Source organism: Mixophyes fleayi, chromosome 3 (assembly GCF_038048845.1).
Source record: "Mixophyes fleayi isolate aMixFle1 chromosome 3, aMixFle1.hap1, whole genome shotgun sequence".
Lineage (NCBI taxonomy): Eukaryota > Metazoa > Chordata > Amphibia > Anura > Limnodynastidae > Mixophyes > Mixophyes fleayi.
Genome location: NC_134404.1, coordinates 210,562,506 through 210,700,213, shown reverse-complemented (window position 1 = coordinate 210,700,213; position 137,708 = coordinate 210,562,506). Strand labels below are relative to the sequence as shown.

General features: G+C 39.9%; 1 protein-coding gene and 1 pseudogene across 1 annotated transcript; both read right to left on the bottom strand.

The window, feature by feature from the left end:
- Positions 1 to 16,045: 16,045 nt before the first annotated feature.
- On the bottom strand, positions 16,046 to 120,157 carry TMEM200A (transmembrane protein 200A). The gene is made up of 2 exons (XM_075203061.1): positions 120,035 to 120,157; positions 16,046 to 19,086 (listed from the first exon to the last, which is right to left on the bottom strand). The coding sequence occupies exon 2, from the start codon at positions 19,068 to 19,070 to the stop codon at positions 17,610 to 17,612; it is 1,461 nt and encodes a 486-aa protein (XP_075059162.1). The 5' UTR covers positions 19,071 to 19,086; positions 120,035 to 120,157; the 3' UTR covers positions 16,046 to 17,609.
- Positions 70,899 to 71,478, bottom strand: LOC142142866 (fructose-bisphosphate aldolase C-like; annotated as a pseudogene).
- Positions 120,158 to 137,708: the final 17,551 nt, after the last annotated feature.

The window sequence follows — 137,708 nt, the reverse complement described above, 5'->3', positions numbered from 1 at the left end:
TCCCCGCTAGTCGCCGCCATCTTCACTCGGGCATTGATCAGGGTAGAGGGAGGGTGTGTTAGGTGGTCCTCTGTCCTGCTATATCTCGTGCTGTTCAGTTCTGTGCTGTGCTGTGCTGTGCTGTGCTGTGCTGTGCTCTGTGTTCTGCTCAGTCCAGTGGTGCTGTGTCCTGTGCTCTGTCCTTCTGAGTTCAGTGGTGCTGCTGGGTCCTGTGCTGTGTCCTGTTCAGTCCAGTGGTGCTGTGTCCTGTGCTCTGTCCTTCTGAGTTCAGTGGTGCTGCTGGGTCCTGTGCTGTGTCCTGTTCAGTCCAGTGGTGCTGTGTCCTGTGCTCTGTCCTTCTAAGGGCATTGTTATTTCCCCATTATTCCCAAATGATAAAAAATTTCAAAAAAAGTTATAAAAAAAATTACAAAAAAAGTAATTATAAAAAAAAAAATATCCCAAAACAATCCTGCAGTATAAGTCCATTGGTACTGCTATATTACAAAGTTCACTGATTCAGCAGTAAAAGTATAGTGGTACTGCTATATTACAAAGTTCACTGATTTTGCAGTATAAGTCCATTGGTACTGCTCTATTACAAAGTTCACTCATTCTGCAGTATAAGTCCATTGGTACTGCAAAATTACAAAGTTCACTCATTCTGCAGTATAAGTCCATTGGTACTGCAATATTACAAAGTTCACTCATTCTGCAGTATAAGTCCATTGGTACTGCAATATTACAAAGTTCACTCATTCTGCAGTATAAGTCCAGTGGTACTGCAATATTACAAAGTTCACTCATTCTGCAGTATAAGTCCATTGGTACTGCAATAATACAAAGTTCACTCATTCTGCAGTATAAGTCCAGTGGTAGCGCAATATTACAAAGTTCACTCATTCTGCAGTATAAGTCCAGTGGTACTGCAATATTACAAAGTTCACTGATTCTGCAGTATAAGTCCATTGGTACTGCAATATTACAAAGTTCACACATTCTGCAGTATAAGTCCATTGGTACTGCTATATTACAAAGTTCACTCATTCTGCAGTATAAGTCCATTGTTGTTACTGCCATATTACAAATTTCACTGATTCTGCAGTATAAGTCCAGTGGTACTGCTGTATAACTCCAGTCCAGTGGTACTCTCCTGTACCGCATATAATTTTTAAAGGCTTTGCCGAGTGTGTGTGGCTTCGGGGTACACTCTCTTGTGCTACATATAATGCAGAACAAAAATTTGGAGGATAAAGTAGGGAAAGATCAAGACCCACTTCCTCCTAATGCTGAAGCTGCTGCAACTAGTCATGACATAGACGATGAAATGCCATCAACGTCGTCTGGCAAGCCCGATGCCCAATCTCCTAGTACAGGGCATGTAAAATCCAAAAAGCCCAAGTTCAGTAAAAGTAGCAAAAAGAGAAACTTAAAATCATCTGAGGAGAAACGTAAAGTTGCCAATATGCCATTTACGACACGCAGTGGCAAGGAACGGATTAGGCCCCGGCCCGTGTTCATGACTAGTGGTTCAGCTTCACCCAAGGAACTAAGCCCTCCTCCCCCCCTACAAAAAATTTAAGAGAGTTATGCTGTCAGCAACAACACAGCAAACAACTCTGACTTCTAAAGAGAAATTATCACAAATCCCCAAGGCGAGTCCAAGGGTGTTGGTGGTTGCGAAGCCTGACCTTCCTATCACTGTACGGAAAGAGGTGGCTCCTTCCACCATTTGCAGCACGCCCTCTGCATATGCTGGAAGGATCACCCACAGTCCAGTTAAAGATTTGGCTAATGAAGGTGTGAATGTTGTACACCGGGAGGAGGATATTGATGTAGCTGGCGCTGAGGAGGATGTTGATGATTATGATGCAGACAGATACCAAATTGCCTTTCTCAATTTCTATTTATATTCTAGATTATATAACGGCTGAATAGTTTTCTATTTTACTCCTAGTGGAGAGGGGATCTGATGCAGACAGATACCAAACTGCCTTTGTCCATTTCTTTGTATATTTGAATTTCTAGTTCTACAGTCTATGCAGGCTGCTTTTTTTATATTCATCTACAAGTGTAGGGCGGGGGGGGGGGGGCATAGATAGCCACCAAAGTAACGTGGTCCATTTAATTTCACCTTCTAGCTCCACAGTCTGTGCAGCCTGCTTTTTTTTATCTTCAAAGTATTTACAAGCCTTGCAATCTAAATTAACAAGAGGTAGTGACGTACTAGAACTGCACCCTCTATATGCTGCAGAGGATGGAGGAGCATCAAAAGGCCATTCAAGCCTACACAGCCACCTACGACATAGGAAAAGAAGTGGGGATGCGCCTGAGTCAAGCGCACTGGAGAATAATTTCCGTGTTGTGCAAGGTTCTGCAGCCATTTGAACTTGCCCCACGAGAAGTCAGTTCCGACACTGCCAGCTTGAGTCAGTTGATTCCCCTGATCAGGCTTTTGCAGAAGCAGCTGGAGAAAGTGAGCGAGGAGCTGGTACACCATTGCGATTCCACCAAGCATGTAGCTCTTGTGGATGAAGCCCTTCGTACGCTTTGCCACGATCCGAGGGTGGTCAGTCTTTTAAAGTCAGAGCAATACATTCTGGCCACCGTTCTCGATCCTCGGTTTAAAGCGTATGTTGTGTCTCTGTTTCTGGCGGACACAAGTCTACAGCGGTGCAAAGACCTGCTGGTCAGGAGATTGTCCTCTGAAGAGGACCATGACATGCCACCAGCGACACCTTCTTCTTTTTTGGAACTGCACAAACAGTGATGAAAATGAACTGCCATTTCTATTGCTAAATTTATAAAAAAAAAAAATATAAAAAAATTATTAAAAAAAAATAATAAAAAATTTTCCAAAAATAATTTGAAAAAAATATTACAAAATTTTATAAAATCTAGCTTGTACTGCTATTTAAAAGTCTAACTACGATCATTTACTGTTGCTGTACCCAAAAATAATAGGTACTGCTATTAAAGTACAGTCCAGTGGTACTCTGCTGTGCCGCAGATAATTTGTAAAAGCTTTGCCGAGTGTGTGTAGTTATGTATCACAGGTTTTAAGAAGAGGCACAACACTGACAACCTGTTAGAGAAACTGAGGGAAATAATCTCTCTGTGGCTCACCCCACTTAGACTCTCCTGGGGATTTGAATAACTGCCATTTCTATTACTACCTTCTTTCTTTCTCTATTTAAAACAAAAAAAAACCTGTCATTTCTATTACTACATTAATTGTTTGTGCAGTCACAAAAAAGAGGAACTGCGCCCTTAACTGCTATGTTGGTTTTAGACGTCCATCCGGTGTCCGCCATCTGTGCACTGGAATTCAGACCAGTTGAGGGTTTTATTATTATATTGTGGCCCCGGTACCAAATTGGGTAACGGGGGCACTCCACTACGCAGTCCAGATACCTGTTTGGTGGAATTCAGAACAATTGAGGTTTTTTTTATTATATTGTGGCCCCGGTATCAAATTGGGTACCAGGGCCACTCCACTACGCAGTCCAGATACTTGTTTGGTGGAATTCAGAACAATTGTGTTTTTTTTATTATATTGTGGGGACCACTCCACTACGCAGTCCAGATACTTTTTTGGTGGAATTCAGACCAGTTGAGGTTTTTTTTATTATATTGTGGGGACCACTCCACTACGCAGTCCAGATACTTTTTTGGTGGAATTCAGACCAGTTGAGTTTTTTTTTATTATATTGTGGGGACCACTCCACTAAGCAGTCCAGATACTTTTTTGGTGGAATTCAGACCAGTTGAGGGATTTTTTATTATATTGTGAGGACCACTCCACTACACAGTCCTGATACTAGTTTGGTGGAATTCAGAACAATTGAGGTTTTTTTTTTATTATATTGTGGCCCCGTTGTCAAATTGAGTACCGACGCCAAACCACTACGCAGTCCAGATACTTGTTTGGTGGAATTCAGAACAATTGTGTTTTTTTTATTATATTGTGGGGACCACTCCACTACGCAGTCCAGATACTTTTTTGGTGGAATTCAGACCAGTTGAGGTTTTTTTTATTATATTGTGGGGACCACTCCACTACGCAGTCCAGATACTTTTTTGGTGGAATTCAGACCAGTTGAGGGATTTTTTATTATACTGTGGGGACCACTTCACTACGCAGACCAGATACTTTTTTGGTGGAATTGAGACCAGTTGAGGGTGATATATTGTGGCCCCGGTACCAAATTGGGTACCGGGAACACTCCACTATGCAGTCCAGAAAGCTACCTCGGTGAAACGTTTTGGACTAAAAACAATATTGTGAGGTGTTAAGGTGTTCAGAATAGACTGGAAATTAGTGGAAATGATTGTTATTGAATGTTATTGAGGTTAATAATAGCGTAGGAGTGAAAATAAGCCCAAAAACTTGATTTTGGAACTTTTTATGCTTTTTTGAAAATAAATCCGAATCCAAAACCTTAAATCCGAACCAAAACCTTTCGACAGGTGTTTTGCAAAACAAATCCGAACCCAAAACATCAAGCAAATCCGAACACAAAACACGAGACACCAAAAGTGGCCGGTGCACATCCCTAGTTTAATATGCATGTTTGTAAAGCATTGCATAAAAGGCTGTTTATTTACTATGAACAAAAAGTATGGGGTGCAACATTTTACATGAAACTAAAATGTTTTGACCAAAAGTGTAAAATGTTCACAGTTACACAAAAAATGAAACTAAATAAAAAACCTGGTAATGACTACTGATGAGACACGTTTTGGGGAAACTTTTCTCATCAGTAGTCAGTAGAAATACTAATGCAAGCTTTAATTTCATACTTGGAGCAATGTTACAACAAATGACCTCTCTGTAGTTAGATACTTACAGGTACTAATTCTAGACAAATGAGTGTCTTAATCAGGATATATATCATCCCGAAAGCAGGTATGGTACATTTGGCAGATTTGGGACCAAATAAGTTTACTGTGAAAAAAACCCTTTACTATTATAATGCAAACAAAATGAGATAGAAGATTAACAGTAATCTTCCTTCGCTGTGAAAGAATAGGTTTGCTGTAACAAAGATCTTGGCAGGCATAAGTACAAATTATATTACCTGTCCAGGAAATGCACAGTCCATCTCTTCAAAGAAAAAGATCTGCTAGAAAAGTTGGCATAAAAGTGAATTACGCAAATCTTCATAGTGAAAAGACAGCATATAATATGTGCTTACAGTGTAAAAAATGTGGGTATTGTAGAAATTGCATAATGTTATCTGCCTTGTGTGATCTGAGAGTTATTCAGTACAGAAGAGGAAATAGACATTTTTTACAGTGTGTGCTTGCAGTGTTATTTGGAAAATGCGTGAATTGCAATACCTTGGTAAACCACAATGTTATTATCCTTGTGTGACCCAAGATTTATTCAGTGCACAGTAAAGAAAATAGATATCTTCCACAGTGTGCTAGCATTGGAATTTTTGAAGATGCAGAACCTAAGCATTACAATTGTACTTAATTGTGTAACCTCCACTCCTGTTGCCCTACCAATGTCTGAATGTAATTGGAATCTTCTATGCGACAATGGTTTTTACAATTAGAAGTAAGAAATGCGAAAAAGCAAATATTATGTAAAACAAATGAATGAAGCACAATCAGCTGACAATCTGCAATTAGCCAATCAGACGCCAGCCAATGAGCAGCAGCTAGGCAATGCTACTGATCAGCACCATCATCAACATCAGTGCATATTTTGTATCGGATTTGAGCACCCACAGGATATACGCCTCCACAGGCATATATGAATCTGTTAAAGAAAATTAAAGTCTAGCGCTGTAACACTATGTTCAGGGTATAGTTATATAGGAAAATGACTACTAAAACGCAGCTCAAATAGAACCTGTGAGTTCTAAAATAGAGATAAAAAGAATATTACAATTGAATTAGTTACAATCTATGTAGGACATTACTGTTCTTTAGAATCAAGCGCTTTTGGATTATTATCAGTGCACTGATATGTATATTATGTTGTCATATTTTTAATGTTTTTAAATATTATGTTGCATAAATAAATGTGATGCAATTTCATTTGCGTGGATTCAATTACCAATTAAGGACATAGACTACTACCTCAGCGCTGATTAAGTTATTTTGATATATGAATCTGTGCTTAGGGGTAAATGTATTAAACTTTGATTTCTTCAAATCACCGATATTCTGCGACTTTAACAGCTACATTTAAAACCGCAATGTCTTTAAGGGCAAGTAATACTTGTGATCCACAGTTAATGACTATGGTAAAATAAGGTCAATCAATTTAATAGGACAGAATAATTATCAGGAACCAGGAGAGTTTCCACCTTCCTGTTCATCAGACCCAAAATTCAGAAAGTGAGATCCAGATAACATAGAGATACATTTATGTAAGCTTCCAGGAGGAAACAGTGTACAGTATATTGCAGAAGCCAGGCAAAATAATTCACACTTGTACTGTAGCTGATCATCCAGGAAGTCTCTCCAGAAACAATGTATTAGCTTCAGCTTACTAGCAGCATGCAAAATAGAAGCAGTGTTACACTGCAGAGTGTAATGATAATATGCCAGCTAACAAGCAGATGCAGGTGTTTCTGAATGTAGCGGGAAAATGCATATGAAATTATACCACACTTGCCAACCTTTCATTAATGCTCTCTGGGATGCGCCATTTTACCGCGGGGTAGGCCAAAATAACGCGATTCCCTGAGAATTGCGACATGAGGTTTCAAATTCTGCCCACTTCACTCAGAGCCGGATTTAGACCTCATAGGGCCCTAGGCAGGATACTGTTTTTGGGCCCCCTCCCTGAAACAATCCATAGCACTATATTTTTGCAGCCTACCATATACCCCTATAGTTACGTAGAAGTGAAAGCATGTGCCGCCGCATGCCTACCATATACCCTTATAGTTAAGTAGATATGAAAGCATGTGCTGCCGCCGCCAAAGGAGGTGAGGGCGTGGCTTGCATCTTTGGGGGCGTACCTAACATGTGAAAAGAGCAAGGCCACCCTGCTGCAGAAAAAGGCACCCCTAAATAATTACCAAGCAGTCCCGTTTTTTTAAGTAGTTGGGTCAAAACAACATAATAAATATTGAAGTCAGGGCAGAAATACTTACTTAAGTTGTTTGCAAAAATAATACGCATAAATCCAAGTATGTGCTCTTGTCACTTTTGCCCCTTCACAATATCACATGTGCTCTTTCACCATCACCTCTGTGCCCATCACCATCACCCCCTCTGTGCCAATCACCATCACCACCACTGTGCCAATCACCATCACCACCTCTGTGCCCATTACCATCTCTGTGCCCTTCACCATCACCACTTCTGTGCCAATCACCATCACCACCTCTGTGCCTCTTCACCATCACCACCTCTGTGCCCATCACCACCTCTGTGCCTCTTCACCATCACCACCTCTGTGCCCTTCACCATCACCACCTCTGTGCCCTTCACCATCACCACCTCTGTGCCAATCACCATCACCACCTCTGTGCCCATTACCACCTATGTGCCCTTCACCATCACCACTTCTGTGCCAATCACCATCACCACCTCTGTGCCTCTTCACCATCACCACCTCTGTGCCCATCACCACCTCTGTGCCTCTATACCATCATCACCTTTGTGCCCTTCACCATCACCACCTCTGTGCCCTTCACCATCACCACCTCTGTGCCAATCACCATCACCACCTCTGTGCCCTTCACCATCACCACCTCTGTGCCAATCACTATCACCAATTCTGTGCCCCTTCACCATCACCACCTCTGTGCCCTTCACCATCACCACCTCTGTGCCCATCACCACTTCTGTGCCAATCACCATCACCACTTCTGTGCCAATCACCATCTCTGTGCCCTTCACCATCACCACCTCTGTGCCCTTCACCATCACCACCTCTGTGCCCATCACCACCTCTGTGCCTCTTCACCATCACCACCTCTGTGCCCTTCACCATCACCACCTCTGTGCCCTTCACCATCACCACCTCTGTGCCAATCACCATCACCACCTCTGTGCCCTTTACCATCACCACCTCTGTGCCAATCACCATCAACAATTCTGTGCCCCTTCACCATCACCACCTCTGTGCCCTTCACCATCACCACCTCTGTGCCCATCACCACTTTTGTGCCAATCACCATCACCACTTCTGTGCCAATCACCATCTCTGTGCCCTTCACCATCACCACCTCTGTGCCCTTCACCATCACCACCTCTGTGCCCTTCACCATCACCACTTCTGTGCCAATCACCATCACCACTTCTGTGCCAATCACCACCTCTGTGCCCTTCACCACCTCTGTGCCCATCACCATCACCACTTCTGTGCCCCTTCACCATCACCACTTCTGTGCCCCTTCACCATCACCACTTCTGTCCCTTGTTTTAATTACCTTTCTATTGCGCGCTGCTCCTCCTCCGTCAGTCCAGATGTAAAAAAAAAAAAAGAAAGAAAGAGTCACGTGATCGCTCGTCGGGTTCCGGCAGCCTCTCCTCCTCTCTCTATCACTGAGACACTGAGAGGAGAAGAGGCTGCCGGGACCCGATTCACGGCACCCGACCCCCCTCCACCGATTCGTGGCACCCGACCACCCCCCTCCCCCGACTCGCGACATCTCCCCCCCCCGCACAGCATCTCCACCCCCGCACGAGTCCCCCCCAGCTGTGCCCCCCGAGATCCGCTAGGCCCTAGGCAGGTGCCTAGGTTGCCTAGCGGTAAATCCGGCCCTGACTTCACTTGGAATCTGGTTATCTACTATATGCACTGTTCGGAATTGCTTGAATCCCTAAATATATTTATTTTCCATTCAAATTGAACAGTAAAAGCTCTAAAAAAAAAAAGGATTAAGTTAGGAACATGTTTTCTGGACTGGACAATTACACGTAAATGTATTATTTTATGTTTTTTGTTCTATATTGGTTTTTATTTATATTTTATTTTTTGGATTGATTTACACATATGTTTTGAGAGTTGCTAGTTGGTACACCTAGGGGGGAAATCAATTGCGTTACTTTTGACAGTAACGCCCCCGGCGCACCATTACCATTAATACGGTAATTTTAATCTGGATTTCTGCTTGTGGCTCAGGGACATGGCCTCTGTTATGGAGTTTCTGTAGACATTTGCTGCTTCTAGATTGCTTCTGGTAATATGCATTATACAGATGAAGCAAGTTTTTCTAAGGAAAAATAAGGTGCTAAGTGCGCAGGGCATGCTTACTTTATTACATGCTCTGTCACATCTGATTGGTTCTTGACACCTTCTATGCCATCTGGGACAACTTGGGGTCTCTGTAAAATGACTGTGGTCTTGAAGTATAGAACCTTGCAAAATGCAAGGCACACAATGGCTTATTTATAACTGAATGTACATCAATTTGTTTTTACAGTGTACATTTCTCCTGTTTATGTTTAACTGACTCATTCTGAAAAAAGAATAATATATTATAATCAATACTCATAGTAATACTCACCTCCAAAAAGTTGTCAGGAAGAGTCCCTGTGCTATTCAGTAAAAGGCTGTTTTGTCAATGTGGCACTTATGGTTTTCGCATGACTGATTCCTTAGGAAATTCCATCACATGTTGACCAGACTGGAGTTGGTTTCACAATATGACTTGCTGTGATAATGTGGCCAACCTGGCCTGGTAAATCCAGGTTCTGCTAGCCTCACATGCAAGTGCACCTCACACTCATTGTACCCCTACTTTATTGGTAACCAGCCAGGATATTGCATTGGTTCTGAATTTTCAATTGGGGGATCGGGCACTATCCATCTTATTTATTTGGGTTTCTTTTTTTTACAGGGAATTAGAGTTTAGATATATTGACTTTATTGATACATGGTAATATTCCCCCAAGCAGCCAGTATTGGTACAGCATGCAAAACAGTGATGTTCATATTATATATCAAAAGTGTAACTTAGGAATAGCACAAAGCATTAAAATCATGATTTTTACCTCCGCACATAAGTTGCCTGCCCTTCCTTGCCTGTGTGCCACATTGATTTAGTGGCTGACTGTAAAATGTTCATAATATACAGAAAATGTTTGTTTTTGTAAAGAAAAAGAAAATACCAATCTGATATGTTTATTAGCTGTACAGTTGAAACAGTTCATTTATTTTTCAAAAATAGCAAATGTATTTAGAACACAAAACATACATAAATCCAAGTTTCAATTAATAAAACATTAGGCAAAGTTACTGTAATACAATAGATTTCCTTTCTATTAAATAACAATATGCCCTAATTGTAATAGGAAATACTGCGCATTAGATGACCATTGCTTTCTTCAATTAAATCGACAAATTATGTTCCCTTGTTATCTCTTAAATAAAGAGATTTTGTGTTTTGACGTTTCAACATTAATGGCAGGGAATAACATTGTTTTATTTTTTTCACCATTTAACAAATATACCACATTGCTATTGCAACAGCCTTTATCATTCCAATGACAGCTCATCGCTTTCCTGGGTGTTACAAAAGTATACCTGAGTTTAGTTTATCACCATTACATACCAACCAAAATGTATCTCTATGTATAGAAATATTGTTTGGATTTAGATAAAAATTAAATAAAGTATAATTTGACGTGCATCTATTGCACATTTCTCAGTCTAGTTGGCTTTTTTTCTGAATAATGCTAAAGAAGAATGGTCCTCCTGTCCACTTTATCTACATGAAGCAGAGTGCATGCTGGCAGTGGCCTTCCAATACTTTCTGATGCCCGGGTGGTCTTTGTGTTGCTGCCACCCACTTTCTTGTCACCACCCACTATCTATATTAAAGAGTAGATTTACTAAAACTTCTAAAAAGGAAAGTTGAGCCTCATAGCAACCAATCAGGTTCTATCATTAATCTTACACATTCTGGAAAATGCTGGACAGTTTTCATAATTATAAGCATATTACAGGTATATTATTTAGCTATCTAATACACATTCTTTAATATATGTTAATGACTAAAAGGAGCTTTACTTGATTTTTTAGTCTAAACTACGTTACCCTTTTTGTGAATAAGATGACATCTGTTAGGCTCCTATGCTGATGATGGCCATATTTGCAGTCATGCTCAGAAATAGTCTGGCAAGGAATGGACAACAATCAACACAAACATGTAAAACCCAGGGGGTGGCTGGGCCGGACAGTAGAATAGTATTTTGGGCTGCCTGGTGGTCCAGTGGTAATGCGATGGAGACAGCCTTTGCGGTCTGTGTAGGGGCTGTCACATCACGTAGTACTCACTACAGCCGCATCATTCATTCACAGAATATTGTACTACACCTTGTGACAGCCCCTGCACAGACCGCAAAGGCTATCTCCATCGCATTTCGGTACAGCTTCTGATCACTGTGTCATGTGACCGCAGTGGTCACACGGCACACAGTGTAGGCAGGCTGATGGAACCTCATTTTTTCCTGTTAATGGAGTCACATGTGTAGAAAAAGGTAAGAGGAAGAATTACTGTGTCGGGGGAGCTAGCGTGTGTGAAGTGGGGGCATGTGTGATTGACGCTGCAGGGCATAGGGGGACATGTGTAGCTAAAGGTGCTTGGGCAGAGGGGGACATGTGTGGCTAAAGGTGCTGGGGAAGTGGGGGAACATGTGTGACTAAAGGTGCTGGGAGCAGAGGGGGGCATTTGCGGCTAAAGGTGCTGGGGGCAGAGGGGGGGCATGTGTGACTTAAGGTGCTGGGAGCAGAGGGAGACATATGTGGCTAAAGGTGCTAGGGGCAGACCTGTGGCTAATGATGCTGCGGCAGACATGTGTGGCTAAAGGTGCTGGGCAAAGGGGGGATATGTGTGGCTAAAGTTGCTAGGCAGAGGTGGGGATGTGCGACTAAAGCATGTGGACAAAAGGGGGGCATGTGTGTCTAAAGCATTTCGGAATAAAGGGGGGGGCTAATTATAAAACATGGGTAATATATTGATTTAATGCCAGGGATTGTTGAAGTTTTCTAAATTTCATGTACCCATTTTATTTTTTACCAAATAGGGCCTCCAAGGATACAGAGCTAAAGTAACCAGCAGCCACAAGTGGTGACAGTGACAAGAACAGGTAGGAGAGAGCAGGACAGTCTGCCAACTGTCCTGAATCTGGTGAGACAGTCCCGAATTTGGGTGACTGTTTTGCTTGGGACAGTTGGGAGGTATGTCCCGCTTCACCGTGTACTGCTCGTGAAGGCAGAACTGTGTGCACCTAACAGTAGTGCACACAGTATTGCCTGTGTATTTGTCTAAAATGATAACCATGCTACATCATGAGGGGTTACCCTGTCTAAAGTGCCCAGGCCCCCCAGAGCCTTAATCCAGCTCTGGGCCTGGGCATAAATATATATATATATATATGGATTAAGCAACACAAATAGCCTCTTTGTATATAGATAAATATATATTGTACCAAAATCCACCCTTTAAGGATGGGCCGCTACTTATGGGCTAGTGCTGTGTGCTTGTCCCCTGGGCTAAAATCTGCCAGCCCTCCCCTGGTAATACCCACATAGTGAAGTTGTCCAACTAATCAATGAAGGGCAGGTCAAAACAGTCACATAATGCAAATGTTTGTTTGTGTCACTAGTATATGAAAAAGCAATTGCTCTCATTTTGCCTCATTTACAACATGCTAAGTGCCTCAGATTGCACAGTTAGATTTCCATCAGTGTGCAGGAGTTTGCTGAGTAAGATGGAAGGGAGTTTGTACTGTCTAGTAGCAAGAGTTGGATGGAGTGAGAATGTTCCTTGCTAAGTAACTTAATATTGCAAAGCACTGCAAATGTAATTCACTTTGTAATGCAAGATTATTGAATGAGTTGAAGGGTACATTGAAGGGGTAATCCTTGCTGTGTAGAAGGGCACCAAGCCATTTTCACCTTGCAAAAGTTATTTTAGCACCAGCTCAGAGCTGGTGAAGATCACATCTTGTCTTATACTTTATATGGAACATATTTTTACATACTCAGTAGGGAAATGCATTTCTAGGTACAACACTTATTAATGGAAAAATAAAAGCTTGAAACGCACATTGAAGCTAAATGCGCATGCACCAAGCAATATTTCACATACTTCTAATTTGTAGAGGTGTCTCTACTGCAAGTGGAGAGTAAGCATTCACCTTGAAGTGTGTTGGGTGGACAAAGGTGTTTTGCAGTGCGTATCCAGAGCACCTGGTCCAATGGTCAAACTGCAGGCTGTGCCCAGATGTGCACAACAGAAAACAATTTAAAATGTTTCTCCACCAGAAACATATATTTTCAGTTTGCCCTTCAAGAAATATAAAATGCAAACCTTTAGCTCACTTTGTCACCTTTTTCCTGCGTTTTGGCTCTATGCCTGAAGCAGTGATTTGACATATAGTCAGATAGTTGCTAGAAACAGGGTTGAACTGCAACTGTCATTATTGGACTCCTGATCAGAGTGCGCCTCCTCTTCTTGAAATCAGAAGTGCTCTTACAGGGCCAAAACATGAAAATCTGAAGTGAGCATAATGAAAATTTGCCCTAGCATTTAATGTATTTTATGGTCATGTTTTGAAGATTCAGCAAATGCCGAACCATGCTAAATCCTGCCCACTGGGAGACTTCTTATTATTGCCTAAAGATTTGGCAACTTTACAGTTACAATGATACTAGTACAGAAGTTTTTCTGCTTGTTTGTCAATCAAGTAGTGTGACGCAGGCTGTCAGTGTAAAACAGTCACTTAAAGACCATTTCTCAACACTTATTCTCTAAGCAGAGATCTTTTTGAGCCAAAAATGTAAACAACCCTTGCAGCGCTCCACAATCACTGCTGCAGATCAATCAGACTTAGGACTACACTGAAGTCAAAAAGGCACAGATGGAAAATTAGAATGATCTTTCTGCGCTGTGAAACCCCAAACAACACAATAAAATGATAAAATGAATAAATAAACAAATACTTATATTTAATCGTGTATCCAATTTTCTTCAACAGATAACGGAACAAAGTTGCTAATCAGCATGTAGTGATATCACCTTGAGAAAGATCCCATATAGAGGATCGAAACGCGTCGGTGGATTTGCTTATTTCTGTGTTTACTTAGACTTACTGGTATCCACGTCTCAGCAGGGACGTCTGTGATTGTTGAGCTCCGCGGTTTGTGCTCCACGCTGGCTTCCGTTTGCAGGTTGGATTCCGCTGGACTTAACATACTTTTCATCTAAGTGTCCAAGATCGTGGGATCAGAGTTCTATTCACTACATGCTGATTAGCAACTTTGTTCCGGTAGGAGTATTTGTTTTACAGTTATTAAAGAAACATTTTATCCTAAAGATGTCCGTCCTCCTTCTCTTCTGCTACATTGTTTGAGATGATTAAGAAATAGAAGGTTTTGAAGTGCCAATATTAAAGAATATCTGTTGTAAGTTATACCCCCTGCGGGAGATCTCCCACACCCCAGGAGGATTACAGACTGCATCTGATGGAATGTTCATTTTGAAAGCTTGCAATTTGAAACCACGATATATATATTTTTCATTGTATTTTTTATTTATTTTTTATTATTTAAATTAATTCTTGCATTTTATTTTATATGTGGTTGGATATCCAGATTGGCAATATTCCATCTGATATCATACAGGATAACACTATTGTTTGTTCTTCTCTTTTTACATATAAACCATCATTGGAGAGATCTTTTTGACATCACTCTCTAGAACAGTCCTCCAATGACTTGTCCACACATTGTACATAACCCTCATTGTGTCAATAATATGCACAATCTGATTGTCTCTAGCTGAGTATGTGTTCTTCAAAAGACTGGAGTAAGTTTTTCTTTTTTTACAGTTGGCTAATTTACATATATAAAGACACTATTTTGCATTTGATTATAACAAAACATAGTAAATGTCCAGTATTTTCTGCAGAATATGCTGCTTTCATTTTAAGGGAATATCCCATTTTTTCAATTCACTAAACCAGGGTTACTTGATTGCTAGATAAACTCTGGAGTAAAATAACAGAAAATATGCTATACGAAAATGTTTACACTGTGTATATATATGCACCTAATCTCCAAATGTAAAGCAACATTGTTGCTTTATTGGATTATTTTTTATTAACATTAATACTTAACTTAAGGCAATATATCTTAAAGATTGTTTAGTATATTATTCTATGGGACACGTATCAGCACTCGATTATTTTAAAATGTGCGGTAATAACAATGTATGGAGTGAATATTTTTACAAATAAACTGATATTTTGTTACTATGTCCTTCTGTTGTATGTTGAATTGAACATTCTTAGAACATTTTAATTTGCCTATAGCCTAAACACTGTATATAAAGAGTAGCAATAACACCAGCAGGTATAGTAACATAAAATATCATATACTGTAAATTTCCCATTTATCTGCATAATTTTGGAATACGGATTTCCTAACCACACACTACATGTAATAGTTAAAAAGTGAGAGTTTAGTGCTACACCGACTGCTTAGTCAATGATGAAAAAAAATGCCATTGCTTTTGTGTGGCTCTTTTTCTGTGCTGAAAATACATTAAAGTATAGTTAGTGTGTAGTCTCTAAGCCTGAATTTCTACAGTTGGTACAATTAACTATCAGCACGTGTGCCAAGGATTCCAACAATGACAGAATCTCCTATTTTAAAGCATTGGGATACTTGAAAACACAATAAAGCGATGTCGCGCAAAATGAGAAAGTAAACTATGGAAATGAAAACTACCTTCCTAGAACATAACAGAAAGGCACATACTGTATATTATTTTAAAAAGAGGATGTACCCTAATCTCCGTGATGTATCTTCACTTACATGGAGCCTAATAGACATACTACTGAAGTCATCCCACCTGCAAAAGCACCACAGTTTGAGCCCCTTCCCCTGTAAGTTGTGCATTCACATACTAGGTATTTTGCACAAGCTTCTATTTTACTAATAGAGTTTCTTAAAATATACTTTAAACAAAAAACCCTGTCAATACATGTATGTGCATGTTTATTTCTGAGTGCTGTTGATCGACCAGTTTTTTTGTGGATTATCAATTTAAATATGTAGATATATTGACCTTGTTAGCCATCAGAATATACAAAAAGTGCACTCTTTATTTTACACTATGGTTTTCCATATCTTAACTATGCTTCCCATGTGGCATATTGTACATTTACTTAAGGTTTCCAAGCCCAACATTAATTTAGAAAATCCACTGAACGATTCTCCTATTAGAAAAATTGAATATTGACCTGAACTAAATTAATCAATACATAAAAAAGTACAGTGTTACTTTGGTAAGATATTTGTCCATGAAGGTAGCAGATGAAAGCAATAGGATTCCATGGGAACTCTTCTTTGGCTTACACAAACCACATGAATGACTATATATTATTATTTATATCATCACAATATGTAATATCTATCAGTAGTAAAAAATATATACATCTTTCACCAATAAAAAGACTTTGAATGTATAAACAATAATAAACATTTTAAAAGATAGCTAAAGTAATAGTACCATCTATATGAAATAGGATTTGTCAATATTCACAAAAAATATATCAGTTAAGTGTTCCTTATCGTTACACAATTATTTAAACTACATGAGTTTAATTCAAAAGATAGAATGGATGTTTTTTTTAACTTGAATTCTTAGTAAATTGACACACAGGGTGACCTCTTTACATTAGTGGTCTAGAGTATGTACACACAGAGGGCCTGATTCAACTCCGAACACAACGTGCACATAAGTGACATTTGAAGAAAGACAACTGAACTTGTGAGTAGTCCCGACCATATTCAATTCAAAATGTATCTCAAGATACGTTTCCATTTGTATCTCGGTGTAAATACTCTCTGCCTATAAAGTATTTGCAGTACGTAGACACATGGAAGAGACTGCAGTATACGCACATGCCTATGTACAATAAAAGGTAACAGATCAGAACAGATAAAACCAAGTCTTGATCATGAAACAAAATAACTGTTATCAGGATAATCATTTTTAGAAATATATAAAAAAAAAATGTTTTTACATTAATTGAATAAATAAATAGGCTTTCAATCACATACAATGTGCTTTTATAGTCTATCTTACTTACATACAGGTGAATGTGCTAGCTAGTGGCACGCATAGTTATAAAATCAAAGACTAATTAGACATAAGTGACATTTGCGTTCAGACATGAATTGAATTCAGTTGCATTCATTAGCGTAAGGCCCAGTTCTGAGCATGCACAAAGCTATTTCACGCAAGATACTGTACACAAAAAAAGTACGTCCGAACATGAATCAGTCCCAGAGAGTGTAATTTTTTCCTAAAAGTGTCTTCTGCTCACAGCATTATGAACAGAATATAAATAGTGCTGATTATAGAAAATCTTATGCAGAGAGCAAGGTGCCCCAACTTTTACTACTCTATTAATAATACAGGAACAAAAGAGAGGGGCAACAGAGCACAGTGAAAATTAAACTACCTGTGTGTACGTAACCCTAAGTTAAAAAAAAATCCACTCAACTGTGGGGGAAGGGGGGGAATCAAACAATTTTAAATGCTATATTTTAAATCTATCAAAATAAAAAAAACGTATATATTTTTATGAATATTTCCAAATTATATTTTATACAGGAGTGAGAAGTATTTATCTAAATTTCAAAATCTTGTTTCTGATGTACCTCTCTTAAGATTATTACTCAAGAACTCGTCATTTTCAAAACTCAAGTTATTGTGTGATCTTGAGATCATAAGAAGTTTCTCCTTGTTGGTGTAGTCCTTTTTAGCTGGAGGGGCCTGGGGTACAATCAACCTGTCCATTGGGTCTTCCTTATTTTCAAGTTTCATATACCCCTTGCTGTTGCTGCGATCAAGTCTAGGCCAGCTTGGGTGCTTTCTTTGTTCTGCTTGAACTGTAAGTGTAGAATGACCTCTGTCTAAGTCTAAAGATTTGGAGTGTGATGATAAAATATGCAAAGATGTGTTGGATCCAAACTGTTTCCTGGCAGCTCCTGGGGATAAAAGCTTTCCATTATTAGGTGGCGGAACTGTAGAAGAGTTACTCCTGAGCGGTTCCATAATAGAACAACTGCGCGTCAAAGATGAATTGGCAGGCTTGTATGGTCTGTTTCCATCATCTGGTAATGGAACCACTAAAGAATCCATTGATACATTTCTTGGCTTGCCACTGCTGATATCTGAATCTTCAGTAATATTATCAATACCTGGTTCATCAATGACACAGTTGTTCAATTTTATTACAGGTAAGGTAAAGGCATTTATTGAAGATGATACTATAGACTTTGTTTCACATTTTTTGGTGCTGCTATTTCTATCCTCTCCCATCCTGTTTGAGTGACAGTGGAGGCCAAAGACTGAGCCTGAGCGCTCCATAAGGAGTGGAGGCAAGAGATTTGTAAAACCTTTGCTTACTCGAGAATTGCTGCCTTCATCCTCCATAGAACTGCAGCTTCTGTAGCTTCCAGGAAAGGAAGCAATGGTATTAGCAGCCAGTTTAGATGCACATGGGTTGTCAGAATGACGGTACTCGGCTTCCCCATACACGCCTGTGAATGCGCCATTGAGATGCTTTTGTTCTTTAATCCTCATGCTGTGAATGTCTATGACAGTTGAATATATATCTCTCATATGAATGACTTTTGTCTCCTTGTCTCGATTTTCATGAAGTATAGCATTAGCACAAATAAATATAAATATACCAATACCCATTGTGAAGGGACCCAACATTTTCATTTTCTCTGAATGTAGATGCTGCTCAAAAAATCTTACCATCATCCCGGTTTCTCTAAGTATTTGTGTTTTATTAACTTCTAGTGTAATCTCTGGTGTTAAAAAGGTTTCCTTTTGAGGCCAATACCCAAGTACTGCCATGGCTATCCCTGCTACTGATATCAAGACACCCAAGATAAGGAAGAATCCAGATGGAGAGTATAGTCGAATTTTCCCTCTCACAATGACTACATCTGCTCTTGGACGACGTCTTACAGGCTTCTTCTCAGGAGGTGGTGATGTAGGTCGGGACAGGAGATGCTGGGATCTGGCTGAATCTTGCCTCTTTAAGGCTGCCAGTCCTGTTATAACTCCTCCAGTTGCTATCATATTTCCGTCTTAGAATCTGGAGAGAAAAGGGAAATAAACAGTTTACATAGGTTTAAATTACATTAAAATATAAAAAGTAATTATGTTTTAGAAAGAAAATTAGAAATAATAAAATAAAATATATTGAATGTATTTATGTACACAATGTTTATATCATTTTCTATGAGTCTTTTAATCCATTATTTGCTTGACATTTTCCTAACTGCAGTCTGATTTAAACATACAGATGTTCATTGGAATTACACTTACAGTTTTATGTATCCATATTCCAACTCATTCTGGGGATACTCAAAAGAAGCAAAGTTGTCAGAAACATATTTCCAGCCACTTAATATTGTGTATTTGTAACTACTGTGCAACTCAGCCTGGCGAGCTGTGACCGTGTGCATTCCATAGAGGTGCAAGCAAAAATCACTAAAAAAATATATGCAAAGTGTCTCTGCGGCTGATCCGGAGACACATTTTTTGCTAATTGAATCTCCCCTATATGTTAATATAGGTCTAAAATGATTTAACATACAGTAGTTGTGTAAAATATTTGCAGTAAATAACTTTAAGGCCTGGAAAGCCTGCCATCAGTTACCATACTAGCGGTATGCTCCGGTTTCCTCCCACACTCCAAAAACATACCAGTAGGTTAATTGGCTGCTTTCAAGAATTGACCCTATTCTCTTTCTCTGTCTGTGTGTGTATGTTAGGGAATTTAGACTGTAAGCTCCAATCGGGCAGGGACTTATGTGAATGAGTTCTGCGCTGCGGAATCAGTGGCGCTATATAAATAAATGGTGATAATGATGATGATAGCTTTCAGCGATTATGACGTCCAATAGCTCTCTACAGGGATGACGAAAAGAGGTTAATATATGCTACAAACCTTGGCCATAAACTTAAACCCATCTCTGGATGGCTTTATACAGCATATAACTTGCTATGTCAGAGAAAAGGCAGTTCTCCATGATCCATCCCAGGCAGACTTGAAGCTGCTCCCTTCCTACCTGTATCAAACCAACCCAACGGATGTCTTTCTTAATTATCCACCTCTCTTCCTAACACTCCCTGCCCCAGACCTCTGTCTCTCCCTCCAATAGGCTCAGTTACTATACAAGGTGAGTTGCACATGCGCAGTACAGCAAACAGGACCGGACCAGGAAGACTTGTCTTGCGTTAAGCAAGTGGCGAAATAGATCATAGGAGGGTGATGTCTTCGCCGAGACGTCCAGTTTTCAGCGGCACTGTCCCTGCTAAACTATTTCAATAAATAGCAATGCTAATTAATGTCTTTCCAGAAAAATGTTGCAAATAATAAAAAATAGACCTCTTAGTTTCTCGCTCGCTAAGGTTTAATTGATCCAGTACAATGATGATGATCTGATGTCAGGAAAAAGCTGTTTCCGAAGAAATACTATTTACAGAGGTGTCATTGGATGAATATGTATTAGAGTACATATTAATATATAAGGTACAGTATAGTGTATATTACAAGTGAGATATAAAATATAGGCAGACATACAAGTAACATCAGATGTGTTTCACACACTGGATACAAGACAAATAAGCCAACACAAAGTTGACAATATCATCCTCAGACAAAAGGTGCCAGACTACGTTTGTTACTTTACAATCAGATTTACACTGACAAGTTAGAAAAATGTTTTCCTTTATCATGTGCCATTAGGGAATGTGTAAACTGATATTTATGTTCAGGGAAGCTGAACAGTGTGCTCCATACCGGGGGACTGTCACAAACTCCAGTTGATGGATCTGAGGATGATACAATGTTTCCTCGACCCATGTTGTGATACAGTAAATATGATTCAGCATTGCCTGTTTAGCTATTTCCTTTCTGCTCGCTTTAGGTTGACTGACAACAATAATTCTAGGCACATCTAATGCCATTTTTATCTGCACTCACGCAAAAAAAAGGTTATATAATATTTTATATGTGCTCTTCTTAACTGTGAAGAGTATGTACTATTGTGCTTTCTATATTAATGTGAATAGCAGGGCTCGGGCATCCTTCTGAAATGAACCACTTAACATAATTTGCTTTCTTTTTGGTGTTAAATACAGAAATATTGTTAAAGAAGCTTCATTATTGTAACCTAGGTACAGCAGCAGCCCGTGACTTAGGAAAGAATTGTGTTTCCTAGAGCAAAAAAATTACTTGTGATGTTTTTTAATGTTCAGGAATGTAGCAGAACTATTGCAATTTTATTCACCAAAGTAAATAACATGCTTATGGGGGAGTTTGTTGCCATAAAAATGTTGTATATTGGAATCTGGATGTGGCCATGTGAAATTAAATGGGTCTTGGTGTGGCCTACTTTGTGGCAATGTGGAAGGTTGAAAGTATATGAAATTATTAATTTCAAGCACAAACATCATTTGCACAGTCAATATAATCCCTGATCTATACCATAGTGCATATAAGAAGACATTATATATGAACAGCAAAAAAAAAAAAGCAAAGATCTTGTAGGGGGGGTGAAGTGGGAGGGCAGTAAGGGACGGGCGAGGTGTGAATTGTGTCATTTTGCCCAGATTCACAGCAAATCGTGCCATGGACGCTCCCATCCTGCCCACATGCAGGAGAATTGCCTGGAATTCGGGAGTCTCTGGGACATTCAGGGAGAGTGGACAAGTATGAGTTACACATAGTTTTTGAAAAAGTTATCATTTGAGAGAAAAAAAAATGGAACCTACTATATGTATTTATAAGTTTAATTGATGATTAAAATATTGAAGATATTGAACTAAATACATGTAAAACAAACCATTTTAATGCACTGGGTGAAATTAAAACTTTTATTTTAGTTTTTAATATAAAAGCATCCAAAATATGTAGTTTATCTTGTTGCACAGTGTATCCTGTTTTGGCACATTTCTTAAATCAACCACATTTTTTTCAATTTAAGTAACTACACCATAAATTCTTTAACACAGCACAGTTTTTACATTTTTCTTGTATAACCCATATGTGACTATAGTAACTATTGCAAGTATAGCTACAAATAATAGGACAGGAAGTGTTAAAATGTGTTTAGCTGAGGAAGGGCATCATGCTTTCATATCCTTGAAGGGAGATGCTCAGTAATTCAAATATGATTTAAATGTAACATTTTACCAATAGTTTATTTATAGGTTTTTGTCTGTATCATAAAAATCTGTTTACTGTTGGTGCTTCAGTAGTTTTGATATGAAGGACACATCCATGAGGCTTGAAACTGCTTTGGCCACAAGTTCAATCTACAGATCATGCTAGGTCACAAACAAGGCAGATCATTATTTAAAGCTATCCCCACTTTTCCTGGTAATTTGGTGGCACATGGGAGTCTAAGTAATGTGTAGATATGTATTGTGAGTTAAAGAACTCTAGAGGAAATGAGGGGACTGTCTTTGGAAAACTGGGACAGATGGATACCCTATTTATAGTGTAGAAAAACAAAAAGTGCAGAAAACAGCTGTTATTATGGTATACACAGAAACAGATGTAACAAATATAAAGCTACACAGGTGGGGAATAATGAAGTAGGGTATCAGGAATGTATGTAAAATATGAGCCAAAGATGCCACATTGTAATAGGTCAGAATCTCAAGAAACATAACATTCAGAGAATTTACCAACTGCTCCATTTTACGTCTTGCTCATAATTGCCGCTCCTTGGGGGGTATACAGTAGTTTGTAATTAACAATATTATTATGTTACCAAGCTTTAATTTAGAAAGTGATGCTGACCATAGTAATTACTATGTAATACTGCATGGTGTTCCTAAGGTTTCTTTTATATAATAAAATGCTTTCCACAGATTTACAGTCTATACACTGACCATCGCTATATTTGGACTATATATAAGAAGAACACGCAGATGAGTGGTAACACTGTTGGATGTAAGCACAGTGGCCTAGTGGTTAGCACTTCTGCCTCACAGCACTGGAATCATGAGTTCAATTCCTGACCATGACCTTATCTGTGTGGAGTTTGTATGTTCTCCCCGTGTTTGTGTGGGTTTCCTCTGGGTGCTCCGGTTTTACAGTAACGCGGCCAATTGAATCCCCCCCTTAGATTCATGAAAGCGGGACAAAATAAAACCAGCCCATGTCCCGCCCAAACCCCACCCACATATGGTTAAATGTGTGTACAACTCCACCCACTTCTCTGCTAAACCCCACCCATATTGTGCCCCGCGAATCAGGATGGCCTGACAAAATTGGGACAGTTGAAAGGTATGAGCAAAGGCTGTAGTTTTGCAACTATGGACATAATTAAGGGTACAGCAGATTAGTAAATGGGGTTTTAACTAGCATTATAGATTGCTTTAATAAATCTCTGATGCCTTGCGTTGTTAGCTCTTAACAATGACATTGTTTCATATTTGCATGACAGCTTATTGATTTTATCTGCAATTTTGAATATTTGTGGGAAAGTAATGAAGAATGACGACAATACAACTTTATAAGAAGACACCAAAGACACTAAAAAAAATTACTCAAAGAAGGGAAGACGTGGAATAAAATAGAGTAATGACTTGCCCTCTATGAAATATCTGGAACATAATATGTGAAAGAGCATGTTGTCACTTTTTTTAAGGAACAATCAGGGTATTGTGGGGGCACGACAATTATAATTCAATAACTGAAATTAAGAAAAATGCAATTGGCCAAATGCTATAAAACATAATAGTAATAACAAGAAATTTTCCAGATAAAGACATTTTAAGAGAGAATTTACACTAAGCTACATAGTCTGACAGTTAATTAGATGAAACTGTAGCAAAAGGTTCTGAACTTCTGTAAAGTTATATTGTGATTCAACATTGAATAACTGTGAACCTATCAGTACATGTAAAAAGTTTCTAGTTCATTTTAATTATGTCTTCACCCGTAGCTCATCTGCTGAGTTTTTATACTGGCAATACAGAAATACGAGATAGCAATTTCTGTTCCAGTGATTTTGTTAAAGCTGGTAGAAGATCAGAGACAGAGCTGAACAAAAAAAAACAACAGAATTATTTTGACAAAAAATACGACATCATATTTGTTCAATCAATTTAATTATTACCTCCAAACTGATTTTAAAATGTTGAGTTACTGTATTGAACCGTCTATAAAAAAAATGTGATCAATGTTGGTTATAATATGTTGGTCAATGCTGGGTATACTACACTGGCTATTAGGGTTATACGGAAATATGCTGGTAAATGCGGAGCATGATGCTGATAATTTAGGCACATGGGCCTCATTTAGAGTTAAACACATTTGCGAATGGAATGTGCTCAGAAACGGATATATGCAAAAAATAATTCTTACGTGTATATGTTGAGTTAGCCTTATCTCAGGATCTGTACAACTCAAAAACAGCGTACCTTAGGCATACAACTGTGTATACTTGCTCTTGTATATGCCTCACGATAAAAACAGCGTACCTTAGGCATACAAGTGTGTATTCTTGCTCTTGTATATGCATCACGATAGCATAGAGATTTGGCTTTTCCCATAGATTGTAAGCCTGCGAGCAGGTCCCTCTTACCTCTCTGTCTGTATGTATTATCCAGTATTGTTTTATTACTGCTTGTTCCCAATTGTAAAGAGCTACAGAATTTGTGGTGCTATATAAATAAATGATGATGATGATGATGATGATTTGGCTTGACAATGTTAGTAGCAAATGCTTGAGTTGCCTAACGCTATTTGTATGCAATGTAATAATGTAATAAAGCATCTTATACACAAAAGAGAATACAGTCTAGACAGTTATTAAAGAATGTGAACGTTGCATTCTCTGTATAAAATATATTTAAATACAAAAGTCTCCACATCTGGGGCCTGATTCATTAAGGAACTTAAATTAAGAAGTTTCTTATTTAAGTCTCCTAGACAAAACCATGTTACAATGCAAGGGGTGAAAATCAGTTTTCTGTTTTGCACATAAGTTAAATACTGACTGTTTTTTCATGTAGCACACAAATATCAACTTTAAATTTCAGTGTACAAATAAGCTATCAAGTATTTGTGTGCTACATGAAAAAACAGTCAGTATTTAACTTATGTGCAAAACAGAATACTAATTAGCACCCCTTGCATTGTAACATGGTTTTGTCCAGGATACTTAAATAAGAAACTTCTTAATTTAAGTTCATAATCAGGCCTCTGCTGTTTATATCTTTAAAAATCAAATGGCAATCTTCTTTGATGCATTAGTCCAAATAGAAATGACAAATATGTAATATGAATAGACAGACACAACGTCATATTATCTAGCTACAATGCTAATGCATTAAGGGATATCAGCTGGAGAGTTGAGTGCAGAGTTGAGATGAACAAAATTTCCCAGACTGTTTCGCGGAATATTCTTTTTTTCTTTATTTGGCCATAGAATGTTACATTCATCTTTGGAGGAATATTAAAGCCAATGGGCAAAAATCAACAACTAGTAGTAATATTAATCCTGGTACTCCAATTCAAGTTTAATTGCATTGACAAGCTGCATCTATATCTATGTTGTCCTCACCTGGCAGCACTAAATGATAGTCATCAGAAGCAGCTAAATAGTGCCGATGATAGTCATTATCATTGTCACAGCTCTCCAGTGCTCTGTTCCGCCTCTCCAGGTCTAACGGGACACAAGCCTAAGTTATTCAGAAATTTAGATATGAATGCTTATTTTGGTGCGCATGAGCAGTCCAGAAATTTAGATCTTACGCCTAAAAATTGGCACATGTCCAACTCTAAATGAGACCCAATATATTAGTCACTACTGGGTATGATACTTCATGCTGGTCACTGCTAATACGATATACCAGTAATTTTGGATATAATATGATTGCAGTTGCTGAATATGATGTACTCTGGTGTGTTTGCCATGCAACGCATTATTTGAATGGATAATAGAATAAGAAAGTACAAAAACACATCCCAAGGCCAAGGTCAATTCCTGCAATTCCCAATAAGGTAGCCATCTAGCTTAGCGCTACTAGATTTTGTAACCTAAATTTAGGGTTGCAAATTCTACAGTGTAAACCAGCACAAAGAGATAATTTTGAACCATTTCCTTCCTTAAGTTAGGCCATTTAAGACCACTCGCTGTCAGGGCCGTCTTTCCCAATGGGCACAATGGGCAGGTGCCCGGGGGCCCTGCAGCCCAGGGGGGCCCGTCGGAGGCAGCAAAAAAAAAACCTGAAAAAAAAGAAGACAATACATACCTTGCGGTCAGCTGGCGATCCGGCTCCCTCCATGGTCTCCTCCTCCGTCGAGCTCGCAGAGCATGTCGGGCGTGATGTCATCACGCCCGCCCGACATCCATTGCGGAGCGTGACGGAGGAGGAGACCATGGAGGGAGCCGGATCGCCAGCTGACCGCAAGGTAAGTATTTTCTTCTATTTTTTCAGGGTTTTGTTTTTTTTTGCTGCCTCCGACGGGCCCCCCTGGGCTGCAGGGCCCATATATATATATATATATAATCATTATTTTTTTTTGTATATATAGGGGCCCTGGTGCACTGCTGTGCCCGGGGGCCCAAGATGTTCTTAAGAGGGTCCTGCTCGCTAACTTGTACAACTATTTGTCCTCAGAGAGGAGTTCAGGTGGCAAGTGGGGGAGGGAGCTTGGTTGATGCAATCACATCACTCCACCCCGCCGAGTGTCATGGAATCCGAGAGTGTGTCCGCTATTCTGGGATGACTCCCCAAAATGATGGCGCCTCCCAGACATTTGAGCAAAGTAGGTAAGTATGCTCTAAGGTGATGCTGGCTTTTACTGAATCCTTGTTATATACATAAAGGGTGGGAGATGCCTGGAAGGAGGAAAAAAAGTAACATGATTCCCAATATAAGTTTTTTCCCCAGTTCCATAAAAAGAGGAGAGATTCCAGCAGCACTATGTGACTCCTGGTCTTGCTTGATAAATGTATGCTTCATATGTATATACAAACTGTTGTGTGGTGTGGCTGTTGTAGGAGTAGGGATATTGCATATTGCAGTTAAAATTCATACGACTTATCTTGATTTTGTGTACCGGAACTAATATTATGGTTATTCACTTTTGCCCACCGACTAGTGGCTAACATAGCTATTGATCATTGATCTGTCCTGTTCCATTTAGTAATTGTGATTTACAATCTTTTAAAGGGATGTCTGAGGTCAGTTGCACTTGTTGATCATCGTCTCTCAGACTGTGTGCACAGCGTACTATCATTTTGTATTGCCATGGAGTACAAGGCCTAATATTACTATCAGTTGTTTAATTTTTTTTTGCCCACTGGCTTTAGACAAAGGTAATATTATATGCCTAAATTCAAGCAAATATTCCACAGAACATTTTTGAAAGTTTTGTTCATCTTAACTCTGCACTTTTCACCCAGAACTTGTTACTATACTTAAGAGAAGCCTCATTGTTTTGGCCTCTTTTTAGTGACCACCCCTGGTGCTTATTTATGTATTTAGGGGGACCTTGCACTACAGGTTTCCCCAGAAGCACATTAGGCAGGCCAGGCTGTCTTGCACAGGATTGCATGATGACCATAATTTTGTTCAGAAAAAAATTGCAGCAGGGTCCACAACTTACTCTTAGTACACCTACCCCTGGGCTTATTTAATTATGTTGACTTTCAGCATCCCCAGTATTGTGAATTATTTTTGAATTAAATAATGGCTTTTGTCAGGTCTGAAGAGATACATTGGTGTTTGCTTTTACATTTCCTTTGTGTAAAGGATTTGTATAGTGCTTATTTAAGTGTTTTTTAAAAGTTGGGAAATATGTAAATTGTAATTTTTGCCAGGGACAGCGACAGTTATTGGGCCCTAGAACGCTGTGCAGGCAGGTACTGGGTCCCATCTTTCTGCACAGAGAGATAGGAATTGTTTTACATTTTCAACCCTGAAAGAGCCTTGTGTTGATGTATGCTATAAAAAATGGGGTGACACCAGGGGCGGGCTGGGGCGGGGGGCATCGGTCCCCCGGGCCGCTCCTTCTGACCCCTGTTCGGGCTGCCCTCCGTGAATGCACGTTTTTTTTTATATTTACTTGCGGCCGCATCACATGACAGGCGATGCGGCCGCATCGCCTGTCATGTGATGCGGCCGCCTGTGCGCCCCCTGGGCTGAGATTCCCCAGCCCGCCTCTGGGTGACACTGGGCTTGATCAATACTTTGTTGGGGAGAAGGAAATAAGGAGTGGGCTACTCAGTTGTTCAAAGGGTTCCCATAACACTTGCTTTGCTGGGGTTGTGTAGTGGAGAAAGTGCAATGGACTCATGGTATATTTGTAAAAGTGCTTGAGGCAATGTAATGTGTGTGTGTGTGTGTGTGTGTGTGTGTGTGTGTGTGTGTGTGTGTGTGCGTGTTGGCACAGGAGGCTTGTGGAAATGTAATGTGTGCGTGTGTTGTGGCACAGGGGGCTTGTGGAAATGTAGTGTGTGTGTGTGATGGCACAGGGGGTTTGTGGCAATGTAGTGAGTGTGTGTGTGTGTGTGTGTGTGTGTGTGTGATGGACAGGGGCAGGCTGCCGCTAGAAGTCGCAGGGCCCAGTACAAATGTAACAGGCGGCACAGCGTGGTGATGAAGGGGCACAGTAATGTGTGTGTGATGGCACAGGGGGCTTGTGGAAATGTAATGTGTGTGTGATGGCACAGGGGGCTTGTGGTAGTGTAATGTGTGTGATGGCACAGAGAGCTTGTGGCAATGTAATGTGTGTGATGGCACTGGGGGCTAGTGGCAATGTAGTGTGTGTGATGGCACAGGGGGCATGTGGCAATGTAGTGTGTGGTGGCAAAGGGGGCTTGTAGGAATGTAGAGTGGGTGTGTGATGGCACAGGGGGCTTGTGGTAATGTAATTTGTGTGTGTGAGGTAGGTGGCAACTAATTAATGGTTGCTATTTTGTTTGTGTGGTGATGGTGGGGCAATTTTATTTAATAATGGACTATTAATTTAAGATGGGGTGGTTTGGGGGCTACTGAATGTGGGGATGAGTTTGGGGAGTATGAGGTCTATTTATTAAATGTGAATATGAATTATTTAATATCAGTGACGGTTGCGGGAAATAGGTATATTTATTAAATGTAAATACTATTAATATATTGCAGGGGCTATTTGGAGGGAGGGAAATAGGTTTATTAAATGGAAATACTATTATTTTAATGTTGGGGCTGGAGGAAGGCCTAATTGTTAATCATGGTTGCTATTGATTTAATGCCGGAGCTGGTTGGAATTTTCTAAATGTACTAATTTTTTTCTTCCAAATAGGGCCCCCAACATTCCAGGATCCAGATAAGCCACAACTAAAGAAACAAGCAGCCACAGGTGGTGAAAGTAAAAAGAACAAGGTAGGCAAGAGCAGGATAGTCTGTCAAATGTTCTGATTCTAGTGAGACAATCCCGATTGTTGGTGACTGTTCTGCCCAATCTAAGGGGCAGGTCAAGACTGTGTACTCTTTATATACACATTGCATTCTTTATATACTATACTATGGTGCTAGCTGTCCTTCTTAGGCTTACCACACCCCCTCTAGTGGTTTGGATATGCCTCTCTAGTGGCTGGCCACAGCCCCTCTGGTCGGCCTCTACCATTGTATTCCCCCTGTGGACCTTTCATGCCCCAGTCCGATACTGTTTGTATTTTGTTTGTTTGTTTTTGTATGTACAGTATTTACTTAGCGACTACTGTATATTATTGTTTGCAGGAACAGTTGGTACACCAAAGTACATAAAATTGTCCTAAAAATACATATCTAAAATTGGGTGGTTTACAGTTAGTTGAATGATCAAAGGAATATCAATGTACACGGATACACTGATACTAAAAAATCACCACAAATAACTTTCTAATCTGTGGCCTAGTACTGATAGAATACAGTAAACCAGACTTTGAATTATTAGAGTTAAAATATATTTAATGCTTTTGACTCATTAAAGTTTGCCCTAAATATTTACACTTTGTCAGTTCAAGTGCCAATGCAACATGCTGTGTATTTACAAGAAAACCTACACAGATTGTTTAAGCAGAGGTGTTGGCAGCAAATGTAGAGTATTATTCATAAATTGCAAGTAGTTACGACTATTTCTTCTTAATTAAATCATTTCTCATACATACTGTAAAAAACTGCATTGAAATATGTATGAGTCATGCCATGACCATCTAATCAGGTGCTGGATATAATGTACTTCCTTGCTGATAGAATAGGCATGGATAGCACTGAATACTGACTTACTTTATTACTACAGGAAAACAAAACAAAAATATGGACTTCTATCCCAATTTAGACAACCCTTTTAATTGAATGAGCAAATTTTGGGAGAAATCAGAAAAAGTTTAATAGTTTATTAAGAAAAGGGTCCAACTTTGCAGACATGCAGGCCCAGATTAAGGGAATGGAGGCCCCTGGTCTAAGGGCGCCTCCATTCCCCCGTGAGGCCCCCAATGTGAGCCACCCGCTGCCACCCCCGTACCCCGTGAGGGCCCCCCCAAGCGCTTACCTGTCACTGTAGTCCTCCGTCCCCGAGGCGCTGTAAGCTCCTTACTGAGATCTCGCGAGATCTCCTCAGTAAGCAGATTACTGAGCGCCGGGGACAGAGGACTACAGTGACGGTGCTCAGCAGCATTGATCGGGCTGGGGGCGCCCCCGCGCCCGGGCCGATCAATAATGCTGCTGAGAACTTTGAAGGGCCCCCTGGATGCCCGAGGCCCCTGGGCTATAGCCCAGTTAGACCTCGGGTTAATCCGGTCCTGCAGACATGCAGTACTTTAATTGGATCTTTGAACACCTTTCAGAGACCTCAAAGCTAAATGAGTGCACAAAACCATTTGGCCAAATGGCTATGAATTTCCCATCAAAGACATAAAAGTACAAAGAAATGCAGAACAATGCTAAAGGATTTGCATGTCACTAACTGGTCAGAAGTACTCCTCAATGAGGGCTTTTATGGTTTTTTTTATCTAGATCTGTTTTCAATTTCATTATAAACACTTCATTTAAACATAACCAGAGAAAAATAAGCCCGCGCTCGGTATATCCCACATTATATATGGTACCAGCTGCTTGGCAATAAGCCCGCGCTCGGTATATCCCATATTGTATGTGGTACCAGCTGCGTGGCAATATAAATGTCCATAAATGTATACAAAACAAAAAGAAAGTTGTCAGCGCTTATCCTTAAAACTGCATATCTGTGTGTGTCTAGCAAAATGAAAACATGAGGTATTAGTTCATATTTTGATCAAAAGACTTAAGCCTGCATCCCAACGTCAAGGGTACCTCATAATATGCAGGTCCTACACTGACCTATATGCTTTAAACACTATTAAAATGCAGTTAAAATCATATGCACTCACCTCCCAGGTATAGGGGTTTACATCTAGCAAAGGCTGGCTTGTGAGCCACACCCAAATGTGCCTTAAATAGACTTGATGGACAGCTGCTATGACAAAAAGGCAATATTTTGAAACAAAACCAGAGAAAAATAAGCCCGGGCATGTTTAATAATGGTGGAAGTCAGTCAATCTTAATTGAAAACACTTAAAATTCTATATAGAATACTAAAGCCTTCCTAGCTGGCCCATGAGTGGCCTCGTGTATAACATGTACTCAACTGGATGTAAGAACATACTTACCAACTTTAGAAAGTTGGCTTCCGGGAGAGGTGGGCGTGATGGGGGGCGGGGCTCCAAAATGGTCAAACAGGGTCAAACGCGATTCACTGGGAATCGCAGTGTTTTTTTTCCCAAATAGGGCCATTTTTTTTTCCAAATAGGGCCCCCAGCATTCCAGGATCCAGACAAGTCGCAACTAAAGAAACATGCAGCCACAGGTGGTGAAAGTGAGAAGAACAGGTCGGAGAGAGCAGGATCGTATGTGAAATGTTGTGATTCTAGTAGGGACAATGGCAATTTTTGGTGAGTGTTGTGCCCAATGTAAGGTGCAGGCCAAGACTGAACTCTTTGTGTACACACTGCATTCTTTGTATACTACACTGTGGTGCTAGATTTCCTGAAAGTCAGGAGTGCTTGGACATATGTGACGCACCGGCGAATTGAGAGCCTAGTGTTTTTGATGTGTTAGCCACGCCCCAATGGCGCATTTCCCACGCCCCCAAATGCATGACCACACCTTTGAAAAAATTTGCGCCGCCGTAAGCGCAATTTTTTTTAGCATACTCGACTATAAGGGGAGCCCCATGAATTTGTTGTACTGGGGCCCTGAATTCCTCTTGGTAGCCCTGGTCAAAGGCCAGAATAGTGGTGTCTGCAGTATTCTGATTTGGCAACTGTGGGTCTCTCTGCACCTTTCTCCATAAGTGTGTGTATAATCCTACTGGCTGCTACCAAAATTCTACCACGCAGAAAGCAATTTCTGGCAACAATTTGGAGTATCAATACAACATTTTAAACAGTTCAACATTAATTATATTAGTAATCAGGTTCACAGGCCTGATAACATTATAGTCTTCCAATGTTGTTGATAGGGTCAAACTACCATTCAGAGATCATTCTAGATATGAACAAGCAGAGCAATGTCAGTTTAATTTGCTATCTTAAAAAATAAAAACAATTGAGAATGTTACACAAGTTTCTTTTGTCATCATATGTACCCAAGAAATAATTAAATGCATATGTTTTCATGTGTAGCGGGAAGGGGTGTGATTTTAAGGTTTGCATTATAAAATCTATGAAAAATCCAGTTTACAGAGCTCCTAATTTAGACAAGAAAGGAATCAGCTGCACACAGCACAAGACTGTTGACTTTTGACATGGAAAATCATTTTATGAACCTCTATAATACAATCATAAAACATGTCATTTTATATCACTGTTACACAGGCTGATATTTCAATGTTGTACAAGTTAACATATGCTTGGAGCACAATGCAGAAAATTATTTCAAGACAAACAAGATTTCTTTTTGTGTGCTTTTTCATTATATGTACTGTACTGAACATATATACTTTATTACTGAGTTCTCTCGTAAAAAAGAAGAGCTCTTCACATAACTTTAAATCATACTTGCTAAGATCTTAGATCTCCCCTCCAGGGGAAGCTTTACCTACGGCCCCTGCTGGTTATTCACAAGCCTGGAGGCTTAGATAAATAGAAATCACCAATTAATAAAGAGACCCCATAGTTTTAATGCCAGTGTGTAGGAACCCTAAGATCTGCAAATATTTTTTTCTAGATTGCTGTGATTCTTGCTCTTGTGTATTGTTACATGATTCAGTTACATGGGTACATGATATTTAAGTTCTTAGAAGAGAATTCAATTTGTCCGTGCTCAACACGACATTAATTCTATCACCGTGGACATGTAACTTTCGGCAGTAACGCGCCAATTGAATTACTAACATTGTTTCATATTTGCACAGTTCGATAAACCATAAAAACCAATGAGTAGTTAGCTTAGCAGTAGTTCAAAACAACTAATCAGCAATTGTTTGGCAACAAGACAATTATCTAAAACACACAAATAGACTAATGAAAGCCTATGCCTGCTATGGGTTGTCTGTTATGGGTTGATGCTATACAAGGCATTGTGAGTGAACATGTCCTAGATTAATAAATGTTCACAATAAATGCTTATGCTCTCTATTCTGCACTGCCACCTCCTTTATTTTTAATGGGGCATTCAGCAAAGACCAATTACAAAATTAGACAGATATAAACCCATGTCTGCACTTCCCCCTGAATGGTGCTGCCCTAGGCCAGTGACTAGTGTGTCTGTATTGGAAATACAGCCTTAGATCCACAAAGGAGGCACCTGAGATTTAATTTAATTATTTGTATAACTACAACATCTCTCCAGATCATTTCATATTCTGAGCCTCAAAAACAAGGGACAACCAGTGTTTATTGGAAGAAAAGCAGTTTGTCAATCTGACGTAGGTAAAGGGTTCTTCACTGTAACAGTAGTAAAAATTTGAAAATGATTTGGTTTACTTTAGCTAAAATGCAATTTACAAGGCTATTTAATTGTATAGTGTTGAACCATGGTGAATTCCATTTGCTGATTTGGAGTCAGAAAAGGTTGTTTCACTTGCAGACTAAGCAGAATGGAATTTGTAAGGTTTGCAATTTGAGAATGGTGATTTTAATTAAATTAATATGTTAATATGATGCAAATAGCATAAACAGTACCACCTGGTTCTTAGGGAGCCAAACTGAGGCTGGGTACATACACTAGCTGTATGTTTTGAATTCCCCATGAGTTACATACAATTAATTTAAAGAAACATAAGATCCATTTATTTAATTAGTATCTGCCCACTATTTGGCTCTTCCCTATTGCTATCTATTAGTATAAGTAATTTTACATCTTCAGAAAACATAAACAAAAGTTAATCTAAATTACATACAGATAGCATTAAGCTGTTTATTTATTAAAATCTTGTGAGTAAGAGGGCATGTGAGAAAAAAAGCTTTTTGGCAGAGGGCCATTTGAGAGAAAACCGGGAGGGGAGGGGGAAATGTGCAACAAAAACTGGTGGGCAGGGGGACATGTTTAAAAAAAACATGGCTAGGGCACCTAGGGCACAAGTGCATATGAGAGAAAATCTAGTGGGCAGGGGGCATGTGAGAAAAGCTGGTGGAATGGAGGTGGCATGTGAGTCAAAGCTGATATGTATGGGTGGTATATAGGCATGTATAAGAATAGATGATGGGCAGGGGGCATCTGTGAGTAAAGCTGATGGGCAGTAATGGTCATGTCAGTATGTAACAGGTAGGTTATGCCAATTTTTCTTTTTGCTTTGTTCTTAAGTCTAACATTTGGATCCTTCCCTCTAGAAATTCTGTGTTTGCTACTGGGCAGCATTGAAGCCTGGACAGCATACGGCATCAGACATTAGCACATCTGGACATCATAGTTCTTATTTTTATTTTACAAATAGCAAATGTGTGAGGAGCTAGGAAGTAGGAATTGGGGGGATGAGGGAGCTGAAGCTTTGCAATCTTGCACAGGCCAAGCAGCCTTGCACAGGCCCTGAGCTTTAGCACCAGCTATTAAAGATTGATTACAGGGGCATAACACTCAATCACCAAGCCTCAAAATTTGGGGTGGGACAGCGATACTGGTCCATTTGCTCTAGAGACTCCTGGGGACTTGCACAAAAACTAAACATATGTTATGTGTCCGCATATTTTACAGTTAGTATAAGACTCTTAGGGGGGTATTCAATTGTTAGCGAGTCCGCTGAAATACTCACGCTCCAAAAATATTACCGTTAATACGGAAATATTGCGCGTAAATACCGTTAATATGGTAATTTACTCGCTGGAGCTGCGAGCTGAAATTCAGCGAGATATTACCGTATTAACGGTAATATTTTTGGAGCGCGAGTATTTCAGCGGTCTCGCTAACAATTGAATACCCCCCTCAATGCTAAAATCTGAATGTTTGCTGCCCAATAAAGCAGATTTGTACAAATTTGCAAAAATTACCCCAATGCATCTTTTCTTCTAAGGGGCATATTCAATTGTCCGGATTCCCCGCCGCATTAAAACTACTACCATTATTATGGTAATGGTTAGCTGGATTTCAGCTCGCGGCTCAGGGAGCTGCGAGCTGAAATCCAGCGAGAAAAGTACCGTAATAACGGTTTTTCTGCGCACTATTATTGTAATAACGGTAATAGTGCGCAGAGCGCGAGATTTTTGGCGTTTCCACCGACAATTGAATATGCCCCTAAATGTCTGTATTAATGCCTAACTTCAAACACGCTTTTTATTTAAAAAAAATCTTCCCTACACTGATTCGAACTTGTCATTTTCTACTTATCATTGATATCCCTTATGAAATAGCTCCAGTAGCCAGCTAGAGCTATAAAAGATTTTTTCTGCTTAATATAGAATCTTTTTACTGGAAACTTATCAAGTATAAAAAAATGTTCTGAAGTGTTGTAATTTCATTAATCCATATGGTCTTGTTCAGCGCTGGTAATGCAGTCAGCCTGCTTATTATATTAAATTGCCGCTAGTAAGTTTCACATATTGATGTGTCTGCAAAAGCTTTCAACTCAGTAATTCTAAACCATTCCTTATGAGCTGCACAGTTACAGTAAATCACTATCAGAAAACCTACAACTACTATATATGGAATTATAGCTTAGAGTTAGACATTAATGACTCAATTTCATACACTCCAGGGTTTGAGGACATGGGCCCTCATATTATATGTCTACAAAAGTTGAATTATTTAATATACACACAATTATCTTAGATATCATCAAAGCTTACCAGCACCACTTGCCTATACCCAAAATAACCAGTCACAACACACTATTCCACAAATACAGAAGTCCCTAACAATTATTCTCCATACTGAAAACAACACGCACAGTATATACACATGTATAACTGCACGGGTCTGCCTCTAAAACTACATCAGTCTAATGTCTGACTTATCTGCACTTACTATTAACTATTGCACTTTAGTCAAATAAACTAAATTATATATATACATATTTAACCCCTGTAGTGTAGTTAATTCAACAATTATCAAACTGATCTGTGTAAGGCCACTATATTCTATTTACAGCAACTTAAAGGTATATTCACATGGGCATTCAGGGCATGATGTAGTCAGATGCAAGTTCAACTGAACAGTGATAAAGTACTTTTAGCCAAGGATCCGCCTCAGTTTGCACTCAGCATGAGACGGATTTCCCTCTTGCAGAGCCGGATTTAGACCACATGGGGCCCTAGGCAAGATACTGTTTTGGGGCCTCCTCCCTGAAAAAATCCATAGCACTATAGTTTTTTAGCATAACATATACCACTATTCAGGGGCTGGCTGGAAGACTTTAGCCCAGGGGTGCAAGCATATAGCACTGGCCCATATGTAGCGGCCCATTTTTAAAGGTTGGTCTCACCACTAGCCCTGGGAGGGCCCTCTGGGAACCACTGGGCCCTAGGCAATTGCCTAGGTTGACTAATGGTAAAACCGGCCCTGCCCTCTTGCACCTCTCTGCGCTTAGAGAGGTGGAACAGGGGCATGTAAAGTTATTGGACGAGCTTAGCAATGTAAAGGCGTGTTCATGCACTTTACATACTACGCTAGTTGAAAGCAGCTGTAGGTAGGTCTCTAGGAGACAAATCTTTTGTGGGTGCTTTCTGCTGGTGCAGCAGTATTAAAAAAAGATGATTAAATTTAAAAAAATAGGTGTGCACTTCCTCACAAACAGCTTAACCAACCCTAGTATATCATGCACACTGGCCCATAAGGCAGATAAAGATTTTTGTTTGTGCAATTTGCATAATATTCAGAGTTGCACGGATCTAAAAATCCATTTGACTTGGATACTGTGTAAATTACAGGATGCAATTTAAACTTACAAGTTAAGTGTAAATTGTGTCGCACTGGGACTAAAAATCAGCCCTGCCATTTAAAGCAGACAGGTCCACCTCTGTTCCAGATGATAATAATAATAATAATTACAATACTTTTTGCAAAGCTCATTGATATACGGTGTCCTGTGAGATACAATGTATTATGCACAGCTTGACTCTATTTCCAGCATAGGGCGCACCAGTATCAGGTAATTTTATGTACAGGACTGCCAAGAGAAATTTGGGGTCTGGGCACAGTGAATGTTTGGGCGCCCCCCCCTCCATAGATGAGCAGGAAATAAACTGTGCTGTGCTGAAAAAGGGTGCGGCCACACATCCCTCACACCTGAGTGCATGCCCACAATTGATTTTAAATCACTATAGAGCCCCCAAATCAAATTATGCCACACAGTAGTACCCCTAGGTCATATTATGCCACATAGTAGTTCCCTCAATTCATATTATGCCATGCAATAGTGCCCCAGATCATATTATGCCATAATAGTGCCCCCACATCACATTATGCCACAATAGTGCCCCCAAATCACATTATGCCACAATAGTGCCCCCAATAGTGCCCCCAATCATATTATGCCTCAATAGTGCCCCCAAATCATATTATGCCACAGAGTAGTGCCCCAAGTCACATTATACAACAGAGTAATGCCCCTAAATCGCATTATACCACAGAATAGTGCCTCAAAATTACATTATACCATAGAGTAGTGCCCCCATAACACATTATACCACAGAGTAGTGCCCCAAATTCAAGAAAGGGTGGTTAGAATACATTGCAGCACGAGAAAAACATTAACATACCTGATTATGGTGTGTTCTGTCCTGCTACTGGGTGCTGGGCGAGGAGGGAGCCGCAGCAGTCAGCTTAGACAGGCGGTCTGATTCGAGTTGTGTGCACCCACCTGGAGCAGCGGACAGGGGACAGAGGAGGTGAGGATCAGGATGGGGGGGCAGAGCAGAGCTGGGCAGATCTGTGCGGCATATTTAGTAAGGTGGCTGGTTCCTGGGGAGGAGCCAGCCACCAGGAAGCCAATGGTAGGCTAGGTCTGACCCCATTAACTGGGGACTGCATTGTCGTGACAAAGGTCCCTGCACAGGCCCATCTTGCCAGCAGCCCTTTTGGCATTTGCTAGAACTGCCAGATGGCCAGTTCGCCCCTGCCCCTCAGTTTGTATAATTCCTCTCCTTGAGCTTGTTCTGTTCAACTGCCATTCTATAGTCTACTTTTGTGCTAAAATCGATTTTTGGGTGAACACTTTTAATACCTTAAACAAACAGGTCAGTTTGATCATACTTGCCAACTCTCCCGGAATGTCCGGGAGACTCCCGCATTTCGCGAGAGTCTCACGGACTCCCGGGAGAGTGTGGCAATCTCCTGGATCTGCCCACTTCCTAGTGGGCAGAATTAGGTCCAAAACGCCGCGATTCGCCGGGAATCGCAATGTTTGGCCCCGCCCCCACTGTAAAATTACGCGTTTTGCGTCATTGCGGTTTTCGGCGCCCCGCCCCCTGTATACCCACCTTCCCCAGCAGGCTCCCGGATCATACTTGACATAAGTTGGCAAGTATGAGTTTGATAGTTCTAAGATTTTTCCCTGTGTCTTTCTGGTAAGATTGACAACACAAAGACCTATATAGATTTCAAAAATGATTTGAAAGGCAAATTCCTTCAAGTACTGTAGACTTAAGTTTGTCAACAAGAAGTGCTGGGAAAGTCATGGTAGATAGAGACAGTCTACTATATTAAATGCAAACCCAATTGGACAGTCACAGAAAGAGATTAAGGACAAAGAAAAGAGCAGTATCCTCACTAAATATTAAATTCACATCTCCATTACTCTGATTCCCCCAAGGACACATTAATCTATTTGAACTGTTAAGGGGTATGTGCAAAAATTAAATGTTGTGACCTTTAACACTGGTATGAAAGTATTGTTCTTAACCACATAGAGTGCTGCAGTAAAAGCTTGCAGGGGGGTTGTATAGCTTATTATAAACATGACAGTAATGCTGTGCGACCTATTTTGAATGCTGCCTATAGTGTTTGAGCAGATTTACTAGTTAAGGAACATCATATTTGCTGTCTTTGGTGTGATAGACTAAGAGTATACAGTAACAATGCAGTTTGTTGCTCAAATTATAGTGTTAATTCTAAAGGCACTTTGCAATCCCTCTACAACATTGAAATCTATGTACTGGGGATTCATTGGTGTTCTGAACTGCAGGAATGTAACAATATTGACAAAAGCAAATGAATGGAGAATGTATGGAGAAGCTGTGCCTACTACACAGCTAAAAGCCACTACAAAGCTGCATACCCGATGTTATGTTTGGAGTTAGGACTACCCTATTAGCAGAAGCGCCGTGACGTGGCGGTAGGCTTATCATGCATTTGCAGATATGTGTAACTGAAAATTCTGCATTTGTATGTAAAAGTAAAAATAACAGCTTTTTTACTGGTTAACAGTGGTGTGCTGGGGGATTTTTCTCTGTATTTGCTCCTTTCAGGAAAACCCCACCCTTTCAAACACCTGCTATGAACCTATAAATTGATTGAGTAACTATCTTTCTGGATTGTTTGTTTGAGAAGCATGCTCTGGTATTAATAGCTGAGGAGGAGTACTGTTTTGGGGTACTTCTTGCTAAGTTTGTTCTCAATTTAAAAGCACATATGCAGGCGCGGGCTGGGAGAGGCGTGGCCGGGGGGCACACAGGCGGCCGCATCCCGTGAAATGGGATGCGGCCGCGTCATTGATGACGCGGCCGCATCCTCTGTCATGTGATGCGGCCGCCTGTGCGCTGACACGGCCGCATCTGATGTCATCAGACGCGGCCGCGGGGGAAAGCATAGTATTTTGCAGCCGGGGGGCGGCCGGCCAGCCTACCCCCCGGCCCTAATAGCGGCCTGACCGAGCGGCCTGGGGGGCCGATGCCCCCCTGCCCCCCGGGGCAGCTCGACCCTGCACATATGTATGACCCAAAAATAGGGACTATCATTGTTTAGAGTTAGGATCACCCTATAAGCAGAAGTACTGCGAGGTGGAGGGTGGCTTATCTCTGCATTTGCTCCTTTCAGGATAACCTCATCCTCTAAAGCACCTGCTGTTAACCTATATATTGATTGAGCAACTTCCCTTTCTGAATTGTTATGTGAGGTAATATAAACATAATTACCAACTATCCCCCCTCCCTCCCCCCTTGAAGAACCTGGAGGGGGAGAGCGAAGTACAAGCCCAGATGGAGACTGGGCGCAGCTAAATGTGTCATTTTCGCCCTGCACCCAGAATGTTGCGAACGCGTCATTACCCCACAAGAGAGTGGCCAAAATGAAGTGATTGTGACAAATCGCATCATGAAGGCTACAATCCAGTCCATTTCAGTAGCAAGTAGGCAGGATGCTAGACAAATGCTTGCTCTCCCAGGAGTCCGGGAGACCTACCCAAAATTAGGAAGTGACAAGTATAGTTATAAAAAAGCTGATGTCATATTGGCCTTTATTTATCATTGCTCGGCGATATCAAGGTTTTCTTTCGCAGCAATAGAAAATCTTCTCTCACCACAATTTACTATTAGGACTTTTCAGGGGACGATGAATGATACTCAGCTCCCTGGTGATACTGGCTGAGTTTACCATGTCCTTAGGCCAATGTGGAAACATATGCACATTGCTGGAGCCGACTTCCCGGTTCACACATGTGCAGTGGAACTGGAAGTTTGGACTTGGGCTTCCAATTCCATTTTCCCTAAATAAATAAATAAATAAATAATAATAATAATAATAATAATAATCTAATATATGAAACTAAATACAAAGTAAATACAAAGTTCTGCTCTGTGTTTATTTTTTCTTAAATAAGCTGTTCTCTTTTGGACAACAGCTCCTTAAATATATTATGTATAGGAAATAGTTATTTCAAGCTGAGAGACGACTTTGGCCATGTTTACATGTATCCACAATTCTGCTATTAAAGAGCCAAGGATGGGCTGTTTCCCATACAGTGCTGCATGCTATATTAAGGAAGGGTTGATCAAAAGTGGACAACTCCTGTAAACAAACTATAAAACTTGTGTCTATAATTCAATGGGCACAGAATATACTCTTCATATATACTGCCATTTATTTATGTGTTGGTGTGAGATACAGTATCATGTTGTCTTCATCAAGACATCCATAAACATGCCATAATCAGAAAACGCAATATTATTTGAGGAATACTTCAAACTTACAGCTCTAGGTGTCCTCTTATTAGACATGGTAACCTCTGGAGGTCTGTGAGAGGCACACACCTCCTCCACATGCCTCTCACACTTCTCCACATGCCTCCCACACTTCTCCTCCACATGCCTCTCACACACCTCCTCCACATGCCTCTCACACACCTCCTCTACATGTCTCTACCACACCTCCACCACATGTCTCTCACACATCTCCTCCACATGCCTTTCACACATCTCCTCCACATGCCTCTCACACACCTCCACCACACATGTCTCTCACACACCTCTCCACATGCCACTCACACACCTCCCCCAAATGCCTCTCACACACCTCCCCCAAATGCCACTCACACACCTCCCCCACATGCCTCTCACACACCTCCCCCAAATGCCACTCACACACCTCCCCCAAATGCCTCATCGCCCTCACTTTTACAGCTGAAACCCCCAGAGAAATGAGGGAGAACACACAATTCTTCCTCTGGTATGCCACGTGACCTCTCTGTGATGTGCAGAGGAGGTCACATGAAAGTCGGCTACTCCTGCTCAGTAGAGAATAAGTCAGATTGGAAGCAGCCAGCAGGGGGCCATAGTTGAAGGTTTGCTGAGCCACTGGCAGCAGAAATTGACCAGCTAAATGTGTGGCCAAATTAGAAAGTGATCCTATCACTTGGTACAATTTCTCTCTCTTCTTCACTTCCTCCATGTCAAGATACATAATTTAAATCAGATATGTAATGAGTAGTCTCATTAATATATATATATATATATATATATATATATATATATATAATCTTAATATATATGTGTATATGTATACACATATATATACATTATATATAATATCAGTGTATTTTGTATTTAGGAAAATATTTATATTTTTCCAGGGCACTCTGGAAAAAATCTAAATATTATTCTGTTAGCTAGAGCATACTTGCCAACATTGATTTTTTGTCCTTCAGGGGAAGGCAGGTTGCGGCAAATCACGGCATTTTGGCCCTGTCCCCGCAAAGAAAATGACATTTTGTATTGGTGCGGGGCCGAAATGATGTAATTCACTGCGAATCACATCATTAAGGCTCCCATCCTGCCCACTTCACTAGGAAGTGTAGAGGATGCGGGAGAATTGCATGCTCTCCCAGGAGTCTGGGAGACCTACCAGGAATTCGGGTGTCTCTAGAGGGTCTGGACCTCCTCTCCTTTCCTTTCCTTTTCTTTCCCTGAGTGGCAGCAAAACCATGCTAACAAATATAAAAAGCAGATTACCAATTTCTTTCAAGATTTTTGTAATTAAAACACAATAAAAATTATGTTTAAAAAAATCCAAGTATAAACTACAGCTTTAACAATGCTGTACTGCACTATCACTAAGACCGGTCAATGTGCTCATCCTTCTTCTGCTCCTCTGGCAAGGACCTCTCTTGTTCTTCACCTTTGGCAGTCTCTTTCTCACAGCACCATACCAAACACTCCAAGCTTTTAAGTCCGCCCTGAATAAAACATCTTTTAAGTAAATCTGTAATCTGACCCTTTATCAATATTCGCTTACCTAACCACTTAGTACTTTTTACACCTAACCATAAAAATATTTTTAATGCACAAACATTATTGACATGGTTTTACAAGCCTTATGTTTTAATCCTCTTTTTTTTTTAGATAATAATTCCTATTTTCTCCCCATGCACTTTAATTTTTATACTTTGTAAATATTAGAATTTATTATAATTTATTTAATGTGCTACATATTACAGCACAGTGTTGTCCATGATCATTTAAATGTCTTTTCTCGTAAAATTAAATCTTTTTTGGGGGGATTGACCATTTAGCCTGGATTATTATATGTGCCTATCCCACTATGCTGTAGAATGCCGCCCCATCTGCCCATGTACGTCTATCATCCCGCATAAGATTTGCTAATTGAGTAATTTGACATACATATCCTTGCATGGTTCAGTAAACATAAAAACATTTTGTACCTTCAGAACACCCCTTATACAGTTACATAGTAAGGTTAACAAAATACAAATGTCCATAAAATTCAATAATAAATTATAATTGTGTGGGCGTCTTGTGCTGTGCCGCTGGTTTGTAAATAACCCCCAGTCAGTACAATGCAATCTTGAAGCATTTTTTCATAAAACAACAGAGTGTAATTACTGACATAAAAGCACAATAATGTCTGCAGCACCTACTCTATACATTTTCTGGCTGTAATAAGGATTTCTGCATTGTAGGAATGCTGGGAAATAGTTTTAGGCAGAAAATGTTCTTGTTTATTTTTTGCTTTTTTTATGATAAATACATACAAATAAGCCTGTTATGTTTCTGCTTACTTTTCTATTGCTTATAATCACCTGTGCAGTATTGAACTACCACCCACACATAGAATAGAGCTAAATTACCTTTATCATTCTCAGTACAGCATATGTGCCCTCTGTCAGCAATTTGTAGAAAGACTGACTCCCCCATACAAATAAGCTTGAACACTTCAAAGGATGATAGGCAGATATATATATAAGCTTGATTAACAACTAACAGACTAAAAGAATGTATAAAGCTTATGCTTAATCATATATTGTCTAACAAATAATGATTATAAGATACATAAGATAAAAATTCTCTTTTTCCCCTCCAAGCTAATATGACAGGTGTTGCTAGGTAACTCTGGTTCATTTCCTGTCATAGCAGAGCACAAAAGCTTTCTTAGTTTTCCCCTCTGATATATAAATATCAATGCTGGCTATAGTGCTCACTAATAAAATGTAATAACAAAGACATACTGAAAACCTGGGGCGCCAAAGTCATAGAAAAAAAAATATTTCCAGCAGGTAATAATAAGTTTTCTGTACTCTCTGTTTTATAATCTGTTGTCCTAAAGTTGTCACTGAATTTATTTGTCTGATGGTTATAGTAATATAAATCTGGGGCCCATGTTACAATTCAATCTGATCATTTTTTTATTGACTTATTAAAAAAAATCGACATGTGTAGGTGAAAATGTCTTTCTGCACTGTTGGGTCAAAATTGTAATGTGTATGAAGCAATAACTAGTTTTTTTTAATTATTATTTACAGCCTGAAGAATGATTGGATTGTAATGTATGTGCCTCAATTGTATATTGTACAGAAATGCAAAAATTTGTTCAAAATCAAACAAAATTTCTCTGGAGGGCAGACAAGTATGGGTGGAAGACACAGACACAGTCCTTCTACTACACAGACACAGGCTGACCGAGACACTCAGCTCTTAGCATGTCATGTGATGGCAGACTGGGGCGAAGGGGGGATGTCATAGTGCAGACAGAGCTCAGAGGGACATTCCAAAGCCTCACTACATCATGTGTATACTATATGACTGTGGTTGCCATGGTAACGCATAGTACTGAATATTATTTTACATCATTAATAGCAGCCTGGAAAAAAGCAACAAGGGACAATGGTAGAATTTTTCATGGGATTGCTACTTGAAGTTTAACAATTCGATAAAAACAGACTGAATAACAGTAAAGTGTGAGAAGCCGTTTTTGGAGCTTTTCTACTTCACCACTACTTGTAGCGATCCACTACAAAGAAAGAAAAAAATCATTTTTTTTAATTATTATTTATTTATTTTTATTTTTTTATTTATTTTTTTAGGGCAAGAAGCTGTTTCCAAATGTTGGCCTAATTTTTTGTAGACTATTTATTTTTTGTTGACTATTTATTTGTTGTTATCATTTGAAAAGAGATACAATGGAGGATTTCTGTAATCCATTGCAACCTTTCACATATTTTTAGCTGATGCTTCATATTTTAGACATCAAGGACAACTTAGCTCATATGTGGAAACACCCGGCCTCACTTAGAGCTGGATGCAGTTGCACAGTAACAATAGATATAATAAATTGTCGCAAAAATAATGTACCTACGTGCCTATATTGTATCACATATATTTCAAGATGGGCACAAATAAAATAACACCCAGTGTGATAGTATTAATCATACTTGCCGACTTTTTCAAGACGGCGTACGGGAGCTGCCTGGGGGAGGTGGGAGTTTTGGGGGTGGGGCTATGCAAATCATGCAATTTTGCAGCCTTTCCCTGAGAATCGCGACATTTTGGAGCTAATTCTGCAGATGCGGGAGGCTACCATACTCTCCCAGGAGTCCGGGGGACCTACCCTGAATCCGGGAGTTTCCCGTACATTCCGTGAGAGTTGGCAAGTATGGTATTAATGCATTCGTACATGTGCACTCCTAGAGCATAAGTTATTATTTGTAAAATTAATGATTACAAGAGGTCATTTATTTTTCACTTAAGGTCTTTTTTTCACTTTCTCATTTTATTTACTTTTAATGCTTAGTCATATTTTAAAGAAAGTTTTGAAAGTACCCCTTGCACTTATCTATTATCTGCTTGCTACAAAAAGAAAGGTGAATTCAGGCTCCTTCTGTGCACAAGCTACCTCAGTCCACTGTGTATTCAAAAGACCCTCCCTAACATTACTTCAAACTCCGCACAAGAAGTTGATGCACTGTGTTGGAGCAGTGCATCTGTTTCCTTATTCCAGCTATAGCCACTTATTGAGGGCATAGTGGAGCCTGCAGACCGGTTCTAGAGAACTACACAGAATGAGCCTCAGTTGAGAAGCAATGACTGCTGGTGGTTATTTTTGTCTTTTCAACAAGATATCAACATGCCCCCTCCGCTAATGCAGGGAAGGGAGCCTATAATAAGTAAAAAAAAATGAATTGATTTTAATAATACAATATAGATTTTTTAGTAGGGGCTGAGAGAGTGTTAGGAAACACAAAGTAATGCATGGGGAGCTAGCTGATGCAGGAGGACATGACATAAATGTTACCTCCTTTAAATCTCTATGTAGACACCTAAAAGCATACCTGTAACCCTTTCACTGTCAAGACTGTTATGTCCGTAAAGGGTTACAGGCAGTGCAAAGGAACCCAGTAGTAACACAGCTCAGAGGTGAGATTCACAATTTGAAAATTGAAATAAGGTTAAATATGGTTATTTTCATTTTCACAAACAGAAAATATTTTCTTATGAGCACTTGTTAGGGGAGTCATGTTACATTTTCTGCATGGCCAAGTACCTTTGCTGCTTACACTTATCTCTTCTGTTATTGAACTCAAAAAGCTGTGAACTGGGGGGAAAAGTATGGATAGAAAAAACAGATAAATAACATATTCTATGCGGACGCAATCATGTTGATCATAACATGATTTATGCATTATGTCAATCAATAATATATTATCAATTGTTCAATGCAAAAATGCTGAGGATTCTTGCTACTCAAATTAAACACTGGGTGGATTTATTAAGCACTCTATGCGCACCACAACATGCCTTGGTTTTGCATTGGTACACCTGGATGGTCCGCCAAGACACCAGGCTGCACTACTAATCTCTGCTCTCGGGAATCGCCTCCACAAATCAGACGTCCACCTAAGCACACTGTGTAAAAGTGAAAATGTCACATCAAAGTCTGAACCAGGGGTAGGTGACCTTTTTCTATCGGAGTGCCGGCTAAAATCTAGTCAAGCCCAGGTGTGCCAGTTGTGTGTGTGTGTGTATATATATATATATATATATATATATACACACACACACATACATACATACAGAGCTGTCTAGAGAAATTCATGGCCCCAGTACAGCAACTCCATGGGTCCTCCCTTATAGTTAAGCATAGTTAAAAAAATGTTGCGCCGCCGCAAAGGCGGTACAACATTTTTTTCCCATGCGAGTGGTCGTACAATTGGGGGTGTGGAAGTACATCATTGGTGGCATGTCTAGCAGGTGAAAAGCACCAGGCCACCCTCTTACAGAAAAATGCATTACTCACACATGCCCCCTTGCTCTGCAGCTTTGCTTACATATGTTCCCTCTGCCCACATGCTTTAATCACACTTGCCCCCCCTCTGCCCAGCACCTTTAGTGACACATGCCCCTCTCCATCACACCTTCTTCTTACCTTATTCTCCACTGCACAGCATGGAAAGATATCCAGCAGCCCACCGAGTACCATGTGACCACTGCAGTCACATGATCTGGCGTCTGAAGGCACCTGAGCTGAAGGGGATTTAGCCACTACCGATCCCTCTGCACTCAATAATTTTTTTTTTAAAGAAGTACTTTTAAAATATTAGGGTTTTTTTTCAAAATTAGGTCTCCAGAGGGGACTCGGGCCACCATGCAGGCCCAGGCAATTTGTAGCCGCCCCCTCCCCTCTCGGCGGCTATATATATATATATATATATATATATATATATATATATATATATATATATATATAATTATTTCTCATTTTATGAGGCTAATATCATATTAACAGTAAGGGACCAGCAAAAAAAAATGTTATGCCGCACAGTAGTGCCCCAGTTCACATCATACCTCATAATTGTGCCCCCAATTCATCTTATGCCACATAGTTGTGCCCCCAATTCATACTTTGCCACAGTTGCCCCCATAAATACATAGTATGTCACAGTTGCCCCTAGAAACACATAATATGCCACAGTTGCCCCCAGAAACACATAATATGCCACAGTTGCCCCCAGAAACACATAATATGCCACAGTTGCCCTCAGAAACACATAATATGCCACAGTTGCCCCCAGAAACACATAATATGCCACAGTTGCCCCCAGAAACACATAATATGCCACAGTTGCCCTCAGAAACACATAATATGCCACAGTTGCCCTCAGAAACACATAATATGCCACAGTTGCCCCCAGAAACACATAATATGCCACAGTTGCCCCCAGAAACACATAGTATGCCACAGTTGCCCCAGAAACACATAGTATGCCACAGTTGCCCCCAATATCTTTTATGCCACAGTAATGCCCCCATTGACTCTTATGGCCTCAGAATTGCATAAAAAAATTTTTTAGGACACTAATAAATTAATAAAAAATTATATAATTTTATACTTACCTCTTCTAGCAGTGATCCGGTCCGCAAAGGTGCTTGGGAGGAACTGCACAGAAAGCACTGAACTGCTGCGCAAGCGCAGCAGTTCAGCTCTTCTCCGGCTGTCATTTTTAATCAATGAGAATGACTGTTCTAAATGACAGCCGGAGAAGTGCTGAGCTGTTGCGCTTGCGCAGCAGTTCAGTGTCGGGGAAGGAATGACAGCCGGAGAAGAGCTGAACTGCTGCGCTTGCGCAGTAGTTCAGCTCTTCTCCGGCTGTCATTTAGAACAGTCGGACAGCCGGCGTGCCAGGACTCAGGGGGCTGCGTGCAGGGGGTTGCCGACTCCTGGTCTAAACCCTTACCATTACGTTAAACTTTTTTCATTTTTCTTTTAAGATACTGCTCAAGTTAGCCTAATTTATGGCTGAAATTAATCATGAAAGTGAGTTGACACTGTGGCACATTCATGTGAAATTTGTATTACATTGCTTGGAGTGCACATAGGAATGCTCTTCTTTACTGAAGTACAACATGGAGGTGCAAAATGATCTCATTAAAATTATAGGGTGATACCCGAAAACCACTAGCTTTCAGCTGGTGCACCTAATTTTGCAGGATAAAAATGTCAGTGGAAGCCTCTGCACAGCAGAAAATGCCATTAAGACTCTGAAATCAAGGGGCATATTTATCATGACCCTCGATATTGAAGACTTCCTATCACAACCAATTCCTACTGGAGCGATAGAAAATCTTTCGGCAGCACAATTTAATAATAAAAGTTCTCCCGGGACAGCTCAGTCATGCTCAGCTCCAGGGGCGGGCTGAGCCACTCAGTCTAACCCCTGTTTGGGCCAGCCCCCCTTCCCCCACCCCCCGTGGGAGCAATATTACCTGAATATTGCCAGCATGAGACACGATGCGGCCGCGTAAGTGCACAGGCAGCCGCATCAAATGACGCAGCTGCATCGCGTGTCATGTGATGCGGCCGCCTGTGCGCCCCCGGCGGGCTGAAATTTGCCAGCCCGCCCCTGCTCAGCTCCCTGGTGATACTAGCTTGTAACGGTAAGAGACTATGGGGTTAATCTGCGAATGTGCGAGCCCAGATTTGTTTCTTCCAGATTCAATAAAAAAAAAATTAAAAAAAAGGTTGACACAAAAAATTTAAAAAAATAGAATAAAAAACTTTACTTAAAAATATGTAAACATTTTTTATTATAATGATAAAGCTTTTTTTTCTTTCTCAGCACTCCAGCTATCACCACCCTCAGATGACCATAGCAATAAGTATATAATAAATAATAACTACTGTAGTTCTACAGGAAGACCCGGATAGATTTCCCTGGCCGGGGGGCTTTGATAAATCAGTATTTAAGACTTTTCTCCCTTTTATAGCCTCCAGTCTCTAATTTCCCAAAAAATCAATAATCACCCTCTACAAAAGGAAATCTTGCTTTTGCACAGAACTTCATAGCTTTGCCCAACTCCTCCCATCTACCTGCACAAACGTCTGCTCCTCAACAAATGCCACCATCATGATCTGCAAACCAGTCTCTACAGGCAGAGATCTAGTCCCACTTGCTCAAATCAAGACACATACCAGGACCAGAGCTGATTTGAAGTTTAATGTTTTGTGCTTTGTAAGTGACCTCTACTGTGTTATGAGGTGTGTATTAATGTTATTAGGGAATAACAGAATACAATATTACAATATTAGCACTGCAAACCAATGTAAATTAACAATTGTAGTTCAGTACCTATAATAGTAAAATATTCATTTTAAATTACTAGCAAAGTGTTCAGTATGACGAGTATTTTTCTTTGGTTAATGAAGCTTGTGTTCAAGGATACTATTTCTGTGTGTAGAAGCAAATATGTTCAAGCATAAATGGGTAAATTACAGAGATTTTTTTTTAACAGTTTATCATGCAAACGTCTCACTCAAACACACTAATGTTCGCTGTTCAAATAAAAAAAAGTAGGAAATACAATAGAATAAAGCAAGTTAAGCTGGAACAGACAACTTTTCTTTTTAGCGCAAGCTGAGAACTCAAACTTCAAACCTTCGCCAATTCTGCACTGTAACACGAGCTTCAGACCCTGAACAAATTTGATAAAATTATTTTTATAAGTAAATAAATAAATGTAATTATTTATGTATGCAAAGCTGTGTTAAATTAAATAACCAATCACTTCAAAGTATGTTGCATATAACCAATACAAAAGTTATTTTAAATATTGTTTATGTTGCTGCCTCTTACCCCTCCTCTACAAAATTTACATTCAGCTGCGCGAAGTCACAGCTCCTAGAGGAATTTGAATCAGTAATGTTCAAACTTTTTTGATAGTGACAGAAGATTTTGATCAAACATGAGATGATTGGTTAACACTGGGTGCTCTATATCATACTTGCCAACTCTCGCGGAATGTCAGGGAGACTCCTGAAATTCGGGTAGGTCTCCCAAACTCCTGGGAGGGGCGGCCAAAATTCTGCGATTCACCGCGCCCCACCCCTCAACCACGCCCCCTGCCCGGGATCTCCCGGAATTAAATTTTCAAAGGTTGGGAAATATGCTCTATATAAGAAAACACTACTAGAGGAAAATACATTTGAATAACGTTAAGGAATGCTATATTAAAATTATTAAAAAGTAAATTATTCAAGGAGCTTGTTAACAGATTAAATCAGGATATAAAGTGACTTCCAATGCAAAACAAAAGGGATCAAATTGATTACGAGAGGGTTTTGGTTTATGTCTGCCAGATTAAGAAGGATGAAGTTAGAGTTGATATTAAAAAGATAAATTCTTACCAGACTAACAGCGAATGCAAATAGGATTATTAATGATTAAAACAGTTTCCTTTTCAAAGGATTATAGTATATATGATTTGGAAGATTTAACAACACAAATACATGAAAGGAAGAATCAACAAAAATGAAAATGACAATATTATAGTAGAGAGTTACCATCAATAAGGATAAAAAAAACGAGTTAGAAAAAAATATGTAAAATATTGGCCTAAAGTGAAAGAACCAAGGAATGATGTTGTGGCACAAAATAAAAAAAATTCAAGCAAACAAGCAGTAAGTAAAGACCGAGGGCCTCATGTAGTGATGGATGTACATCTGTTTTATTTATGTAAAATATGCATTTCTGTACAGCGCATGAGCACCAACAATTATGTACATATACATCCATATGCACATTGGGTCACATCTTACACTGCGACCCCTTCAAACTGGAGAGGCAGAAAGGGGATTGAATGGGCGGGCGAGCGTCGGCCAATAGATTAAGGGCAAGGTTATGTCCTTGTGCCATTGGTAGATCTATATGGAGACACATCTAAACCTGCCAGGAGGCACATTTGTTGGGGGTGCTGGAGGGCTGCTGCACAGAGATGCAATGAGAGTGATGATAATCAAGATCGGAAGCAATAACAAGCAACTTTTGGTTGTATGTTTCTGGATTCACCTTTCCAGCTGATGGTGCTTAATTCATTAGTGTGGCCGCTATATTATATGAAGTTGATGTCCTCTATTCACATTACTCAATTGATATTTCCATTTGGATTATGGCATCAAATAATTTTTTAAAGTGGAAAATAACAGATACTTATATTTAATTTAATTTCACGTAATTTGAGTTTATTTTGTATTCATATTTTCTACTTGTGTTTTTATTCAATTTTATTTTTGATATGATAAATGAGACTTGTGCAATTACTATAGAGATGGGCGGGCTCGGTTCCCCGAGAACCGAACCAACCCGAACTTTGCCTATCTGAGTACCGAGCCGAGCAGGCTCGGTACTCTCCCGCCCGCTCGGATTCCAAATCGAGGCCCAACGTCATCGTGACGTCATCGGATCTCGGAGCTCGGTTCTCGCGATAATTGAAATCCATAAATACCCGCCTCCACAGCAATCCATCGCCATTTGACAGAGGGACAGAGCAGGGTGTAGTCACAGGCTGATTACAGCAGGGACAGAGAATATACCTTATTCTTCATCCAATTCTGATAACAATTCTGATAACAATTCTGATAGCAATTCTGATAGCAATTCTGATAGCAATTGATAGAGAAGAGAGGAGGATAGAGGAGTCTTTTTTTTTTTCAATATTTGGCACTACAAGTGCTTTGGGGTGTCCCCCATTCTTTTGCATTAATATTTCTGGCTGTCAAAAGTACTATTTTTCAGCAGTCTAAAAAAATAATATTTAGCACTCCAAGTGCTTTTGGGGTGTCCCCCATTCTTTTGCATTAATATTTCTGGCTGTCAAAAGTTCTGTTTGTCAGCAGTCTCAAAAAACAATATTTAGCACTACAAGTGCTTTGGGCTCATAATGGATTCAAAGCAGTCCACATATGAGCAGAATGAGCAACCAGGTTCTGTCACCAGTCCTGATGGTAGTGTTCCCAGTACATCATCTGGGAAAGGCGATGTCAAACTACACAGTCTTTTGAAATCAGTCAAAAAAACACACACCCCAAAAAAATTTACCATGTTGAAGCGAAAAAGAAGTGTAACTAAGGAAAAGTTAACTGCCGATAAAAAAAAAATTGCCAACATGACATTCTACACACGCAGTGGCAAAGAATGAGGCCTTCACCTTTGTCTATTAGTGGCAGATCAAAAAATGTTACCGAGCCTACAAGTGGTGCACAACTACTGTTACGCGTCAAAGCCGAGCTGCAAGATAACAGTAAGACATTAGAAGATAATGTTTGCTCTGAATCACAAATGACACCAATCCCTGTGGAGAGTCCATCCAACAGTGGGATGTCTAATCATGAGCAATCTGTTAGTGTACCCATAAAGAGCGACCCTTTCAGCAGTTCTGCTGATGTGTGCCTGAACAGCCCGAGTGTAGCCGGTGATACACAAATTGAGGATGTCACTTTGGAAATAGAAGAGGATGAGGGGGGAGATTTGTGTAGGCGACGAGGGCGCTAATGAGGATGTTGATGAGGATAAGGTTGTTTGTGTCAGCCCTGCACCAGTGGCAGCAGTTCTGGCACGTGACAAGAAAAAGGCCATTGTCATGCCAGACCATAAAACAAATAAATCCACTTCTTATGTGTGGAATTATTTATACTCCAATCCAGACAACAACTGTATAGTCATTTGTAGTGTATGTCAAGCCACAGTCAGTCGAGGGAGGGACCTTAACCATCTTGGAACCTCGTCTATGTTACGCCATTTAACTAGAGTTCATGGCAAAGTGTTGGGAAAAGCTGAAAGTTCTTCCAAAAAAATTACAAGCACTCCATCATCAGCTAGGACCCTCCGCTCACTGACATCCCGACGGCTAGAAAATACACCCACCACACCATCCTCATCAATATCCTCAGTAGCGCTTGGAGTTAGCCCTGCATCCCACTTATTAAGGCTGGATGACTCCTGCACTATTATTGATTCCTCTGAAAAAAGCGTTAGTCCAACTGCTGCTGCTGCTGTTGCTGCTGCTGGGGGTGAATCATCAGCCCAGAGGAAGGCCAAGAAAAAGAGTAGTCCTACATTTCAACAATTAACTGAGAAACAATCATTTGCGAGGGGAAGCAAATATGACAGTCACCCAGTCGCCAAGCAAATCACAGACGCCATGGCTGCAATGTTAGTGTTAGATCTGCGTCCAATATCCACAATAAACGCAGCTGGTTTTTCACAGTTAATTGAGGTTTTGTGTCCGTGTTACAGAATTTCATTGCGATACCATTATTCCCGTAAAGCTATTCCACAACTATACCAAAAAGTGTGTACAAATGTAGAGATTGCACTGAAAAATGCCATTCTGCCCACTGTCCACTTAACCACAGATATGTGGACAAGTGGAAGTGGCCAAACCAAAGACTATATGACTGACAGCCCACTGGGTTGGTCATTCACCTTCACCAGCAGGAACAGCAGCAGCATGTACACCACTACGTAACATTTGTCAGAGGCAGGCCACTCTTTGTATCACCGGCTTCACTAACAGGCATACAGTTGATAATTTGTTACGCAAACTAAGAGATGTGATTGATACACAGCTTATACCACTTGGACTCTCCCCAGTATGTCATTTCTGATAACACCAACAATATAGTGCGAGCATTACAGCTGGGTGATTTCCAGCACATTCCCTATTTTGCTCACACCATCAACTTGGTGGTGCAGAGCTTCTTACGAAATAACCGTGAGGTGCAGGAGATGCTTTCCGTGGCCCGTAAGATTTCAGGCCATTTCAGGCATTGGGCCACAGCATGTAGGAAATTGCAGCAGCTCCAAGAGCAGTTTAAATTGCCCTGCCACCAACTTAAGCAGGAGGTGGTAACTAGGTAGAATTCCACCCGTACATGCTGCAGAGGATGGAGGAACAGCGCAAAGCCATCCAAGCGTATTGCACAAGCCATGACATTGGGAAAGGAGGGGGCATGTATTTCACTCTTGCACAGTGGGGAATCCTTTCAGTGCTGTGCAAGGTGCTGAAACCATTTGAAGTTGTGACGTATGAGGTGAGTGCAGATTCTGCTAGTTTGAGCCAAGTCATTCCTTTAATTAGACTATTGGAAAAGCAGCTTGAGAAACTGAGGGAGGAGATGAAAGCAAGCAATTCCGCAAAGTATGTTGGCCTTGTTGATCAAGTACTTAATTCGCTTCGCAATGATCCTCGAGTTATTAAGATCTTGAGCTCGGATCAGTACGTTTTGGCCACTGGGCTTGATCCAAGGTTTAAGACCTACATTGAGTCTTTGCTTCAAAATGAACGAGATGTGAACTTTTGCAAGGAGCTATTGCTCAGCAAGTTGTCCGCTGAACTGGGCCTTGGTTTGACGACGTGTCCTCCTTCAGTTTCTCAAGCAGCTGCTGCTGGTAAAAAATTGAATTTTCCAAAAAAAAGCAGGGAGGACGCAGAGGGCAGACCAGCACAGTTTAACATCTGGGCTGGTTTGAAGGATTTTTCAAAAAAATGTGTGACCTTGCCCATAACTCCATCCAATATGAGTATTAACATGCAAAGGATGGTGGAGGATTACTTTCAAGAGGTAATTGATATGGAAATGTCAGACAGTCCCTTTCCTTACTGGGAAAAAAGCAGGTCATTTGAAAACCCATGTACAAACTTGCTTTGCAATACTTAAGCTGCCCACCCTCCAGTGTGTACTCTGAACGAGTGTTCAGCACAGCCGGGAACTTAGTCAGTGATCGCCGTAGAAGGTTAATTCCCAAAAATGTGGAGAAAATGATGTTCATAAAAATGAACTACATCTTGCACGAGGAAGGCCTTCACTATCCAAGACATCCAAGCACTGACTGTTCTCTAATGGCGGATTCAAGCGGCGATGAATTGATAGTCTGTGATGATGACGTACACACTGATGAAGGATGAAGCTGAAGATGATGACGATAACATCTTTTTAAAACTTTCTATGTAAGTGTAGGGTGCAATCTACCCCCAAAGAGGAAAGGGACTTGGGGCATTTTCATATCACGTACCGTCTTGAAAGGCTGCTGTTTGAGCAAATTTCTCCTTAAGGGTAGGATGTCATACACAGAGTGACCCGAAACTGTCTTTGTCCATTTCTCTTAATATTGTACAGTCTATAACAGCTGAATTTTTTGGTATTTTATACAAGTGGAGGGGGGCCTAGAGAGACAGAAACAAAACTGGCTTTCTCCATTTCAATTAATATTGTACAATCTATAACGGCTGAATTTTTTGGTATTTTCTACAAGTGGAGGGGGCCTAGAGAGACAGAAACCAAACTGCCTTTGTCCATTTCTTTACATATTTAAGTATAAGTGTAGGGTGTAATATACATCCAAAGACGATGGCTGCATTGCCAATATTTATATATGGAGAGGAAGACAATTTGGTCTGTGTGTAGAATTAATGAAGGCCTACCAGGAATTAAACTGTTTTTTGGATAATTTATTAGCTTTACAATTACATTACTTGTCCAAGAAACAGGTGGAGCACTAAATTTGGTAATTTTAGGCCCAAAAACATTGATTTTTAAACAAAATAGCAATAGAAAACCAAAACCAAAACACGCAATCACGGTTTGGCAAAACCAAAATACGATGGTAATCCAGATCCAAAACCAAAACCAAAACACGGGGGTCAGTGAGCATCTTTAATTTACTACTAACATTGTCAAACTGCATTTCTACTCTCTCTCTATGCTACACTTGTTACTCCTTACGAAAAACCTGGTGTGTATTCTAGTGTTGTAGAGCTGGACACATCCTGAGATATATTTGTCTTTTGTTTCCCTATGGTTTTCATTTTAAGCACTTTATGTGACATCAAATTAAAATTATGTCAATTTTAACAAACAGCATAATCACACAAAGGGCAGTTCTGCTTAGCATCAACATGATTCACTGATATTTATGTTTAGGAAACAAATAGCTAGAGAAGTATTAAATTATTTAATGCAAGATAATTTTCATGGTAGTGAACATCCAAAATGCCACAAACCCATGTTGATTAATTGTAATTTTCATCCTATACAGTTAATGAAACCTAATTTGGATTTAGAAGAATTACAGGAGGGAAATAAAGTAGAATTGAGTGCCAAACATAAGATGACAATTTGTAAAGAGGATAAGAGAGGCACTGGTAATCTTATCAAAGGGACAGTATCACAATGACTATATAAGACATGTATCAGTGGTAGAGGAATATGATAAATTATTTGATAAACCTATATGGTATTATCAGAAAATGATAGCCGACTTCTTAGATAAGTAACAGCATCTTAGTAAGACTTAAGTCAAATATCTAATTAACGACTATCCAACTGTCCCTAAATTGAGATTATATCCAAAAGGTACACAAATCTCTGGAGCATGCTTCAGGAAAACCTTGCATGCAATCATTAAATTACTGCTTGTACACCCTGCAATGGAACTGAAAGCCCACTGATAAAAAATAAAGTATATTGTAACAAAAACAGATAAAAAAAAAAATTCTGTTATTGCCATCCTGAGATAGCAATAATAGAACAATGTTTGTACTATGGCAATCCTTTTTAATCTGATGGTATCCCCTTGATAGATATGGCGAAGCCCTATCGCCATAAATAACATGTTAATGAAGGTACCCAGCTGGATGAGAACATGGTAGATGGGCATCCACTATTTTACTAAATCGTGCTCTGAAAACCTCGGGCTTGATTCATTAAGGATCTTAGCTTAAGAAACTTCTTATTTCAGTCTCCTGGACAAAACCATGTTACAATGCAAGGGTTGCAAATTAGTATTCTGTTTTGCATATAAGTTAAATACTGACTGTTTTTTCATGTAGCACACAAATATCTAATAGCTTATTTGTACACTGAAATTTAAAGTTGATATTTGTGTGATACATGAAAAAACAGTTAGTATTTAACTTATGTGCAAAACAGAATACTAATTTGCACCCCATGCATTGTAACATGGTTTTGTCCAGGAGACTGAAATAAGAAGTTTCTTAAGCTAAGATCCTTAATAAATCAGGCCCCTCATCTTAAATGAGTGTACTATATATATATATATATATATATATATATATATATATTTTCAATTGTGTTTAGTATTGTTTAAATGCTTTAAGTATATACAATCATCTGTTTTCATTAGAGATGGTCACTGACCCCCGTGTTTTGGTTTTGGATTCGGTTTTGGATCTGGATTACCGTCGTGTTTTGGTTTTGGTTTTGGTTTTGCAAAACCTCCATTGCGTGTTTTGGTTTTGGTTTTGGTTTTGTTTGGTTTTGTTTTGCTATTTTTTGGGAAAATCCATGTTTTTGGGCCTAAATTAACCCAATTTAGTGCTCCAACTGTTTTAGAGACAAGTAATCTAATTGTTGAGGTAATAAATCATCCCAAAAAACAGTTTAATTCTTCGTTGGTAGGCCTATTCTACACACAAAACAGATTGTCTTCCTCTCCATCTATGCATATTGGCAATGCAGCCATCGTCTTTGAATGTATATTACACCCTACACTTATAGTTAAATATGTAAAGAAATGGAAAAAGCCAGTTTGGTTTCTGTCTCTCAAGGCCCCCCTCCACTTGTATAAAATACCAAAAAATTCAGCCATTATAGACTGTACAATATTAATTGACATGGAGAAAGCCAGTTTGGTTTCTGTCTCTCTAGGCCCCCCTCCACTTGTATAAAATACTAAAAAATTCAGCCATTATAGACTGTACAATATTAATTGACATGGAGAAAGCCAGTTTGGTTTCTGTCTCTCTAGGCCCCCCTCCACTTGTATAAAATACTAAAAAATTCAGCCATTATAGACTGTACAATATTAATTGACATGGAGAAAGCCAGTTTGGTTTCTGTCTCTCTAGGCCCCCCTCCACTTGTATAAAATACTAAAAAATTCAGCCATTATAGACTGTACAATATTAATTGACATGGAGAAAGCCAGTTTGGTTTCTGTCTCTCTAGGCCCCCCTCCACTTGTATAAAATACTAAAAAATTCAGCCATTATAGACTGTACAATATTATGAAAAATGGACAAAGCCAGTTTAGGGTCACTCTGTCTATGACACCCTACCCTTAAGGATAAATTGCCCTAACAGCAGCCTTTCAAGATGGTATGTGATATGGAAATGCCACAAGTCCCTTTCCTCTTTGGGGGTAGATTGCACCCTACACTTACATAGAAAGTTTTAAAAAGATGTTATCGGCATCATCTTCAGCTTCATCCTCACCCTCATCAGTGTTATCGTCATCATCACAGACTATCAATTCATCGCCGCTTGAATCCGCCATTAGAGAACAGTCAGTGCTTGCATGTCTTGGATGGTGAAGGCCTTCCTCGTGGAAGATGTAGTTCATTTTTATAAACATCATTTTCTCCACATTTTTGGGAAGTAACCTTCTACGGCGATCACTGACTAAGTTCCCTGCTGTGCTGAACACTCGTTCAGAGTACACACTGGAGGGTGGGCAGCTTAGGTATTGCAAAGCAAGTTTGTACATGGGTTTCCAAATAGCTTGCTTTTCTTCCCAGTAAGGAAAGGGACTGTCTGACATTTCCATATCAACTACCTCTTGAAAGTAATCCTCCACCATCCTTTGCATGTTTATACTCATATTGGATGGACTTATGGGCAAAGTGACACTTTGTTTTGAAAAATCCTTCAAACCAGCCCAGATGTTAAATTGTTCTCGTCTGCCCCCTGTGTCTTCCCTGCTTCTTTTTTGGAAATTTAATTTTTTACGAGCAACAGCTTGAGAAAGTGAAGGAGGACACGTCGTCAAGCCGAGGCCCAGTTCAGCGGCCAACTTGCTGAGCAATAGCTCCTTGCAAAAGTTCACATCTCGCTCATTTACAAGTAAAGACTCAATGTAGGTTTTAAACCTTGGATCAAGCACAGTGGCCAAAACGTACTGATCCGAGTTCAAGATCTTAATAACTCGAGGATCATTGTGAAGCGAATTAAGTACTTGATCGACAAGGCCAACATACTTTGCTGAATTGCTTGCTTTCAGCTCCTCCTTCATTTTCTCAAGCTGCTTTTCCAATAGTCTAATTAAAGGAATGACTTGGCTCAAACTAGCAGAGTCTGCACTGACCTCACATGTCACAACTTCAAATGGTTTCAGCACCTTGCACAGCACTGAAAGGATTCCCCACTGTGCAAGAGTGAAATACATCCCCCCTCCTTTCCCAATGTCATGACTTGTGCAATATGCTTGGATGGCTTTGCGCTGTTCCTCCATCCTCTGAAGCATGTACAGGGTGGAATTCCACCGAGTTACCACCTCTTGCTTAAGTTGGTGGCAGGGCAAGTTAAACTGCTCTTGGAGCTGCTGTAATCTCCTACATGCTGTGGCTGAATGCCTGAAATGGCCTGAAATTTTACGGGCCACCGAAAGCATCTCCTGCACCTCACGGTTGTTTCGTAGGAAGCTCTGCACCACCAAGTTGATGGTGTGAGCAAAACAGGGAATATGTTGGAAATCACCCAGCTGTAATGCTCGCACTATATTGTTGGCGTTATCTGAAATGACATACCCTGGGGAGAGTCCGAGTGGTATAAGCCATGCATCAATCACATCTCTCAGTTTGCGTAACAAATTGTCAGCCGTATGCCTGTTAGTGAAGCCGGTGATACAAAGAGTGGCCTGCCTGTGACAAATGTTACGTAGTGGTGTACATGCTGCTGCTGTTCCTGCTGGTGAAGGTGAATGACCAACCCAGTGGGCTGTCACAGTCATATAGTCTTTGGTTTGGCCACTTCCACTTGTCCACATATCTGTGGTTAAGTGAACAGTGGGCAGAATGGCATTTTTCAGCGCAATCTCTACATTTTTACACACTTTTTGGTATAGTTGTGGAATAGCTTTACGGGAGAAATGGTGTCGCGATGGAATTCTGTAACGCGGACACAAAACCTCAATTAACTGTGAAAAACCAGCTGCGTTTATGGTGGAGATTGGACGCAGATCTAACACTAACATTGCAGCCATGGCGTCTGTGATTCGCTTGGCGACTGGGTGACTGCTGTCATATTTGCTTCCCCTCGCAAAGGATTGTTTCACAGTTAATTGCTGAAATGTAGGACTGCTCATTTTATTCACCTGCCTCTGGGATGACGATTCACCCCCAGCAGCAGCAACAGCAGCAGCAGGACTAACGCTTTCTTCAGAGGAATCAATAATAGTGCCGGAGTCATCCAGCCTTAAGTGGGATGCCGGGCTAACTCCGAGCGCTACTGAGGATATTGATGAGGATGGTGTGGTGGGTGTATTTTGTGGCCGTCGGTATGTCGGTGAGCGGAGGGTCTTAGCTGATGAGGGAGTGCTTGTATTCTTTTGGGAAGAACTTTCAGCTTTTCCCAACACTTTGCCATGAACTCTCGTTAAATGGCGTAACATAGACGAGGTTCCAAGATGGTTAAGGTCCCTCCCTCGACTGACTGTGGCTTCACATACACTACAAATGGCTATACAATTGTTGTCTGGATTTGGGTAGAAATAATTCCACACATAAGAAGTGGATTTTTTTGTTTTATGCCCAGGCATGACAATGGCCTTTTTCTTGTCACGTGCCAGAACTGCTGCCACTGGTGCAGGACTTACACAAACAACCTCATCCTCATCAACATCCTCATTAGCGCCCTCGTCGCCTACACAAATCTCCCCCTCATCCTCTTCTAATTCCAAAGTGGCATCCTCAATTTGGGTATCACCGGCTACACTCGGGCTATTAAGGCACACATCAGCAGAATGCTCACGATTAGACATCCCACTGTTGGATGGACTCTCCACAGGGATTGTTGTCATTTGTGAATCAGAGCAAATATTCTCCTGTAATGCCTCACTGGTATCTTGCAGCTCAGCTTTGACGCGTAACAGTAGTTGTGCACCAATTGTAGGCTGGGTAACTTTTTGGGATCTGCCACTAATAGCCAAAGGTGAAGGCCTCATTCTCTCTTTGCCACTGCGTGTGTAGAATGGCATGCTTGCAATTTTTTTTTTATCGTCACTTAACTTTTGCTCAGTTACACTTCGTTTTCGCTTCAATACAGTAAATTTTTTTTTGGTTTTTGTTTTTTGCACTAATTTGAAAACACTCTGTTGTTTGACATCGCCTTGGCCAGATGACGTACTGGGAACACTAACATCAGGACTGGTGACAGAACCTGGTTGCTCATTTAGATCATATGTGGACTGCTTTGAATCCATTGCGTAGATACTGCTGACAGATATGACTTTTGACAGCCAGAAATATTAATGCACAATTAGGGAGGACACCCCAAAAACACAGAGGAGTGCTAAAATTTATTGAGTAGATACTGCTGACAGATATGACTTTTGACAGCCAGAAATATTAATGCACAATTAGAGAGGACACCCCAAAAACACTGAGGAGTGCTTAAAATTATTGAGTAGATACTGCTGACAGATATGACTTTTGACAGCCAGAAATATTAATGCACAATTAGAGAGGACACCCCAAAAACACTGAGGAGTGCTAACATTTATTGAGTAGATACTGCTGACAGATATGACTTTTGACAGCCAGAAATATTAATGCACAATTAGGGAGGACACCCCAAAAACACAGAGGAGTGCTAAAATTTATTGAGTAGATACTGCTGACAGATATGACTTTTGACAGCCAGAAATATTAATGCACAATTAGAGAGGACACCCCAAAAACACTGAGGAGTGCTTAAAATTATTGAGTAGATACTGCTGACAGATATGACTTTTGACAGCCAGAAATATTAATGCACAATTAGGGAGGACACCCCAAAAACACAGAGGAGTGCTAAAATTTATTGAGTAGATACTGCTGACAGATATGACTTTTGACAGCCAGAAATATTAATGCACAATTAGAGAGGACACCCCAAAAACACTGAGGAGTGCTTAAAATTATTGAGTAGATACTGCTGACAGATATGACTTTTGACAGCCAGAAATATTAATGCACAATTAGGGAGGACACCCCAAAAACACAGAGGAGTGCTAAAATTTATTGAGTAGATACTGCTGACAGATATGACTTTTGACAGCCAGAAATATTAATGCACAATTAGAGAGGACACCCCAAAAACACTGAGGAGTGCTTAAAATTATTGAGTAGATACTGCTGACAGATATGACTTTTGACAGCCAGAAATATTAATGCACAATTAGAGAGGACACCCCAAAAACACTGAGGAGTGCTAACATTTATTGAGTAGATACTGCTGACAGATATGACTTTTGACAGCCAGAAATATTAATGCACAATTAGAGAGGACACCCCAAAAACACTGAGGAGTGCTAACATTTATTGAGTAGATACTGCTGACAGATATGACTTTTGACAGCCAGAAATATTAATGCACAATTATGGGGGACAACCCAAAAGCGCTGGGGAGTGCCAAATATGAAGAAAAAATAATAAACCTCTATCCTCCTCTCTGCACTAGCGATTTTGGTTAGAGCAATTGCAAGAACAATATTGTATTCTTTCTCTGTCCCTGCTCTAATTAGCCTATGACTACACCCTGCTCTCTCCCTCTGTCAAATGGCGATGGATTGCTGTGGAGGCGTGTATTTATAAAGTTGAAGTATCGCGAGAACCGAGTCCCGAGATCCGACGACGTCACAATGACGTTCGGCCTCGATTTGGATTCGGAATTGGCGGGAGAGTACCGAGCTGCTCAGCTCGGTACTCGGATACCCAAAGTTCGGGTGGGTTCGGTTCTCGGAGAACCGGACCCGCCCATCTCTAGTTTTCATAGAGCACTGTAGCTCTCTCTTATACATTTGATAAATGACTGTGCAGAATAAATTTCCCTGTTACTATGAATTATGTTTATGGTTTTAACTGTGTTTAGTATATAGCACCTGTGCTTTTTGTATGCACCCTTCTCATCACTTCATGTGTCTTTTCTTACATTGATTTTTACTGATTCTATTGTTTCTCTTGCCCCTTACTTATCTGTATAGTGTTCTGTTTACGGATTCTGTGGCACTTTAGAAATAAACTTAGATGTTGCTGATGACTTCCCAAAGAAGTTGCAAGTAAGCCGCTTATACGTGTGTGACCAAGTTTTTTGATAAGTTTGGTCGAGTGACAGAATCAGCCTATGTATAGGCTTAAGGTGACAACCTTAAGCTGTCTCCTTAGCAATCAATTTGGCAATGGAATACACATATTATATACACTCAATAAAACAGCATTGTAATAGTACAGACCACTTTTTCAAGTACTGGTTCTGATATCTCAGTATGTAAAGTTGTTAGTAGCTAAGCTTATGCATTCTTCACTGCATTCAAATAGAAATTACATTTTCTAAATTATTCCACAACATATTCCATAATTCTGCATGGGCAGGAGAATTTACACATTTCTCCAGTGGAATTTGGCTTTCAGTGTTCCACATGGAATTCCCTTATCATTCTGTCTTAACTTCTCCCTTATTGTATCCCAACCACGCCACTAAGCACAATGACAGTGACACCATAATCATTTGAGTTATCTTTGTAGACTAAAAAACAATGCAGAATTTACTAATACAATGCAAAATGACCATTAAACAGAATTGGGAAACAAAAGTTGAAATCAAATATTGTATCACCAGAACTTCAGACCTTTTTCATAGTACTATAAACTCCCAAACTTAAACTACTATATTCCGATTATTTAACATCTTGCTTGATGCTTTCTTTTTTTTTTTTAATATATTGATATTATTGTTATTATTATTATTAATATTATTATTATTATTATTATTATTATTATTATTATTATTATTATTATTATTAATGATAAAAAGATTGATTGTAACATTTCTGAAATATAATGAAAGATTTCAATACAAATAATAATTATTATTATAGATTTCAATAAAATCATGTTAAATATTACATTATTAATAATATTACATATTGGTATGAATAATATTGCTATTACATGTTACATTGTGTATAATAATAATAATAATAATAATAATAATAATAATAATAATAATAATAATAATAATAGTTATAATAATAATACTACATTATAAAATATGTATTACATTTATTGAAAACTAGACTTATTTTTCAACACAAATTCTACCAAATTATTCTGATAAATATCGAATTGCAGACAATTATCTAGATAGTGAGTATTTGCATACTAAAGCATGTGAGATGTTTTCAGGTGTGATAAGTTCTTGCTTTTCATACCTAACTGAATAGCTCATTAAGGACCCTATTTACCAATGCACCACAATATCAAAGATTTTCTAACTCTACTTATTGCAGTGATAGAAAGCCATCTCTCTTTGTAAATTACTATAAAAATTTTGCAGGTATAAATGAGTGATCCTCTGTGGCGATAGTGGTACGCAGCAGTAAGGCTGAGTTTACTGCTGCGCCAGGCCATTGTGGAAGCATATGTGCATGTGTGAACTGGCTTGCCAGATAAAGATAAATCTTTTTTTCTCTCCATCATAAAAAGGTCCCTAAGTCACTTAATGAAACAGTCTTACAAGTGGGAAAAGCACAAATCAACAATTATGCACAGCATGCTTATACAATATTCAGAAAGGACTACAGAGTAGTAAACTGCAATAATACTCAAGTCACTCAGATATTCATAAATGTTCCAAGATGTATTGTCACTTCCCAACTAAATCAACATCTTGAAGACAACACGTCTCTCTTATTTGCTCCAGTTAGCAGTATTTCTCATTCACCTGAACGCAAAAACATCTGAGAAGCATGATCAGCTAAGTGTGTGATTAAGTGATGTTCCCTGCAATTACTCTGCTTTACAAATGGTAAGAAATTGATGTTTGTGTCCCACATGCATTATTTTACATTTTGATGAATTACATTTAAGTTTCCACAAAGTCAAATCCTCTTTTTTTCTCTAAATCAATATGCATTTATTCTACCTCTGTGGTAGTTACCTTGTAGACCACAAGTAATATTACAAATGAATACACTAAACAAAACAGGTCGAGAGCTGATCTTTCTCTCAAATCCAAGGATTTTCAATTTCTCAAATTATTTAAGATCAAAGACACCATATCAATTGTGTTCTAAAATCTACATAAGCTATATCCACTGATCCAAAACTGATTTATAAAAAAAACCACTAGATTTGTTTGACATGAACTCTCAGCAGAACATCCATGCTGCCATCAATCTTGTAAGTCATTTGACTGTATGTAGTAAAAACTTCATCTTTTTAAGTAATGGCATTAATAAAATGAACCAATCACCTCAAATTATGCCTATCAGCAGTGATTGGTTAAAAAGTTTCATTCAGGGTGCTTTTTTCATATTCCTGGATACCCTTTTAACACTGTTGGACTTACAACATCTGGACCCAATATCATTTTTACTTTTAACTGTGAAAGTTCTAGCAACTCCTTCTGTAATAAATATATTTGTAGCTACAGTACAGTAGGGTCTTTCCCTGTACTGTAGATGACCCCTGAATTTTTAACAGAGAATTAGTTATTTAGCCAGGTTGTAATTTATCAGTCGATTCCAACATATCCACAGCCTATGAGGGTCTATTTACTACTACATTTCTGACCATCATCTCCTTTCCTTTAGCCTCTCTGACTCCTGTCACATCCTGACCACTCTCACCAAGCACAACCTTGACACCTTGCCACCGTTTTTTACTCACTGGACTCACTTCTCTCTCACATCACTATCCTTTCCTGCCCTGACCAGACTGTCTCTCTCTACAATCACACTATTACTTCTGCCCTGGACTCCACTGCCCAGGCTACCATTCTTAGGGCCTGAGTCATCAAGGAGAGAAAAGCATAAAAAAGGAGTAACTTTGCACCTGAGCAAAACCAAGTTCCATTGGAGGGGGAGGTAAATGTAAAATATGGGGACAGATTTATAGTTGGGGCAGGGCATGTCCTAGATCAGTGTTAGTTAACCTGTGACACTCCATGTGTTGTGAAACTAAAAGTCCAAACATACCCTTCCAGCAATAAGCTGCTATATATTGACAAAGCATGCTGGGACTTGTAGTTTCACAACACCTGGAGTTTCACAGGTTAGCCAACACTGTCCTAGATCAACTTTAAATTTCAGTGTAAAAATAAAGCTATGAAGTATTTGTTTGCTACATAAAAAAGCAGCCAGTATTTATCTTATATGCAAAATAATAAACTAATTTGCACCCCTTGCATTGTAACATGGTTTGTCCCGGAGAACATTTACTCCTTTTTTTTCCTTACTTTCCATAATGATTCTGGCCCTTAGTCTTCAACAGTCCAAACCACAACCGTTGCATTCCAAATAGACCTATTACCTACAAAAATTCTCTCACATCATCATGACTTTCTCCACTTTAAATTAATTTTCTCCTCCTAGAGTTCTGTCATATCTATCTCTAAAAAGCACCACTTCAAATTTCCTCCCAGTCTTCCAGCCTGTCGCCTTTTTGCCAAATTTAACACCCTCCTCTGCTGCCCCTGCTCCACTCCTCTTCACCTTCTCTGTCCTTGACTTTGTCACCCATCTTTTTTAAAAATCGAGTTCATCTGACATCTGACCCTACGCACCTTGTCCTCCCTCCAACCCATCTCTGAAATTTAAGTTTGTGTCCTTCTATAATCTTATCCATCGTGCACCTGCGACCCTATTCTCTATCGCTGCCTTAGACCATATGCTCTCTCGCCCATCTCAACTTGTCCCTCTCCTTGAAACATGCCATTGTCTCACCAAGCCTCAAAGAACCCTCCCTTGACTCTCTCTCCAGCAACTGCCAGATCTCTCTCCTCCCATTCACCTTCAAGCTTCTCAAACAGCGTAACTACAACCACCACACAAGCTTATTTTCCTCCTTGACCGACTTCTTGCTCCCTCCACTCCACTGAAATTCCCAAGGAAGTTCACAGTACACAGCTCAGTTGGTTCATTATTCTTCCTTTATTTTGTCAGCATATCTTACAATCCTAACACTGGCTAACGCAACAAAACTGTCTTGTCACTGGGCCACTAGTTAGGCATCGGTCACCTCTCCCCCAGTAAAAGCACACACTTTATTACATGACTGCCATCCAAGCACTAATCTAATCACCCAATAAACATAGGGCTTCCACCTGTGTGAGTCTACTCTATGTGTTTGTCTGTCTCCCCACACCCTTTTCAGTCTGAACTGCATTGGGGAATGCTCTCTTTGACACGATTAGCCACAACATTAAAACCACTGATGAGTCAGGTGAATAACATTGATTACCTTGTTACAATGACACCTGTCAAGGGGTGGGATATAATATGCAGCAAGTGAACAGTCAGTTCTTGAAGTCGATTTGTTGGAAGCAGGAAAATTGGGCAAGCGTATGAATCTGGGCGAGTCTGACAAGGGCCAAATTGTGATGGCTAGATGACTGGGTCAGAGTATCTCCAAAACGAAAGATCTTGTTGGGAATTCCTGGTATCTGATCCAATTCCACGGAAGAGCTACTGTAGTACAAATTGCTGAAAAAGCCAATCCTGGCTATGATAGAAAGGTTTCACAACACACAGTGCATCACAGCTTGCTGCATATGGGGCTGTGTAACCACAGATCCTTAGAGTGCCCATGCTGATCCTTGTTCACCGGCAAAGGTGCCTACAATGAGCAAGTGAGTGTCAGAACTAGACCAAGGAACAATAGAAGAAGGTGGCCTGGTCTGATGAATCACGTTTTCTTTTACATCACGTGAACGGTCAAGTGTGTGTACTTTGTTAGCCTGGAGAAGAGATGGCACCAGGACGCACTATGGGAAGAAGGCAGGCCGGCGGAGGACACCAAATCCATGTCATACTGTACCCTTTCAGTGTTACATAATATCCCAAATCAGTGTCACCTCAATTCAGTATCACACAGGGCCCAAAATTCAATGTCACATAGGATCCCCGAATCAGTGTTAAACTGGACCCCAAATTCAGTGTCACACAGGAACCCCAATCTAGTGTGACTGTGTTTATTTTATTCATTAATAAGTGCCCTGAAGTGGATTGCTGTCTGACAAGATTGGGGCTGTTGTTCTTGGGATGAAATATCCAATACGGAGCAGATTAGAGTCTGAGTTATTTTTGTTTCAGTGCATTGTAACTCCCCTTAACCCCTTCAGTGTCAAACTCATGCATTGTGACACCCCTTAGCCCCTTCAGTGCAAACTGCTGCAATGTGGTTCCCTTAACCAGTTTAGGGTTAAACTGCTGTAGTGTGCCTGGAAGCTAACAGTAGGGACAGGAGCGTGCTGCATGCTGGGGAGGAATCACCATCCACAGATGGTATTAACTTTTCAAGAGAAAATTAGCCAAGCATTGAAAAATTATGCTTTTGACGCTTGTTAAATTGACAATTTTATCCATCCCCATAGAGCTCTATGGAGACAAAATAAAGCAGCGAAAATTGGGTTAATGCAGGAGAAATCAGTGATTGATGATATCCATCTCTCTTAAGACACCAATCTTCTACATAAATCACCCAAGCATAGTAAAAAATTTCAGTTTCTTGTTTCTACAGCTCCTAGCAATCACCAATTCTTAGGCAGAGAAAAATGCTTCACAGCCACTGCTGCATCTGGCTACACAGGAGGATAAATGGAGACTCCTTAGTATGTAAAATCTTTGCGTACGGCAGTGCATGTCTATTTGCTAGAGTGCAAGAAGGGGAAAGGCTGTAGCTTTCCTGTCCCTATTGCTCATACTTGCCAACTTTGGCAAGATTGCCTCTGGGAGATTGGGGGTGAGGTGGGCGTGTGGGGGGTGGGGCAAATCGAATCGCGCCATTTGGCTGTGACCTTTAAGTTGACATAACATGATCTGACCTATTACAGCAGAGGGTGGGGCCACGATGACACGCAAATTGTATTATAAGACCTGCAACTTGCTGCTTAACTTATCAAATGGCCGGGAACTGGGCGGTTGCTCTGCTTTCCATGGAGTCAGTGAGAAAATCGGGAGTCTACTGGATATATTCCGGGAGAGTAGGCAACTATGCTGTTGCTGCTCTATATAATACAATCACTGGGCCTGATTCATTAAGGAGAGGCAAAAAAAATTAGTAAGTTTTCTCCTGGAAAGAACCATGTTACAATGCAAGGTGTGCAGATTAGTTTATTATTTTGCACATAAGATAAATATTGGCTGTTTTTTCATATAGCACACAAATACTTAATAGCTTTATTTAAACACTGAAATCTAAAGTTGATTTAGAACATGTCTTACCTTGACCAACTATAAATCTGCCATCAAATTTACTTTGCCTTTCCCTCCAATTCAACATAGTTTTGCCAAGTTGCAAAGTTACTATTTTTTTTGTTCAGGTAGCTTAAAACCACTCAATCTATAGAAGTAACAGAAAGTCCAAGACCTTTCACAGAACAGTGCCTAAAGTAAGTGTAATGGGTCACTGGAAAATCTTTCCAAGACAAGGGTTTTGGATAGTGCTTGTTATTATGCAGGTGACAGACATTAGTTAGATTGGTTTACTACCATCATTGAAGCAACTTGTCTAAATCTCCCTGGATACATCTTTTCTTCAACTCTCAGGGTCATTTGTATCCACTATAAATTAGATAACATATTCTAAAGAAATAATGTCACATTTTTCAATTTTTCGCTAAAATTTGGGCCTGCTAGTGGAGGATACCTTTAGAAAACAGAGATCTAGTAGGAAAATTGTTAACATGACTAAGTACATTGCACTGCAAGACATGTACTGAATCCCATACTTGCACCCAAGATCCAACACCATCACAGCACAAGCTGCAGATAGTCCATACTAGTAGTGTAAGGTTATGAGAAGCTGGGTGGGAAATGACTGCATGGGATATCCACATGAAGTGATGCTGTAGGACGAAAGAAGCAGAGTGAAGAGGTTCTGCACGTCAGTGCTCACTGGATTGCCGAGCTCAGTAGGCATTGTTGGCAACATACAGAGACTGGCCAGCTGCCCATGATTCATCACCACTGTGCTCATACTTTCCACAGGCTGCAAGCCCATTGGACTCTGTCCATTTCAAGAAGTCCTCAGAAGCAGCATTTTTGTTTTCCTTCTTCCCACACCAAGCATTTAGAGCAGAGGCTTGCAGGGCACACCCATAAGAGAAAGGGAGAGGCCAATTTCTTGCCAGGGGACAGTTGTTGATGGCACTCATGTTAATAGTAACTTCATCTTCACTTTGTCCATCAAACAGGAAAGTAACTCTTGAGACTGCAGGGGGTACAGTTCGACAAAGTTACAGTTGCTATAGCGATCTCCCCAGCAGTATATTTATTTATTTACATGTTAGGCTTCAGTAGCGTGCCTTCCAGATACACAAGATGATCACTTAGAGCCTTGTACACAGCAGCAAGAACCTTCTCAGTGACATACTGATAGCGTTTCAGGTCATGGTCTCCATCAGGAAGGATCCCTGGCTCCACAATAGGCACAATACAATTCTGCTGGCAGATGCTGGCATAGCGAGCGAGTACATTGGCATTTTCCATGATAGGGGGGTGTCTGCGAGTTTCATTTGTACTGGGCCCCTCTATTTCTGATGGCAGCCCTTACCACTATTACTACTATTGTTAATAGTCACATTGTGTCATTATGATTAAATATCAGGACTGATGGAGAGTGCTACATTAGCTGAAATTTAGTGTAAAAGAGGGCGGGTTTATAAATTAATTCCACCAAAAATTGGAAGATATTATGTGAAACCATTCCTCAAAGGCTGATTACCTCCACGGACACAAACACCAATCAGAATGCCCACATATAAACATAAACATGTACAGAAGCTCCCATAATGTAAAGCCTTTGATTAAACCAATAAATAACCTTCCTCCTCTCCATCATATTTCTTGACTCTTAATATATCTTTCCTAATTTCTACACAGCCTTCAGAAGCCCAACAATCTTTAACTGCGTTCCTTTCACATTCATGAAAACTCCTGCTTCCTCCCATTCAACCAATTCACCCACCAGTCTGTAAATTCCTCTGGCAGCTCTTCCCCTTCCTATCACTTTCTATAAGCACAGTAACATTACCCTGCAGGCCCTCTTGCCTACAACCACTATTCTTAATACCTCCAACCTGGCAGGGGTTGAAAGTGGAGTCACACTGCATGGGAAAGATACTGTGCATACAGGAGGAGGACTGTTGGCATTAGAAGTCCGGTGTGCTGAGTAGAAGTAATATGTTAGCAAATGGGATCTCTGAAATCTGCCTCCCAATGGGATCTGTGCACTCTGCCTGCGCATAGGGTCTAAGTAATCTACCTATGGAGATTTTTAATGTTTCTCTCAATGTGGCCTCTATAGAGTATCTGTTAATATTTGATATTTAACAAACAGTTCATATTAGATAGTATATAATTATAACTAAGGCTTCATACAAAGTAACACATTTGTGTTATTTTACAATACGTCAGAAAATCATCCTAATGTTATCACATTGCTAAAGTATAGAATCAATTATTAGATTACTTTAGAAAAACAAATGTTAAAGCATTTGTAAAGTGGTTTGTTTTGTTTTCTGGAGTTTGGTGGGAAAACACAGTCAATCTTTAACCTATTGTTAACATTGTAGATTACTGTGGTTTGTTCTGTAAATTAATTAAGACTCCTTCTGGAGAACCCTTTATTACCACACTTCACTAATTCATTTAAATTATAATCTATTCCATGTATAATTGGCTGAAAAATACAATTTGTTCATTCTGTGCGTGATTCAAAGATGAATGTGTTAAAAGAGAGATAAAATGTAAATACCTATATTCAACAAACAGCTGGCATTGACCTACATTTCTAGTATCAGTTGAATGCTGAGCATTAGAGCTTTAGGGGATTGTAGAAATACCAGCCTTCATCATTGGATTAAAGCACACCTCCCCCTCGGAAAATGATGCACCGAGACTATGATTTAAGGTTATATTCAGCATACTTTTTAATTGTATAATATTAATTTGCTGCTGTAGACTGTGCAAAAGAGAAACCAAGATATCCAGTGACATTTTCATTTAGCAGATAATGGAATCTATTATTTTGCTGTTATCACCTGTGCCTTGCTCCATATTATCTTAGGTCCCATGATATGCTCTCCCCACCATTTTTGTTTAAAGGATGTTTCCAACTTTAAGAAGAGCACCAAGACCCTCCCTCACTGTAGATGTAGGGAAGCTGCTTGCAAGTCACAGGAATTGTTAGAAATTACAACAGGCTCCTGATTGGAGGCCCCCAAATACACACCAATCAAATATTAGCATCATTTCTACAAGTGCATTAGACCCTGGCGCTTTCACTCTGCTCTCCTACAGCTGTGGTCCCAATACAGGAGAGTACAGGGTACAGCTGCATGATGCTAATGTCATGTGTCCCATTGGAATGAAACCCACTGTTAATCTGAAAGAGGTGGAGGTTGCTTAAAGGCCCACTCCTAAAACGAAAAAAAAAAATATTGGTCCATGTGTGGCCAGCTTTACAAACTGAACTTGTTAATAAAACTAGATTCTTCATGGTTGTACTGATGAACAGATTCTCATGGTGAAGTTCTCTTTAGAATTTAATAACAAATTGGTGCTTTAATATTTAAAAACAGGGAATTTCCCACGCCCTAACGTCAGACCATCGGAAATTCCATGGTTATAAATATTACTGCGCTGCCACTAACAGATATTTGCGGCAGAGCTAATAGTGTGGTGTTATATAAGGTTTTTTTTTTATTTTGCCAAGACCGGATTGAAAAGAGATGCCAGAGGTGCCAGCCTTTATACTAAAGAGGCTGGTGGCTGTGGCAGTGTATTTATTTCAATTAAATTTATTGTTAATCTGCCAGCCACGGGAATGCTGGAAGTTGTAGCACTACAAGGGCTTGCATGCCCAACCAGTTAAAGCCAGCCAGGACATGATGGGACCTGTAGTGCATCACAGACAAAATGATTAGCAAAATATCAGTAAAAGCATTTAAACAATTTTTCAAATATTGCTGAATGAAAAAATGCTTTATTCAAATAATAAAGCATTTATTCATCCATTATCTTCTGTCATCGCAATCTTTGTTAAATAGGTTGTGATTTTTTCTAAAAACAGTAAAGATGAATTGAGCGCTGACATACTGTAGTCTTTTAAATATAGCTTCCTCATTAATTATTACTACTTTTACAATGCACATTTTCTATTCAGACATATATGTATTATTGCACTACACTGTATTATTCAGTCATCAAAAGGCTTCTATGCATGTAACCTTGAAATGAAATGGAAGTATGCTTTGTTTTCACATTGTCAAATGTATTTTCCCGATGCTTAGCTATCTTTATGCAGTGTATACAAAATATGCAAAAAAAACCCACAAATAGCCTTAACTGTCCTGTCACATTTCATTTACTGTATATCAAAACATTCCTGCAGAGTTGCGATAAAATAAATATAAAATAAATAATTTGATTCTAGCATCCCTAGGGGCTCCTCTGTGTCCTTTCACAAAGTATGGGCTCTCTGGGGCTCCTACCATAATCAACCGCTACTCCGTTATTAGGCAGGCTTCTGTATGTTTCAGGTCGATACTACCTTTTGCCATCCTACCTCTTATTGCTCTTCACTCTTTGCGTGAACTCCCCTTCCTTTCTTTCTCTCTATTTTCTTTCCTTCCGTCTTCCCCGTTCCTCCTGCCCTCTTCCCCTCTGACCCCCCTCCCCTCTTTTTCTTTCTTTTTTCCCTCCTCTACTTCCCTTTCTTACCTTGTTACCTGTATGCATTGTTGACGATGGTCTCTAGAAAGTTGTTATAATTTTATATATGTATATTCCTAGGTCAAGTCTCTCAAGGACTGTGTGTAATGTCCTGCACAAAATTACTTGCCCCTTGTTTGTTTGCTTATATTAATTTCTGGTACGTTTTTCATATTAGTTCTCTTGCGATGACATCAATAAATAGTATTTAAAAAAAAGAAAATAATAATTTGATAACTTACTACCAAATAGTCACCAAATAGGCACCTTTGTAACATACGTTTCAAATTGACAGCAAGCTACAAATGAAGAAGAAATTCAAGCAAATATTACGTATAATTTTAAATGCCTAGTGGGTACTAACTTGTATTCCATCCCTTTTTTCCAGGCTACACCACAATTATACTGGTGAGACTATGGTACGTTGAAGCACTAATTGTGTCCCTTAACTTTATTGATGCCTGTATGTAGTTTCTGGATGATCAAAGAAACTCCAGGGGGGTATATTTATTAAACTGCAGGCTTGAAAAAGTGGAGATGTTGCCGATAGCAACCAATCAGACTCTAGCTGTCATTTTGTTCAATGTACTAAATAAATCATAACTATAATCTGATTGGTTGCTATAGGCAACATATCCACTTTTTCAAACCCACAGTTTACTAAATATATCCCCAGGAATTTAAGAAATGCAGGATGGGACAGGTAATTATTTGGTGTCTGAGGCGAATAGAGAGAACAATGATAAAAGCATCTTAAAATAATACTGTATAAAGGCACATTGTAACACTACATAAAACATCTTAATAATAAGCTCTTTTTTATATGTTTCAAATACAATGTTTCAGAAGGATACATTCACTTTAATAAGCACTGCATTTGCATTCAAGATGTGCATTTGCTTGATAAAGGTAGGCTATCCTCACAAAAGCCGAGTTTGTAATGCAATGCTACTGTATATTTTTGATGTAGCCACTTATAAAATAAAAAAATGTTTTTTTATTTGTTTTAAACCATTTATGTCATCATAGTTTAAAGTATCTTCCGCCTCCATATCAGCAGCCTATGCGTCTTGTTTACAACAAGTCATCATCATCATCAGCGAGTATTTGAATCAGCCCTATAGTAGTTGCAAAATATACGCCTCCTAACAGGTATATATGTGTGTTTCAGCACGTCTGCACGAGCCACATTTACGTAAACACGCCTTTACTTGTACTCAGCCAAAGTTTTATAAGCAATAAGAAATTACCTTTATCACAGCATGTTCTTAAATAGGCCCCTATAAAGCATGGATGCTTTTATATATTTTTGGAACAGGAACTTTTGGAAGCCAATGACACAATTTATTTATACAGATCTATATTTCATATACAAAATACGTGCAATCTGGAAAAAAATTAGGTGTGGGGGGATTTCATCATCATCATCATCATCATCATTTATTTATATAGCGCCACTAATTACGCAGCGCTGTACAGAGAACTCATTCACATCAGTCCCTGCCCCATTGGAGCTTACAGTCTAAATCCCCTAATATAGACACGCACACTCACACACATAGACAGAGAGGGAGACAAACAGACAGAGACTACGGTTAATTTTTGATAGCAGCCAATTAACCTACTAGTATGTTTTTGGAGTGTGGGAGGAAACCAGAGCACCCAGAGGAAACCCACGCAAACACAGGGAGAACATACAAACTCCACACGGATAAGGCCATGGTCGGGAATTGAACTCATGACCCCAGTGCCAATCTAACAAGTACTAACGAGAAGGCTGTAACTACTAGATTGCCAGTAAAATCTTTTTACCCTTTTTGGAAAAGGTTTTCCATAATCAATATTCTTTTATATACTGTATTTGTATTTTACAAAATAGAAACAGGGTTATGTAGGTTTCTGCTGTATTATAGCCACTGAGCCCTCTTATTTTCATATTATTTTCATATTATAAAATGTAACATTGCAATCTATATTTTAGTATGCATCTAATAATGTGTAGTATTATAATTATATCTTTCAATTCTTTTTAAAAGAAAAATCATTTATAGTCTACAAAGTATGGAAGAGCTGAATACAGTTTTGATTATTATAAAAAAGAAAATATTTGTCAAGCCTAAAATACTCCATGCATTCAACGTAAACTATTGATACAGTTAATACACACTGTGGAAGACATTCAGTTGAAGTGTGCAGTTTCTTTCCTGTAATAAAACAATTACTAAACAATAATAAATTAATTTGCACAACATACATTTCAAATACCCTCTACCCATATGTAGTGGATCATTAAAGTAAAAAAAAAGCTTTCTTTGACACACAGTCCCTGAGGTGCTTATTCATAGAGCCCTTTAAAGTATATTTCATATAAAGCTTTATTTTTAGCATTGCAACAATAGAGCAGTGAGCACCATATGAATTCCAATGAGGTCTGCTTCATTAAATAGTACAAAAGTTGTATGTCTATTTTAACACCAGTGCTGTGCAAAATCACAGGCAAGTTAATATTTTTTATTATTCACAACAGAGGAAAAGTCCTGGAAGCAAGTAACATAAAGTAGCATTTGTTTTAAATGTAAGTACACTGAAATGATTGACAGTGTTTACTTTGTATTAAAAGCAACAATCCAACATAGATTTTTTTTTTTAAATAGCAAGCTAAGTACCTTTTAGCATGCAACTAATCGTCATTTTTCTTAGTTATCATCCTACAAATCATTATTTCTTTTTCAAAAGCATTCTGACTGACCGACAAAGACAGCTCTCAGAATGTTATGCAATAGCAGAGGATGGGGGAGGATGTAGTCATAGTGCAGACTAAGCTCAGAGGGCTGTTCCAAAGCCTCTCTGCTCACTGTTTCATGTGACTGATTGATCACATCTGATTTATGTAAGACCATTGACACTGTTCAACATGAAACACTGATCTATACATTGGAATATTTGGGATTGGATTCAAAAGTGGTAACATTACTACTGGTATTGAAGAGAAATGATGCCTTTTGCTGTAGACACAAAGATATATAAGAGGGTAGACACACCAGGGAGATGGGGGGGGGGGGGGTGGGGGCTGATCAAGATGATTGACGACCTAGGCAGATTAGAGTAATGGTAAAATGTGTAGCAATTACAGTTTATTGCCAAAAAATACAAAACTGTATACGAATGTCTCAGAAGTCCAGTGGCTGAATATAGTATTTAAGGCACAAAAAGACATTTGGTTGTCATCATTTCAGAGGCCAGTTGAATACTAGGTTACATTTGGTGAGGAACTAGTAGCAGAAAGTGAGAGGTAATAATGTCATTATATGGATCATTCTTGGGACCACAACTAGAATAGCAAAATGTGTTGAGTTCTTGAGGACAAATCTCCAGAATGACATAAATACATTAGATTGTAGAAAGTAAGGTTTTTAAATGGTGCATGGTCTACATCACAAAACTTATCAGGAAAGACTATATTACCTCAATGTGTACAGCCTGGAGCAAGGAATGGAGAGGGGAATATGAAACTTTCAAATATAACAAGAGTTTTAACAAGGTACAGGAAGAAAGCATTATACACAGAAAGAGACAGGGGCAGTCTGGGCTGGGGGGCAGGGGGGCATCTGCCCCCCAGGCCGGTCCCTTAGTGGGCCGCCGTGGGCTGGGTCACCGCCGGGCTGCATTTTTTTTTCCCCTTTAAAATAGGCTGCTGAGTTGAGTTTTGCCCCCCGGGCTAAAATTTGCCAGCCCTCCCCTAGAAAGAGAAGTATTAGAACAAAAGGACGTGGTAGAATTGGAGGCTGGCAGATATAGAGGAAATTTGAGGACATACTACTTAGTAGAGGTTAATATGGAAGAGGGATTTAAATATATCCTTACGATGATAAGGAATTAAATATCAGGAACTCATTTGAACTGTATCCCTCATTACCTCCTCCCATACTCGCCTCCAAGACTTCTGCCATGCTGCTCCTAATCTTTGGAACTCCCTACCCTGTCTGACTCGACTCTCCCCCAACCTTCAGTCCTTCAAACGCTCATTCAAAACTCACCTTTTCAAGCTCGCCTATCCTACCACCTCCTAACCATTATAGCCATCACCTTTTCTTCCTCGTCTGACATCTAAATTTTTTCTCCCAGTTAGTCCTACTGTCTCTCACCACCCCTCCCTTTAGAATGTAAGCCCTGGCGGGCAGGGTCCTCTCTACCTATTGTCCCACGTCTGTCTCCTGTCCCTCGTAAGTCCTGTCACGTCTTTTGCTGCTCTCTGTGTGAGTGCCCATAGCATTACTCACACTCATCTGTGCTGCTGACATGTATTACCTTATCTATTTGTTACTTGCTTCTGTATCCGGTGCTACGGAATCTGTGGCGCCTTATAAATAAATAAATAATAATAATACCCAACACATTTAGTAGGTGTGCAGATTGCACCTTACTTTCATCATGACCTATTAAGTATGTCATTGCCTAATCAGCCATTACAATTGTTATAGGATAGAAAAGTGTAATTTCCTTATAGGGGAGACATTATTTAGAAATGTAATGTTTATGAAAGGCAAGAGATGATGCAAACTTTATATCAAAGGGTTACCAAATTCTTGAGCATGGTAAAGCCATTGTCGGTACATTTATGGACCCAGCAATATTGGAGACATAACTGTTTCCTGTATTTCTGTAAAGCTGGACACCAATGCATATTAAAATATTTTAAAGCAACTTTTTGGAAGTTACATAACTATGATGATATTTCAACGTATACATTGATTGCTCCTAATGATAACTTGTTCTATATATTACTGTACAATGAAAGTGTACACTGAATGCTAAATCTGATAGTGGTTCAATTGCATGTATAGAATTAACTCTTAAAAAGCTAATTTACAAAAAATATTGCTCTGCTTCACATAATAGTTTTGTACTTGTAGGCTGTGGTCATAGCAAAGTAAAACCAAGACGTCAGCATGATATACAGCTAGACTTATTTAACTGCAAAATGCTCGTTCCAGTTTTAGTTGTACTAGGACATCCTGATGACATAATCAATGGGGTACATTTTAGTAAAAACACATTACATCAGCTTACCAGCTTCAAAGTCAAAAAGATAGATCAATTCTAAAACATATGTATTTAAAAAAAGCCTAACATAGTTTCAAAGTATTGGAAGGAAAAGTTGGGTAATCGAATTGTCTGATATGACAGCTATAAGGTTATATGTATTAAATATACCTAAGAGATGACACACCATCTCAACTGCTGTATAGAATGATACCAAAACATTTTACACTTAGCCTATTTTGAAATAAATTGCGCTATCGGCACAATGTACTAGTATTCAGGAAGACTGAACGGGACGCTCCTGGCAAAATGATAATGGGCTTTGGACAACTACATTAACATAACCTGAAATTGGCAATTAGATAATACAAGGTGCTAATGTTTTGGTTTATTGCATTATAAGGTGACCCAGAAAAGGTTTCTGCAATAATTAATGTTAGCCAAAAGTGACCTAAAGGAAGAAAATAGAAAAACGCATAAAAGAAAAAGATAAGATTATTTTTGGTTCCAGCAAATTGCAACTGTCATTTCATACAGGGATTTTCCAAATTGCAAAGCTGTTATGTAAACTAACAGCCAACCAAATCAACTAAGTCAGGTTAACTTTACCCCAATGCTTTTGATGATTTAAAGGCAGAATTTCGAAACTTAGTGATGATGGCACATCCAGATTTTAGCAAAGCATTTATTCTGTCTACAGATGCCTGCATTGGCAGATTTGAAGCAGTACTAGGCACATATCTTTAGGGCAGAACAGTGGCGTAGTTGCTAGCACTTCTACCTCACAGCACTGGGGTCAGGAGTTCGATTCCCGACCACGGCCTTATCTTGTGTGGAGTTTGTATGTTCTCCCCATATTTGCATGTTTCCTCCCACATTCCAAAAACATACTATTAGGTCAATTGGCTGCTATCAAATTGACCCCAGTGTCTCTCTTTCTGTCTGTGTGTATGTTAGGGAATTTAGATTGTAAACTCCAAAGGGGGACTGATGTGAGTGAGTTCTCTGTACAGCACTGCAGAATTAGTAGCGCTATATAAATAGCTGATGATGATGATCTTAGTCTGGAATTACAGATCAACACAACTAACCTAAGAAACTCAAAAAACAGATATCAGCTCATCATGTTGAGGTGTTAGCTTTGAAGTAGGTAATAGGCAACAAATTCAGACATTAATTAGCATGGTTCTGTTTCACTGAATGAACTGACAAGAACCAAATAACATTTATGAGAGAACCAATGTGGCATGTGTGCAAGAAAAGGTGGGTTACTAAATTAGCAACAATTATTATAAGTCAAGTATCAGCAGAAGTATATAGTGAGATCCTTACCAAGAATTACAGAAAATGTTTTTAGTCATTTGATAATTGTGGATGTATTTGTACACAAGAAGCATCGCAGTTAACAACTCACAAAGCAACAAGATCATGTTTGCTTACAAGTGATGGAAGCAGTGCTGGGAAATCTGAAAACAGCAAACAATAGGGTTCTTCACTCAGCATTATGAGAACAATATGAGCAGGCTGTGATACAACCCAAGTTCTTTTTAAATTAACTGCAAAAGAAGAATATTTTCAGAGTCATATATTGTGTCCATAGGCAGAGAAACCCATCCTATAAAGTAATTGGTGTAACACAAACTAGGACAGGTAGGATTGCAACGCCTGTGGGCTGATTAAATCGGTCTATGACACTCATAATAGCCAACTGTCAAACTGAAAATCAGGTAATATAAGTGTTTAAAGCATCAGAGATGGGCTCACAAACTGTGGCACTACTCAGTCAAGCAACATAAATAAATGCAAAGGCAAAACGATTACAACTGTGTAGATTTTATTTCTAGATATAAGCATTGCGTATAAGGCTTTGCGTATCCTAATATTTGAGCGCAGTGCATAACCCTCTAAGTTATCCTTAAAGTAACTTTGAAAAATGATATTAGGACATTGTTTCATTATTGTACAGATGTCTAAAACACACATCCTTGGAGTGTAACAGATTGAAATTCCATGTTTATTGTTTACTACTTCTGTACATTCTACTTTATATAAATTGTTAGTTTTGAGATTCAATGAGCTCCAATACTGTGCCTCACACATTTGAGTTTTCAGTGACAAACATCTGGTGAAATTCAAGAGGGTTGAATAAAACACAGTGCAGAATCTTTTGCATGTATATTCACCAAAACTTTTAGGATGATAACAAGTTAATCAACAGGAACTCATTTGGGCTGTACCAACAGATTCAGTGCACCTTCATGTCTTGCTCTAATAAGTATGTTTATTGTCCATAAATCAGTTTATGGGACAGAATAGAATGACCTCCTTTGTTAATTCCATAGATAAAAATTGAAGAAAGTTATGTCTAGACAAGTAGGCTGTAATTAAAATTCCCATCCACTTTGTATATGCTACTGGGTAACTGGTCCTTCCACAGTGCAGATAGGAGCTGTGGAAGAAGCAAAGTGTCTGTGAAGTTCTTTATTCAAGTGTTATTTTTTATTATAATTTACAATGCTAACCTGTTATACATCAAATGTGTTTTGGATAGAGATTTGCACAGTATTAAATAATGTTTTAATGAGGATATGCAAAAAAAATATAACAAAAGTTATATAAATCTAAAAAGAACAGTAATACAAAATGAACACAGACCCAATTTATGACAAATTGATCTAATACACAGTCACATATTGTCTTGCAGAATGAATATTGTACCAAACAGCCCCACATTCTGTCTGTCACTCCTTCCTATCTTCCATTTCTACAATTATAAAAACGTGTGGCCACAGGTGCTTTCCTCCAGTCTGTAGTTGCAATATAATCAAGAGAAGCAGCTTGGTATATATTTTGGCATACTTCTAAGCTTAGTAAAAATAGTACTGGTGAATGATAGAAAAGTGTAATTTTTGTTTTTCGTTATAAAATATCCTAACACACTAAGCTACTTATTATAAAATGTACTAACATAAATTATTACATGTAAACATATAAAATAATATAGATGCTAATCTCAATTCAACTGACATATTCTATATAAAGAAAAGAAGAAGCTTGTTTGTTTGTTTGATGCCAAATATTTTCAAGAGCTCTTAATGTAAAGCTGCTGCTAGGTGGACAGTGGAAATGCAAGATTCCAGAAAACGGAAGGCGAATATAGCATATCTGCATGCTAAACTGTAAGGGTGTATTTATAATCTCATTCAGAGGAGACCTGCAGCACAACTACCTACTCTGGTCTGCAGCCTGGAATAAGGAGACATAACTGTTTCCTCTACACATATCATACTTATTGATCTTGAAAAAGGCAAGTAGTAGATAATCTAGAAGCTATTACTGGTTGAAGTGAAAATTTAGAAGTGGTGATATGGAAAATTTAGGTGAATGGAATTCGATAGGTTTACAATAAAGGCAGTAAGAGAAGTGGCAGTATGGCATACCACTGCATACCAGCCCACTTTGACCACTGGTATTAGTGCTATTTGGCTTTTTTTCTAAATGTATCCTATAGATTGTAAGCTTGCGAGCAGGGTTCTCTTACCTCTCTGTCTGTATGTATTACCCAGTATTGTCTTATTAATGTTTGTTCCCAATTGTAAAGCGGTACGGAATCTGCTGGCGCTATATAAATAAATGCTGCTGCTGATGATGATGAAATATATATTTTGCCAGATTTTCTATCTTGCAATATGCATAACGGAGGAGTCCTGATCAATAGACCATACCAACACACACTGTCAATTTTTGAACATTGAGAAATGGACGAAATGGAGCTCATGACCCCTCAGCTGTAAGGTAGCAATGTTAACAACTGTGCTGCATTGCCTGCGTTCACGGTTAAATACCACATTCCAGACTCTCAATATAATTGCATTGCTTTTTTTGTCTTTTTATAAATCTTATGCAAACAGAAAAAAATTATTATGTCTCCAGCTATAGTAATTAACAATGAATATCTGAAACAGCGAGTTGAAATATCTGCAAGGACTTTCTCATATGTAATTACCAAGGAGCTGCTCAAGTGGAAGAGCCACAGCAAACACAAAGTGAAGCCTTCATTAACAGCTCCTGCGAAATGGCCAGACACTCTTAAGTTACAGCCTGAATGGGAGTTATATTTTACAGCTGTAAGTAAATGTTTAGCATGTCAACAAAGTTTGTTATAAAAGTGGATATTGCAGTTATTGCTCAAAGGAATTATTTATTTAATATGATGTGTTTACAGTACTAGAAAAAGTAAGCAATTTCTCATCTCCAGGGGCAGAAGTTTAACACAGCCTGTGGATCTAATAGAAGGGCAAGCTCAGACCACCCACACATTGTATGTCCTGCAAAGATACATATTGAAACAAAAATGTTGGTAAGCTGCTAACTTAATTTGTCACATTCAGAATACTCTGTTGTATAAAATAGACATGAAAAAAATAATAAAATAATCTAATTTCATTCTTCTAAATTGTATGACAAAAGTGTTGTCTTCAAAAAACAGATCTCTTCATTACTTCATATCATATTCTCTATTATCCAGAAAGCTCAACTGCGCAACACAAATCAGCATCCATGTCTGGCAATAAATAACCATTCAGCAATTTGTTTTCTAGAATTATTAAAGCATAACATTTCAAAGAATACCCAATACCTATCTATATATATATATATATATATATATATATATATATATACATATACATACATGCACATATATATATATATATATATATATATATATATATATATATATATATATATATATATAATAGAACCAGATATCTAGAAGTGGCACTTAACCCAATATATGGATACTATCACAATCAAGATATATATAAAATACACGTGTATATAAATTATAAAATATTATAAAAAATAATAAAATGAGAGCAACACCTCCACAGATATACGTGTGGCAGCCAACCTTCAGAAGCGGATGGTTAGTCCGGAAATTAAATGGCAATACAGATATAGAAGACCGGCGCCTTCAGGTGTGTAAACAATGTATGTACAATAATCACAGAGTAGTCCAGAGGGTGTATAACCAGACGGTGTCTATATGTATGCACCGTAGATAGTTCATAAAAATGATGCGCAGGATGATAATAGCAGATTCATATATTGACATATAGTATTGTCGTGCAGTATATAGAAATAGCGTGCGTACCAGATATATATAAATAAACCGCTTATCTGTATAATGGCTCCTTAGGCATCCCGAAGTTAGGTCTGTGACCAAATCTCCTTGGCGACGGAAACAAAGTATGTTCTAAGTAATATCACAACCGCAACACCAATCTCATCCACTCATCATAGAAAGGAAATATATGAGAAGGCCATATGGTGTAGTATTTTAAGTAGACATTTTAATCAAGTAAACATTAAAATACAAACTCACAATATGTATATTTTGTAAAAGCTTATCTGTAAATAACTGGTCTGCAGTTTAGTCCCTTGTGATAGAAGTCCCTCAGCAGGCTCCACACAGAAGCTAGGTGCAGGATAATCTAAGAGTATGGATCTCAAGGTACAGCAGTGTTTTACCAGTATTCTCCAGAGGGGTAGTACAGGGGCTCAACGCGTTTCGTTCATTTAATGAACTTCATCATATATATATATATGTGCATGTATGTATATGTATATATATATATATATATATATATATATATATATATATACACATATATACACACACACATATATATATATATATATATATATATATATATATATATATATATATATATGTATATATATATATATATATTTATATATATATATATATGTACCCACAATAGCCAGCACCAAACATAGCAGCAACTACACAAGCATACATGCCAACTTTCAAAACATCAAAACATCTCCCCCTGGTCTGGCTATTTGGAGCTTGGACAAAGTTATTGGTTCAAGGTTTTTATTAGCACCTTAACTGTTGTTGGTAACTGAAGGACTGAGATCTGAGGGAACTATGAATGGTCCAGGGGAGAGACTGCCAGCTTTATATTAACCAGTTGGGAGCATATTGTAACTGATTAGAGGCCACTTTTAAAATATTCAAACTATTAAGAGAGTTTATTTTGCAATATATTTTTCCAAACCAAAACAATAAAGCTCATTAGATTTGTCAATCTGTCCTTAAGCCGCAACTTCACAGTAGAACACATATCTGTGGGGGAGTTTATATATAATATCAGGGACTTAACTAGGGCTGTGCGAGAGGGGCAACCGCACAGAATGCAAAGCTGAAGGGGGGTGCAGGGATATTATTTTTTTAGGTTAAGTGGGTTACAGTTGAGAGTTAAAGGGGTGTTCTTGTCCCAGGCTCTAAAATGTCTAGCTACGGGCCCGTATAATATATGACACACCACTTTCTATCCACATAAGATAAACAGTCAATCCCCCATATTGAGTCAATTGTCCTGATTTTACACAGCATTGCTACTATTATAATGCTGTACAGTGGTACTATCATAGCGCTATACAGTAGTTTTCTTGTGTATTACAAATTATATGTATTTTTATCTTTATTTTAACCTTTGCCAGATCTTACACCATTTTCCATTGTTCATTGAATATAAATTGGGATTTGACTGTTTGTGTTTGTACTCTATATATACAGTACATATTCTCTATATATCTGGTGATAGCGCACCACAGACCAATAAATACTTTGCCACAAACATCAGAAATAGAACATGAGATAATGTGACCATATGTACCTGACAGAAGAAATTTCTATATTCAATAATCAGTGACCTTACTTGGACCCATCCAGCTGCTTTATGAAATAGCTCACCCTACTGTGCTCATTAACTTCAACACTTCTAAGCCTTCTGATACTTCAATAAATAAGTTAAAAGTTCTGTTACATCTTATGTAGAATTGTGATTTAACCGAATATATGCTGGCTGTAGAATCTACATGTTTATATTAGAAAACAATTAAACCAGGACATGTTTATGATGTATATGATATTATGCCATTAGGAAGCCTCCAGAGAAAAAATCTGATGGAGACCCCCAAGATGACCACATCCATTTGAGTGGCAGCCATTTTGTGAGCACTTCTGCTTTGTAAAAAAACATCCTCCAGATGTAGGTGAGAGTACATTCCAGAACTAATGTACATTGATGGGAAAGTTTATATGATAAAAACTTAAAATGGCAAAGAATAGACTAGTTGTATTCTTATATACAGCGATCTACCCAACAATCAGTACAGAGCATTTGTGTTAATTAGGAAACTGCAAACCAGTCACCCAGACTTATGCTTCTGCATTGTCCTAGAGAGATGCAAGGCTGAAAAAAACAGCAACCACATGATTTTGATGTATAAAGTACATACAGAGAATGAAGAGTGACAATGTTTGGTGTTTTTGGGGCTGGTGTTGACTTAGCTATTCAGAAGCACTAGGCACACCCCAGGGAACATGGCATGCCCCTAACTTCATGTGGTCATGCCCCCAGCATGACAGTTACACACACTTCCATTTTACAATGTTGGTCATTGATTAGTGTGTGTTCCGCAAGGACAACATATAGTTATAACTACCTATGGGCTAAATTCCATTTAAAATGTATGTCATACAATAGAGTTTATGAAGTGGCTGCAGGGCAGCTCTTGCTTAGTGAAACATAAAGCCTAATCCTAAATTCACATAGTTCAATAAAATGTCTGGGAAAATCTTAAATGAAGCTGTATGCCTTTCAAAAAAGATAAAATTAATACTTCCATTTATGATAAACCTCTAATGCTCTAATCTCTAATCCAATTTTATGTCAACTGCATATATTTGTACCCAGACAAACTTCTTAGTCTGGCACCATATTCCTAACAAATGTAGCATTGTTTGCTTAACACACTTACGCAGCATCAACTGCTGATACAATAATTTCTTCTCCTACTAAATATGTTGTACCAACTAAAAATATGTTCTTGTTTCTTAGTTAGATTTCATTTATTTCCATTCTATTTAATTTTAGACATTTAATTAGATGTGATAGAAATTTCATGTGAATCGGGATATGCCGGGGAGCAGGCCATTTTGTAGAAGTGCACGTTTCAGGGATACAATGTTTGAGTTCTGATTTTGGTTTGCCATGCTCCAGAATGCCAGGTGTACGGCGTTTTTACAATTTATGTTTTGCTCAATTTATATTCTATGAACAAAGCCAGGATGACGTTGGGCAATTTATATTGCTGTGCTGTGTGATTTTACTGGAGTGGATAGCATATATTGATCTTACTCTATAAATCATGTCAATATATACACAGTAAGAAGTACTTTGCATTTCATATACAAAAATCTTTTAATCCAAAAAACATTGCTAGAGTACCATAAGTACATCATGTTAAATGAGGAGATGAGCAAATTAACAATCTTCTACTAATTGTACAATCATGACAGAGTTTTAGGAAGGGGGAACATTTGGCCCCCCTCTTATGTAAACATGATTTATATTGATGTAAACATAAGCTTTTTAAACTGCAGCAAATTAAAGTGAAATGAAACAGAACCGTGAGTTCAGTGAAGTCTTTTAAGCTCTTTATTTAATAATTAACATAGCAACAAAAAACAACTTAAAGAGCAAGTAAAGCCAATGTTTGACACTAACATATGTTAAAGGCTGTATTACTGAGGTGGGTAATATAAATGATATTTATAAAATACATAAAAGGTACAACCTTAGTGGCGCCAAATTAAATATTAGAGCAATGGTTGCAACTCAAGAAAATATAAAAATAATAGCAGTGCCATTCACTCCAATAGGAATGTAAGTAAAGTATACAATTATCAAGCAAAGCTAGTGGCACATGAGCCAAATATTGTTTTCAGTAGTTCATTAAACACAGTTATTGACAATATTAATAAACTAATCTCTAATTGATTTAACACTCTTTAATCTAGTGAATCAAATATAATTCAATTATATTAAAGATGAACGGTTCTGATTACTTGAAATCTGACGTTAGGGATCCAAATTAAACAGAGTCATGCCTTTATTTCTCCTGCCAAACACGGATCTCACGGGTTTTAGATCACCATCTTTTGTATATATAGTCCGCCCTCATTCTCTCAAGTGCCATTTTAGAACACACAGCATTTAGGGAGGAGGTTAGATGTGGTGCTCTACTCATAAAATAGCGTTAAGGATGAGCCATTGACATAGGAAAGCAGTAGAATCCTGTCATTATGGTAAAGCAGTTCTGCAGCAGATATTAGTCAGCTTCAATAGTTTGGTGATCAATTGCTTTTAAATTTTAAATACATTTTACATAGACTAGTGGCTACATTCAGCTCACTTCCGGCCAAACCTATGATGTCACTTTCACCCTAAACTTCACATTGCCTGATAGCCTTCCAGCATATCAATAGGTCGGGAGTGTGTTTTCCATAACAATTGAACATATATCATATTAGCGATTAAATAAAGCACAAGTCCAGCATGTATATTCACTTAACTTGATAGCAATTTTACATAATTAACCTGAAATACCATGGTGCCATTTCATTAGTGATAATAACAGCGTCCAAAGCGCCATTTTGTTGATGACAATTACATTAATACTTAAGACACTGTTAAAAAGCAGAAGCCAACTAGTATATTCTTTGAGAAAAACAGTGTGCTTTTGCTGTTAGACTATTAGCAGCAGAATCCAAAAAATAAACAGATTTCTATCTTTCAAAATTGAAAGTTTTTCTAGTGGAAGTAATCTTATGTGGGGCAGTAATAACTGAAATCATTTTGAATACTTGTCTATTTTGGTAGGGTCATTCAGTGAAATCTATATTTAAAAAAGCATGTTTGTGAGGGTCAGCACGCAGCAGCACAACCCAAAAAAACGTTATATATTCTAAATGTTTTTTATTTTTCAATACTATTTTGGAAGGGTCATTCAATGAAATCTAAATTTTAAAAAAAGGGAACTTGTGTGTGAGAGTTTTTTTTCTAGGTATTTTCGATATTCAGTGACCGCATGTAGAGCATTGCAGCGGCTGCAAAAAAAAATGTCATCATCCATGTCAATAACAGAAGCAAGCCCACGGGATAAATTAAACAACAAACAAAATTTAGTGTAAGATGCAAAAGATAAAAATATAGAAACACTACGCACACAAAAAATGTGAAACTTTATACAACTGGCATTATACAGAGTGAAGAGGCAGTAACAATCCAATGTCATTAGATGGATGGAGGCATCAGAAGATATTTAGACAGGTAGATACGCAATTGTAAAGAGCTACCTAATTTGCTGTCACTATATAAATACATGAGGGTGCTGAAGGTTGCCTGCACACATACTATAAAAATTAAATGATTACACACATTACATTGCCAGAGTATTCATCGGCTGCCAAAAGTATGGCTTTCAATACCTAGTTTTACTTCTATGCTCTGTGCCATAATGCTGCCCATCTGAATCAAACCAGGGGACTCATATATATTTATGGGGAGGGAGGGAGGAAAACTCATTCCCCCGGGGTAAACTTCATCCAACTCCGGGGTAAAGGGGACTGCACGAGACTTGCAGGAGAGGCAGTGATGTACTCTCGCTGACAACAGGGCAAGTAGGATGCCTCATACTGCCGCAGCGTCCCGGCTAGTGACAGACAGCCAGGGCATGCGGCTGTAATTAAATTAACAGGTTGAGGTCATTGGATAGACAGTGGTATGAATTAATAGAGTTAGACATTTTGGAAAGTAAACAGACGAAGGTGGCCTGCACCCATGCTAAAAAATTTCAAAGATTAGGCACACAATACATTTCCAGAGTATTCATTGCTAGCCAAGAGCAGAGCTTTCCTAACTTTTTTCCCTATATGTTGTGTGCTGTAATGCTGCCCATTTGGATCAAACCAGGGGAAGCTTCGGTCCACTGCCTGAGACTTGTAGCAGAGGAGGTCCCCAAGAAGTGGTGTACTCACTCCGACGCCAGGGCTGCATCCCGGCTGGCATTGAAATTAAATTTAAACAATTTAAGTTAATTTATTGCTGCCATCTGTAATAAATGTGGGGGGCCTGGTCTTGGCCCTATTTCTTCTATTTCTGTGCTACCTACCAGATCCTGCTCATAAGCTTTTAGTACATTGAGTTAAGTCCTGCGGCATCCGAGTACCTGTGAGTGTGTCCAACTCCAACTCTACAGGAAAGGCGGCTGCTATAGGTGAAGACCTCTCCTGATAGTTCTAAAAGCTTATGACAGTTACTAGGAAGCTATAACATTGTAAAGGATTATATCCTGGGACCAGTGGTGTAATAGCAATTTCACTTTTCACTGATTTTGTAATTAATTGTTAGCTGGCTCGAATTGCTCTTTCTGCCACCATTTTTGTTTACATAAAAACTGTGATCTTTTGCCAAATTTACATTGGTGTCTGTGTGGTTATTTATTTATTAATTCAATTACAGTAATAGTAAGTCTGAACATGCAATGGTGGTTGCAATGAAAGAGACATATCAATACTATTCAGTTTATTATTTTTTTTAATTGAATCAGAGAAAGCAAATGCAATGATGGCAAAGTTACAAAACCCTTCATTAAGATAACTTGTTACAGACTCAGTGAATTAATTTCACATTGTTGAAAATCGGGACCTTTGTGAAGAGATCATTAGAAAATAGACTGGAAATGAATGTTAATGCTATAAACAGTAATGTAGGAGTAAAAACAGTTCAAAATGACATGTTACAACTTTTTCACAATTTTTACCTAAATCCACACCTAAAACCAAAACCTTCCGTGTTTGTTCGACAAATCCGGTAGGAAAGCCGAAACACAAGTTTGGTTTTACATAACTGAAACACAAGGGTCAGCGCATCTTTAGCTAACTAATTATATATATATATATATATGCTGCAGACTAAATTTATATTTAGCTCACAGTTTTTACTGCTCTGTCTTCATTTGTCTATCTTGAAATATTTATCAAAACCAAGTAAAAAAGATGATGATCAAAAATCTTAGATTATCTACAATAATCTACAATGATCGAAACCTTGTTTCTCATTTTACCTTTGGTAGATTAGTACTTTTTACAAAGATAAGAGAGTTTTGTAGGCTTATTACATATTTTGTTATGAAATTGAAAATATATGTAGTTATGAGCAGCTGGTAAAATGCACACTAAGGGCTAGATTTACTAAGCTGCGGGTTTGAAAAATTGGGGATGTTGCCTATAGCAACCAATCAGATTCTAGCTTTCATTTATTTAGTACCTTCTACAAAATGATAGCTAGAATCTGATTGGTTGCTATAGGCAACATCCCCACTTTTTCAAACCCGCAGCTTAGTAAATCTAGCCCTAAGTCGGTGTATAAATGTTTTCAACAGGTTTCAAAATGTTGAGATTGACGATGGTTTCATATTCCCTTTTGACAGTCTAATGAAGTTGTGTTGTGTTACTGCCCAGTCTTACCTGTGTAAAAGAAACACAGAAATGCCTAAAGTGCAGCATATAAACTGAAACATCTTATCACTCCAAACAGAAATAATTAATAATATATGGGTAATATGGAGAAGATGTCAAATGCACGTTAATTACGCAAACAGCCTTTAAAACGGCTACCAGCAGAACTTTAAGCCATTACCCAAAGCACTCTATAGAAACGCTCTCCAATTTAAATCCATCGTACTTCAACAGACTCCGTAACAGAGCATTTTTAGCACTCATTACAGTAATGAGTGTGAACTGTAAAAATACAAAGGGCCCATAAAGGATAGTTAACTTGCTTCCTAATTATACATTATAGGGCTCTTTCAGAACGTACATAGGGAAAAGATGCATGTATAAAAAAAAGTGTATTTGTCAGCATATGTCGACTGTAACGCATCGCAAGAAACATCCAGCTCAAAAACAATTGCATTTGCTCCAGGTGTAAAGCAGGCTTAAGTGTGTGTGTTTACACTGACCCATAGCATAGAGATGGACGAGAAAAAGTGATCACGTAAACTGTGGTGTCACAGTGTTAGTAGTAAATGCTAAAGTCACATTACCCTACTTGTATACAAAGTAATAATATGATGAAGTGTCATGTACACAAAAGAGAATATTGTCTTGACAGTGTTATTAATAAATGCAAACATAAAATGTAATCCAATACAAATACAAATTAAATTCAAATATCTGTGGTTTACCCCCTATAAAGTTCAAATGGGAGTTTACTTCCATGCAGTAGTCCAAATGGAAATGTCAATGAAGCAATGCAAATAGATGGCTGCGACTTCATTTAATATAGCTGTGAAGCTGGGCAATCAATATACAATCAGCCAATTTGAAGTCACTACCTAGTAATGCATCATTACCATTGTGTATCATTGCCTTAGCACCTACAAGAAATAAGCCTCCTATCTCGGATGTGTCTGTGACATTTCAGGGTAGTCCAAGAGGATTCCACTCTACAAATCTTCAAAAATAGTTTCAAGACTAAACTGTTTACTGAAGCATTTCGTTAATTCACCTCTACTTTCATAATACCCAACGCTTAGCTCTGTTTTCTATAATAATAATATAATATGTTATATGTTTACTTTGTATCATGTATCAATTTGGTCAATTTGTACAAATGGGAAAAACATTATATATATATATATATATATATATATATTATATAAAAGTAGAAAAGACACAAGGCGGCGCCCAACAGTGTTGTATATTCAGAACCATGTAGCTCAAAATTGGGCAACTCTTTCTCTCCCTGAATGCGCTATGCTCTTAGGGCATGTAAGGCATACTTAACGTTGGTAAGTATGCCCTACATGTTTAAGTGTAGTACAACAATTGTGATCTAGCTAAGGGTTGAAGTAGGAGTTTTACAGTTAGTTGGTACTTCTTGCAAGGTTATTTCCATGTCTGAACAGCTCATTGTTCAAAAGATGTTGCTTAATTACGACACACATGCATCTTACAATGTTATGGTAAAATTCAGGAGCATATGGTTGATAATTGTACCTCACCAAAATAACTCTATGGGGGGTATTCAATTGCTAGAAAGTTTGTAATTTAGAGCGAGTTAAGTCTTTTTTTCTTATTTTCGAGCGCGGAAACTTCTCCCGTATTTCTAATCTTTTTTTTTTTTTTTTTACCGAAACGGTCTTATCGCGCTCCAACCGTTTGTCAATGTTAAAGTATAGGCTGGATGCGAACCCTCAGCGGAAAAAGCTATTCAATTGTTTTTTAACGCTGTGGGTGAAACAGGCAAATCTGCTGTTTCATCTCGCACCTCCTTGGTCTGCTCAAAGAAAAAAAAAAAATTTTAAGTTAAGAAAAATCTAAATTAAACTGAAAAAATAGGTGTAAAAGTTCATTAAAATACCCTGAAAACTGAAAAGTACTATTTTTTAAAAAAAATAACAGTGTAATAATTAAAAAAAAATTCAAAGTTCCCCCTTTAAAAAAATCCATTAGTGGTGCATGTATTTAAACTTTATTATTTTTTTTTTTAGGGGGGGGTGGTTGTGCCTAAACTCAGTCAGCTCTCATCAAAATTGTGAAAAGTAGCATGTTATTTATTTATTTTTTAAAACCAAAAGCGTTTGCTCCCCACTCTACACTTTAGTCTTAACCCTAGTGCTGGCAGGCTATTGCTGTGTGTGTTTAAATCTTTGAAAATTTTTGCGTAGGGTTCCCCCTATTTTCATTGAACCAGCACTAGGCAATCCAGCCGGGGTGATAGGCACTATAGCAGGGGGGGGGGGGGGGGACGCAGTTTGGGTCCCACGGCCATAATTACTAAACACCCACAGACTGTTCAGCTGTGGCCTGGATTCCCTAGGGAGTGTGGTCCGCTGAAAAATGTAAGCGGGCCACCCCCCTAGGGACACCCAGCCCAGTGCCGATAGCACTAGGGCTCTTCCTACTACCCCTGGGCTGTGGGTAGTAGGGTAATAAATGGGGATTTTGTATGAAAAAAAAATAAAACATTTTTTTTGGACTTGTGGAACTACATGTCCCAGCCAATCATGTTGGCCTAAATAGCATGGGCATGCTGCTTCTTGTCTAACTACAAGCACCAGCGTACCCATGGCACCCAGGGCATGTTTGCACTTGTAGCACCACAAGTGCCAACATGCTCTTACACCCACGGCTGGCTGTGATCTGTAGTTCCACAAAGCAAAATTTTAAATAAAAGCACAACACCCTCATTCCAATCACAAATCTTTATTAAAAATAATAAAACCCCAAGAAATACAGTAAACACCCTCATGTACACCATAGACTTTTATTAAAAACAAAATACTCACCATGGACGAAATCCTCAGTTTTCTGATGCTTTACCTACACACACTCATTTACACAAAGTCACAACAAATATTTGTACCTTCGAAGAAATGTCCGACTTGCCCACTGTCCCACAAATATTTGTACCTTACAAATGTCCATGCTTGGCCAGTGTTCAAGAAATGTTTGTAAATGGCAAAAAATGTACTTGCTTGTAAAATCTTTAAATCTGCTGTCCAGGGGGGGGGGGGAGGGGGGGGCATGTTGCTTGCAGTGCTGGGGCCCTTCTTGATTGCAGTGTGGGGGCCCATTCTCTTGTGCAGTGGTGGGGCCCTTCTTGATTGCAGTGTGGGGGCCCATTCTCTTGTGCAGTGCTGGGGCCCTTCTTGATTGCAGTGTAGGGGCCCAATCTCCTTTGCAGTGCTGGGGCCCTTCTTGATTGCATTAATTTTATTTTATTTTTTTATACTAAAATGACTGCCTTAACCACTCCTCATTTCAAACTCGCTAGGACCAATAATAGAGCGCGAGGGGGTGGATGCAATGTTAACAATTGAATTGAGCATTTTTGTTTTTTTTTAAAACGAGCGCTCGAACAGGAAAAAACGAGCGCAGCTTTTTTGTTTTTTTCGAGCGCGGGATTTTCACCCGTCTCGCTAACAATTGAATACCCCCCTATGAATAATTATAAATATAATATATATTTCCAGTGCAATTTAACTCTCCTGCATAGTAATATATAGTCTATTACATTTTAAAAAAGTTTTCATATCCACCTGTAAAGTTTCTAGAAAATATTCAAATAATATGAGAGCAGATACAATCAGCACATATCTGATTGTAACCTTTCAGGGTGAGCGTCTTGATTAATTGGGTTAATGCACTTGCTGTATTAAATAGAAAATTAAATAATCTCTCTCTGTCCTCTATCACCTTGCTTACAGCAATATGTATCACCTTCTGCTGAACAAGATCTGTTACTGGTTGAGTTTTGTTGTGATTATTAGTAAGTTCTGTACCTTATAACCAAAACGGTCACAATCAGAATTAGCATTACTTGAAAGATTTGTTATGTACATGTTTCTTGTACATATAATTACAGTTAAAAACAAATTATATTGAAAGCCATATCTCCTGGGACACAGTGTTGATTTCTTACTGTTTATTGTTATATACCTCTGTTCTTCAAACTTATCAATTAGTGGCTATTTAGAAATATGGGGACCTATATGCTATTTATTGATTATAAGTGACTATAATATTTCATTTGATTTTTAGCTTTTATTAAATGTATGAAATAAATGGAAGTACTGCATACATGCTATTATTGTTAATCATTTAAATGTATGAAACTTTGTTGTATTCTTATTCTCTGTTTTCCATGTTTCACTTCCAACTAATTATTCACTTTACATTAGTAATGATACAGTCATTCACAGTTCATTTGATTTATACAACTTGTTTGCACCATTCGTGTCAGGATAATTTAGTTGTTTTTTTTTGTTCTGAATCACTTTAATTCTTACAGCTTTGTTTCTTACAGGGAGGAAACCCCAAAACTCCAGCAAAAACGGGTGTTTTCTCTGTACATAAGAATTCACCCAATGCATCAATGGGTCAGACCTTGCGATAGCACTGCTATCGCCGGAAGTAGCCTAAGCCAGCGGAAAGATTTGGCGGGCCCTCTTCTGTCTTGTGCACACCCAAGGGCACACAGCTGAATCCTACATGCTGTTGCAGCGCGTTGTCACTGGCAGACATTGAGCGACTCTCCTTACTCCTGCTGACCTGATCTTCCTTCAGCATAGCCAAACAGGAACCAGTAGTGCAGCTCTGAGAGCTCACAAGACATTGGGGGGACTTATGAAACCTAATGAATGTTAAATCCCATTCAAGTAAAATTTTGGGATTGGATATACTGAAATTTGAAAAATAAAATTTTATTTTAAAAATTGAAAACTAAACTGATCATTTATGTGATTATTATGTAATGTGGAACAGCAAACGACCATAGTAGGCTAAAATATAATATTGACATTGATTAAAGTATGCTTATATCTAGTTGTTCCTGCGTTCATTGTTTATTGTATTAAGTCACATTTTCCTAGATGAACCTTGTTGCATTTCAACGCCCATTTAGGTCTATGAGATTGCATGAGATGGAAGATAAGTCAACAATGCACCGCTCAATCTATGGAATGTAGGGTCCCATCTTCAGGATCACATCAGAAATATGAGAGAAATGCATGCATAAACACTTGGGTTTACACACCTGTCCCACTGTACTTTATTGCAAATAGTGTATAATAATTTATTTTCAGACATCCATAACCAATCTGTTGTCATGAACATACTTGCACATCTGGATGGTGAATGGTGAATGTCTGGCTCCCCCCAGTAGTCATTGACTCAGGCTATTCTCACAAAAGCCATCATTATAGTGTGATACTGGCTGTAAGTAATATACAGCAGGTTTTGTAACTAGCTGGTTGGCCTACTTCACCTCTAGGAGTACGCCTACTCTCCACACTCAGATGATGCCTCCGCAAACTAGAAGTGCGCCTAGGTTTGCACACTTGAGTAACAAATCTGAAGGGCATACTAAGCAAATATATATACAATATAGCAGACACATTATTGATATACTATCAGTGGGAGGGGTCCAGATACAATCAGCCAATCAGAAGCAGCTGTCAATGATGACAGGTGTATATGCGTCTATGCCCAGGTTTAACTCGGTTGCATTTACGTGACCCTTACTGTACTCGGCCTATGCTTGCCTTACTACCCCCATTCAGCCTCTATAAGCATATTGAGTTGTAAGGCTGGGTACATATTACAGGGTTTATAACAAAAATAATGGCGCTGGGGAAGGGATATTACAGGGTTTGCAGCCGACTATCCGACAAATCACACGCTAAACTACCATTTGGCCATATACTGCATTAGTGTGTACGCTCCAACAATGAACAATTATTGTCCCTAACCACATTGTATCATTTCATTTGACTTTTAAATCAAACTAAAAATCTAATTCAACGATGGAACAATGTCATTCCAATTCTGCAGTGTGTATGTGCTCACGACTGGCAGTGTCCATAGATCTCTATGGAGTGTGGAGAATCAGGATCTTTTCAGCAGATGGTTATGACAGATGAAGAGCACAGATCTGAAGGCAAATCATGTAAAACGCTTTTAGTGTGTACACATGAATCGGTATGCTGTTCAGCATTTAAGTGTAAGATGTGACAGATTCTGCAAATGGATGCAAGGATAAGTGTTTTTTTGCGTCCAATCACATTGTGGAAAAAATATGCATATGCCCAACTCTACATGAGCCCCACTATGTTTATAACCATACTAACAAACATATTATTGCTGTCATGAGCTATGAAATGTTTTCCAGTGTTCCATAAAATCGTCTACTTTATTATTAATCATAAGAATAAATAAAGGAAAATAGATATACTTCTAATCATAGTCTTCATCTGTGTGGACTTAAATGTAATCTTAATTGATATTATCACATAAAACTGGAAACAATTACATTCATCAGTTTTGCAAATGTGATTTAAGCATCCACCTGCAGAAAGAGAAGTCCCTTGATTGCACTTTACATATGATTGCATAATAAATCAGTCAGTACAATTTAAGAGAAAAAACATAGTCAATGAAAAACTGCACAAATGCTAAAAACAAGACTTTTTTTTAGGAATCTGGATAAAACCCTCAAATATGCATTGTGTAATTTAATAATTTTCAATAATATGGGGCATGATCATAGTATAATTCTAATGTATGCAGACTGAATACAATGTGCTTAAATTATAATCAAATATACAGAAAAAGAAAGTGCTACTGAATGAGAAAGTATAAGTGTGGCGCATCCGTATGTACAGTAACATCACTATTGTGAGAATAATGCTAGAGTGAAATATGACCCACTTTATAGTCCTTCAGCAGAGTGTGGAATGGTGACAGATGTTTTCCAATGACATGAATCCTCCCATCTCTACTAATTTTTTTCAGTGCATGAGGCTATAAAATGTTAATTTTTACAAGGGTGGAAGTCTAATTAACGGACATCGAAAATCAGGCAAACGAGAGCCAGTTTTACTAATAGACATAAAATAACACTAAGCATTTTACATAAATCTCAATGGCTCAAAGCATAGTTATAACAATAAATGGAAACATATATAGGGCATTTTATTAAAGGGAGATAAAAACGTTTGTTTTTTTGTTGCGGGGGGGGGATTGCAAAGTTGGTAAGTATGTTTTCTACCTTTAACCTATGTTTTAATCTTTGTGTTCACTTCTTGAAGAATACTAAACAGACAAGACTAAAGAAGATCACAATGCAGTATACCACATTATACAAAAGGGAAGTGTTGTTGAATGGTCCAGCTCACTTGGTACTAGATAGACCTCGCAACTTGTCCCTAATACCTCCCCATATGCCCATCAGACCTCCCCACATGCCCATCAGCCCTCACCACATACACATCGGACACTCCCTTGTAGAAGTGGAACTAGGGACCTGTGGGCAGGGCCGCCGAGAGGGGGTAGGGAGCGGGTACTAATTACCCGGGCCTGGGCATGTCAGGGGGCCCGGGCCGGGCCCTCTCGCCGACGATTTCTTTTTTTAATTTTTTTTTTCAAAACTAAAACTAGGGTTAAAAAACGAGGGGGGGCCAGCACAGAAGGGTTAAAAAACGAGGGGGGATCAGCACAGAGGGGTTAAAAAATGAGGGGGGCCAGCACAGAAGGGTTAAAAAACGAGGGGGGCCAGCACAGAAGGGTTAAAAAATGAGGGGGCCCCAGCACAGAGTTGTTAAAAAACGAGGGGGGGCCAGCACAGAGGGGTTAAAAAAACGAGGGGGGGGGCAGCACAGAAGGGTTAAAAAACGATGGGGGGCCAGCACAGAAGGGTTAAAAAATGAGGGGGGGTCAGCACAGAAGGGTTAAAAAATGAGGGGGCCCCAGCACAGAAGGGTTAAAAAACGAGGGGGGCAGCATGGCACAGTGGGGTTAAAAAGGGGGGAGGCATGGCACAGTGGGATTGAAAAAGGGGGGGAGCAGCATAGTATAGTGTGATGAAGGGGAGCCAGGTGAAGGGGGCAAAAGCAGCATGGAGGGCGCAGTGTGATCATAAGGCATGACGATGATGAAGGGGCAAATTATTGTAATATTGGAGCTGGAGGAAGGCCTAATTATTCATCGTGGATGGTATTGATTTAACGCCAGGGTTGTTTGGAATTATCTAAATGTAGCTATTTTTTTCCAAATAGGGCCCCCAGCATTCCAGGATCCAGACAAGCCGCAACTAAAGAAACATGCAGCCACAGGTGGTGAAAGTGAGAAGAACAGGTAGGAGAGAGCAGGATAGTATGTGAAATGTTGTGATTCTAGTAGGGACAATGCCAATTTTTGGTGAGTGTTCTGCCCAATGTAAGGTGCAGGCCAAGACTGAACTCTTTGTGTACACATTGCATTCTTTGTATACTACACTGTGGTGCTAGATGTCCTGAAAGTCAGGAGTGCTTGGACAAATGAGACGCTCTGGAGAATTCAGAGCCTAGTGATTTCGATTTGTTAGCCACACCGCAATGGCGCATTTGCTACGCCCAAAATGAATGACCACACCCCTGATTTTTTTTTTTACATACTCGACTATAAGGGGGGCCCCATGAATTTGTTGTACTGGGGCTCTGAATTCCTCTTGGCAGCCCTGCCTGTGGGCCCCGATGCAGTGAGGCGGGGAGGAGGAAACCAGGGCCCCCATCCCTCTGCATCTGCCATGCAGCAGGCCCCATTATCTCCATGGGCCCTGGTGTACGGCACCTGTCACACCAACGGTAGTTCCACCACTGCTATTTTGCCAATTTACTGTTTTTCCTCTAGTCATTGTGCATATATCGTCTATGTTTGCTTCCTCTGTCAGTCTCTCAACTATGCGTCTGTCTGACTATTTAATATCTATTTTGTTTGTGTGTCATTTAGTATTTCCCTGTTCTGTCAGTGTGTCTGCCTGTGTCCTGTCATGCATCTGTTCTGTGCCTCTTTCTTTTGTGTGTCTTAATGTCCTGCTTATCTGTCTGTCTAGCTTGCAATGAATATCTCCCAGTGTTGTTTCTCTGTATGTTCTCATTCTGTCTGTCAGTCTTGATTGTCTGTCCGGTCAGTATATCTTTCATCTGCTTGTCCTTCTATCTGTTCCTGCCTTGTCAGTGTTTCTATATGTCTATACCTATATATAGTATATTTCTCTCCTATTTGGTTGCCTGCCCATATTACCACTTGTTTTCTACTGTCATGCTTATGGGAAAAGCTGTCCTGTCAATTTTCCTCTCTGTGTGTCTGCTTGCCCTATCATTATGTCAGCCTGTCTCGGTGGACACAGACCAGCCCTGTGCCTGCTTTATTGGCCAGCATAGTGCATGGTGGCCATGGCCCAGCAGTTAGTGTGGTAGCCATGGGCTTCCCTTCTGGGTTGGGTATGGCATTGATGCTGAGTACCCCGACAACACTTACCCCGACATCTTCACTCCGAACTTTTCCTTCCCGATGCAGTATTAATGACGACCATTGTGATATGCGACTTCAACCAATCGCGATGTAGAAAGAAGCCGGTGCCACTTAATGACGTCACTGGCAAACGCAACGGGATTATCACTGCTGTTAAAGGGGTAATGTAAGTATGTGGTGATGTACAATGTAGTTTACAAAGGCTTCTTCCTACATCGCAAGTGGTTGAAGTCGCATTTCACAAAAGTCGTCATTGATACTGCGTCGGGAAGGAGATGTTCGGAGTGAAGATGTCAGGGTAAGTGTTGTCGGCGTAGTCAGCACCGATATGCTGACTACCACTGTCCCTTCTATGTTAGTATAATATGTTTATAATTTTCTGGTATTACATGCTGATTAACATATATAGTGCTGGTCATTGCTAGGTATAATTTGTTGTGGATGGATATTTGTATAATAAGATGCAAAAAAAAGTGAACATTCTATTTGGCATAGCCTAGCCCATTATTCATAATTTCAAGAATGAAAAAGTCTGGAATCAACCTTGGTACGCCCACATCACTCATCATATAATGCCCCTCACTTGTTCCAAAATTCCACATGACACTCCCACGGGACACCTGTTGTCCACCACTGCTTTAATGCAAAACAATATACCAGCTGTGAGTTCAAAAATCAGGTCATACCTGTACTTACCAGCATTAACTAGCACTGTATTTTATGTTACTGATTTGAAGCAGAGAAACTACTTTCGAAGTGTTACCACATTGCAGTGATCACTGGTGTCCCCAATAAAATTGTGATATCATGCTGGAATACTTGTTTATCCAACATAAAAAGTGAGAAAACATTATTTTTGAAATGATCTATGTTTGAACATCAGAGCTCAGTTGTGATTAATACATATTTATTTGTGTAGGCTTACTGAAGAACTAACCATATTGCTGGATGTCTGTTTACTGTAAAGCAAGAATTATTGCTGTTTTTACAACTACCATGGTTTTCCAGGAATAAACATACATGACCTTTAGTGCTGATTGTAACATTTTATATAGGAAGAGCTCTGTAGAAGCTAACATGTACAATGACTCTAATGATCCTATAATTACAAATGAATGTTTCAGCTTCTCTTAAAGTTAGAGTGTCTTGTACATTTATGGAGCTGGGATCACACTGACAGTCAGCGGCGCTCCTGCAATCTCCGGGGATTGCAGGAGCGCCGCTGACTGTCAGTGTGATCCTAGCTTGTGTTTGGATGCTCACGCCCCGCATCTCATTTCCTCTTTCTGCCCACTGATGACTGATGAGGAGGTTATATGATCGGTGTCTTCGGGCTGTCAGTGCGGATCACGTCTGCGGAAGCGACCCAGATACAAAGTAACCAGCGAGAGGGAACTTGAGGGAGAAGCGGAGCAGCCATCTGGCACTGTCGGTGGTTGCGATTATACAGTGTCCAACGCTGGAGTATCTACAACCATATATGAACTACACTACCCAGCATCACTCACGATCTTTTGATTGGACACTGAGATCACCAGCAGCGCTTACCATCGGGCGGTTGAATTTCTATTCAGGAATACAGCTCTTCCAAACGGATGATACATCTTTACGGACCTTGGAGGACTGATTTATTGTGTGGAACAACATTATCTTCTAGACTTTAGTCTATAACGGTACATTTTTATTTTCTGGACCACGCTACATTCAGCTTTTAGTCCATATAAAATATAAACAATACATTGGATCACCCCAAAGGGGTACTTGCTGTATGTTAGTAAGTGCATGGGTGTAACCAAGGTCCACCCAGTGCACGTTTTCATCGATATATGTTAATTGATATGCAGTTTGTATATGTAGAGTTATATGTTCTGTCACTGAGCGCTATAGGATTTTAATACAGGATTAACATTGGGCTCTTGGGAGAGAGTCTCTCTATGTGCTGCTTGTGATAGGGTGTGTGTTTTTATCTCTGGATTTGAGCGCTCGTTCCCATTATATATATATATTGTATTTGGCAACTTAATCCAGTAGCAGGGAGTACCCAGGGTTATCAATGTGATAGTCTGGGAAGTCTCAGGTGTTGCATTAAGCCCTGAAATATAAATCTTGCTGGGGTCTCATCCACTGTCAATCTCCCACTGGATCTAGAATTTCTGTAGTAGTGTGAAAGAAAAAATAAATTCCAAAATGGCGCGATTTACTGTGAATCGCTTCACTGAGGCTCCCATCTTGTCCACTTCACTAGGAAGTCGGCAGGACGTGGAAGAATTGCCTGCTCTCCCGGGAGACCTATCGTGATTTCTGGAGTCTCCGGTTTATTCTGGGAAAGTCTGCAAGCATGCATAAAATATAGAGAACATCCTAATGTACAATAGAAACTGCATACTCAATGTTGGCATTCGTTTTAATGAAACTTTAACACATACCACCTACCTAAAAATTGTTGCATACAAAGTACACCTTTTCATTGCAACAGTATTCCCTGATGGCAGTGACCTCTTTCAGCAGGATAATGGGCCCTGCCACACTACAAAAATTATTCAGGGATGGTTTGAGGACCATGGCAAAGAGTTCAAGGTGTTGACTTGGCTTCCAAAATCCCCAGATCTCAATCCATTCGAGAATCTGTGGGATGTGCTTGAAGTCCGAGCCATGGAAGCTACACTTCGCAACTTACAGTGCTCAAAGCATCTGTTGCAAACATCTTGGTGCCAGATACCACAGGACACCTTCACAGGTCTTGTGGAGTCCATGCCTCGATGGGTCAGAGCTATTTTGGTGGTAGGAGGGGGATCTACACTATATTAAGCAGGTGGCTTTAATGTTGTGGCTGATCAGTGTATATACAATTAAAACAGTTAATTTACTTTGAAAACAAATGATTGTGTTATGTACCATGGAGAAGAGTGTGCAGTACTGGCTCCGCCTACTACACCTACATCACATTAATTTGTATATCAGTTCAGTACCTAAATGAAAGTGCTACTGTGCACTGTGTAAGACTAAGACCTAGTAAACTAACTGTATGAGAACCATTTGTCTAAAGAGTGTTTATGCATTTTTTTAAATTCTCCTAACCAGTGGCCAGGTGGAAAATGAAATTGTATCAAATGATAATAATTAAATTTATACATAGGGGGACATTTCTAAAAGAGGGGAAAGGAAACACTGGAGTAAAAATTTGAGTGATGTAAGGATTTCATAGTTGTTGCTGAAGAGTTTTTAAATAAAGTTATTTCTTGCTTCTATTTTTCTTCACTTTCACAAATATACCTAATAGTTTACTACACAACAATTTTGATGACGCATACTTTTAAATTTCCTTACAATTATGCAAGTATTACCACCAGTCCGTAGCAATTTTTAAGGTGTATTTGACTATGTCTACTTTTTTTTTAATCAGTATTAATCTCTTGCATGTCTGTGTGTCTCAGAAATGAAACAGGCAGGGATGGAACAATGTGTAGCCAATCAGACCCTCAGAATGCACACAGCAGTGCAGATTACTTCAGGAGATTATAGTACTGATATCATGGAGGGCAATAGAAGCACAGAGGAACTGACTCAGGTTTCGGTCTCAGTTTTGGCATTATAAGTGTGATCCAGGGCCGGACTGGCCATCTGGCACTTCTGGCATTTGCCAGAAGGGCCGATGGCTGTATGGGCCGGTCCGGTCCCTGTGCTTCATGTCCCGCAGCTTTTTCTTCTTCTTTTTTTTTTTTTTTAACTTCCTCGTGGCTGCGCGATGTGACTTCATGACGTCACGCAGCCACCTAGGAGCCGTCAGTCTGTTGAGCGCGCTGGGTTGTTGAGGTGAGTTGGTGTGTCCGGGGGATAATGACAGGTACTGCAAGGGAGGGGAATGAGTAAAAATACACGCAGGAAGTGATTGAAAATGGCTGCAGGGGGAAGGGGGGGGGTGTGACAATGGCTGCAGGGCAAAGGGGGGGTGTGACAATGTCTGCAGGGGGAAGGGGGGGTGTGTGACAATGGCTGCAGGGGGAAGGGGGTTGTGTGACAATGTCTGCAGGGGGGAGGGGGGGTGTGACAATGTCTGCAGGGGGAGGGGAGGGTGGGACAATGGCTGCAGGGGGAAGGGGGGGTGTGACAATGGCTGCAGGGGGAAGGGGGGGTGTGTGACTGGCTGCAGGGGGAAGGGGGTTGTGTGACAATGTCTGCAGGGGGGAGGGGAGGGTGGGACAATGGCTGCAGGGGGAAGGGGGGGTGTGACAATGGCTGCAGGGGGAAGGGGGGGTGTGACAATGGCTGCAGGGGGAAGGGGGGGTGTGACAATAGCTGTAGGGGGAAGGGGGGTGTGTGACAATGGCTGCAGGGGGAATTGGGGGTGAAAATGTCTGCATGGGGGGCAATGGCTGTAGGAGGGGGAAAATAAAAAATGGCTAATCTGTGTGGGGGACAGTATTAGGGATGTGCACCGGCGACTTTTGAGGTCTCGTGTTTTGTGTTTTGGATCCGGATTTTCTCGATGTTTTGGGTTCGGATTTGTTTCGCAAAACACCTGCCGAAAGGTTTTGGTTCGGATTTAAGGTTTTGAATTCGGATTTTTTTGAAAAAAAAACTAAAAAGTGTAAAAATCAAGTTTTTGGGCTTATTTTCACTCCTACGCTATTATTAACCTCAATAACATTCAATAACAATAATTTCCACTAATTTAAAGGCTATTCTGAACACCTAACACCTCACAATATTAATTTTTTTTTAGTAAAAAAACGTTGCAACGAGTAATCTTTCTGGACTGCGTAGAGGAGTGTTCCCCACAATATAATTAAAAACCCATCAACTGGTCTGAATTACACCCAAAAATAGTATCTGGACTGCGTAGAGGACTGGCCACTGGCCACCACAATATAATATATATAGAAAACCTTCAACAGGTCTGAATTACACCCAAAAGTAGTATCTGGACTGCGTAGAGTAGTGGGCACTGGGCACCACAATAAAATATATAAAAAACCTTCAACAGGTCTGCATTACACTGCACATACGGCTGCTCCTCCATCCTCTCCATCATATACATGTTGGAGTTTCAGCGTGTGAAAATCTCTTGTTTTTGATAATGTCAGTGCATTTTGAATATTTTTCAATTTGCCCCACAACACTGAATGTACTTTATCTATGATACGCATCTATCTTTCTTGACTGCGTAGTGTGGTGGCCCCGGTACACAATTTGGTACCGAGGCCACAATATAATTAAAAAACCCTCCACGGGTCAGAATTCCACCAAAAAAGGGTATGGACTGCGTAGTGTGGTGTGCCCGGAACACAATTTTTTACAGCGCCAACAATATATTTAAAAAATTGGGCATCAACTGTCACTGTTGTTTAATATCTGATACACCTAAATCTGGACTGCACGGTGGAGTGGCCCCGGTAGTAAATTTGGTGCCGGGGCCACAATACCTCCTCCAACTTCCAAGTGTAGTGTTTATAAAGACAGACAGAGTCTAAGTGTTATTAGTTGACTTTCTTAACCCTAAAATTGTCCCTGTTGCAAATATTCGTGCAATGGAGAGTTACTTTTTCATTGAAAGACTCAAGCTTTCAAGTGTAGTGTTTATAAAATATAAACAACAATACAGTAGTTTTAGAGCACGTCAATACCTCTTGTTTTAAATTATGACAGGGCATTTTACTTTTGGTTTAATTTCTTGAATTTGTTTAAATTTGGTTTTACTTTTTGAACATGGCAAATGACTGTTGATTGGTCATATAATGCAAAAACAGGACACAGCACAGGACCCAGCAGCACTACTGAACTCAGCAGGACAGAGCACAGGACACAGCACCACTGGACTGATACTGCAGAATGTGTGAACTTTGTAATATTGCAGTACCACTGGACTTTTACTGCTGAATGTGTGAACTTGGTAATATTGCAGTACCAATGGGCTTATACTGCAGGATTGGTTGTGCAAATTTTGTGGTAATTAAAAAAAAATTAAATTAGTTTTTGGTATTTTTTTAAATAACTTTTTTTTATTTTTTTAAACACAGGGGAATATTGGGGAAATAACTATGCCCTTAGAAGCACAGAGCACAGGACACAGCACCACTGGACTGAACAGGACACAGCACAGGACCCAGCAGCACCACTGACCTCAGAAGGACAGAGTGTAACGCCCCCTGCGGGGAAAGACAGGGACAGACGCAACACAAAGGAACTCACCTTGTAAACGATGGTCACCTCCAGTCCGATTCCGATTTCCCAGCTGCGATCCAATCCCAGCAGATCCGCAGCCGCAGTCACCTCCAATCACGTCCCTCTAAGATAGAGACAGAGATTTCGGCCGTGCCTACCAGGTAAGGGCTGTCCGAGACTACGGCAAAGAACAAGGGCACAGTCAGTCCAAGCTCCTTACCGCCTCCTCACTTTGTTCTTGCCAAGACGCGGGGGACTACAGGCACTGAAGGCCAAGACCAGTCCGAGGACTAATCCCACCTAAAGTACCTCACACACCTGCCGGTGAGGGCCTAACCGAAAGGGGGAATCAAGCTTAATACTCACCGGGACACTCCCACTTCCGATCCGGTTCTCCTGCACCTTCCCGACTCCTGCGGATGACAAGAACACACAGCCTCCCTCTACGCTCTCAGTGAGACTAAAATGGCACCCACAAAACTGGACTGGCTACAACAGCGACCCGACCCTAACAACGTTCTAATGGTCGGCAACGCAACTAATCAAACCACTATGCCTAACTAGGTGTGGTGCACTAACGGAACTGCTCACTTACACGCTACGGGGAACACCAGCCGGTGTTCACAGCCTAAACCGGAGGGCGGTTCCTAACCCCCTCACCCAGGTCGTACCAAGAAGCTGCCTTCTTGCTATGGGATCACCCACGGACCCTAAGGACCGGTTCTTTAAGCCCGGCTGAGGCTCAGTAGAACAGCACACTAACCCGCGGGCCGACTGCCGCACGGAACAGCCGATCGAACTGAACCGCCCGACTGCCTGTACTCGGGTATCTCACACGTGTCCCTACGTCCGGAACCACAGGTCCACCTGCACGGAACCGGCCTTGAGGACCCTTGATCAGAACCACGGCCGCCCCTGGAACTGCCTCAAGGTGTGCTGCACTGCCACCGACTCACTCAGCCACCCCCTCTGGGTACCAGTGTGACCCCGGGGACCTAAGGGACAGGGAAACTACGTGTGTTCTCCCCTGACTATGTGTATGCTGGTAACTACACTTGTCCCCACAACACGGGTTAGCACAGGAAACCACAGGAACAAGAGCCTACCTTTAATGGGGGCCTGACGTCTTGCCCCTGGACACAGTTATGTAGCACACCCCAAAAATACCGTAATGTAAACTACACTCGCCGCACAGACAGAATAAATACAGTATACGGTACTCTGCACGCTACTTACCCGAGCACACCGCTGTTAGCCAACCAGCAGGTTGCTACAGCACCACAGGAGCCTCCGCTCTACTGTACCTCCTAACCACGTGTGCTCACCTCACACAGGACCGCGCCTACACTCACGAGGCTCCCACGCCTCTACCACACACCACCAGGGCCTTATGCCCTGCACACCATGGGTCTCTGCCCAGCTACACACAGAGCCTTCTGCTCTGTTTCATGGGCCTCAGCCCCCCCTCTAACTCAGGGCTCTGAGCCCTCTCACTAGGGCCTTGTGCCCTGCTACCTAGGGGTCCTAGCCCCTGCCTGAGGCCTGTGGCCTCCCTAACTGACTGAGGGCCTTGTGCCCTTAATAGCCTACGGGCTACCAGCCCCTAACCAGGCCCTGCGGCCTTCCTATGGCCTCTAGGCCACTAACTACCTAAGGGCCTTGTGCCCTTGTACCTGGGCTCTCACGCCCCCTGTCTAACTAATAGGGGCTTGTCCCCTTTATCATATATACTAATGGCCTACTGGCCCACTAACTTCGTTGGGGCCTAGTGCCCAGGTCCCTGGGCCTTGTGCCCCTACTTTAGTGCCAACGGGCCTTGTGCCCGACTTTGCCCACGGGCCTAGTGCCCGAATTAAGGCTGAGTCACTTACCTGCTCTGCGCAGGAATCTCAGCTTGCCACGCCGTCTTCTTCCGCCTTCTCCGGGTCTTCCAGACCCTCCAGCCGGCGGCGCCTCTTCTCCGGTTCGGCGCTGTTGAGAGCTGCTTGGCGGGGGCGCTCTCAGCCCTTACAAGGGCTCCCCGCCGGCGATCACTGCTCCGGCGGCTTGATTGTAGTCTTCTGGCGGCAGGGTAGCTCACGGCCCTTACAAGGGCCCCCTGCCGCCGCTGCCGCTGGTCCTGTTGCTGGACGTCTTGAAGAGACGTCCTTCCTCTTCTCCGCCGACGGACTTCTGCCAAAATGGCACCACCCGGCGACTTATATAGTCGCCGGCGTGACGTCATTAGCCGGCGCGAGCGCTGATTGGCTCGCGTCGGCGCCAATCTTTTGAATGGCCGGGCGCGAGCCGCGATTGGCTCGCGCATCCGGCCGCTGATTGGCCAGCGGGGAAAGATGAGCCCTGATTGGCTCATCCTTCCCCCGCGCACAGGACCTGCAAGAAAGAAGCCACGATACTCACCGCTGGATCGCTGGACGGGTGAGTACTTCTTCTCTTCTTTCTTCCTGCTGGGCACCATCGGGGACCTCTTCAGCCCCTCCAGGGGCACAGCGCTGGCGGACATCTTCGCCCTCTTCACGGGCACCGGCTCCAGCATCTTCTGTCCCTCCAGGGACACATCGCTGGCGGGGGTCTTCACCGGAGACACCCCCACAAGAGCACAGGACACAGCACCACTGGACTGAGCACAGCACAGCACAGCACAGCACTGAACTGAACAGCACGAGATATAGCAGGACAGAGGACCACCTAACACACCCTCCCTCTACCCTGATCAATGCCCGAGATAAGATGGCGGCGACTAGCGGGGAATTTATAGGATCCGAGTATCGCGAGATCCGACAACGGGATTATGAGTCAGAGCCTCAGTTTCAGATTTGAATTTGGCGCCAATACCCGGATCTGTCTCGGATCCGACTCGGATCGGCAACGTTCGGGTGGGCTCGGATTTCATAAATCCGAGTGCGCTCATCTCTAGACATTATATGACTATAATGTGTGTGGGGGACAATATATGACTATAATGTGTGTGGGGGGACAGTATATGACTATAATGTGTGTGGGGGACAGTATATGACTGTAATGTGTGTGGGGGGATAGTATATGACTATAATGTGTGGGGGGGACAGTATATGACTATAATTTGTGTGGGGGGACAGTATACGACTATAATGTGTGTGGGGGGACAGTATATGACTGTAATGTGTGTGGGGGACAGTATATGACTATAATGTGTGTGGGGACAGTATATGACTATAATGTGTGTGGGGGACAGTATATGACTGTAATGTGTGTGGGGGACAGTATATGACTATAATGTGTGTGGGGGGACAGTATATGACTATAATGTGTGTGGGGGGACAGTATATGACTATAATGTGTGTGGGGGTCAGTATATGACTATAATGTATGTGAGGGACAGTATATGACTATAATGTGTGCTATTAAGTGAATGTGGGGCTGTTTGGGGAAAATTAGGTATATTTATTAAATTAAATTATGAATTATTTAATGCCTGAGATGGTTGTGGGAAATGTTTATTTTTATTAAATATAAATGCTATTTAATTTCTTGCTGCTGGAGGGAGGGAAAGCGGTTTATTTATTAAATGGGAATACTATTAATTTAATGTTGGGGCTGGTTGTAGGGAAATAGGTCTATTTATTAAATGTATATACTATTTAATGTCAGGGCTAGTTGGAGGGAAATAGATGTATTTATCAAATGTGAATACTATCATTTTAATGTTGGGGCTGGAGTAAGGCCTAATTTTAAAACGTGGGTGTTATATTGATTTAACACCGCTGCTGGTTGGAGTTTTCTATATTTCATGTAACCATTTTTTTTTCCAAACAGGGCCCCCAACATTCCAGGATCCAGACAAGCAGCAACTGATCTAAAGACACCAGCAGCCACAAGTGGAGACAATGACAAGACAGGTAAGAGAGACCAGGACATTCTGCCAACTGTCCTGAATTTGGTGGGTGACTGTCCCGCTTAGTCAGGATTTGGTCTGACTACAAGGACAGTTGGGAGGTATGTACTGCTTCACATTGTACTGCTTGTGAAGGCAGAACTGTGTGCACCTAATAGTAGTGCTCACAGTATTGCCTGTGTATTTGTTTAAAATGTGTCTAATAACCATATTACATCATAGGAGTCCCCCTGTCTTAATTGCCTTGGGCCCCCCGAGCCTTAATCCAGCTCTGGTTAGCAGGAGGGAGCGGATAGCTACTCCCAGTTCCTGGATAGGACACAGCCTGCAGAGCAAGCCGAGGAGCTCTAAGTCTCATGAGATTTATTAATCTTGTGAGACTAAGTGCATCCCTGCTCACTCTACAGGAAGTTCCCACCCTGCTGGATGTCAGCAGCATCAGAAGCATAGATAAGTGCAGTGGGCTGGGGGTGTTGTAATGTGTTTCTGGGGTGAGGTGTGGTATGATCGGGAGTACATGATAAATGTAATATTTTCTTATAATGTATGTATCAATGCCCCATGTTGACCACGCCCCCAACATAATGTGGGCACGTCGCTGCTGCACAGCGGCACACAGTTTTGTCCTGCTCATCAACAGAGATGGGCCTGTATGCTTGAAATGCCAGGGCTGATTTTTAGTCCCAGTCCGGCCCTGGTGTGATCTATTGCTAGCTAGTATGCTTGAAATGGTGACATAACACTATCTGGTATGCTATTAATTTTTATATAAGGATACCTAGAAAATCAGCAATGGTAGTATAATTTATCTGATATGCTAGTAACGGTGATATACAGATGGGCTGTATGCCACCTATGGCGAAATAAAGCTAATCAATATGCCAGCAACGGTGATATAAAGCTAGCTGGTATACCAGCTTGAATTAGTAATCTGACATGGCTGGTCTCCTCTGCAGTTATATGTCTTCTCCTCCGTATGGGCACAGTTCAAGAACAACAGGCTAAAAGTGAAAGTGGCAGCAAGAGAGTCATACTCAGTCAGTTTGGCACCCCCCTCACTCCCACCAAGATGAAGGGAGGGACAGACGTCAGTGTTCTCTCTTGCCCGGGGCATAAAGATGTCTAGTTATGACTCTGTGTAGCTGACTATACGTCTTAGACTAATATTATACTTCTCACTTATACTTTCTATTTTCCTGTATGTAAGAACAACATTTCTGTCATACCAGCACTGATATGCTGTAGGCATTTTGTAGATCTTGAAAAACTAGCCTTTAGCTCTCGGAGAAGGAAATGGATTTTAAAACTGCAGTTTTACTTATTTTTCCTAAAGACTTATCTTGAACCTATTACCACACGTTAATTGTCATACTTATTAAGACAGCTTTATTAGGCACATTCAGATATATCACAGGTTAAATAATACATGATTTAGAAATTATGTGATCTAGAGAGAGTATCTATAAATATCTTGATCAATTACTTGATAAATTTCTGGGGGGGGTGGGTTTTATGGCTTGTGTGTCAGTCTTAGCTCCCATTGTTCTTGTCCAGAGAGCACTGATGCATTAGCCTGTACAGTTTGATTTAAATCTCATAATATACAAGTTACTATTGCTCAAGAGAAGATTTAGATGTCATGTAATCTCACTACATAATCACATACTTTCCGACTTTCTTCAGCTCCCTTCCGGGAGTCAGCCAGTGGAGGGGGCCGTGAGGGGGGCGGGACGGCCAAAATCGCGTCATTTCGGCCCTGCCCCCTGTTACGTCATTTGACAGCGGGGCCAAACGCCGCGATTCACCGGGAATCGCGGCGTTTGGGATCTAATTCTGCCCACTTCACTAGGAAGTGGGGCACTTCCTAGTGAAGTGGGCAGAATTCGGGAGATTGCCACACTCGCCCGGGAGTCTCTCACAAAATGCGGAAGTCTCCCGGACATTCCGGGAGAGTTGGCAAGTATGCATAATCAGCAAATAAATAGCCATGAAATGCAGAGTTCAGTAGTGTCTCATTGTATTGCTTCATAATGGGTGTATCTTGGTTTTTACAGCCCTTTAACTTTAGTCCATGGTAAGTAAGCCAGCAATACATATATTTCTTCTTTTATCATATTTTCTCTCTCGGAACATAAATGCTGCTGAGTAGCAAATCTAACAGTGATAGAACAACAGTGAAAAACATGAAATATTGCTAAAACCTGATACAATATTAGACCAGTTTTCATACTGAGATATAAACATTAAAAGATATTAGATAACTCTATAGTTCTAAGCGTATTAACAGTTACACTAGAGCAGGGGTCCTCAAACTGCGGCCCGCTGAGGACATTTATATGGCCCGCCGGCATGGCCGGATTAAGGGGGGGGGCACAGGGGGCACGTGCCCCGAGCCCCCCTCTCTCCAAGGGCCCCCCGCATCATCTCACCTGTCAGCAGCGCTAGATTTTTTTTTTCAAATACACTCGGCGTGTGTGCTGGCAGTCGGCGCAAGGGGGAGGGAGGGGTACCCTGCAGCGCTGCCAAGAGGCAGTCTCAGGCATTTTTTTTCCCCAAGTACACGCAGTGCGCACGTCAGCGCTTGGTGCGGGTGTACTACGCGGGAGGATGGGCGCAGAGTCTGCCTAAGTAATGAATAAATGAATGTGCAGCGCACCCTAGTCTCTCCTTGCTTCCTTTTCAAAGTGGAGACTGTGCAGTCTATTGATACAGTGCACAGCCCCTACCTCACGTCTGATGGCCACTCCTGTTCAAACTCCGCGGTGGGGCCCACTTCTTCTGACCTGTGGCTGCGCCCTGCCGTCCTGTACAACAGCTAGAAATCTTAAGGTGAGTAATTTTCAAGAAATACAGGGACACACATACACTGATATATACATTATGCGCACACACACTGGGCACACGTACACTGGGCACACATATACTGGTACACATATACTGGTACATACACTGGGACAGGCATCCTGGGCACGCATACACTTGTACAGACACACTGGGCACGCATACACTTGTACAGACACACTGGGCACACTTACACTGGTACACACACTGGGCACACATACACAGGTACAGACACTTGGCACACTGACACTGGGCACAGATACACTGGTACAGACACTTGGCACGATGACACTGGGCACACATACAAAGTACAGACACTTGGCACGCTGACACTGGGCACACATACACTGGTACACACACTAGGCACGCATACACTTGTACAGACACACTGGGCACACTTACACTGGTACACACACTGGGCACACATACACAGGTACAGAAACTTGGCACACTGACACTGGGCACAGATACAAAGGTATGGACACTTGGCACGCTGACACAGGGACAGACACTTGGAACGCTGACACTGGGCACAGATACACTGGTACACACCCTGGGCACACATACACTGGAACCAGACATTGACCATCTCATTAGCCAAAAGCAGGCCCATAGTTCCCATTGAAATACTGGTAAATTTGTTGATTTAATTTACTTCATTTTAAATATTGTATTTGTTCCCGTTTTGTTTCTTCACTTCAAAATAAGATATATGCAGTATGCATAGGAATTTGTTCATAGTTTTTTTTTTTTACTATAGCCCAGCCCTCCAACGGTCTGAGGGACAGTGAACTGGCCCCCTGTTTAAAAAGTTTGAGGACCCCTGCACTAGAGGATATATTAACCCATATCCATGTCAGTACAAAACACTATGGGCCTAATTCATCAATGCACGCATAATGAGCTGATGATGAGTTCGGGTGTAGGTCTGCTCTGCTCTACTACACAAGACACAGTAGGATATGTCCAATGCCTATATGGAATACACATTCGCAAAATAACGCACAGAAAATAATTATGTTACCTGTTAATATTATAAACATTAATAACAAAAGAGTTAAATATATAGTATATATATTTTTTCATATATATTTTTTCCAGTGAATTACATTTATTAGGATGATCTCAATGTCTATTCAAGATAAAATACAATTTTACATATGTTCCTGATTGCAAACACATGTTATAGCATACAAACAAGACTGTCATCACTTTTACTCAGGACTTAGACTAGCCCTGTAGCTGGAGCAGGAGATACGTCAGAAATCTGTGAGATGCCCAAAGCTTGATAGACGTTGCTACATGTGCTCGAGACTGGCATGCCCTTACCGTACATAGACTATGGGGGAGCATGCTTTCCTGTCCCGTTCCCTCCCAGAAATCGTAGGCTGTAGTAAGTGTCCTTTGTGCACATAGATGCAGTGAGTATTGCTGTGTTCATTGGCGTATGTCCCGGTTTTGTCTGTGTGCAGAGTGATTTTGAATACGATACACACAAAATCGGCAGATACGTGCCTTGATGAATCAAGCCCTACAACTGTCAAAACATGAATTTTAAGAGTACCCACCTAAAGCCGGTCAATGGTAATGCTTCTCCTTTCAAGTATGTTGCTAAAAGAGTCTGTAGATTTGGCTGAAGCTGCTGTGCTTCCATCCTCCTTTAAGCTGAATAATGTATTGAAGCCACTAATTGGTAAAAGTGTGTAGACTTTGATGCCATATTAAACAACTCTTCATTCCATCTTACCCATCTACTCAGACACCTCACATCTGAATTTTATGCATCTAAACTAACTTATAAGTGTTTCCAAATGTAGTTAAAAAATGAAAATTTTCCCCATCATACAATAATACATCTGCTGCCTTTCTATATACCACTATGCATCTGTTCGACCACAGGTTATTATTCAGTTGATTTATTCATTTGTTCGTTTTTCAGCAATAATTGTATAAGTGACCATACTGTGAATCTCTAGTAACATATGAGTGAGCATAAAGTTATTCAACAGGGAAATATAAGTTGTTAACTATATGGGTAGGGCCACTGTTAACTCACCACCAACGCAGTGCCAACTGCTCTTTCAAATCTCCCACTGACTGGCTCAAGTCAGTGAATAAATTATTATGTCAGCCAGAGATTTGAAAACAGCTTTTTTTGCCATCTTACCCAATCACATTACAGCTCATCTTACCTTCCCACCATGTATCACACAACAGCAGGACTAGTTCCACAGTGTATTGTATTAGCTTTTAAAAAAACCATGATTTGAAACAGCTGACTGGTGAGCTCATTAAAGCTATGGAATGCCCAAATTAAAAAAAAAAATAATGTAACCTGAGACACTGTAATATGATCATCAAAGCTAAAAGTCAGACAGCAGGAGTTTTGAAAGAGCGGAACAATGGTTCTTGCTGTGGCCCTGGTGAATAACAGTGATGTCCTTTGTGTAACTAACAAGTACTGAGAAAATTAGATATATTATGTATATATATATGGTAATATGCAAGAATATTTATTAAATCATAAAACATAGACAATGGCAGGGCAAACATATTTGCTTTCACTATGGAAATATCTGGTCTTATTTTAAGGAAACTGCACAAATAGACAGTTCAGTAGTTTTGAAAAGGCCATGTGGCCCTGGGCCAGAAACAACGTAAACTGGACCTGAGCTCTGGTGAGCCATTCTGCTGACTAACTGAACTGAGACAGTAACTGAAATTATACCCTCCCGTACATAAACGTTTGTGCTAAGGTGCCCATACACAGGCAGATCCTGTGTCAGATTTGGCCATATATACATGTGGTTGAAGGTTGAAGAATCTGGCTGTTAGTGCTCCGTCCCAATGTCTGCATCTGACAGAGCACCATTTGTGCTCTCAGACGACATACACAATCAGATTGTTTCATTGTCCACTGGATTTGGATGGGTGGTGATGCAACAGATCATAGTGGGTTTGATTTCCCAATGGAGCATAGTTGAGAAGAAGGTTGTAGAAGAAGGGCCCCATTTGAACTTTCAAGGTGCCCAGTTATATCTAGTGACACCCCTGAAGTCTAAGCAAATGTTTCTGATATATTTTCAGACGTAATATTTTAAAGTGACTAGGTACACCCTTTCACAGAAAATGATATGTGGTCATTATGATAAGACCGTGATAAGACCATGGATTGGGTACAAGTATCCAATTGCATGCATCGTTTGGCTGATGGTCAGCTCCTGCTGATTGGATGGCAGGAATGAACTGTGACAAAGAGCTGCAAAGTCTCGATTTTGCTCATTCAAAAAAAGTGAATCGATTTAAGTAAATAACCCACCAAGTATGTTGCAGCAGAAACAATGAGGGAAGAAAAGTGATTACAGTGTATGAATAGTCAGTCTGAAGAATTAAAACCATTATGTTCATTTCAGAAAATCCTAAATATTTTACATTCTGAGTAAAATACTTTTTTTTTCCCAAAAGATCAACTGCCTGACTGGCTTATCAATAAGTGTTTAGGTTTTAGTGCTTATGTATTCTCACTTGCATGAAAGAGCGATAAGAAGTATTCAACCAAAGCACCACTCGATAATCTGGGCCCAAGGCTCAAAAGGAAATGTAGAACTTGACTACAGATAACAAGCACTTGTGCTCTGGAGTCTGCCTAAATACTGCTCAAAATCTGGCTCACATTGGCTGGGGAAAATAGACTGTGCATAACTCATAGAAAACTGTCCTGTCTTTATTCATAATCTATTTTCACAAAATGACTTCCATTTAAATTACAGAACTGCTATTTTGCATGAATAGTCTATTCAAATCATCATAGCATTGTTAAATTGATTTAGCAACAAAATTAGTTTGAACCATGACGTGTCCCCTGGATACTGCTAAAGCTTACAATGCAACAAGCTAGACACAAATAATATAACAATTATGTTTTCTCATTTAAAATGTAAATGTTACAGATAGCTGTAGCAAAATCAGAACATGTCTTTGTAAACTTTTTTTCATGCACATTTTTAAGAATGATTTGGCCACTTCATTGTATTGTACATTATATCTGGGCAGAACAATGTAATAGGCAACATATAGCCATATTATCAAAATGCAATTGTGCCAAATATATAATTTTCTGATGCAAAAAAGGTTTAAATAAACAGTTACGGTAAAATAAACTGAAATCTAGTCTGTTAGTAAATGAGGCATATTTCCCCTTCGGAGAAAAATGAGGAAATGGGTTCCTTATGTAAAACCACAAATTTTCAACTCATTGCTATTGAACTTTTTTCTTTACTACAATACACATAGATTCAATATTGCACCAGGGATCAGCCAAATATATACTTTTGGTACATATCTGAAGGTTTGTAACACACTAAGGAAAATCTAGAATAGAATGAGAAGGAAGCTTCTCATATTTAAATGTATGTGTAAACCTTTCATCTACTGCTAAAAATTAAGTGTCAGTTGTAACCATCTTCCCTTAAATATTTCAAACCTGTGTATTGTATCACAGTACATCTAGTATATAACAAATCACTTTATTTTGAAGTAATTCACCATACAAGAATGTGAAAATGTATCTCAATAAAACACAATTTCTTAGCATCCGTTCCGTCTTTCTTCCTATTGGAAATTAATATTTGAACTCAGCTGTGTCACTGTGTACAATTTAAAACAGTATTCCAGTCATTTCCAGATATTATCTACAAGTGTATATTGTCACGTGAATGTCAGCGTCTCTGATTTTCCTAAAGATTAACTGTTCCTTAAACAACAGTTGGCAACGTAACGCACATACAGGTATTGCTCTTGAACAGTTACACCTGTAGTCTCTGCTGATTGTCTTGTAGTGTTCTACTTTTTTTTACTGAAGGTCCACATTTTTGTATTGTCAGCAAATTAATTAGGACATGGTATATATCCTGGTGTTACGAGATCAGCACCATATTAATATATTCCACCTTTGCTACTGACTGTCATTATAACCTTCCTGCACCAGATAATGAATTGTTGGCATCTGTGGTCAGAAACCTGTAATGTGCAATTCCTTTATTACACCGCTGCACACATTCCCAGTGATCTATAAATAGCACATTATCATTTCATTCCATTATACCTGAAAGAACCACTAATGGGTTGGAAGAAAGGTTATCACTCATTTGTGTCCAGAATAACAAGTTATAGCATGTAAAATAGGATTTATGATTTTCATATTATCAATGTAACACAACATGTGTTACTGTAATAAAACTTGCTGGTACTTGTGAGTATACTTTTGAGAGATAGATAAATTACATATTTAACCATTACAATACTGCATTGTTTCTTTCTTTGTAAATTAATGCAGTGGGAATATAACAAGTCCCCAAGTGCCTGTTTGCCTACTAGGAATAGAGTCTTAATGGAAAATAAATTGAACTGAACTGACCTCATGTTCACATGACATGATCAGGGATACAGTGCAGGGGAAGAATATAACTCTTTACAAGCTTCTCAATCTGCCACCACAAAACTTTCTCTGAGATTGCCTTTTGCTTTATAAATAATTGAATATGTGATAGCGCAGTGAAGCTGAGCAAGCTGGTTCTTGTGTTCCCATGTGGACACAGTGCAGCAATTAATCAGATAATCTCACACTGCCAGTTTGTCACATCCCCTGACAGGAGGGTGCAGTGTATTGGTCTCACCTGTATAGAGTGACAGGGACCCTCCACTTAGCTTGTCCTCCTTGGCCTCATGGGGGTGGGAGGCTGGATGGTGAGATCCTAGCCCGAGTCCTGACACGTGTTTCCAACAGGCATAACATCCAGCAAGTGGTTGCCAAGGCTGAGCCTCCTGGTTGTGATTTCAGCTGGGATGCATCTTTGCAGAAAATGTATTATCCATGATCCAGTGATCTCCTTTACAAGTGGCAGAAGGGGAATATGCAATTCTTGAGGAAAGAAATATCCAGATATCGCTTCCTAGTAAGAGTTAAATGATAGAAGACCCAGAAGAAAAGAGGTGAGTCCACTGCACATATCATTAACTCCAGAAAAAGACCATGTTCCTTAGGGACAGAAAACAGGAAATCAGATCTAAATAAAGAAATGCTGACAAACCCTGCCTATTACTTCAATGGTTCTACAAGCTGCACATCCACAGGTGTACAAAATGTGTATACACCAAACTACATCATTAATTCACACTTTAGCCTATGAGTTTGAACCTGTTGTACAGCAAAATAGCATTTATCATTACCATATAAGTACAAATGTGTGCACAGCCGTAAACAATTGACAAAAATAATCACTTATTCAACAAGTTCACTCAGTCTTTGTTCTTTCCATTATATTACACTCTGCTTATGTATGTATGTATTTATTTGTGTGTTAATTAATAAAATAGATGGTACAATTTCAAAAGTGTAACAAACTTACCTTAGTTTCCAGATTACTTGCTGTTTTTGCTCACTCCACATATGAGTGCTGGTGAAGCAGACCTCCTTAGCTTTGTATCCTTGTCTTGTACAGTGTACAATTATAAGGCAAAGCTTTCCTCTCCCTGCTGCTCATCTCTGCTACTGATCCTAGCACTCAGCTATCACTGGGAAGAGTGAGGGGGTGGGGAAGAAATGATAGGAGGAGCATCAGAATAGGAGGGGAAATCTGGCACCCACACCAAGATACAACAAAGATGTGCAGTTTTATTTCCTAGAAATATAATAATAATAATAATAATAATAATAATAATATATAGAATTAGTACTGTGTAGTGATAGTATTAGCTCATGTAATTAATAGGGAACTATCGTATAATAACCTCAACACACTAACAAGATAAACTTCCAGCTTCATTTACATTGAACTGTTTCATTATTTAAATATAAATTACTATGATACTTTCTTGCAAATATTCATTTGTTGCTCTAGTTTTGACTTACCCCCTAAAGCGATGAATACATCAAGCAATAATAGTAAGAACATTATAAGCATAGCCATTTGATTATTTTTAACTACAGAGGAGACATTAGTATACTGTAAGTATGTTTAATTAGGGCTTTAATAATAAATGTTTCCACGGTAACCACTCCATGTTCTTCTTGTTATATTTATATATATTTTATACGCTGGGCATTTAAGAGAAAAATGTATTCACATATATGCCTAAAGAAACACTGTGCATCACTTGTTCCTTAGAGAAAAATACTTGGAATTGTTTAAAAGCATATTAGAAATTCAGAGGACTACTCTCTGATGGTATAAAGCACAAAATGTGAGCTATGTTAATAAAGCAGGACAATCATGTATCTTCTTGCTCAGAATATGCTGTACAGATGTTGATGTACATCTCTGACACCATAGAGTGATGGTTGATCAGTCACACCGAATGAGAAAGCTTCCTCATTTGCAAGAAAATATCCTTGACTCTTTCTAGCCCTCATTGTAACTGTGACTTGGGTATCTGGTCCTAGATGGCTATATTTTGTTGCATAACAATAATCACACTTAACAATATTGCCATGTTGCTACTGAACATTATATAAAAAAGCAGGATAAAACTTTCAGAAATAAAGTTTTTTTATTGCATTAAAATGTTGCCCTTGCTCAATCTGACACATGTATACAAAATGAAATGAGTGCTAATTCCTCTTTATTAATTTAACTATAAAAACTAAATATTTATTTGATATTTTTTTCATTTTTTTGTCTCTAGAAAATATTTTCATATAAAATACACTTAGACAATGTTGATGTTATATATGAACAAACCCTGCATCGATAAGCAAAGAAATTAAGCTTTTCAAGTATATATTTATGAAAATATTCCTATATTTCATTTTTGCAAAGATTTATTAAGCTTAAGGCTATTCAAACACAGAAAAAGGCGCCTAGATACAAACATTTTTAAACTTTGTTTGAAAAAGTTTGTTAAAGTGTTTTATGATTGCTTTATAGCAATATATTCTACAGCATGAGTTAATTGTTTAACATGACTGTATGCACGTATCTGACAGGTATACACAGTACATGATGCTAATACTAGTTGCAGTAATATTCAAGATTTTTGCAAAACTATATACTGACATCTACTGGTCATTATATGAACAACTTTGCATCATTTATCAATGTCTAATGCTAGTTAAATAGATGTCACATATTGTTATTCTTTTTCTATTTAAAGTTGCTTTACAATATTTATTTAGACAATTTAGATAACTTGATATAATTTTTACAAATTATGTGTAGTCAATACTGACTTCAGGACACAAAATTATAGACTACTCACCATGCTTGTTGATGTATAAATATATTGAATGTAAACTCTCCGAGGTAAGTTTTCATTCCTTTTGAGTCCCTTCAAAAATGAGGAATTTGTGCCCTTTTGAAACCAATTTTGCTGGTTATCAGCGGTGATATCTGGGAAATTGAGCCAATAGCATAGCATGTGTGTGGCTCCAAAGCAACCTTAGGGGCATATTCAATTGTTGGCGTTACTGTCTAAAGTAACGTGGCGCACGCTCTATTACCGTCATTACGGTAATAGTGCACGTAAATACCGTTATTACGGTACTTTTCTCGTTGGATTTCAGCTCGTGGCTCAAGGAGCTGTGAGCTGAAATCCGGCTTAGTATTACCGTAATAATGGTAATACTTTTAACGCCTCGGGCATATTCAACAACATGATTGAATGGATTGGATCATTATCAGACATGTTGGTAAATCCAATGGGAAGGTGACCACCACTGACTTTTATCATCTTCCGGCTGCCGTAACTGGTCTTAGTTATGACAGAAGTGATTAAAATTTTCAAGCTAATGAAACAGCATTGTGCTCAATTTTGATGCGTAACATGATTGAAACAAAGTACATTCATCAACTTGTTGAAAAGTATTAATTAAGATGATGACAATGGGAGTTAAGAAAGGTCAGGTGACCATACATATATAATAAAATATGACCGTATGACCTAAGCAACTTCCAGGTAATTTTCTCATTAACCTAACCTGCTCTAAAGTGCAAGGTAATACCTTTAATTTTGTGCTAAAGCTTCCATTTAATATGGAGCTGCAGAATATGGTGGTGTGGTATCCATACTGGCTACTAAGTAAGAACGGTAAAGATAAAACTTGCTTTACCTATTCTTTGCTTACCAGGCTCTAACAGAACATTATCTGCATTATCTGCAAATGCCTGTCTCTTGTGCACAGTGACGCAGCCAGAAAACGCATGAATAATTTATACCCACATTTAAAGTTAGTATATAGTGTAGCTGCTAATTATTTTAAGTGGAAATTTTTTTGCATAACAGTCTTAGTTTTTATTGTTTGTTATTGGAAGCAGCATCTGTTGTCTCTGCAGACTTTCTGCGTCAGTCTTACAGGCCTATTTTATCATTATATGGCATAAGGTCTGGGTTTCTATAGTAAAGATAGGTAGCCACCTATCGCCATTATTTTGCAATAAAATATTGCTAAAACAGCTAAGCAATACTCAGCTGTCTCTGCAGTACTGGCCCAGAATGGTAAGAGTTAAATCCGCTGTGCTAGTCTCAAGGAATAAGCCCATGCATGATCTGGCTAGCCCACACACAGCCCAGGCTTAGGTTTTCAATACCACTTAGTGACCAAGAAAAAGAACTTGAGTTTTTAAATGCTGATCAAACTCGAATGTTCAGTAAATCTTTATTTGATCTATTTCTAATGTGCTTTTCTTGCAGGTATTACCTTTGGAAAAGCGCAAAAAAAGTGGATGACAAAACCTAAGGAGGAATTCAATTCCCCCCGAAGTAACGCCACGCTAAAACTATCTAATGCTGGCTCTTTGCAGAAAGCCGGGTTAATATTACCGTAATAATGGAGCGGTACTTCGGGGGCAATTTAATTCCCCCCTATATGTTTCCATGGCCCAAAATAGTGCTAGCACAATGTAACTGTTATGTGTGCACACACCCAACGTTAAGCAGTACATTAAATAATACAAGATGGGAATACTGCTGGAAGTAAATGTGTTGTATCCTGTTCCAATATTACTGTATGTGTTAAATACTGAGATCATTATAACAATTTGTTAGTGATATCACTATACTAAGAGATAAAAGTGACTTTCTGCATAAGAGTTTCAAGTGGTGACCTAAACACAAGGCTGTGGTATCCATGACAACACTCTAATCAGTTCTAAATGTCTCAGGACAACTGTTATGGAAAAAAATAAGTGAGCTGTAAAACATGGTTGAATAGGTAATATCAGAAAAGTTGTGCTAATGGCCCTACCTGCATACACAAAGCATATGGATAATTACCTCTTCATTTAATGCAGAAATCTAGCTCGCTACAGAAAACAGCCACAGTAGTTTTAAAGAATACAAGAGGAAAAAATAGTCTAACTGCAGCCTGTATTGGCTAACTCTGCAAGGTTAGATTACAATTTTTCAAGACTGCAGTGATGATATACCAACAACAAGCATGCTACAATCCAGGAGCTTAAAGAACTTTTTATACACAAAAAAAAACATTTATAAAGAATGGCTTTTAGGCAGTATTTCTATAACAATATAAATATGCTTAATGTCTAATTCTTGTTCTTGACCACAATCAGATTCGCCAAGAGGAATTTCGGACACCAGTACAGCAACTACTTGGGCCCCTTCTATAGCCTATGAAGGGGGCGTGGCCACCCCAGTTTAGTGGCCCCTCCCACTATACAGGCAAGTCAGGGCCCTAGCGACTTGCGGGCCCTGGAACAATGATGATAAAATATTGTTGTAACTGACATGAACTGATGCTGATTCAGCAAAGTGAATAATCAAACACACAAGCTCTTATGTCAGACAATGTTGTACAAGAATGCCTCGGATCACATAGAACACAGTCACCAGTACTATTGCTTACGTTGCCCTAACCTTACTCATTCTGAAGCAAGACATCTTAGAAGAGATGTATTCATGAGTCTCTAGAGGACACACAAACATATGATTAAGAGCTCATTCTTAGCTAAAGAGGTAACGTATGAAAATTGCATAGAAAACACATTACAAATGCAGCACTAAAACCTGTTCATAGCAGCCATTAGTTTTCCTGTGTTTTTACCCATTTTCCTACATATATGTATGAACAAGCCCTAAATTATTGCTTACTGGTTACTTTATATTAATAATCTATGTATGCATGCTGCCACTATATAAGTAAAATATACACAATTCCCATAAAGTTATTTTCAGATTTTAAAATGTATACCTATTCCAGCATTAAATAATGGATAAATGATTTAATTAATCTTCTTACTTTGCTAAATTATTAAAATACCTTTTATTGTTTAACACAAACACCATTTATTTAGATATATATGTTGTATTTCATTGTTAAAAACCTTATTGATGGTGTCATTGCCTTAACTATTTATTTCCAATACTTCCAATCTGTCATGCAAAGAAAACATACATTTAAACATTGTTGCCTTAGCAACACCTGTTGTTGCTTAGCTACCGTTATAAACATTGCGTCCAGCAAGTGTGAATGATCAATAAACACAAAGTGGCATTTCCAGTCCACGGTGCTTTTGCTTCAGAAGTTAATACAAACAGCTAACTATGGGGGTCATTTATAAATCAAGAAATAAGAGCAGCACAGTGCTAAAGGCATTTGTCCAATGTTGTAATGTCATGTGTCAGCATTTGCATAATCTGCCGCTGGTTTCACACTAGTGAACACCAACTTGGGTGACTTTTTTGAGTAAGCAAGTTTTGTTGCTGTGTGAAACGGTGGATTAGATAGGTGGGTTACTACAGTTTATAACACAAATTACATTTTGCTATTATCAGCACTCTCAATTCGCTAAAATGACATTTCATTCTGTCCACAAGAAAAGTATCTGAGGTTCAAGGGGTAGAGATAGAGCAAACTGAAAAGTGTTTTATCTTCTGAGAAGAATTTCAGAGGTTTTGTACTCTGAAAAAGGCCTTATTTTAACACACCTTAGAGATGGCAGCATTCAGTAAAATAATGAAATGTCGTTTGCTCATTCAAGGACTATAACACTATAATGCAGAGTGAAACCACCATATCTGAAAACATGTAATCAATAAATATGACAAATGAGGTAAGGTAGCACAAGTCTTCTTACTGTAATACGCTAACGAAAGTGGACTGAGAATTTGACAAACGAAAGAATTGGATTATGGGAAATATACAATTAATGCTGACGTTGTCATTTTTTTAACTCATCAAAAATTGAAGTTGGATACCATAAAGTGAAATGGGTGTGAAAATGAAACAACGAAAAATGTCTTTCTCATTGGCCATAAATCACAATAGTGCTAATTCAAATTCAAGAGAGCTTAGCTTGGTAGGGCACACCCTGCTATTTTCTATTTACTTATATCATGTAGGTGTTTTCATTCAGCTCTCACACCCTATTCATCTTTATGACTAGACATTTAGGGCTAGATTTACTAAGCTGCGGGTTTGAAAAAGTGGGGATGTTGCCTATAGCAACCAATCAGATTCTAGCTGTCATTTTGTAGAAGGTACTAAATAAATGAAAGCTAGAATCTGATTGGTTGCTATAGGCAACATCCCCACTTTTTCAAACCCGCAGCTTAGTAAATCTAGCCCTTAGACACTGATGCTGAGTTGAGGTTACACCAATCTGCATAGTGTAAATGACACAAATTTACATACATAGTCGCTTGCATCTGATAATTGCGTCTCCTTATGACTTAAGCAGAGTAGTACATTGTCTGGTCTATGAACTGCTATCAGCCTCTTATAATTTCTGATAGTAGCTATGCTGCTTTTCATTAAATTAATTCTTGCAGTCACTGAGAGGTCAGTGGATGGCAGGAAACTAAAATCTATCAGCTAATAATTAAGTAGGCTGAAAGCATTCAGTTATCCGACCTGCAATCTGCTGCTGGCATTTAGTTTAGTGGAAGATTGGTGCTGCTATCAGTCCATATAATAGAGGCTGATAGCTGCTTCCTCTGATGTGAACTTCAAGTGGGCACTTCTGAGTTTCCGGGAAAAGTTGAGATGTTGCCTATAGCAGCCAATCAGATTCTAGTTATCATTTATTTAGTACATTCTACAAAAAGATAAATAAAATCTGATTGGTTGTTATAGGCAACATCTCCAGTTTTCAAACAAAACGGTAACTCTCAGCTTGATACATTTACCCCCAGGGGTGTGGTGTGGTCCACAAGAAGGGTTTCTAGGAAAGTATGTTGCACAGCTGCCTATTTCATCTCTATCTGGCTTTTAAGGCTATCATAACACTCTATAGACAACTCTGAGCACTCTAATTAAACATCTCCTTGTACAGTCCATTGTAATTGGCTGCCAGATATCTGATATCAGATATTCCCTTTCAATATTTTCAAATAATTAAATAGATTAAACATTGTTTAGAGGTCCTCTTAGACACATGTAGCTTTAATTGTCTGCCCATGTCTGCTTGAGTGAAGGGAGTCTTTTGGGCACAAACGTTGCAAACATAGTAAGTTGTATCTTTATACATAGTAGCATCGATGAAATAGCTTTGCTCTCTTTAAAAGGGCTGTCCACTTTTGCACAACCCCTTCTAAGTATAATATGATCCCCATACAGTCATACAGTCAACCAGAACTCCTCCTTCAATGACTCTAAAAGCTGACTGTTTGTCCATAGTTCTACAATGGGGTTCAATTGTAGCAGTTCCATGGATCTTTTTTCCAGAGCTCTGGATTGGAAAAATTAGCAACATCGCTATGACTCCCCAGCAGCTGATTACAAGAAGGTTATCGCCAGGGAAAATCCCTCCCTCAACTTTAGTTAAGTACATCACTTTGTGATATAGATTAGATAGATAGATTTGAGTCATTACTCCATGACATCTCCTATCATCAGGCCATTCTCTGGTTGGGTACTATTCTTTCGACTGTGAACCTGTCGACAGTCAGACTGTTTACACCAAAATGATGCCAGTCAGAAATGTCAATAGGATCAGTGTGTCTACCTGGTTAAAATGTCGACATTGTGACTTTTGACAATATTGACATTCAAACGTATCTCATCACCCCCTTTGACCTCCAGTACAACCTGTCCCACTCCACACAAGGTAAAGGCGATGACTAATGGAAGTTATCCCCCAGGCCATCCAGGGAGCTTGTGCTGGACTTAGATCAGGGATATCTCAACAGTCTTTTTTTCTCCACCTATGAGGAAAACACTCTATTATCATACTTCTTTTCTCAAATGTTTTATGCAATGGGCATAGTCTTACTCTTGTATACTGAGGTAACTTCAAAAAGTTTTTATGGAACTAATTGTTCTGAAGATTACACCACAGATTTACATGTATTTATGATTCATCCATTCAATAGTCAGTAGCATAAACTTCATGAATTTCCTTACTGATGGTCTTTTTATTCAATTTTATGAAGAAATCCTTTACTTGTGGCCACACATATCAGAAGCCAGGACACAGGGAGTGATGGTCTGTGGGAGGTATGGAAACCACTGTGGTTAGCTGCAGGTTTGCTGGAGACAAGGAGCGATAGTCTGCAGCATGGAAGGAGACCACTGTGGTTAGCTGCAGAGTTGCTGGTGACAAGAAGTGATAGTCTGCGGCAGGTATGGAGACCACTGTGGTTAGCTGCAGAGTTGCTGGAGACAAGAAGCGATAGTTTGTCTCAGGTATGGAGCAGAAGAGCAAATGTAGCCACATCTGTGTGTTAGAGAGATCTGACTAAAAGTACAGGCACCTTACCTGTGGAACAGTAACCTTTAATATCTTGAGGGGCAATTAGCCTCCCAACGAATGAGGGGAGGAGGTGATAACAGCTGGGTCTACACATGCACAGTCCTGGAAAGCAGACTGATAGTGTCAGAGGGAGCTGTCATGCCACGGAGTCGGCAGGATGCTCAGGGAGCGTGGACAGGTGAGTGCACCAGACCCTGGGTGTTAGGTCCATGGCTCCGATGTGTGACAGTACTTATATTTGTCAGGCGCCGTGTCACGGTTGGCTTACAGGAAATTGATCCCTAGGCTCTGCTGAACATGGCTAAGCCCACCCACGGGCGCGGAGTCTAACAGACAGGTGGTTTTCACCAGGAACCCCCCCGCAAGGAAGTATGTTCTTAGCTGCACTAAGCCTGCAGGTCGCGGTCCCGTGAGTGAGTGTACAGCAGAACGATGTGGAGGAGCCAGGTGAATTGAATGGAGACAATGGAGTCCACAGATGAGTGGTATAAATACAGGCACAACAATAATATAGGCTGATGGTCAGCAGCCAATGAGTCACTAGGAGAATAGGTGCTCTGTGGTATACAACGAGAGGACAGAGGCTGTCACTATGAAGTACTCTGGAGATGGTAATGGAAGTACTGGAGCAGCAAAAGTTCAACACAGCTGAAGGCTGACTGGAGTGGTGGAGGTAACTCGTAGTAACAACTGATGAGTCCCAGATGAAATAGCAGCTCTGACCGTTAGTGATGAGAGAACTGGAGCTGTCAAAATAGAGTACACTGGAGATGGTAATAGAGGTACTGGAACAGCGATAGTTCAACACGGCCAGAGACTGAGAGCAGACTGGAGTAACGGAGGTAACCCGTGGTAGCAGCTGATGAGTCACAGATGTAGTAGTGGCATTAAGTGGTAGTGATGTGAGAACTGAAGCTGTCATGATGAAGTACACTGGAGATGATATTAGAGGTACTGGAGCAGCGATAGTTCAACACGGCCAGAGACTGAGAGCAGGCTGGAGTAGCTGAGGTAACCCGTAGTAACAGCTGATGAGTCACAGATGTAGTAGCGGCTCTGAGTGGTAGTGATGTGAGAACTGAAGCTGTCATGATGAAGTACACTGGAGATAGTATTAGAGGTACTGTAGCAGCGATAGTTCAACACGGCCAGAGACTGAGAGCAGGCTGGAGTAACGGAGGTAACCCGTGGTAACAGCTGATGAGTCACAGATGTAGTAGCGTCTCTGAGTGGTAGTGATGAGAGAACTGAAGCTGTCACGATGATGTACACTGGAGATGGTAATAGAGGTACTGGAGCAGCAATAGTTTAACACGGCCAGAGACTAGCGGCTCTGAGTGGTAGCGATGAGAGAACCGGAGCTGTCACGATGAAGTACACTGGAGATGGTAAGAGAGGTACTGGAACAGTGATGGTTTAGCACAGACCACGAACTGAGAGCAGACTGGAACACAGGCAAACCACAAGGAGAACAGGAACCAGAACCTATGGCTGCAGGAAGTGAGCTTGAAGGACAGGCATCAGACAGGTGAATCCAGGAGGTTTAAATAGTGCTCCAGAAGTGCTTAGCCAATGAAAAAGAGGGAGGAGGTCCTGAAGTGCAATAGGCTTGCATCTGCACAGATCTGAATATAGCTGAATGAATGAACTGGAGAATGTCTGATGCTGGGACATGGCAGTTTCCAGATGAATGGACTGCAGGTAACAAGACAGGTATTATCTGTGGGACCGGAGGGTTACACGCCGTCTCTGCACTGACTCTGGGTGCAGGAGACAGACGTCTGCACCTTCTTGGCAGCCGCGTCCCGTTGCCTAGCAGCAGGACACTATCTCCGTTCACCTGTTGGCAGTCAGCATGTCTGACCGCCAAAATCTCCCTAACCCAATCAGGATGCACCTTATGGTATTGGTTCACTCCTGCTCCAGCGTTTCCTGAACTTCTGATCCAGTGTTCTTCGGTTCTGACTAATTTTTCTGTGTCTCGTTTTGGTACCTCACTGTCCAGCTGGTTTGACTATTTGGCTTGACCTGACTTCTCTCGATCCTCCCTGTGTACTTCACCACTCGGTTGGCTCAGACCTGGATTGCCTGACTACGCCTGTCGCTACACCGATGACTGTCTTGGAGAACCGCGACCTGCGTACCCTCTGGAGCTAAGCCCAAACTCCTTTGCAGGGGTCCCTGGTGAATACCGGGGGGTACGTTAAACTCCGCACATCCCTGTTCAGTTGCACCAATACCGTTATCGGCCATCTTTGCAATTCCGTGACAATATTATTAACTATTAAACTTTTGCATTCATGGTTTTGGAACCCTCTAGTTTTGTAGCTGCCATGTTTAGATAGCATTCACCAAAATGCAGCAAAAGGTACATATTTCATACAGACTTAAGCAACCTCATCCATATTACTCCTGTAATGCTCCCCCTTCCTATGCTCTTCCCACAACAATTTAATTGCAACAATTATTTTTCTTATCTGATTCTATCAACTTGCTTGTAAAAATAGGCACCCACTCCCTTCTTCTAATACTGCCTTTCTGAGGCCATGGTGTGAAGATACCGGGTATATCTGGCCCAGTGCTACCCAGTACCTTCTAGGATTCGTATGGTTACTCAGGCAAAAGGCAGTTATAAAAATACAACAGTATATTTATTGTCATACAAACAACACTAGAATATTATATACACACAGTAAATAAATGCCAGGCAAATTTACCACATCCTCCGTCCCTTAGCCCACTAACTTAAGGAGATATAGTCACCTGCTGTCCAGACTTCACGACCCATGGATTTCTCTCAGCTGCATATATAGACTCTACTTAGAGAACGACAACTCAAAAGCTAGATCTTGCACCTTCATGAATGAAATCCCAGAAGGAACACCCCTCCCCCTTGGAGTTGTTCCTTATATCCCAGGTCTAATTTCCACAGTCTTTCCCCTCCCTGGGCAAACCCCTGGGTCTATTCTACTTAACCATTGGTCAGTGCTGGACTAGGGGGGTTGGACAGGGGAGTGAAGATGAGCTGTCCTTCCAGAGAACCTCCCCTGTTAGATGGCCTGTCTGGACTAGCCTGGTGAGAACAATGGACACTAATTAGTTTTCCTACTCTAGCACATGGTAACCTGATCCCTACCCACAATCCCCCTGGCTTCACTTTAAAGACAATGAATAGCAACTTTACTGCAAGTCATCAATATACAATACACAATATACATATGTACACTGAACTACAATGTCCCCTTAGCCACATGTTATTGGACAATGCAGTTGTAGTCTGGTGAGCTAGGGAACAAAGCATGGACTATAAAAAGTACTATAATCCACATTATGTGAGAAATGAGACACCTAATGCTCACAGGGTTATCCCACTCATTTCGTCACATATACCTCCCCTACTTTTTTAGCCCTTGTTCCCCAGTGGCTCCCTTGCCCCAAGTAAACCTTTTTTCCCAAGTCCAAAGTTTCGGGCCTGCTGTGGCTTCTCCTGGGTCTGATGGCAAGGTAGACAGCAGTACACAGTTCCTCAATCTCCCACCCGGGTCCCATGGCTGCAGGCATATTTTCCCACCCAGCTGGAGTGGGGGTTTATGCTGCCCTGTGTCATAAGATGAGACAACAATAAAACTGGGCCACTCCTGTGCACACCACCATGGTAGGAGAGTTGTAGTCCAACATCCCTTGTGTGCCTTATCCACCCTTAATTGCCCAACTGCAAATAGTCCCTTGGCCTGTCCTCTGTTTCTGGAGACCATGCTCCCCTTCCCCACATATTTGAGTGAAAACTGCCAAGTGGCAGGCAAACTTTCTGGCTCCTTGTCCGTTTGTTTCTGGCAAAGATCCAATCCCCCCTCCCCCAAACACTGAACGGACAACTGCCCAGTGGCAGGCAAGCGTGGGGGCTCCATTAATTCTTTGCTTATGGGGAATCCTCTGTCCCCCTCCCAAACCACTTGTGGGTGCCCTTGTAAGTATGTTGGTGTGCATCTCCCCTCCCCTGCTACCACATCCAACTGTTGCACTACTTCCCTCGCCTCTGGCGCATCGGGGAAGCGTGAATCCTCACTGGATACAGACTTGTCCTCCTGGCAGCAAAACAAAGTGGATGGTCCAGTGAAGGCCTCTTGTATTGGGTCCTGGATTCCCAGATTTGGAGCTTGAGTGCGATGCATCAAAGCTTGTGGGGCTGGTGAATCTTGCTGTACTGGTGCCCCCTCAGACACCCACTAAGTCAACATCTCCTCATCTGCCAATTCTGCGTAGGGAAAGGTATAAGAGTAGTTTTCCCAGGGCCCCATGGTAGTGGTCTCTGACATGACAATTCCTGTATCCGCTCCCATTAAGTCGGCCATACAGTCTGTAATCATGATTTCTGCTAAGATCATATGTTAAGCAACTTTATGACTCTCTTCTGCCACAGTTGGGTACAGCTGTACATCACTTGCACCGGGGAGCACACATACGGTATCCTGCATTACTTCATTGAACAAAACATTTTCAGGCACAACAGGGGTGGATAACTGGTCTTTTCTGTAATTCTGTTCTAACTCAAACACAGACTCAGGTGCCAATAACACTGGCAAATTATCAGAAGATGCTACTACATGGTACTTACTTGGTAGCTCTTTTCCATCCAAGTCACCAAATGGGACGATTTCTCCTAATCCTTTCTGAGTAGTCAGTAGTACAACATCCTTACCAAGCAGTTCTTCTCCAGTCTCCGCCAAGATAGTAGCTTGGGCAACTGTGTATAATCCACTGGGATGGACCTCCCCCTGATTAACAGACTGAGCAGCCATCCTTTTAGAGTGTGACAAAAGATATTCCAATTGGCATTTTTCAGTATTCACTCGATAACACTGATCCTGCCACATTTCAGTGTCCGTAAATCCTTGCCGCCATACCTCATCCTCTGCTTCTTCAAAACTCTGTTGCAGACATTGCATTTGTTCCCAAAGAGGTGTGTGGGGATCTAAAGTGAGCATCCATTTCCTATAAACACTAAAGGCATTGATGGGATTCTCCTGATCTTTTAACAAACGTTTGAGGATATCCTTGTGTGTGCAGTACAGGTAAGGTACACCCCGGATATGGCATTCCACTATCAGCTCCTCCATACGCATTGTCTCTAGTAGATCTGTAGGATCTGCTAATGGGACAGATTCTATTAGTACATTTGGAGGGGATTCATCAGGCATGTCCCTGTGCTGTAATAGTCCATTTCCATCTGGTTTGTACTGCTGAATATTGTTGTATCTGGATTCTCCCTTGGCCAGATTCTGCATAGTACAAATAACTGCATGTGTAAAATCATCCCATTCTGGTTCATCCTGAAAATTACAGGCACTTGCTTCCTCTTTCAACATTAGGAACACATCCAACAGGTTCTCCAATTTCTCCTGTAGACTGGCTCCTTCCCACATAATAATCTTTGGGCACTCCTCATCCCAATAATCCAAAATGTGCTGCATTATGGTGGGGTGGTGCAACACATCCATATCCCCATCCTGCAGACTCTGCCCTCTGCCACAGTCCTTCATCCCAGTACACCTTTCTCCTGGTTGTATTGGACTGCTTCATCCCTTCCTTTGGGAACTTTTTCAACACTGGGCTGTGATCTGCTCTCTTGTTCCTAGAGCTCACACCCATTTTACTTCCAGGGATCACCTCACTGTGATTTCCTCTCTTTGAGACACGGTTCCATCTTCCGCTCTCCTCTGGCGGGGTGCACCTTTCCTTTATCAAATCGGCACTTAGGCGGCATCTTCCCTCGCCTAAAGCCCACAACGCTTTTCGTGACACTTTCTACCTTAAAGCCTTTAGGAGTAAGTTCAGGATAATGTGGTAACTGGTTTCTAGTGCTAACTGCTTTGCAGAGCCCTGGAATGTATCACAATACAGTTCCCCTGCAGCTCTACCCAGAGAGGACCTGGGACTGAGTGATCCCACTGCTTGCCACCAAAAATGTGAAGATACCGGGCATATCTGGCCCAGTGCTACCCAGTACCTTCTAGGATTCGTATGGTCACTCAGGCAAAATGCAGTTATAAAAATACAACAGTATATTTATTGTCATACAAACAACACTAGACTATTATATACACACAGTAAATAAATGCCAGGCAAATTTACCACATCCTCTGTCCTTTACCCCACTAATTTAAGGAGATATAGTCACCTGCTGTCCAGACTTCACGACCCATGGATTTCTCTCAGCTGCATATATAGACTCTACTTAGAGAACGACAACTCAAAAGCTAGATCTTGCACCTTCATGAATGAAATCCCAGAAGGAACACCCCTCCCCCTTGGAGTTGTTCCTTATATCCCAGGTCTAATTTCCACAGTCTTTCCCCTCCCTGGGCAAACCCCTGGGTATATTCTACTTAACCATTGGTCAGTGCTGGACTAGGGGGGTTGGGCAGGGGAGTGAAGATGAGCTGTCCTTTCAGAGAACCTCCCCTGTTAGATGGCCTGTCTGGACTAGCCTGGTGAAAACAATGGACACTAATTAGTTTTCCTACTCTAGCACATGGCAACCTGATCCCTACCCACAATATCCCTGGCTTCACTTTAAAGACAATGAATAGCAACTTTACTGCAAGTCATCAATATACAATACACAATATACATATGTACACTGAACTACAATGTCCCCTTAGCCACATGTTATTGGACAATGCAGTTGTAGTCTGGTGAGCTAGGGAACAAAGCATGGGCTATAAAAAGTACTATAATCCACATTATGTGAGAAATGAGACACCTAATGCTCACAGGGTTATCCCACTCATTTCGTCACACATGGTCACTAGCAAACAGTCACAGTTAAAGGCGAAGTTGGTAAGTAGAACATGATCACAACAGCAATAATAGACTCTAAGGACAGAAAGCAGCACTTAGGTAACCTGTTGCTCTGGAACTATTCTCAATAACTGAATGTCTTATATCGCAAGAGCCGGTGACCTCAGCAAAGCATGTGACTGCATGTGTGCCTCTACATAATGAGATGCTCCTAAATAGATGCCTCTATAAATCAGACTAAGGGAGTGCGCGCGCATAGCGTGGTATGCAGATGGATGCGTGTGTCAGAACAATGATGGCTGCTTTTCAGCTGATGAACAGTTCCCTACAATTATGGAATATAATTAATATAAATATGTATAAAATGTCGATCAAAGGCTAAATAAAAAACAAAAGTTTCTGCAGTTTTCCTACATACACTTTTTGGCCATATTCCTGTATAACATTGAATTATGAGAGGTTAGCATGTGCCTGAAGAGGAAGTTCCATGCTGTCAGATAGAATTTCATGTGTTACTTGGTCCCTATCACAAATAAAAAATACTCATAGTAATCTAATTTGTCCAGCCATTTCTCAAAGAAGATTCTTGACGAATGTTTAGTATGTAAGTCAGTAGAAAGGTAATAGGAATGGGAAGTGCGAAGGTTCCATCTGCAGTGGTAGAGTAATTGGAAAATGTGGGTACTCTATGTGGAAAATAAACCTGAATAAACCTCCACTGGGCATTCTCTACAAGATCCTTTCTACATGAATGTATGGGTAACTTGCTGATATTGAAGCTTTGTAAGACATGGCAAGTTATGAGATGTAGATTCTGTGGGTCAGAACTCCAAGTGGGTCAACTGATTGGCAATATGCACTACATTATATTCAGTAATTCCTCTATACTGGTCATAGAACAGGGGCACAGAAAGTTGGGATCCCAAAACACTGGCACACTGTCATCTGGCTGGTAACAAAATGTTGATAATCACTGATCTAAACAATGACAGTACTTTATAAAGTAAAAAATGCCAGGTTCCTAATATTATAACCTCTATTCAAACAAAATGCAAAGTATAAATAAACAAAGAAATTCTAATAATTATAAGCTCCAATGGGGCAGGGACTGGTGTGAGTGAGTTCTCTGTACAGCGCTGCAGAGTTAGTGGTGCTATATAAATAGCTGATGATGATGATGATTACTTTTTTTCAGATTCTAAAAAACACATATTTTCATGTTAATAAAAGTATATAGCACTTTTTCTTTACAATGGTAAATTATAAGGTGACAGAAAAATACATCCAGTTAAGAGGAATGCATACAAAATACGGTACAAGTGGGATTAAATGACTATAATGAAATGCTACACTTTATTTCATATTGGGCGGTAAATGATGGATTGCTTTCAATGTCCTTTCTTTCACACTGTCTGCTAATATCAGCTTTCAACTGACACTACCTTTTTGTATATATGTTATATTGTAACAGAAACAAGTTTCACCAGAAGTACTCAGTGTCATGATGAGCTAATTAATTATTTTGACCTACAGCGTATGTGACTCACAGTCCACAAAGCAGAATGTTAGTGTGGGTGGAAATGGAATTTTTAATTGCAGAATAGCAAACGGACATTAATGGAATAGTATGTTATAATAAAATGTTTTATTTTAATAGGTATGAAAGTAACCACACAATAGAATGGCCTATTATTTTGAAATATATCAAAACAATCATTTCAGTCTTTAATAGGTTTCCTAGCAGTATCGTAATGAATAATAATTTTGCGTCTAAAACTGAGTAACAATAGGCCTGCACAGCTAGTGCTCTTTTTTTCTGGCAATATATTCTTCATTTTCATTT

Bases quoted from the DNA above. Each gene is read 5' to 3' on its own strand.
- TMEM200A (XM_075203061.1), bottom strand. From the start codon at position 19,070: ATGATAGCAACTGGAGGAGTTATAACAGGACTGGCAGCCTTAAAGAGG.